Source organism: Cyanistes caeruleus, chromosome 1, assembly GCF_971803275.1.
Source record: "Cyanistes caeruleus chromosome 1, bCyaCae1.hap1.1, whole genome shotgun sequence".
Taxonomy (NCBI): Eukaryota; Metazoa; Chordata; class Aves; order Passeriformes; family Paridae; genus Cyanistes; species Cyanistes caeruleus.
Window position 1 is genome coordinate 120,329,341 of NC_141701.1, and position 116,450 is coordinate 120,445,790.

Consider the following 116,450-nt stretch of genomic DNA (forward strand, 5'->3'; position numbering starts at 1 on the left):
TTTCCCAGTACTGGTTGCTCATTGTTTCCTTTCCTGATAATGCTTCCTCTCAGGACACAGCTGGTCTTCCTTCTCTTTTAGAAACTGTATTGTTCACACTGTGCTACGTTGGCATTGGTGAGGCTGGACAGTAACCGTGGGAGAGCCAAATAAGCCTCATCTCAAGCTGACAGCAACCGGTTCTGCAGAAGTACAATCCCATCTCCCATTTGCAGAGAGTTGTCTCTTTGGCAATAAGAAAGCCATCCACTCTAGGGTGCTTGCATCACCTGTTACAGACACCATTCACCCATAAATCAGTGCAACATTCAGATAAACAAGGGCAGTACAAGCAGCAAGGACACCAGTTTTAGTCCTGCGATTAAGCAAATGAATTACATTTTTAATTGTCAGAGAAGAGGCCAGCACTTTATTTCATACATGAGGTTGTTTTCCAGCATAGTGAAGACCTGGTCTGCATGTGGAACTGCAATACAACAAATTGTATCAACAACCTGGAGTTGTGTGACTCTGTCCCAGGCCATCAACAGTACAAATTTGCAGGACATGACTGCTCTGTAGTGGTTCCCACTCTTCAGAAGGACAGCTGCAGCCTTTTCACAGAATCAGTCAGGTTGGAAGGGACCACAGTGGATCATCTGGTCCAACCTCCCTGCTCAAGGAGGGTCATCCTAGAGCACATGGCACAGGATTGCACCCAAACAGTTCTTGAATGTCTCCTGCGAGGGACACTCCACATCCCCTCTGGGCAACCTGTTCCAGTGTGGGGTCGCTCACACAGTAAAGTTCTTCCTCATGTTCAGGCGGAATTTCCTGTGCAGCACTTTCTGCCTCTTGTCCTGTTGCTGGGCACTCCTGAGAACAGCCTGGCTCCATCCTTTTGGTACCCTCCCTTTAGACACTGACAGACATTTGTGAGGTTCCTCTCAGTCGTCTCTTCTCGAGGCTGATCAGCCCGAGCTCCCTCAGCCTTTCCTCATAACAGGGATGTTCCAGTCCCTCAGTGATCTCTGTAGCTCTGCTGGACCTGCTCCAGGAGCTCCATTCTCTCATACTGAGAAGCCCAGACTAGGACACACTGCTTTTATATCTACCAATCTGTTTTGACCCAAAGCACCCTCTTTATGGTACCTGCTGTCCTTTTGGGCAACACTGTTGCATAATGTAAAAAGAACTCCCATGCAATTACCAACCCACACACTTTTTAGCTTCTTGCCGGCCCTTGCTCCTTGTTTCACAAAGGACTGTGTTCCTTTTTCATCCTGTTCCCTTTCATGGGAAAAACCCAGATATGTTCTTACCCTCCTGCCTGTAGGACATTGAAAAGCAAGCACTTCACATGCTGAAATGAGGAGGAGCAATAGCAAGCTGAAAAATGAAGTGGCTTTAAGAAGAAATACGAGGTCTTTCTGTTGGTACCAAATGGGGCTGAACTATCACCCCTGTGGGAAATGGGATGGGGTTTTAACTTCTGTCTTCCTTTGCAGTCTGTTTCTACAGCAGAAGATGCAGGCAGCTCCTGGCAGCTCCTGCTGCAGAGCCCCTGGGAAGCTGCAGGAATCCTGACTCACTTGTAGGAGCAATGCAGCCTCACCACTCCTCAGGACCCCCTGTAGCCACTGACTTCTTTACTGTTTGTGGTCTTCTCCTCAATGCATCTGCCACTTTTATAGGCCATGGCTTGAGTCAAATATTGCTAAACAAAATTCTCAGTTTTTATCTTTGTGGGCACTCAAAATCACATTATTTTTTGTTCTGGAGACACCCCTTTCAGATTGCCCTGCTGTTGCTCCTGCAAGAGAGACTGAGCTGACAACAGCTAATGAGAAGGGGGATCATGGACCTGCAAAACAACTAGAAAAGAAAACAAAGGAGGCACCAAAACCAAAAGGGAGAGAGAAAATTTGTTTTAAATCACGATAAAACTGTTGCTACAAATGTAGTACATGACAACAGGCATCTGGTGTTACTCAATGAAATATTAATGTTAGCTCTGAACATTTTGTAAGGTTTGACTATGGCCATGCTCCAGTTCTGCAGCAGTGCAACACAAACACCATCTGGCTGGATGCCCCGTGAGGGACTGCAATTACATGCTACCTATTCTTCAGAAAATTCTCCCCAAATCATTGGCTCCCACAGGTGGATAGCGAGGTTTTTTGGGGATGCTTGTTCATACACTTTCAGTGGATGCAAAAGGAAATGCATGAAACAGAATAAATCTGGAGAGTTGATCAAGAAAAATTTACAGCCAGCTTTTCTCTCTACAGGCAGCTTCAGCCATGGGCTCTTTCCCAGGGATCTTTTAACTCCTGTTGCTTTGCCAATTTTGTCCTAAATCTTCTGTGCATTCTTTAGATATGCTTTCCTTAGTCCTTCCATTCACAGTAACTTCAAGGTTGTCTATGAATAGCAAAATCACTAGCAAATGCCCTAATTTTAGGGTGACAGTTTTTACTGATCTGAAAATGTAACAGTAAAATAATTCTGAGAGGAAGTACAATTTATTAAAACAATAAAACTGTAAGCATTTACAGTCAGTTACTTAGCTACCCATAGTAGTAGGCACTGTACAGCTCTGAATGGTGCCATGTGCTACTGTAGTTAGATTTCAGAGCAGTGCCAGAAACCCTGACAGAGTGCTTACAGTCTGAAAAGTGTACGTGTGCAGAGATGCAAATTTGAAGGGCTTCATTTTTTGGAGGCATTGAGATAGGTATCCTCTGTTTACAATGTTTTATTGAAAAACAAAATCCTAATAATTTTTATTTAAATACAATTTGTAATTTTTGACTTTGTCACTCCTGTTCAGCTGGCCAAGAATTAAACATACAGAAAAAAAAAAAAAAGAATAAAAATTATGCATGATGAGTAAGCAAAATTTCAGATTTTATTACTGATACATTTTTTAGACTTTTGAAGTTTAATGTTGAAGTTTAGAGTAATCTAATACTTTTAAAATAACTGTTTATATACTGTTTATGATACTGTTTAGGACCTAAATGAAAGCTGTTTGGGGCTCCTACACAATAGTTTGATAGCCATTCCTTTTGGCTAATTTATGAGGAAGTTTTACTGCTAAATTGCTTGAACAGTATAGCAGGCAGATGGTTTCTGATAAAATATTAATGAAACCAGATGGTTTCTAATAAACTATTATGGAAGACTTTTGAGACATGCAAGAAATGTTATCTATTCCTAAGTCATTTATCCTTACTGTAAAAGAAATAAAGTTCTGTGGCTGCCATCTAATCTACAATTTGAAGTTAGAAGCACCAAGTTCATGCAAATTCATGCAAACTGTTCTCCATATTATTACTGTAAACATCATAGAATTATTGCATGGTTGGACAGAATGACAGAGGGGAGCCCTGTGCCACACACAGCGTGCACTACAGAAAGGCAGATGTGGTACTACCTCCCCCCATGCCAACGTCAGTGCTGAAGGCACAGAGCTCTGAATTACAGCAAACAGGTTGTACTGAACACATCTGCCTCCTGCATCTCAGCATGGCACACTCCAGTCGTCCTTCCAAGGGACTAGAAAGTGCAGAAGTAAACTCTGTTTTCCTCATTGGTCTGTAAAGGCAGCAGAGTTTAACCTGGCAATACAAGACAGCCTCTAAATAGTGGCCAAACTCAACGTACAGCAAAATCTTCAGATGGTCAAAGATGTCACCTGCCCATAGTTAAGAGCAGAATGGACAGAAGCTCACATGAACACATAGGGAAGCACAGCCAGAATGGTTTTCTGGTTGCTTTGAACTCACACAGCCCCTCCTGACTCACTGCACCCTCCCACTCATCTCCCCTTCTCAGGACACGGTCCCTTGCTAAGCCTGTCACTCGCTGCTGGCACAGTGGCAGGGCTGGTGACAGCTGTAACAGCAGGAGAGGGAGAAAGCTGTTGTGTGCAACAGGAAATGTTTCAGAGGACAGAATGGTAGAGGCAAAAAGTACAGAGCATCCCAGCAAAACAGAACATGAATTTCAATGTGGAAGAAAAATGAGGCTGGTTAGTTGATTTGAAAGAAATAAAGAAACAAACAGAAATTGCTGCTCAGATCTTTTAGTCTTACAAAAGGAAGTGGAGAGGAAAAAAATAAATTAATTCTTTTGCTAGTGATTTGGCTTATGTTGCTGGACACCTTCAAAAAGATTTGCTACCCCAAGTATCCTTCTCTTCTAAACAGACACCCAAAATAGCTTCACACTTTCTTCCTCCACAGAACTGGGGCTAGCAGAGCCTTCTCCAACCAGTGTGAGCGTTTTAAAAAGGCCTAGCATACAACGCCAGAGACTTTTCAATGACCTCTTGACACCTCAATATGCAGACACATTTTTAGTGAGTGCTTTCTAGCCAGGCTGGATGCAGCCTGAAACAACACATTGATGGCTACAAGGGAATTCTTTGCCATTAGTACTGCTGTTCATGCTGTGAAAGCATTTTTAAAAGTTTTTAAGATACAGATTAATAAAAAAGCCGTTTAAGAAAGTCCCCCTTGGAAATAAATTTGGACTGACATCATAATGACAATGGTTGAAAAAAATGCCAGATTATGCTGTCATACAAAAAAAAATCTAATACCAAATGCATATAGGATGCAAAAACCTTTTCTGTTTCTGATATGAAATAACCATTCTGCAATGCTGACATCTTGTGGTAGCAGTGCTCGGTGATTTTTTAAATGTCACACCTGAGGAATTTCACATGGCCATACTCAAAAAGCATACAACTATTTCACTGGGGTCTTTTTCCCTTTCAGATTACTATCTTTTGTGTTATTACTCATTATGTGCATTATCCATTTTTTAAGTTGTGGCTGTGAAGTCACTTGCCTCTCTTCAATTATTTAAAAAGTAGCCAGAACTTGTCCCATACCGAGAGCAGTTTGTTCCAGAGGCAAAAGTTTCTGGTTTTTTTCCCTCTGCTCCTTCTGCAAGACAATCTTCTCATGCAGGAGGAATGCAGAAGGATCTTCTAACGCATCAATGATGCACTTCATGCTTCCGCTCAGGAGATGGAGTCTGTGGTTTACAGACCACGCTGAGATTGTGTATTTCTCTGATAACACATTCTCCCTGCTGGCATCCCAGCTGGTCATGGAGTAACCACGGGCTGGGAATTTTGACTGTGCAGTGCATCTGAGGATTTCCACGAAGACTGAATGCTCAAGATGGGTGTTCAGTCCAAATGTCTCTCATTTGCAGCCAGTTTCTGTGACAGACTTTGAAGCCTCAAAGTGAATTGCTGCATAGCCCCAAAACTGTTTGCTAACAACCTGTGTTTCTGTCTCTTCTGGTTAATGAGAAGCATCTGAAAATTACCCTATGTTAACTGGTGCCATTTAGATGGATGGATTTCTGTTGAAGACTTTTTCTTAAAAACATGGAAATATTCCTGGTGTGGGTACCTTCTGCTTGGTGTGCATGCAACTGCTGGTAGTGTCCTTAAAATTACCAGCAAGTTTCACTAGTTTTATTTAAGTCCTCCCTCCCCAGTGGATATTTCCATAGCAATGTGGTTCAGTGCAACTTCTTCCCTTGATTTCTCAAAATATGCTTTAGCAGACTCTTGCATTTGAAACGGATCACACATTGCCACTCCCTGGAAAAACACATGATAGCTTATGAAACGTGTGCTATTACTGGCCAGATTATTACTGGAGCTAGCAATTCTGCAGCTCAGTGCTGATCCTAAAAAGACATCTCCTGTGTATGTGTGGGTACTTTTTCTCGGGCAGGGGCTCTAAGAATGGAGCTTTATAAATTTCATTAGTTCATAAAAATTAAACCATCACAAATACAAATATTTAGGTGCATTCTGACTATTTGTTCAAATTTCTGTAATCAGGTGCAGCCACAAAAAGAGAGATCTGTTTTATCCTTCAATCAATAAGGATGTCACTTGGGGAAATCAGAAAGGAGTGATGGATTAAAATCAGCTGAAATACATTGGAAGGTTTGGATATTGCATGCAGCTAAGTGGAAGGAATGGATTTACTTTAGCTGGGTGCATTTACTGATAACTTTCACCCAGGAGTGTTCATTTAAAGACATTAAGCTATCACCTTCCCTTTGTTCCAAAGTCAGGGTGTTAGCCCATCAAGGTCTGGTGATGTGACATTTGTGACTTTACCGCCAGCCTCAAATGCCCTCTGTTCAAACCACAAGGGAAGTACCCAACCTGTGACATGGTTCACTCAAAAAAAGACTTATTTTATATTTATTATCGTGAGAAAATTACTCTTTGGGTTTCTGCAGACTCATCTGTTTCTCACTGGATCATTCCACTGGCATCATAAACAACCAAGTTTTTTCACTGTGGTCTTTTCAAACAGCTGAGATACTGTGACAGTGCTCAGTATTTCACACTGCGGTTCACGAACCTGTCCCAGGCTCTACTGACCACACTTCTCATTTTCCACAGTGCTGGATTCCTGGACTTGAGGCCTTGACTTGAGATCTCCCGTTCAGTCCACGGCGGCTTCACAAGGCCCGGAGCGCCAACCCAGAGTCGCAAACTCGCAGCCAAAATCCTGGCAGGGCTGTCGCCTGCAGCGGACCTCGCACTGGCCCCGTGCACTTGCGACCACGGGCCGGGCTTGAGAAGCTGTCACAAAGATATCCTTATCACTCGTGTCACAGAACATCGCTGTCAGGCAATTACTTGGAGAGAAAGGCAGCTGCCACTGTTATCTGCCAGGGTGCAGCCATACAAAACCGTCTGTCCCAGCCCAGTGGGAATTCTCCAGCGCCCCTCTCACAGGGCTGCCCCACACCCAGACCTGTCGCCGGGGGCCTGTGCCGGGCCACAGCCCCACGCAGAGGAACACCTGCAGCCCTTCGTTCCAACCCTCACGGCAGGACGGTCAGCGCCCGAGGGAGCTCGGGCAGATGGGCGGGATGGCGAGGCAGGCAGAAGCCGCCCCGAGGGTTCGCAGGGCCGCGCCCCGGCCCCGGCCCCTGCCCGCTGCCCTGTGCTGGGCGGCGGCTCCGCGCCTCAACATGGCGGAGGCGCCCCGGGCGCGGCTCCCGCTCGGCCCGGGCACCCGGGCGGGGCCTGCGCTCCCCCCGCCGAGCCGCTGCCGGCACGGAGCCCCCGCTGCTGCGGGAGCTGCTCGCTGAGCTTCGCCGGGGCGCGGCGGGCTCGTCACGCCCCGCGGGCGGAGTGCGCCGCATCCCCGGTGGCGGCGGCGGGGAGCGCCGGGAATGCCGTGAGTACGGGAGCGGGCCCGGGGCGGTGGTGCGGCCCGGCCGTGCCCGCCGCCCCCAGCCGCTGCCACCCCGCCCTTCCGCGGGGCATGAGCAGCCGCTGCGGCCTCCGGGCCGCGCCCCGCTGTCCTTCCCTCCCCGGGAGCAGCGGAATGGCCGCATGCCCGTGCGGTGCTCTCAGCCGCGGCACGGCGGGGCGATGCTCCCCTGGCCGAGCCGATGCCGGAGAGGCGGGCGGGGCTGCGCACCCAGCGCCGCGGCAGCGCGGGGCCTTCCCACAGCGCTCGCACCCCGCAGGACGGCGCCCAAGGCCGGGGAAAGGCGCCGCATCTCTCGGGGGTGCCCGAGGCTGCGGCAGCGGTCTGTGGAGGCACGTGCCGCAGAGTCCTCGAGGAACAAATAGAGGGCTTCACCCAAGCTAAAATCTTTTGGGTGTGTTTTTGGGGACCACGTGCGTTCAAGGACTGTAATGCATTGTGTGGGCAGTCTTGCTGGGTTTTGTGTATTAGCTGTTATGGGTGAGCGTTTTTTCCTTTTAAAGTTTAATTACCTGGAAAGGAGGTGAAGGTAACTGTAACGTTGTTTAATAAAACTTGTAACGTGCATGTCCTCAATTCCATGCCCCAGCTCCCTTCCGATCCAGACTCGTACTCCTTTAGCATTCCAAGGCCATTACCGCTCCTACACATGGTTAATGCCTAACACTGAAACTCCTCTTTGGCCTTCAGGTATTGTGTTTCCTTACAACTTGGATTGTAGGAAGGGGTGTGCTGGCATTTGGCAATCCAGTTGTCCCTGTGTCCTGTGCCCAGTGTGCTGTGTAATGTTATGTTATATTATTAAAAAAAAAAAAAAATGTAAGAAATACACATTTCTTACAAAATAATGTAAGAAATATCAGGCATCTGTTTGGTTTCTTTTACACTGACAGAGGCAAAACCTGATTGCTCACATAATGTTGCTTTGGATTTACTAGGTTACTTTTGGATACTAGGTTAGGGAGCTACAAAGCAAAGAAGCAGTGTGAGATTTGTTTGTTTAGGTAAACAATGAAATTTGTTTCATTATCTTCATTTGATCTAATCCTTGCCATTAAATAATCCTCCTGTAGCACAGGCTAATTTTAGATTTTTAAGTAGTTATGGGAGGTATTCCTCCTTCCTGTTCTGCTTTCATGCTTAGCTATCAATCTGCAAGAGTGAATTCACTCTGGCAGGCATTTCCTACCAGCATGATTCCTTCCCTTTTGTTTCTGTCAAACTAAGCACAGCTCTATTAAAATTTCCAGAGGAAGAATCTCCCAAGACAGAGTTTTCTTAATGCTGAGTCTGTAAGCACTCCATGTCCATTTGGTCAGGATGCTGTTGAGCCTTGTGGCTGTATTAACTCCTTGATGTTGGCTTGGGGCATAATTGCTCTGTGGCTTTCTTCTAGGAAGTAGTGAAGCAAGGTATTTGGAGGGCATTGTCAAATTTGTGTTAAAGGTGCTATATCCAAAGAGAAATAAACAGGAATTTGGATAGAATATTCTTGATTTGCAGGTTTACCTACATCAGCAAAATATGCTCCCTGCAAACACATTACCAGCACAGCAAAGTGTGGGAGACATTGCCATCATTCTGAGGCTGAAAACTGCCCTGTCTCTCCTGCCTGGTGAGTCTTGTTCATCCTCAAAGGCACTCTGTCCTCTTCCCTTCGTGTTCCTTTTCCTAGTCAAGAGTGGTGATGGCGAGTGAAGGCAAAACACTGTGAATTGGAAGCTGCATTGGTTCCTCTCATGAGATTTAGTGAGTTTGTAAGAATGCCAGATATTAGGACCTGGTTTTGCAATTTGTTTTATGATAAACTCAGAAATTGGTGGCTTTTTTTTTTTTTTTTTTTCAGAGACCATGCCCATGTGAGGTGGCTATGCAGCAAGGGGATCAGGGTGCTTGAGCAGTCATGAAATACTTAAAGTACAGAAATGTTTGTAAAAGGTTATGCTGGGCAAAAGCAGCTAATACAGGCAGTGAGAATTTTCTTGGTGATCCCCTACATAACAAATGAGTCATCTGTCTGTTTGCAAAATATAGACTACTGCAAAAGAAGTTCTGTGGATAAAAGAAACTAGTCTTGGTTTGAAGTTTTATTTGAGTTTTGTTGGGTTTTTTTCTGCTGCAGTGGATCTGCATTGCTTTATTCTGTTAAAAGTGTTCTCACTGAGATTAAAACCAGGGAAATTAAGGATAAGACATATAAGAATGCAAAAAATCAGTCTGAGTTCAGTTTAGGAAAGGGTCAGAGAACAAGAAAGTCAGTGGAAATATTCCCAGTGCCCACAGCTGAGGTGGTGCTGCAGGGTTTGCTGCAGCTGCAGTTACAGTGAAAGCCCCAGAAGTCTTCAGTAAAATCTTATGTGACTTTGACATAGACATTGCTCAAATCCTTTTGATGCAAGTGTTGTTGGAAAACACCCTTTATTTGTTAGGCAGACTAGGCCGTAGAGGATTCGTGAGGAGGTAAATACCTCCTCATGAATTGTTAAATACTGTGTGGAATATCTGAAATGGAATTTGGGAAAAACTAATGAAAAGGTAAGTTTGCATCTGCAAAAAGGCTTTTTTTCCCTAATACAGAAATACAGAGCCTGTGGTCCAAGCACTAATAATCTCTATTCAGGTTTCCATTTTCTGTCAATAATCCTGAGTGCTCACTGCAATATCAGTTTTTGTTTGAAGTCTGTTCTATCTTACTCTGGCCTGTGTTTGTAAATGAAGAATCTAAAATCTGTGTGGATCAAGACAGGTAATTAATTGTGAAAGTGTGGATATCCAGCTGAGATGTCTTATGATCTTAGCTGAACTTTCCAATCATTGTTAGCTGCTGGATTAAATAAAAACAAACAACTGATTAAATTCTGGAGGTATCATTTGCTCACATAACACAGAGTTGAAAAACTAGAAAGATTAGATTCTTCAAAAAGCTCAAATATTGATTTATTAGAATTGTGTGTTTAGCACCTGTGAATGGTCATTTTTACTATTTCTTCTGTGACTTTAGCCAGTCTCCCTTACTGGAAAATGTTCCTTGTAAATACAGTAAAATACATTCCTGGGGATAAAAAAAACCTTACATGATAAGAGATGCTGGAAACTTTTAATTAAAATCATTGCAAAGCCACAGTAAGATACTGTATGTAATTGTGCAGAGGATATCAATAACAGTTGTGAATAATGGTTGCAAATAATGTATGTTCAATTTAGGTGTAGTTATGCAAATGAAAAATAGAAAATTGGAAAGCATAGAAGGTAAAATGAGTTAATAAATAATAAAAAAAAAAATGATTGGAACTTTCCAGGGTTGTAGTGCAGAAACAAAACTTAGTAACAAAGACGCCAGCTCACATATTTGTGGCATTTTTATGGAACAGTTGTTATTGTCCCTCCATATGTTTACTCCCTATTAAAAAGATCATTTGTGTGAGTAATACCTAATTGCCTTATGTGGAGTAAGTTTTATGTTAGTAATAAAAGAAGGATCCTGTAGGGAGGCAGAAATCCTCTGCCATTGCCTGAGTGCTCTCCTCATCGCAGCTCGTCTCTACAGGGTGTTCATTAGTAGATGCTTTTTCATAGAATTTCAGGTAAGCTGTCTAAATTTTTCCTCCCTAACAGATTAATAACCTGTGAATGTTCCTTTTAACTAGAATTCTTTCATTAGTTACTGAGAAAACTTACACTGGGACAAGTGATTTGAACTCCTTCCCAGCTCTGAGTGGAGAAGATAGGGTGAAAACACTAAGGTGTTCCTTCGCTGATACCAATTCTGTGAAGAACTTCTTAAAATGATAATGTAAATATTTATACTTTCCAACTGTAGTTGTTTGAAAATAGATGTATTCTTTCAGGCTTTAATTGATTCCCTACGATGTTTGCAAAAGCAACGAAGAATTTTGTGAGAGAAACTGGCAGTGGAGGTGACTTGATCCCTGTCTCCCACCTGAATGCCTCAGACAAGCTGCAGCTTTTGAGCTTAGTTACGAAGAGGAGGAAATTCTGGTGCTGGCAGAAACCCAAGTATCATTTCTTGACAGTCACCCTGAGTGATGTGCTTACTGAAGACAAACCAATAAAACCAGGTAAATCCATATGCGGGCAGCACTATTAGTGCAGATAAAAACAGTACAATCCCTAATCTGTTTTGTTATTATTCTCAATTAGTTATTAGAGGGCTCCTTTCAGAGGAATGCTCTGAGGGAATCCTCCATCCATGGGAATGAGATGAATGGGTCTTTTCTCACTTGTCCATTTATGTAACTAAAACTGGTAGTAATAAAAGTTGGTTAAAAAAAGAAGAAAGTTTTGCCTGTGTAGAGTATTGAGTGCTGAAGGTTGTCAGGCTGTTCAGTCGTCCTGTTTAATAACAATGCTGTCTGCAGCCACAGGAATATCCCTAGAATATTATAGGGGGTTGTATGTGATGTGTGTGTATGTATTGTGAAACTGTACTATGCTCCAGGTCAAAAGCAGTGAATAAAAAATGTCTTGTTGGAGTTAATAGCCCAGGGAATGCTTCCAGGCCAGGCCAAGTGAATTTCACCACCCATTCTGTTTGTCTTGCACAGACTGGTAAAAAAGATTGACCCTTGTAGTTTTTCTTCATCCAACTATAACAGTCCCAGCCATGTTTTAAGATTAATGAGGTGGAATCCTATATTTCTGGACATGTCATAATTCCATATAGGAAAATAGATAATTCCCTAACCTAAGACGTTAATTATAGCTGGCTTGGAAAATTAGCTGATTCTGAGTCAGTTCTGAGGTTTTTAGGTATATAAAATTCAGAATTATTTTAAACCAGTTAGATTTTTCTGTTGGTTTTGGGACAGGCCTGTGATGGGACATGTCAAAATACTGGCACCATTGTACAAGCAGGTCTGCTTTGTAGTTTTCTTTGTAGCTGAAATAACTTTCAATCATTCTTTATAAATATTTCATAGTGTCTGAGTTCAGCACTTCAGTCACCTTATGTTTTCCTAAAATGGCAAAATACAAAAGGTAGTAGAGCAAAGATATTGAAAACATGAAGAGAGAAGATGCAAGAGTTGTAGAGATGCAAATTTTATTATTTACCTCTTCATACTGTTCCTTGCCTTCATTAACTTCTCATCTTTTCTTTTAAGTACCTCTTCCTCCAATCACTTAAGGATGGTTTCAGCACTTTTCTTCACAGAAATTACTGTTATTGCTTTCCTAGTTATTGTGGAGTCTGACTTTGCAAAATATATGGGGAAGTTTGAAGATTTTGTTCAAGGAAGTATTGAAGCATCATTTGTGAAAGTCAGCCTGGGAGCTGGGGGAAAGGGCTACGTGGAAAACCAGTCCTCATTTGGAAACCTGAGGAAGCAAGAGATTGACTTGCAGCAGCTTATGAAAGATGTCAAGGACAGGTATGTTTCTAATGTGGGTGTTGTAGTGGCCAGGAGAGATTACTGAGCTGAAAAGACTTGGGCCAGCTGCAATCACTGACCAATTGATTTTATAGTGTTGCCATAGTTTGAAAATTATTTTTAAGTTTTCATATTAATGATAAATCATATATACAAAAATTAAATTTTTCATATTTTGAGATTTTCTTAGTCATACTTTTCCCTTCCTTGTTTTAAAAACATTTCTGTAATTTCATTTTATGTATTTGCATGAATTACCACCTGGGACAAGAGCCAAATCCTCCCTTCTTTGGGGGACTGTACTGAGGTAACAATCTGGAAAAAAAAGAGAATTAGTTCTCTGTGTTACTGGGGCATTGAATATGGAAATTGCATTCAGAACTGCTAATGTTCTTGTAAGCAGGCTTTGTAATTTTGTGTGTGTGAGTGACCATGCTAGAAAATGGGATTATTTGAAGTTAAAGTAATAGCAAAGGTGAGCAAGCATAGTCAAGGCATATTCTCCTAGCTGAGGAACATACAGATCTCTTGCTTCCTGTTATACACTATTAACTGAGGTAAAGCATATTCTTTATTTTACAAGATATGCAGCGCTTCCTCACTTCCTGTCCTACTCTGAAGTCAGATCTCTTTAATGTTGCAATGAGAGTGGCATGGTCCAAAGCCTATTTGGCAACCAGCTGACCCTTCAGGGGTCTATTCTTTATTGCAGGTCGTGACTCATGGGAGATCATTTGTGACAGCATTGTACTCTAGATCTGTAGCAGGGGCTGTAATGAATTCAAATAGCCTTTGCTGATGCTCTGAAGATAAAGATGATAGGTTTTTGCTATCAGTGCACAAGTTGTCAGAAGCATTGTAAATTTGCTTTAGATACACTGATGTTCTAGGAATAATCAATTCTCCATTTTCATGGGAACAAATGGCTGGTGTTCTTTTTATTGTGAGCATTCACAAGTCAACAAATTTATTCTAATAAGGCTCCTTGCTCTCTATGTACTGAATGCCTTATTAAAAGCAGAAAATACTGGGCTAAATGTGTGTTCCAAGCCTGTAAAATTAATCTAGTGTCAGGAAAATAGTGTCAGTCAAGATTTAGAGTCTTTTTTCTAGCACTAGATAGAATCTTACGGAGAAACAAACTAGAGTAACTTTGATTTAGGATAAGTAAGCTTTTACTTGAAGTTACCTATTCAATTCACAAAAAAAGAATCCCCCCCCCCCCCCCAGCAAATCTGAAGGTCTTGGAGTTAGTTACAATCCTTTATGTAACTAAATACTCAGAAATATGTTACTTTCTTTTGAGTTTTGAAAATCAGTAGCTCTACACTGATCTCTGTGTAACTGTAACTGAAGCTGATGTGTGTGCCACTTTATGCAAGGCACTAGATCTTAGTTCATAAAATAGATGCTCATAGCTTATTAAAGCTTATGATGCACAGTGTATAATTGAAACCAAGTCAGTCTGCCTTCTGCCAGGTCACTGAAAATGATGAGGATAGCAGAATTTTTATTTTTTTCTCCAGTATAATGCAGAAGCTCACTGGAAATTGTTGGCAGTGCCTTATAGATGAAATTCAACTTATTCGTTCATAAATATTCTATGATTTATGATTGATTGTGTCCGAGCTTCAGGCTTTCATCTTGTTGAGTATACATGAGTATTATGTGGAGTGCTGATGGCTACAAGTTAGTGATTTTTGGATGCAAAGCATTGCAGTACTTATAAGAACATGTTTGCCTGTCAAGCCTTGTGAAATGCAAGGCAGCAAGCTGTTCTTGATGTAATTTAATGACATGTGGTGCTTGTGCTTGTTTGATCAATCCCTACTTCATTTATTATTTCTACATTATAACCTAGTTAAGTTGCATTTTTTAAATTTTCTTCTGTTAGGCTGATTAAGTCAAAGTTGTAGATTAGTAGCAGTAAACTCAAAAAAGTCAAAGCTGATGTGCCTTTTAAAATAAGTCATGTGACTCTTCAGAGTTGAGCAAGCTGAAGGTGCTCAGTGGCAGCAAATCGGTTTCCTGTCACTTCTTAGGCAAACCTTCTGAAGGAGAATCCTACTGTTCTTTTAATTAGATTCCAGGTGCTGCATTGAAAAAGGGTGACAGCTGAAGGATGTGGGATGAGATGCTTCCTGGTTTGCAGAAGCAGTGACATTGTAAATGCAGAACTACTTATTAACATAATATGCTAAAATGAAGTTAAACGATAGTTTTAGGTATACAAGCTTGGCGTATTTCCCTTTAGGTTATTTTGATTTTGTATTACATAGTGCTTGCTATTTCACAGAGCATGTAACATAGTGATACATACATGATTTGGGGCAGAGTCCTGTGTCTTTAGCTCACTTGGATTCCTATGGATTTAAGAGTATATTCCATCTTCTATTTTATGGCTTTCAGTACTGTCTGCCATAAGGTCCTCTTAGAGAAGTTCAAGTATGGGTTGGATGAGCCACTTTTCAGTGGTGCCCAGAGACAGAGCAGAAAGCAATAGACACAATCTGAGACACAGGAGGCTCTGTCTGAACATCAGGAAACTTTTTCACTGTGAGGGTGACTGAGCTCACGTTGCCTGAGGAGGCTGTGGAGTTCCCCACTTGGAGACATAATCCTAGGCAGACTGCTCTGGGTGGCCCTGCTAAAGCAAGGAGGTTAGACCAGATGACTGTCCCACCCTAACTGTTCTGTCTTCTTCCCTCCAGTAAAAAGGATTATGAGGTTGTTATAATCTCTGTACTTCTCATATATTAACAAATTTGCTTGTTAGTTTTTCACTAAAAGTCATGGAGGGTGGTTGAAAGAGAGATTCTGAGAGAACAGTGATAGCAGTCAGTCAGTTCACATCAGCTGCAGAAAAAATTGCCTGTCATACTTCCATCATTTTGTGTGAATGATCCCTAACTCTATGATTAGTATATTAGGAAAAGAGCTGTGTTTTTAGCAGCACACTTGGGCATGGCTGAAAGATACTTTCCTACTGTTGCATATTGCACTTTAGTTGAATTAATGAAACTGCATATTATTGTCCATACTGAGACAAAAATAAATGTCTAATCTTAATCTAAGTACAGTGGAAATTCAGACCATTTTGTGATTTATTGTTTAAAACTACTTGAGCATTTATAAGCATGATGAGAAAACCATTCAGTTTTCTACCTAAGCTGCTACATGGGGTAATACAAAATCAGAAAGTGTTGTGAGACAGGATTGAATAAAAGCAATTGTGTGTGCCTGTGATTTAAAAAATAAGGAGCATGTCAAATAGAAAATAGAAAAACTACCTGTCACTTGCAATCTTAGTAGTCTCTGGTATTCTTAGGGAAGATGTTCTGTGAAGTACGTGTCAGGTTATTCTGCAGGGAAAATAGTAAAATGCGATCAATAAGCTGACTGTTGCAGATGCTGTGTTCTGTAAGAAATAAGTCACAGAGGTTATATTTGAAATGGATTAACAAAAGAAATATTCATCTGTGCTTGGTGGAAAATGGCAGAGTGAGGTCTGGTAGATTTTACTGTCTGACAGTCATCTAGAGATCTCTGTTAAAGCAGGAAAAAAGCTGGGTGAAGGCTCTCACTTGCAACAAGGAGTATTTGTATGGAAGACATCAGACTGTTGCACATAATAAATGAAGTGGAGAAGAGGCTGTGAGGCTGCCTGCATCTCTGCAGCTGGGAGAGGAGATATATTGAGGTGACATTGCCCAGTACAGGAATGAAAAGGTTTTTTACCTGTAAGTAGTTTGGACCAGTGAAAATTTGTGCAGACAGGCAGCAGTGCTGATTTCAATGTGAGGATGGAGAGTACTCACAGCAATACCCATTCTTCTTGGTATTTGTAGGAAATTGACAGGCACCTTGCTTTGAGGATTTGTGGGCGGGTTACTGAGATGGTTAGACAGGATTCGATGGAAAAATAGTCCTATGGCCTCTCCTTTGTGGGAAATTAGGTCAAATTCCTTGCCTAAAGAAAAGACCCTGAGTCTCAGCAGTGGGATTTAGAGCAGACTTGTGTTCTCTACTTCAATTGTGTGAGCCTGTTATGTTGCCAAGTGTTGTCCGTTTTTTCTTGTCTTTATTTGGTTTCTGCCTTTCTCTTCTTTTCTGACTCTAGTCTGCAGCAAATTGCCTTTGTGCCTCTATTGTCTACTGCTTTCCTAGTGCAAGAAGAAAAATACTGAATGAAGGTGGAAGTCTTTGCATTACAGGAGAGTAAGAGTGTTTAATCTAGTTAAGTGTGGAGTCATTTAAACTCAAAGAAATTATTTTATGTACATGTTTGACCCATAAAGCTTCCAGCATAGTAAATCATTGACCTCAGAAAGGTTGTTTAAGCAGAACAAACAATCAAGGAAAACCCCATAACTTTTATCTTTTAAATAATTTTTATTTATACAGGCTTATACTCTGTGTGTTGATAATGGCACTTGGTAAACCAACATTTTATTTTCTATGGTGTTATTTTTGAGTGCTTCAACTCAGCTCCTTGGGGTAGGATAGGTAATGGTGATGTAGTACAAATGGCACAGGGTTGGTGGGGGCTTTTGTACAGTACAGACTGAAAGAGATGGTAAGAGCCATGGCTGTAGAGCAAAAATAAAAGCTCTGAAACGTGACCTGTAAAATAAAAAAGTGCAATGCAATTCATGGTCCTTGCATGCATGTATTCTCAGGGATTTAACTCGGTCATCTTACGTTATTCAGACATTTTCTTATATTTAGTATTATGCTGGCAAGTAAGTTCAGTTCTTGCAAAAATACAGTCACAGACTCAGTGGCCATTGCCCTGCAATACTTGAAGTCCTGCTCTGACTGTCAAACTTTAACCCTGTTGTGGCTTGCTCTTGATGACTGTTTTCAATGATAATTTAGATAAGCTGGGTACTTTCCTCATGTCATCTGCTGTTTGAGTTGCTGAGGAGAGCAGAATATTTTGCCTTCAACAGGCAAAATTATTATTGCTCCAGTAATCAGCCACGATGTGCCCACATGCAACCCTAGAGTTCTGTTTTATGATAGAAAGTTCAGTACCAGAAGTCTAGAAGAGAGCACTTAGCTGTGCTATCCTGGAAGAAAAGGTTTCTGTAGCTGTGGGTAGGGCTCTGTGTTTGAACTGGAGCTCACTAAACTTACTGAGTTTAGAGAGGAGAACATTTCTGATGGCTTTACAATGGAAAAATTGTGAAGCGACTTGCCACTGAAGTGATTTGAACCTTGGGGCTGTGGCAGTGGCTGTCTCTGGCACACATTTAGCTCTGTGCAGGGGATCCCAGGTCACCTCTGGGCTCTGCCTGGGGAGTGCTGCTGCAGCAGGTAGCTCTGTGTCCCTGTGTGTCAGTGTCACTCCACAGCCCTCAGTGCTGCAGCTGCTCCTCCAGCCTTGCCTCCAGGTTTTGTTCACTGCCCCTCTCTGCAAGTTAATGATGTCTTCTGACACTTCTGCTCTGCCACTCTGCTGCTACTTCTGCATCTGGACCTCAAAGCATCCTCAGATGCAAAGGAGCATGACAGGGTCTGAGCCAGTCCCACCTTGGGCAGAATACTGTAGAAGCAGATGGAAGAAAAGGTCTCTTGAATTATTTTGGTTATTCATTTGCATAGAATTAGGTCATATTCTGTATGCTTCTTCAATTAACACTTACTCAGAAACAGCAAATCTTTATTTAGTAGGTATTTTTTCTACCTTTGGTGGTTGGAGAGGGATTTTTCCTCTAAATTTTGGGGAGATTGAGCAAGTTTGCCATCCTCTTAAACAGTCAAAAAATACACATGAAAGCAAACGACAAATTGCTTTTGTGCTTCTTCATTGTATTTTTCCCCCTATTGCTCCCTAGGTCAAATGTTAAAACTGCAAGTACTTAGTACGTTAATTTGTATTTTCAAGACGTGTAACATACCACTTTAGAAACATAAATAATTACTGTGAAGTATATGATAGGCTTGATAGACTGTAACTAATGACTCTGGTTCAGAACAGTGATGTTTGTGGTAGCTTGACATTTCTTCAATATTTGCTTAATCCAAAGGGTCATTGCATTCCAAGCATAAAGCATGACTTTGCACCAAAAGAAAAAAAGTTCTATTAATAATATCAGGAATGTTTGGAGATGCTTTTCTAGTGACTGCTGCATTGCTTCAGAGGTATTTTGTTTCCCTTGTCTAAACAATCAACTTTAAGGTTTTCAGACAGTTCATTCCAGCTGATTGAACTTTCATATAAGCATGTAACTCTCCAAAGATCAAAAATTGCCCAAGGATATTTTTAATTCAATAAAAACCCCAGCTGACTTCAGACTTACACAGACTGAATAAATTCAAAACTCCAGAATCTAATAAATCTAAAACTTTTTAATTAAAAGTGGAGATATCTTGATTTAAATGAATTGGAGTCAGACATGTCTTTCTGTCACATTTTTGGGAAATTGCCATTTAGCTCCATGAATAGCCATTTACAATAAAAGGGAGGAGAAAAGACCGAATAATTTGAGTCAGGTATAGCAATCCTTTAATATTCCAACAGTTTTGCTAGATTACCTGTTCATAAAAAATATAGCATCTCATTTGAGGACCTCCAGTGAATATTTTGCAAAAGTATAATATAACTGACAAATTTTAATCAATTAAATACAATTAAGAAGTTGCTTTTACTTATACCAGAAAGTCTTTTAACATCTCAAAAGACAAGGTAGTGGATTTTGTAACATTTTCTTAGAAAATAAACCTCCTGTATTGTTTCTGGGAGTTCAGTTTCTGTCTTCTGCTCATTTTAAGAAGAACCTAATGTTAGAATTATTTTCAGCAGAATTTAAACAGATGCTGAATTATGCTGTGGAGTATAGATGGTTTATTAAGCTGGTGCCTGGGCTGAAGTTTTGAGCTCCTCCCCACAGTTAGTTTTCCTTTTGGCTGTGACAGTCCTGGTCACCAATCTTAAATTTTGAGTCTATACCAATGAATAACACAGGACTTTGAAGCAGGTGGGTTTCTTTCAGTAATCCCCAGTCTCAAAATCAATGAAATCTGTATTTTCTCATTCAGTCCTTTGAAGTAGTTGGTCAGTGCTGATCCCACTCAGCCTGTTGGGGATTTAAGTGAGCACTGAAACAGATCTGTAGCAAGCAGTGAGGGTTGACACTGAGGCATTGCTGCCTTTGTGTCCCCCAGCCAGCACCCCCTGCCATGGCCATGGTAATGTCAGTACAAGCTCGCAGTAGGAGAGGATTCAGTCCAGTGTCCAAGAGCCTGACTGGTTGGTTTTGTATTCCTCAGGAATCTTAAAGTTGCCTTTAATTCCCTCTTGCTTTTTTCTTTGCTTAGAAAGGATCTGGACAACTTCCATTTTTGCTCAGGGAAATCAAGAGTCAAGTAGGGAATCGAGAATTCAATATGTATGTGAGGACTTATTGTGGAATACAGATATTTACTGCTGCCATATAACAGAAGAAGACATCATAATTTTGAGGAGGCTGCTCATACAGAAACCATTGTCATTTTTACAATAAAAGCTTCTTCAAGCAATTAGGAAAATATGGTTGGTTGTGGGTTTGGTTTTGTTATCACAATTATAGTATTGTTAATGGTGTATTTTCTTTTTCAGGACAATAGATCTAAGCAATAGTTTACTGCAACAAGTAATAGAAAGAAAACGTGAAGTGCTGTGCATCTTGAGAGAAAAGATAATCACAACTCAGAGGTGTACGATATCCGAACATATCCAGACAGAAGAAAAAGTCAGTGGTGTGATGGGATGCACTGCAAAAACTGTAAAGGTAAAAGTTACTAAAAATCAGCAAGGAGCAGAACACTTGCATGTTATCAGGGAAGAAATGATTTCTCCAAATGAGGTTCAGAGTATTTTTCATGCTTTCTTAATGTGCTGAACAAACTGCAGTTCTTGATTGTGAAAATTCTGTACGGTAAAATGTTTTTTCCATTGCTTTTCTGGCAAAAGATGCCGTATTTTTGTATGAGCCTGGAAAGTAGTTTCCATCAATACTATCAAATTGTGATTCCATTTCTCTGTAGATTCCTGCCTACAGCAGAACATGAAGCAAATCTAAAACAATTCATTGCAAGTTGAATAGCAAAATGCATTTCTGAATCAAATTTATTTGAAAAGCCAAGTAATCATTCATCACAAATGGTTGCAGTGTCTACTGAGTTCACATATTTATTGGGAAACTATTTGTTTTCAATCATGGGAGTAGAGATTAACTGAGAGATTATGAGGCTATCTGAAAAATTGCCTATGGATTGAGAAGGAATTAGCAAAGTCGAAACATGCTCATTCATTGCAAGTTTTGGTTTCTTTTAAAAATGAGATGAATCACTTCTGTGTAGAGTGTGTCTCCAGTTGCAGGAATCCAGGAGTTGCAGTATTACAACTCTCTTTGCAAGTGCCACCTTCCTGATACCAGCCTCCAGCTGGCAAAAGAAATGTCACAGTAGACTTGGGCAAGGCAGGACACTGAAGTGGGTGCCCATTTCCTAGTGACATGGTGCTTCATGTGTGGCAAATGCTGCACCTGGAGCTCAATTTTGTGCTAGGACAGGGGAGCTAAGAGCACAAGAGCTGCTCTTGGCATTGTGTTTCTACCTCGCTCGTTATCTAGTTCCTTTCTTAGATGCCAGAAGTAACGTGTAACAGTTTGATGAGACATCATGGGGCATAAAGCATATTCTCCCTCCATATTTTTCACCTTAATTACATGTTTAAATTGTGAAGTAGCTGAATCAGATAAATGGTGAATAAATCTGTCTTGTAGGTTTCAGTAAGTGAAAATGGGACTCTGATGAAGGATTCTAGCGTGATCCTTGAAATTCCTCCTGCAACCACTATTGCCTATGGTGTAATTGAATTGTTTATAAAGCACAATGGCCAGTTTGGTAAGTGAAAAGCTTGGATTTTGTGACACACAGTTGAGCTGTGGACAAAGCTTTTTGTCAGACAGTGATTGTTACGTTTCTGTGTGCATGAAGGTGATTATGTTGTGTGGCGTCCTTTGCCTTGATAGTTATTTGTGCTAGAAATGCTTATTTAGCAATTTAAAACTCTGATTTAGTAATGCTTTTTCACTTTCTTGAATGAACTGTAAATTCAGAATGACTTAGGTTTCAGGGAACCACAGGAGATCATGTAGCTCGACCCTCTGCTCAAGGCAGGGCCAACTTTTGAACTTAGATCAAAATTCAGAGTTAGATCAGATTGCTCGTATCCTTGTCTATTATAAAATTTTGATTTATCTCCAGAAACAGAGATTCCATCACTCCTCTGGACAGTTACCATGTTTGACCACCATGGTGGTGAACTTTTTTTTTCCCTTAATATCTGCTGTTTATTGGATTGCTCTAGGCTATGAATGTGGGGCTTGTACTCAAGAGTCCAAAACTGGACACAGCGCTCTGAATGCCCTTTCCCAAACTGAAAATTCAGTTCCATCAATCCACCAGCTACAGCCTTGTCAGTACAGCCCAGTATGTAGCAAACTTCAATAACTGCAAGGGCATGTTACTGATCCTCTTGGATTTATCGTCCTGGTCTTTTGCTCCAATTTTGCTTCCAGCCAGCCAGCCCTTGGCCTGGGCTATTCCCTTCACCTGTTGCAGAGAGTGACCTGAGTGTAAATCAACCATCAACCAGGAATGTTTAGACAACAGTCATTAAGAGCAGAATCATACATATAGGACTGGAGTTAAAACTTTTCTAGTTTAGACTTTAGTTTAAAGATTGCCCTCTGAATAGTTGCACGAATGCCCTTGTCATGTTTTCTGGTCATGCTTTACTTATGTCAGGTTGAGTACCTTTCAGGTTAAAAAAAAGTCAGAATTGTCTTTGGGGGTAGTTGTAGCTCTGCTTTGCACAATCACTTGGGTTTTTCTTTCTTGTTTATCCTCATTTAAACTCACGGACCTAAAGGAGATTTCAGGGGATGTTACGCAAAGAGGAATAAAATCAGATAGTGGAGCTGGAAGTTGGGAAGGACTGATGTGGAGAGGAACAGGAGATACATTGAAGAAATAATTGGAGTACAGTTGAGATTTCAATCCAGGATGTGCTTTACTTGGATAAGAAATGCAGAAGATTAGCTCTCCATCATCCATCTTCCTTCTGATATTAATGAAGTCTGTAGGCTCAGGAATAGAAGTAAATATTATGTAACCTGTAAAAAGTTTCTGAAAAATGGAATTGCTCTGATGTAGACTGAACACACAGATAGTAGCAGAGGATCTTGACGTCATGGTTATAATAGAACTGTAATTCAGAGTAATGAGGTGCAATTAAGGCTGTCTGACTACATAGGTATATAGCTGATAGCCTACTTAGATAATTTCTACATGGAATTATGATGTCCTGCTAGCTAAGAATACATGCGTCTTGTTAATTAACTGTATTTCTCTGCTCTTTTTCTAATTCTGCTTCTTTTTCCACCTTTTCTTTTTCACATTTTAATATTAACATCTCTTTAAGCTTCAAAACTAACACCGTTTATTTTGTGTTTTATCTTAAACAACCTATGTCATGCCTCTTTTCTTTTTTAATTTGTGCTATTTTCCCTTGCCTGAGTGTCACTGAAAAGGTAAAGGGGAGGAACTGACAACAAAATTAGGGCTTTGCCAGCAAGAGTAAGTATGGTGGAGCTTAAACTTCAGCTTATTACTGTCTGAACAGCAGGGATCAGTGTCTGTTTATGGAAATAGAAATAGCCTTTGAAGTTAAACCCAAGGACTAATGTGGTTCTTTCTTGTGAGACTGAAAGTGACCAGTAGCAGGTGTAACCTAATGGGATTCTCTTCACAGATAATTACGAAGTAAGATGCATGTAAGCTTTTTATTGTTTCTTTTTCTTTGCCACTGCTAGTACCTGAGTTATTCTGTTAGGAAGAATGGTATACAAATTTTCTTTTAAAAGTTCTGACTAATGTGACTGGACATATTTGGATATTTTTATAAATAAATAAATTTTAAAAAAGAAGGGAGATCTAATCCTTTTCTGATCCATTTACCATTGTGCTTTCCTGTAATCATTCTGTTTGATTTCTACAGGCTAATTTTCCACTCCATGTAAAAGCTGTTTCTGCTTAAGGCTTTGCAGTTTTGTGCCTCTAAAGTTGTGCTGAAATGCCTCTTATTCTTGCTTTACAAAGCAGGGGATATAAAAGCACCCAGCTGATTTGCTTTGTTCTGTTCATTGCTATATGTGTGCGGTTTGCTTTTTCTTAAATGTCTGTAAATCAAACAGTCCCAGTATATCCACTTTCCCTCATAAAGGAGTCTCTTTGATTGTTTTCATTGATCATCTCTGGTTTTCTTGCATTTTTGTTAACATTTCTGAGTAACTAACAAGCTCTAACTGCACTGTTGGAGGTTTGTCATTGATGAATGTAATAGAATTCAATACGGAATTAATTAACAGCCCTCTTAATACAAAATTTTGAGTCCTGTGTTTTCCTGTAAATTGAGTCCTATTACAGGATTTAACAACATCATTTGAAAAGTTTGATTTCCCTTATTAACATCATTTTGCCTCAGGAGGGGAGGCAGTTTATTAGCACAATCTTCCTCCTCAGGGTTCATGTGAAAGCCTTGTTATTTTCAATGCCAGTAACATGAGTGAGCTGGCCTTGTGGTGCCCCAGCTGCTGTCCAGAGTCTTGTTGCTTTGGGAAGTTCTTAGCTTGTGTTAATTGCTTGCTCCTCTGCAGCTTCTTCTCCTCTGTGAAAGGTTATGCAAGCATAAAGGTCTGTCGTCTTTCTTTCTCTGTGGCAGGAATTTCTTTGTCTGCTTTTCCTTTGAAAAAGCTTTTTGCTGATGGAGTACTCTCCATGCTTTCTCATCTGCTTTGAATGTCCTTAATTTAGTGAGACAGATGCTTACAACTGCAGAAAGGTTATATTTAGGTTTTATGCCTGGTACATGTGAGCACTGTGCTTGATTAGTTAAATTTTTTTCCCTTTGCTGTCAGGTATTACTTTAAAATTGAGTTTCTTTTGCTAGCCTGCCTGTGTTCTCCTCATACCGGTTGCAGAGTGCCTTGGGTACACGCTCAAATCTTGCAAAAGAGGATCAGAATATGTATAGGGCTTTGACTTTATTCTGCATCTTTAGGGCACAGCAATGGACACATGAGCACAGAACTTGATACTCCAGATTTCGCAGCATAACTCTTATGAAGGCTCCCTGTTCCTTCCAGGAAGCCCTTAACTTCATCAGGCTGGGGGCATTGGGATGGCAGGATGAGGACTCTCCTGTTTGGGTGAGGTTGGCCAGTGCTTGTCACGAAGATGAGGCAGAAGAATAACCCAGCCAGGGAATGTTATTTCCTCTGTGAAGTTACTGAAGAGAGATAGAGTGATTATGTTAAGAAACATCCCTGGGTGATGTCCTTTAGAGACTCTCAGAAGTCTCCTGTGTGTGGCTTGGCTGAGAAAGAGGAGTCTGTCAGTGCCTTGACCAACAGAAACTCTGTGAAGGACTCTCAAGAGTTCTTACAAATCTCAGAGAGTACTTTCATGTGTCCTTCATGAGTGGATCCTGTTGTCTGCATTACAGCACGTCTCTTAGTAGGTAGAAAGTATACAGAGTGGGGAATGGGAGGCTGGAGAGCAGTGCTGTGGAAAGGGACCTGAGGATCCTGGTTGATGGCAAGTTGAATCTGAGTCAGCAGTGCCCTGGCAGCCGGGAGGGCCAACCCTGTCCTGGGGGGCATCAGACCCAGCATGGCCAGCCTGGCAAGGGAGGGGATTGTCCTGCTCTGCTCTGAGCTGGGGCAGCCTCACCTCGAGTGCTGGGGGCAGTTCTGGGTGCCACAATGTAAGAAAACTCTCAGAGGGGTACCCAAAGGAGGGCAGCAAAGATGGTGAAGGGCCTCAGTGGGAAGCCATACAAGGAGCAGCTGAGGTCACTTGGTCTGCTCAGCCTGGAGAAGAGGAGACTGAGGGGAGACCTCCTTGCAGTTACAGCTTCCTCCTGAGGGGAAGAGGAGGGGCAGATGCTGGTCTCTTCTCTGTTGGACCAGCAACAAGGAATGGCCTGAAGTAGTGTCAGGGGAGGTTTTGGTTGGATACCAGGAAAATGTTCCTCCCCCAGTGGATGGTTGGGCATTGGAACAGGTCCCCAGGGAAGTGGTCACAACATCAATCTGACAGAGCTCAAGAAGTCTTTGGACAACACTCTGAGGCACATGGTGTGATTCTTGGGGATGGTTCTGTGCAGGGCCAGGAGTTGGATGTGTTGATCCTCGAGGGCCCCTTCCAACTCAGCATATTTTGTGATTCTGTGAAAACATCAAGAATTCCTACCTGCATCTCCTGTATGCAGCATTCTGGTTTACAGTGTCAGTGGGAAGTTTTCATGTTCTTTTCTGTCTATATCAACTTAGTTCACAGGAGCTGGTGTCACATTCTGTAGGAGGCAGCTGCACCACAGGTCTTCTGTCTGTACACACTGTACCAAACATCAGGGCTGTAGGAATGCTCAATAATTCACATGCACAGCAGCCGCTGGCATTCTCTCCATCTGGAAGAGATAAGACATGGAGAAATGACATGCGAGAACAATAGAAAATACAAGCTATCATCTCATTCAGTAATTGCTTGTGTATTTTATTAATTATTGTTTTTGGTTGAATTTCTAATTACAGAGTTCTGTCTGCTAGATGAACAGCAAGGAGGTTTTGAAAAAGAAAGCACAGAAGGCTCAGCTTATCCCCATTCATTTCAATTCAGAGATGCTTCGTTCCTCTATCAGCCAGATGCTGTTGATAATGAGATGTACTCTGGGGCTAAAAACCTCGTTCCCAGTGATGCTTCTATAAGTATATTGAAACAAGGTATTACCAGAAATGCTTTACATGATTATATTACAGTGAATTAAATAACCTGATAGGCAGAAATAATCTGGTACAATAGTAAGTAAGAAATCTCGTTAGTTCATTTCAGTAGCTCTTATCAGGAACTCTTGGGGGAATGCACTGAAAGAATATAAAAAATCAGTTTGCAGTAAATGAATGCACTGGACTCTTTCCCATGAACATTCTGAATCCATCTGTCAAAAATATCATCTTAAAAAGTCAGATGTTTATGACAGCTCTTTTACATTCTAGATAACCTCTGCAAGTCTAGTGATGATACATAGTTTCATTCAGAAAGGGTCACTGGAAATAGCTTCTCCTGATTTGAAAAATACTCTCAGTAAAGCTTCTCAGTTACAGGTTAAGTCTCAAAAACAGACATCTCCCTTGCCTTCACTTGGCCTCATTATTTTCTGAGAAGTTTTATAACTGAGAAAATCAAAATGTGGTTTAAATGGAGGTTTGTTAATTGGTATAATGGCCTGGGTACAAGTTTTTATTGTAGGAATGTGGAAAGAAGAGGTAGGAATATTACTGGTGGAATGAAAAAAGGGAAAACCAGTCAAGGCCTAAGAACACACTGTGCTTTTCATCAGTTCTTGGTGGAGTTCTTACAGCTGGTTCTGCTGATGAATATCACCTCTCTTGTCTCTAAGTTTCACCCTTGGTTAATGGCTGTTCAATAAACAATATATAAAAAGCACTTGTGAAAGAATGATATGCCACTATTCTATTTTTTTTAGCTTGACATACCTATTTGCTTTTCTTGCTTAAAAGGCTTGGAGATTTCTATAAATAATCCAACCTCTGCTGTCTCTTAGAAAATGAAAAAGCTAAAAAAATAATTGTTTTTACTAAAGACTTTGGAAGTACATTTAATTTTCTGTTCTTTGTATAGACAAATTCATACAATTGCATCAGATAAACAAAATATCTGCTTGTGGCTGGGCTTATTTTTTTTTCCCTAGTGAAGTAATTTTTAAGTTATAAAGGACATCTTTAAACAGATCATGATTCTTGACTGGAGTGACATGAAGGAAAATTTCTTTTAAACAAATTTAAGAACACTTGTATGCTCACATTTTTGGAATGTGGGGAAAAAAAACTATTCCAACCTTCCAGTTGGCATTATTGATTTGAAAGCTTCAGGTTTTTTTTTAACAAAGTGGTAATTTGATGTCACAAAAGATTTAACTTCAGTATCATAGTTGAATTGTGAGAAAATTAATGCAGAGGCACTCCCTTGTACTTAATGACTATTCTTCATTATGCCATATAAATGAGCTTTCTCTGGAGATAAACTTTGAAGTGGGAGACTTAAGATGTAGTTACATGGTTAACACTGAAGTATTGACTTTGAAAAATATTAAAAATACTCTACCCCAAAATGTTGATTCTTGGTAGCAGTTCTTGTTTCTTAACGTTTGCATTGAGATTTCATTGGCTCCTTAGGAAATAAAATCAGATTTGTTCAAGCCTTGCACTTGTGCTGGTGGAAATCAGGATGTTGAGGTGTGGTGATAAATGAGCTTTTGAAACGTATAGAAAAATGTTATCTGTTTTGACTGGTATTTGTGTAGAAATACTTAGTTTTATTTTCCACTGCTTTCTTGGGAAAGATCTGTCACGGTTGAAGACCCAGTTCCAGCCCTTTGTGAAGCTTCCGGAAGACAAGCAAAGAGCTTTATATAAAGCCCTTTGTGAACTCTTGCTCCATGAAGAAATGGTGACTGCCCTGGGGGACGTGGTAAGATGAAGAACCTTTGGATTGCTTCCTTGAAGTAATTTCAGAATAGCACTAGCATTCTCTTTTGATTGAATTTTTGTCTTTTCAAGAAGTTTTGCTTATTCTTTTGCTTTCAGTTTGATGATATCTGCACAGGAGACAAGCCAGATCTGGAGGAGTTAAAGCTTGAACAGCAAAGAGACCTCTTTGACTTCTTGCAGCTTTCAGGGTGCAGTTTACAGAGTGAGCTGCTGCAGAAATATCAGCCTAAGGATGAAGAACTTTTCTCAGCTGCTCACCTTCTTATCAGTGCTATATCTGGTATGTTGTGAAAAGCCCTTTTTAAAATTTTATTTTCCTTTTAGAAGCTCCCTCCATGTTAAAGCTTTTATGGCTTTCTTTGAGCAGTTGGTGAGCTGCATGAACATAAATTTTTCTGTTCCCTTTTTATGAGTTTGGTATACTATGCTTAGCATTCCTGGCTGTGAATTAAATTCAGCCCTCAGTCACTGACAGATTTTGTGTGTAAATTACACATTCCCCCAAGACTGCTCAACTTTGCTTCTGCTGAGTGTGAGCATTTGCAGTTTGGCAAGCTAATTTCTGTACTTATTGTATGCCAGAGTCCTTCCCTCCTAAATGCTGAGAATTACAAATTAGGTGTTGTCTCCTGTGTAACAGCGTGTATTGTTCAAGTGCAAACTAAATTTAGCAAAAATGAGTTTAACACAGAGACACTGCAATTAGAGGGTTGTGTTGCAGCTGCTGAAACAGGAGATTAAACATAAATGTCAAACAAATGCCATCCTCACAATCTAGTTGGCACCACAGTGTTAATTAAAAGCTACCTGCAAAGTCCAAGACAGACTTCCCCGGATTTTTGTCTTCTCTCTCGTATATAAAGAATTTCCTGACATTAAGATAACGAAGGGAAGTCCAGTGTAAATTGTGGCACTGTGCTGCAAAATGTCAGTGTGCATCCATATATGCACAGGACCCAGGTGGGGGAGCATAACTCATTTGTGGAGAGAGAAAAGAAATAGAAAACAGAAACCTGCTGATGTGGTAACAATTGTCAGATGCCATTAACAGCAGGGCACAGTTAATTGAGTGTGTTGCATTATTACCTGACTTTGGACATAATTTCTGCTGCTAAAGTCCAGGCATAGGTGTAGCTGGATGTAGATTCAAAAGCTTTTTTATGCCTGTTGCCTGTGGTAAGAATTACAGCCTTTTTGTTACAGAGTTGAAGGGCACCACAGGGATCAGTTAGTCCTTCTCCCAGCCCCAGGGCAGTCTCAGCTATGCCATTCCTCTCAAATTGTGCTTTGCAGAAGTTAGCATCTCATATAGGTTTTGGGAGCATAGGTTCTTGGTTTATTCAAGGCCTAAGTCATTAACCCAGCCTGCAGACTCGGAGTTAAACACTGAGGAGATACTTAGGGAGGAGGCAAAGATGATGGGGAGGAAACCCCCTTTTCTACAAGTGCCTTTTCTCAAGCACAGAGATAGTCAGACCCTTTGCCCATCTCTTTCTATGATGCTGGCAGGAAAGGGGCTGGATCAACCTCTTCCAAAGATCCAGCTGATGAAGACCTGTTAGCTCCCTGACGGAGCTCCTGGAACAGCAGGTTTATTTTCATTCTCACTTTGCTTGTGAATGTGTCCCTCACAGAGCTGCCTGATGACACTCTTGTCCTGCTGCGTGCCTGCTGTGATCTTCAGGTTGTTCCTGTCTTATGTTGTTTGGTAAGTAATGGAGATGGGACCATATGGGAACTGACAATTGTCAAATAATCTCAAAATAAGATTTTTAGACTTCAGGCATTAGCTTGAGCCTGTGTGAAACTAAGTCACACAACCTTCTCACTTTGGTCTGGGAAATCATAAGGAGGAATCCAAACAGTCCTTAGAGAAGGCAAAGAACCTTTGCAGGTGTTGTTTGGATCCTTTTTTACTTGTAAGAAATAGTCAAGGGATGGTGTTCCCTAATTGTCCAATGATGGTGATGCGTTGTTTTCATGACCAGTGAGAGTTTTACCTTTCGGACCTTCTCGGAACTGTCTATAAAAGAAGATCTGGAAGAATAAAACTTGTTCTCTTGTGCAACCCTGCTAGAGAGTCTGTGTCATGCTTTTGCTGTTCCTAATATAGTACAACATCACCGTGGCTCGTGGGCACAGCAGCAGGAGTGGCTGTGTCCTCGGCCATGTTCCTCCGCAGTGAAGGAGGAGATGTCAAGCTGCAGTGGGAATTTCAGCTGTAGGCAGTGCTTAGCCAAGGTCAGAGTCTGACATGACAAGTGAAGCACTGCAGGTGGATACCTAACTTCTGAACATTGCTGTATTTGGGAGATTTCTTGGCTTGTGAGCAAAAGAAAATTGTAACTTAAGCTCCAGTTTTATTTTTCTAATAGTCTCACTGTTTTAAAGTGTCAGTAACAATAATTACCTCTCCTTGGGAAACAGGAATTTTGCTTTGATAGCAACAGTGCTTGAGCCTTGGCAAACCCCGAAGTCTCAAAACTCTGAGGCCATTTATTAAAACTGCTGAAGGAATGGTGCAGGACATTAGAGTAATGGAGCACCTCTCCTGTGAGGAAAGAATAAGAGAACTGGATTTGTTTAGCCTTGAGAAGAGAAAGCTTTGGAGTGACCTAATTGCAGCCTCCCAGTACCTGAAGGAAGCTTACAAAAAAGACAGAGACTTCTTATGAGAGCATGCAGTGACAGGACAAGGAGGACTGGATTCCAACTGAAGGAGGGTAGGTTTAGATCAGATGCTGGGAAGGAACTCTTTACTATGAGCATGGTGAGACACTGGAACCACTGAAATTTCCCAGACAAGTTGTGGATGCCCCATCCCTGGAAGTGATGGCCAGGTTGGATAGGGCTTTGAATAACCTGGACTAGTGAAAAGTGGTAGGGGGATTGAATGATCTTTTAAGGTCACTTCCAACCCAAACCATTCTATGATTCTGTGATTTTTTTAAAGCTTTTTTAAAGTCACTTACAAAAACAATAAGAGAATCCTTTAAATATGTAGGGGCAATGGGAGTTCTTCTGTTTGCTCAGAGTGATAGGTAAGTGTGATGTGCAGTGAGAGTTGAACTCAGGGAATGACACAGTAGGAGAGATGTTTCTCCTTAAAGCGTGCCACAGTTCTTTGCTTTGGCAAAGTGTGCATTGGTACTCGATCAGTACGTTGTACTTGTCAGGGCTAATAGTAAAGGGAATCTTGACCTTTTGCTGCTGCCTTGTCAGCTCTCTGGTGGTTTTGTATGAAAGAACTGAGCTGTGTGATGGCAGGAACAGCAGTGCTTGGAAAATGTTTTAATGTCTCTGTCTTTTGCTCTCTCTCATGAATACAGCCTAACGTCGCTTCAGCCGATGGCACCGTGGCACTGAGCAGTCCTTTGGTGGCCACTCTCGCTGACAGAGGAAGATTTGAGGTCGTGCAAAGGCTGTTTGCTTCATCAAACATTAATCTGGAAATGACAGAGTCTTCTGTAAAAGCTATAACTATGAAAGAACCGAGATTCTTCCCACTTGTTCTTTATGTTGCACTGTATGGATTTCGTGCTTTAGGTGGGAATGTATAGGAGCTGTACTGAGTATCCAGTTTTTGCCCTAGCCTGTTGTTTCTTCTGTAGCTCTGTAATTTTGGTGTGTTTGGGATCAGCAGTAGAGCTGTTCTGTTGGTACTTAGGGCAGCACAGCCAGGAATTAGGGTGACTAGGGGACTCTGCAGTTTCAGTGGAGAATACATAAATAAGGGATGAAGGCAAGAAATTAAAAAAGAGCCATGGAAGATAAATTGAACATAGCTGCTCTGGTAGGTGTGTCAGGTCTGCAGGGCAGTGAAAGCCGGATTGTTTGCATTAATATGCACGGGAGAAAACAGCAAAGTACGAACTGCTTTTTGTAAGCAAGCAAACACTGGAAACCCAGGGTTCTGCAATGCAGCAACTGTTTTGCTCCTTTTAGCCTGGGTGTGCAGAATGCCTTCACTCTGGAGCAAGTGCAATGGAGGGCTCTTAGAAAGGTACTCAGATTCTCTTATTATTATTTGGCTTTGTAGGGATTTATACCTCTGTACAGCATTTTTGTTTTCTGTTATGTCTTTACTCATGTTAGCCAGTTTCAGCTGTTTAAACTGCATTCTGAACTTTGAGGTATGGCAGTGCCTTTTGCTGTGTGCACATGAAAGGTCCCTGCTGCACACCACAAAAATCATCATTTTACCCATATGACATTTTCAGTGCAGATATTTTGCTTGTTTCTTTGACTAACAGCAAAGTATTAGTAAAGCACTGTGTGCTTGAACTTTTGCCTGGTTTTTCATCGTAGTTTTTTGTAATCATGGATGGAACAGAAATGCAGCAGAGATCACTGTAAATGTGGGCTTGGGAAGATGATGTTCCAAGTGGGTGGAGTATCAGTGCTTGCACATGAGATCATCAGATGGCTGAGAGACAAACAAGCAGGCACCTGTGTGGGGGTGATCAGTAACCAGGCCCTGCAGCGTAGCTGGTGGGTAGGAGTTCTGCTCAGTTTCCTACTCTATTCCCACATGGCCTTGAGCAGATTGTCTAAGAAGCCTTTAAAAAGTCACATCAGTTCAGTTTTCCTTGAGGACATGGACTTTGCAGAAAAGCACCACGGTGCCTTTGCATTCCCTGAGAGCTCAGGATAGCTCTGCACGCTGGGACGTGGGCGTTTCTGCATCTCATCTGTTAAGTGAAGCTGATGGTGTTGCCTGAACTTTGTGCTGGTGTAGAAGATTCTTCAGGAGCTGGAAGCATGGAACTCTGCTTCTGGGAGCGGGGTGCAAGTGGGAAAGTCGTCTTTTGCCTATCACTACTAAAAGTTGCTTCTGTAATGAGTTTACAGAAACCTTCTATTAAATGCTATGTCAAAACAATAGAATAACTTATGCATGGAATTTTCACTGCTTTCCTTTTGGGGACTACATATTTGACAAACAAGTGATTCTAGGCTAGCCTTACATGGAAAATGCTTTTTCAAGCTTAGATTTGGTCTTCCCTAGGAAAGGAGGAGGTGGTAGAACACGCAGAAGGGGCTTCAGAGGAGGCTGAAACTTCTCTCATAAAAGGTTTGATTCATACACTGACTTAACCTCCCCAGACTGCTGCTTCCCTTTGCCTTCCCCAGGAGGAAGGTTGGAGAATCCGTACCTTTGCAGTGCAGGAGGAGGTCAGCAGCCTTTCAAGGAGTATGTGCTACCTGCAGAGGCCAGCAGGCTCTGCCTTGTACCCTGCACTTGCCTCCTTCCATCTGCTCAGTCCGAGTCCCCTGGGCTTTGTCCGCTGGCCCACTGCAGTGTGGACCCAGGAGAACGACTCCCTTTGTGCTGCAGTGCTCAGAAAATCAGGTGCCCAGATTCAGCAATGACCATTCCAGGGCGGCTGAAGAGCCCCCAGGGTCTCCATGTGGTGGAAAGGGGATTTGGCACATTCACGAACATCAAGATAAACAAGACCAGCTGAAAAGCTGCTTTTATGTAGGTGGAGCACCGAGATCCAAAGATAAAAGGCAGATTGAAAGACTGGTCCTTGATAGGTTATGTGGCTCAAATGCAGACTATTATCAAAATAAATTTAAAAAAAGCCAGTCACATTTTTTTCAATATTAAATCTTTATTATATACAAAAATATTTTGTTGGGAATTAACAGAATTTCATAATTTGTACATTAACATTTTTATGTTTGGCTGTGTTTATTGTGAAAATATTAGCTGTGAAAAAGACAAGGTGGGGGAGGTCTTAGAAAACAAGTCACAATTTAAAAACATCCCACATAATAGCTGACTTTATCAGTATGAAGTCACAATGCTAACAAGTCCCATATCCTAGGCCTGCTCTACAGTACTGTATTCAAACAATTAAGTACTAAATAATTTCCAGGCTTACATTAAAAAATTTAGCTAATACTTAAGATTTTTTTTGTAGGAAGTTTTTAGCTAAAGAAACTAATTTTTTTACAGGAGAGCAGTTTTGAAAGTTTTACAAATTCAAATCCAGGTTAATTTCATATAGTGTAGAAATAAAAAAAACCCACAAAACAGAAAACAATGAGAGCTGGCAAAACCAGTTGAGAGAAGAAGCAAGGTAAGGAAACGCGTGGTGACAGAGTTCTAATACACATTTAAACCCAAACACAACCAAGATCTACAGTTCTTAGCCCAGCGTGGGGTCGGACAGCAGCAAACTTTCTTGTTTTAAACCCCACAGAAGCAATTCCCCTCCCTACACCACAGTGCACAAGTGTTACACATGGGCAACATATGGGGGGGTGGGGAAGGAATGCTCAACGTGCATTTTCCTAGGGGGAAAAATTATATTTCAACAGTTATCTCCATACATAATTGTGTACAAGACATAAACCAACAAAAATCAGTCAAAACCTTTTTTTGCCTGTACAAAGCAGCGCCGTTCATTTTGCTTTGTGCTATGGATCACGTGAGAGGTCAGGTAACAGGGAGACTGGGTATTTGGAAGAGGCTTTACTGTATTTAGGTAATTGTTGGCTGCTTGTGGAGTAACCAACAGTTGGCTCAGCCATGGGAACAACCAAAATTTCATGGAAAAGCATTAGCATGGAGTTAGTGACATAAAAGGGAAAAGGCTAAATGGGAGAAGGTGATTCCAGCACTACTTTAACTGTGTTACCTGACCACTGTCCTAGCAGCAAAAGGAACTCCACACCCAATGAGCATAAGAAACAGTTCCAAATACTGAGAAAAAAATTAATTTACTTCAAGTCTCATTAATTCTATAAAATATAAATATTGCTGAACCCCTGCTGAATAAATTCCATTTGTAGGTGAAACTGCCTAACAGCTTTCACCAAGCTGGGGTTTGTTTTTAAGCCTGTACCAGTAAATCTCAGCTGCAGTACCAGCAAATGTACTGAGAATTCAGCAGCTGACAATGTGATGTGGAATAGTATCCCACTGAGGAGAATTCAGGTAAATTAGCAGACACTGCCTGAATTACTTGCAGCCTTTACCCCAAAGTTTTATTTATATATATATGGGTGTTGGTGTGTGTGGGCACAAGCACATTTTTAATGTGATTAGAAGCCAAAGCTGCCTGTAAAAATAACCAAAATGGTTATTTTACAAGTGTCTTCTATTTTTTTTTTCAGGATCTGTCTTGGGCCTAAAACCAGTAAGTTATACCAGTCCTAAATACTGATGTTCTTGTTAACTACTATTTCCTCTATAAGACACAAGTTGAGAATCCCAGACAATTCCCATCAGCAAGCCTATTAAACGTATGTGAAAACTAGGAAATACAGGCCAAAAAAAGAAGAAACCCAGGGGGAAAAAAAGAGATGGGCCAGGACTTCACTTCAGCACTGTCAGTCAAAGCAGTCCACTAGAGAAAGCAAATTAAAGTACCCCTAAGGATAGAAACCCTTTCAGTGGCCCAGGAGAGGTTTTTATTGCAGGGAGAGGAAGGTGCTGGGAGCTGAGGGGTAGTTAAGGCAAGAGGCCCAGCAGACTATGAGTCTTTGATCCAGTACCCACCACACAGACACCAATAAAATGATCTCACTGCTTCTGCAAAAGTAGCATCATGAAGTTTGGCAATAACCATGTGGTATTTGAACTCTTTGGAATCTGGGTGAGGCAGGAAACCCCGCACGAGGCAAACAGCCTGTACAGATGTGCACAACATGCGACAGAGCTCCAGCTGTTGGTTGTCTGAGAGCTGCACCCGCAGGCACAATGAGGGGCAGCTGCTGCAGGAGGCACTGTCCATGCACTGGGACACAGCCTCAAGGTTCAGTGTGAGAGGAGAAGCAAGCTACAGGAAGCCTGGATGGGAAACCATGGGATAGGTGAAGGGAGTTCATGGTCGCAATATTGGCTCATACATAAGGACAGGTAAGAACCCAGTTCCTGATCTCTGGAGTGCTCTGCTTGGTCGCTCTCCACTGGGCCTTGAGCACAGCAGACACCAACTGGGCTCAAGGGGGTACCTACCCAGAGAAAGTTTCCTATTTCTTAGCTGAATCACCCTCTTCAATAAAGAAAACCAAACACAGGTGACTTCCTGAGCACTGAGCTGCAGGCAATTTGTAAGCAAGTCACTTTAGGAATGATTTTAGAAGACGCAGTGAATAGAGAGGATGAGGAAAAAAATGTCACAATTTGAGCTCAGCCAAGATGTGACAGTTTATATAAACACAAATTCAAAAGCGATGAGCTGATCTGCCATCCTGCTCCACAAAGCTTTCGTACAACAAAGCACACAGAGCTGCCCTGAGCCGAGAACACGGCACAAGTCACGGATACTGCATTGGTTATGAACTCGAATTTCCTTGCCTACAAAGATCTGTGATTCCACTCCATGTTTACCTTTGTTGTAGATTTGCAGAACATTTTAAAAGACTTTGATAAATCTATGCAAGATGACATATTCCATTATAATTATTCCACTAAACTTGGACTGCATCTTGTCACATGATGCAGAACCTAAAGCAGACCTGCTATAACACTTAGAGACAGCAAGGTCATCACCTGGGTACACGATGCACCACTGTATTTACAGGAGAGCTGAGATTGGTGCACGCTTAAGTGACTTTTTGGTGAATTCAGGGAAATAACTTACAGGTCTTGGCATACTGACTGTACTTCTATGTATAACTTTTCATTCACAGGGCAACTACAGTGTTTCTTCTATAAGTCTCTATATGTACAGAATTTTACAGCACCTCATGCACTGTCCAAAACAGATAGAAATTACAGATAAATATAGATTTTTTTTTTAGATTGAAATATCTGTATATTTAAAAAAATATACATTAGTAAACACAATAAACGAGGTCGAGAAGTGTACCAGTTCTAAAGTCTCACATGCAGGTACATTTCTGGATTAATTTGTGGTAGCTTAGTAATGTGATAACCAACATGAGCATTTTTTGTTTTACCATCCACATACATACATATACACAGACAACTATTTGATAATTTACTTTTCTAAACTACTTAAATATTTATCTTGTGATACATACCACATATCTTAAACATTTAGCAGCATCTTCACCTCGCTCAGACACACCTATTGTAATCTAACAGTCAATGTAAAGTTTTCCCGTTAGTATCTGGAAAATAAATGTTTAGTACAGAATGAGATAACACAAAATCCCAGTTAACTCCTCCAAAATACTCCAAACGGGTGTATTAGGAAATGTTTTCACTTGCTCAAAATGAGCCTTTCATAGTGTCTTTCTCCCCTAATTGCACAATGTCTGACAGCTGATGCAGCACACCCTGGCAGGTGGGGGCTCTCACTGCTGTGGATGTGACTGAAACAACACCAGCATTTCAAGAACCTCCAAGAACATTCTTCTTAAAAGACAGTAACTGTTATTCCAGTCATGCTACCAGGTGGGGACAAACTAAGCAGAGTATCTAATGAAAATCAGATTTTTTTTTGTGCCAAAACCCAAAACCACCACAAAGAAACATAGCAACCTCTGTCCCTCTCACCGTTAAACCCTCCAGTGTGAACCCTCAAGATTTAACAAACACATGCAAGGTGTGTGGTGTTTGGATTTGGGCTGTTTTCCCACCCAGCCTGGCATGCAGACATCCAAATCAGACATGCAAACACTTCCACATGATTTTTGTGCCAACCCAAGCAAGTAACCTTCTCTTACTGCATCAGAACTGCACTGCAGAATCACTCACTGCCATGTACAACACCACCACCACCCAAAGCTCAGCCACAACACTCCACTGCCTGATTTAAGCACACAGTGTGAACTTGTAGCACACATCAAAGCTTTAGGCTTTAGCAAATATGTGGCATTCTGGAGATGGCTAACTAGAGAAGGCTCTCTTGACAGTATTATCCCTGGGATGGAAACAGAATGAGTAGAGAGAGGCTTTCCTGGCTTAACCTCAGTAGTTGTGTTTCATGTGTTTGGTCCAGTAAATTTATGGAAAAAAAAAAAAAAGATGAAAATGAGTGATGTTTGCAATATGAAGTACTGTGGTGAGTAAACTGAAGAATCTTCTCGTTCCATTCACTGGGGAAGAGTGAACTCAGCCCACTTTTGGCATCACAAGTAAGAGTGTATTTCTAGCTCATAATGAAAAGGCATCTTATCTGTCCAGACAGCACATCTTATTTACAGCATATGGAGGTCTCCCATGATACAGTACACAAACACAGTTCAGTCATGTTCAGCACAGAGTGCCAAAAGCAAACCACTGAAATAGCCAAGCAACAGCCCTGCTAGCATTTGCTGCTACGCACAACACTCATCCACTTCTCAAAGCAGCCTCTGAGCAATAGGATCCCAGAACGTGTCTCCTGGGAAAGAAAACTACACGTCCTATGCTGGTGCCACATTTAAGAGCTCTGCCAAACTTAAAACCAGAGAAAACACATCCTGGAAAGCATAACAATAAAAATAGCATTGGTACAAATTTTCCTTAGAGAATTTCATATTCCCTCTGAAAGACTGAAATCTCAGTATTAAGAGCCACAAAGATCTCCCATGCTAATACACAAGCTTAACTAACTTTTTTCCACATACACTGGGATTTCAAGTCTCCTCTGCCCCTCTTCCCCCACAGCAACCAACTTTACAGGCTGTGTAAAAACCATCTGTTGTATATGGGTGTTTTGAGGTTTTTTTAAACAGTTTTCCTCTACTCTTTCCACTCCATTTTTTCTTTTCCTTGTGCACATAAAAGTCTTTTCAGAGCCCCAGGAAGCAACGCTGTTTTACAATGTCTAAGTCTGTCTTCCTCCAGAAATAGTTCTGAGGAAAATGCCCTTTGATAGCATTCCAGGTCACACTTTGGTGTTGAAAAAGAATCCTGAAGCCAGGTGCCTGTCACCAGATAGAGGAGGAATTAAACAGATGACTTCAGTATAAACACCTAGCCTGGTATGTGATGGTGAATATGACTATATACAACAGCTGACAGTGTCATATAAAACATGGTCACAAAAAGCTCATCTGAGCAACAAGCTGTGTTTTCCTTCTGTTCTCATTTTGCAGAAATTTACATCAGCTTAAGTTTTGATCAATGAACCTGAACCTAATATGACATATCAATGAGCCTACTGAGGGGAGAATTGTCACTAAAAAGGAAATACACTGTAAACAAAAAAACTTATAAACAACATTGCTTCTTAGCAGTAAGCTTCCAATTCACAAGCTATCTAATGAAAAATGCAATTAAAAACAATGTAAGAAAAAGCACAGAAATGCCATTACACAACACTCATAAAATACAGCAGTTGGTCACACGCAAATATTTAAAAGATAATTTAGAACCCAGCTAGACATCACAGGAAATGAAGCCACAGATCACTATACAAATACAGAACAATGTCCTAAGAAAAGAAAATACTTTTTTTTTTTTTTTTTTCTTTTTTTAAGCAATGTGTTCTCACAAGAGTGAATAAATAGTCCTAAACATTAAATGTCACCTACAAGGCTCTACATTATCAGGTTCTTTCTCAAGCTACTTCACCATTACTCAAATTGCACTGAATTACCTTGTGTATGACTTTCTAATGTCAGTACTTCAACTGTAATGGGCTAACAGGTTGGCTCCCAAGAAAGCTTAATAAGCAGCTTGCATGGTATTGCTCTGTTATTTTAGGAGACAGATAGAAGGGAACCTACACAAAAAGTTATCTAAATCAGGAGATATCAAGAACTTGTGAAACATCAGGAATGCACCAACATTAAGCTGAAAGCAGCTGGAGCAAAGGACCTGTGTTTTTGTTACTGCTTTTAATATTTAAAATTCTGCTTCCATGAAATTATTGTTTTTTAAAGATGAAAAAAAACCCCAAAGAAATTAGTGTTCTTTCCTAATAAGAGCTATAGACTTTTGATCAGTTAAACACTGACATTAACAAATTTTACAAAAATTGTTTCAAGTATCCTTTTTTTAATCACAGTGAAAATGTAAGACCAAGATGTAAATGTTGAAGTGAATGAAAGTTTCTTAGATGAAAAAGGCAAAGGTACTAAATCAAAACATAGAAAAATGCTTAAACGCATTTCCTTCATGTGATATGAATAGAAAGGTTATCTGTAAAAAGTTAGAAAAATTAAAATAAATTACATATTTAAGTACACTTTCTCCTCAACATTTTTATAAAAATTCAGAACAGTGTACTTTTGAATATACACAGAGTAAAAATGCACAGGTGCTGTAGGTTATCGTCAGTATCTACACATCACATTTGCTGCTGCTGACTTTATTTGTTACTTAAGCTCCCGTTGGAAGGGCTCAATAGACCCAGCTGATGGGGACCCACTGCGGCTCCAGCCTCAGTCTCTCGATGGCCGTCTGCAGCTTCTCGAAGGCTTTGTCCAGGTTGTCATTTACAATGGTCAGGTCAAAGTAGTGGTTGTAGGCTCGCTGGATCCGGGCGCTCTCATCCACTGTTTTTTTCAGATCAGTGTCCTGTGGAAGAGGTTTTTAAGGATTAGTGAATCTAAATCTTACTAAAGATTTAAAGATAAGACTGGGCAAATCCTTATAGATGCAGAAGAAGATCCCTTCAGTACATACTGCAACTGACTATTTAAAGCTAGATACTGAATATAGTTTAAAAATAAGGAAAGTTTTCATTTGTAGTAAATTCACACAGAAATTTAGCTAAAATACATTGAAAGGGCTGAAAAAGTTCTGAGCTGCGTCAGTAATGTTAAATATGGTAAGCAAATGTTTGCCAATCTTCCGATTTTGATGAGAATCAACAGAAGCACATGGACTTGGGCTAGTGTGTACAATGAGCAGTTGATCACTTTTTATGGGGAACTGATGATCTAACCAGAATAAAATTAATGCTTTAGGAATGACTGAGTCAATCAGTTTTGTAAATATATTGGTGCCCCTTTTATTTCCACAGAAGGCACCAAAAATCCAAGATTTTAAATTTGTATGAAATGAAAGACAATTTCTAGCAGAATAAAGCTCTAGAATACCTTATGGCTCTTAGAGACAACATTTCAGCCTAGCTCACCTGACACCAGTCCCTCACTTGTAAACTACTGCTGCATTACTGTAATCCTGCCATGAGCTGCAAAATATGTAGGAAATTTAGATTCCTACATTATGAAGCCTTTATAAAGTGCCTCTGAGCGCATTTCTGTGTTTTGCTAGTCCTACATTCTTTAAAAATTCCTCTCCATTTTTGCACAACAGCAATTTTTTTTGTGAGCAGTTATGAGGTTTGACCCTCTTTACAGTATTTATTTCAGTGTTTTCAAACAGCTGTCAATATAAAAGCCAAAATGAAAAACTAAGTTTGTCTTTCCTTCACAGTGAATGAAGAAGACAAGTAAATGTATGATCACGAGAGCCAGACTTTTTGTAATGGAATGGGTTAGGATGCTAGAAATCATACAGCCAGGTCCACTAGTAAGCAAATCATCATACTTTAAATGACATTTGTTTTTCATTTGTTCAGGAAGCACAAGAATATGAAATAGCAAATCATACTCTATATACATGTGCAGGGATGTGATGCAGAATCTGTAAAGACACATAAATGCATATTTGAAATTTAATGACGCTCTTTATTATTTGTAAGAAGTACTACAGAGGCAAGGATGTCCCTTAGGGAATCAAATATTAGGAAGTGCAGGAAATTATTTTTATACTTGTCTGGAAAGTTTTAACCTTGCCTTCTTCTATATGCACCATAAAATTCAGGGTTCATTTGGAGCAGGAAAGAGGAATGACTGAGCATCCACAGAGATACTAGAATGCATAATAACCAGAACTCATGACTAAAAATCATATAGTCATTTAGTGGAAATACTAACCCACCCTCCCATTTTATAGCTTTGAATGCTCTGTCAGCATTTATTCAAGATACTCCTATGTTTCTGCAGTGCTACTGTTATGAGCCATCAGCAGAACACAGTTTTTCTCCATTGGGAAAGTTGAACTGCTCAGACTGGCTTTTTTTTAATTTGCCCCTGCAGCTGGGAAAGTTCATGCCCACACAGAATATTTATACTTTGCTGCATTGGAGGAAACAACTTATTTCCCTCTGCTACACATAGTGTCTCAGAAAAGGAGGGAAGATCTAATGAACAAAACATGCCACTTCACTTTATATGACAAATCCAAGGAACTTCAGGGGAAGCTGTTCAACACTTTATTCTGGCAGCTCTCAGCCATTCTCAGTGCAGCACATGCTGCTGCAGCAGTGAAAACAAGGACTAGCTGCATTCTTGGGGATTTTTTTGTGGTTTGTTTTGGAGCTTTTTTTGTTGGTTTGTTGGTTAGAGCGGTTATTGCTTTTTCCTTTTTTGACACAAGCTGCAATACCTTTCCTAAGCATTATAGATGCTATTTTTAAAGCACGTATATCTTATTAAGACAAACAAAAATTTGGGTGGGGAAGGAGATGGGAAAGTCAAGGAAAGACATCTGCATAAAAGAACAATCCCCATCATGAAATATCTACCATTTACTGCAAATAATCAAAGGTGACAGTTCCCAAAGTATACAAGTAATTTTTGTAATCAACACTTCACTTTAAGAGGTCTATTTTTAAGAAAGAAGCTATCTTCCTTATACACAGCATTTGATTAACTTCTACTAGGTAATCAGCAAAAGTCTTGCCTAACTTTACTTAAAGACATTAATTTCAGAACAAATCCCATCTAAAATGAATGGTAAAGAATTTAAAAAAAAAATCTAAGAACATCTTGTTCAAAGCAAACTGAATAAGAAATTATCTGCTTACAGTGAGAAGTTTGGTTGTAATTCCAGCATCTACCACAGCCTTGTGCATAGCTCGCAAAGTCTCCAACTCTGGAGCAGCAATAAACACCACATAGGGCATGAATTCTGAAGTCCTCAGTATTTTTAGGGCCTAGAAGCAAAGAAAAGGGAAAAAAAAACACTAAAGTTTAAGAATGACTCACCAGATCTCTTGTTACTTAAGGGACACCACAAAACTCTGCTGTTCAAATGGGCAGCAACACTTAAGTGAAGATTTTTATTTCTATTTAAGAAATTCATGCACTGCCTTTTGAAATGCTCAGCACCATTCTTTCCTTGGCTTAAAAGATTATTTATTACTCTGCAAGACTTCTCTTTCATGCAGAATTTAAGCTGGATTTTTTCCATCTTTCTAACCCATTCCAAGTAAGTGCCAGAAACACAAGAATCCAGTTGATAACTGTAACCTTGAAACCAGGTAAGAAGCCTTCAAATTTGAAGGCATCTCTCTTCACCTCTTCAACACTATAATCCCACACTTGTTATAATAACAACATTATCAATCATATACCTGTGGATTTACGTCCAAGATACAGGTCCTTCCTGTCTGAACAACTTCAAGGATGGAATCAATTTTGGTGCCATAAAGATTTCCTTCATATTCTCCATGCTCTAAGTATCTGCCAGCTTTAATATCCGTCTCCATTTCAGCTCGTGACACAAACCTGTATGCTTGCCCATCCTTTTCATCATCCCTTGGCTTTCGTGAAGTAACTAAACAAAAAATTTAAAATATAAATTGAATGTTTTTGTTTAATATTTGGAATATAACTATGAGACTGGACTGCCTATTAAGTTAGGGACACTACAATGCATATTGTTATACAATACAATACATGCTGTTATACAATTGCAATTGCTCCATGTACAGGTTTATTCATTATTCTAGATAAATTTTAAAACAGAGCACAGCCCCTCTTGTTGTCTTTATTTATATTCCTTCCTATATGTTGCTTACCCACCCATTTGCCTATTTCCTTTGTCCTACTCCTTCACACCATATACAATACTCATTCATGTCATCTTTTTAATCATTCACTTAATAAAATACTTATTTAAGTGACTTGGAAATCAAACGGAAGTTTAACTTTCAAATGCCAAATGTACTTCTGAAAACAGCTGAGCACAATAAAATCTGCCCATCCCACCCCCAAAACCTTTGCTCTCTGTATTTGCCCTGTTTTTCAGGGTAGAATTACCTGAGCTAGCTATAAAGAAAGTTAGCTTAAATATCAGAAGCAGCCCAGCCACCGTAGCAGAATCTTAGTGGAGGCCAGCTAATGCTGCTTTCCAGGACAACTTCCCTTTTAAAGCAAGGTAAATTCCCTGTAGAAAGATTAAAGCCAGTATTTGAGTAAATCATTATCAACTGCCTTGGGTATTGGCTACACTGTGCAGTACACACACACTACTTAAGCAAAAAAAGTAAAAATAAAATTTAAAAAAGGTAAAATAAAATATAACATCATATTATTGACTTTGCTGTCCTATCACTGTATTAACTACCATCTACTTGTATTTAATTAGATTTGAACTCTAGAACATATTAAACATAACAGCCAATGCATTCATTTGATAATACTTCTATCATCACTCCGTGCAACTTGAGACAAGTGGAAAGCAATCTTTCCCTTCCAGTCATTCCTATCCACTTCAATCTTACAGAAAACACAAGTGGCCAGGAGAAATGATCATCTGAAGCTGTTAATAAATACATTACTAGAACATCTAGTTTTAGTCAAGATTCCATGGAAAGATTAAAACTATAGTGGTTAATAGTACATGAAAAAGAATAATATATCAGTTTGCAATTAATTTTGGAGAGTAAGCTTTAACATTTTACAGCTAGGAGATGATTTAACAGTTCAGTTATCCACACTGAAATAAAACCACAGCACCATGTGCCGGATTAGAACTCAACACCAAGAACACTCTTCTTCCCATAGCACAATGGATCAATTTCACCCATTTCCCACTGCCCAAAACACATCCTACACAAATTTGTTTATGAATGAATGACTTGGAGAATTTTATTCTAATCAAAGACCAACTAAGTTTACTGATTATCCCACTTAAAACTAAAGTAGAGAAGAGGTTCTATATACAGTAAACGGGTATTGCATATGCATGATTAGACTATCAGATTGGGAAAAGTTTACTTTTATGCCTTTGAAGAATGTCCAACAACTATGTTGCATTACTTACATATATTCAAGCATCTATGCAGCATTTTAGAGAAATAAGTAATTCTGAAGGCTTTTTTGAAATAGAATAAGAATTTTAGAAGCAATAAAATGCCTCTTACTGTTTTGCCAATATAAAATGATTAAATTCCCAGGAAAATATTTCCTTAAAAAGTAACACTGAGAAGTCAACCTGGTTATCAGGTCCACAAACCAATTCTAAATGCTCTGGCCGTTTTTGATGCTAAAGATTCAGCAAACAAGAGAGACTGGTTCTCTCATCTTGCACAATTAATCTTTCAGACCTGTCTCTCCCCCTATTATTATCAGATCTAGAGTAGGAATACTGCAACTTACATGGCACTGTAGTTCCAAATCTAGTAGGATTCAGCACAATAAACCTGTTCTTCAAACTCCTTCGCCCCACTCCTTGGGCCCCAATCAAGACCAGAGTTTTCCTCTGAAAAGGAGGCATTTTGGCTACTTCCTCATATATCTGGATTTCATGGCGATCAAATTCTACATTGAGAAATGTATAAAATATTTTAATACACACTCAGGGCTGTGAGAAAAAAAAAAAAAGTAGTCCTACCATTTATCAACAGACCCCATGTGAATATCAACAGTACTCAGAGGGCAGTAGGTCTGATACAAGATTTCTTTAAATTGGTTTGGGAATAAAATAGGTATTCCTCCATGGACAGAATAAGGTCAGGTTCTCATTTTTACTTCCAAGGAGGAAGTCTGTGTTTGATCAGAAGGGGAAAACTGATTAACAGTTTGTGAAGTTCCACAGAATCATGGGATGGTTGAAAGGTACCTCTGGAAGGCATCTGGTGCACCCCAATGCCCCGGACCACACCCAGGCACTTGTTAAGTATCTATCTCCAAGGAGGGCAGCTCCACAACCTCTCTGGACAACCTGTCCCAGTGCTCAGTCACCCTCATAGTGGAAAGGGTATTTTCCGATATGAAAAATCACTGGCAACAAACATTTCACTTTCTTTTCTTAACACCCAGTTTTCCTCTGATTTCCACCCACCAAATGATGTACTCAGCACAGCCATGTCTATAACAGTCACTATTGCTTTTAAACCACAAAAACTATCTGATCTATCAAACTTATAATCAAATATTTTACTGCAAATCTTTAGCTCTGGGTATTTGGATACTACATCCTGCAAGTTTTGAAGCCTAAAGAACTTTGACTTTCATGATATATTAAGAGATACCTGCATTTCTTGTAGTGAGATACATCATCTTTTTCTTTTTCTTGCTGCTTATTGTTCCACAGAAAGGCCCTAAAAATAAAAAATTAGATGAACTCACAATTTCTGTTAATTTCCAAAGCTTATTTACATGAATATATGAAATTTTAGATTAATAAATTTATGAGGACTATTCTAGATTTGTATATATCCTAGAGCAAGAAATTACATCTATTTACAAGCCCATCAAATGGTACAGAAAGAACTGAACACAGAGAAAAAAATATTTTTCTTGAAAGAAAACAGCTGAAAAATTCATGTGTAGCTTATTAACTTTCAGTGCATATCATACAAAAAAATTTTTAAAAGTGCACACTGTCTGTCCCACCTCATTCAGCTTTCCAACACGAGGTGGCAAAACTGATTCATTTCTCTTTGAATGCTAAACAGAGACTTCACCCTTTGTCCTTCAGTCAAAGTCAAAACACAAAATTCAGCATTTCACAATCTGTGTAATCTCACATAGCAGTTTTTCTATTATTTATCAAGGCAGAAAAAGCAAAACAAATGGAGTCAGAGCACAATCTACTCTTGAAATGCACTAAATCTCACCTGAGTTGTCCCAGTCCCTCCTAACAAAAGCCTTTCTCTTCTCTTCCAGGAACTGGCTAGGAATTAGACCTGCACTTCCTCCTTCTTTGACATGACTAGCCTGGAGAAAAAAAAAAAAACAAACAAATGATTATATATAACTTGTGAGAAGCATTTTTCTCATCAACATGGTGTTGACTGACTTCCACACTGCCAGTTTCTCAGTGGTGAGTGTTGATACATTTACTACTGAGTCTCAAAAATTCAAAGTCATATGTAAATATTAGAATTCTCCTTTACAGAAATAGTGTTTTTCTAATGAGTATTAAAATTCAGAAGACTTAAGTAAAATAGATGCAAGTTTCATTACTGGTTCCCATTATGTTAGTAAGCTCCTGCAGCCATAAAACTTTGGCATAAAATTCCCAAGTGGAATTCTCTGACTCCAGACACTGAAGTCTCTGGTGAGAAAACTCAGGATTTTCTAGTATACAGTATACTTATTTTGTATTCTTGAGCTGCTACAAACAGGTTCCAGTGCAGTTTATTAACTGTCATTTCCCAGTGAATGCCAGTAACACATCCCTAATCATGCCTTCGAGCTTTTTGCACTAAGCAACTACAGATTTAAAATCTTAGTAATTTAAGTATTCCCAGTAATGAATTGGCTAAAATTCTCTATAAATAATTTCATGAGAAGCTCAATTCTCAGCTTAACACACAAAACCACAGTTATGAAGTATTTAATTTTCCATAAATCTTTTGCTTGCATTAAATCCTTCTTTTGCTAACCGGAGATGTTTGCTTTTCAACTTGCATGCTGTTATCTATGACTAACTGATTTTTTACAGTATGAAGTTTTCATTAGCAGTCTAGTATTTCTAGAAAGCATAAGGAAAAACTAAACTTCTTTTTCCTGGGGCATGATCTGCATAGCAATACACTATACTGATTTAACACATTTCAGTTTTGCCAGATTGAGTGTTGAAAATTTATTTCTCCTGGACTCCCACAAGTTACAACTGGAGAGCTTGAAAGGCAATACAGAACTCAGCATGGGAGCTAAACATCAAACTCTTCCAGAGTTTTGGATTGTCTACTTCTGAAACTAATTAAGTTGGCAGCAATAAATTTTCAGCCTTTCCTCACACTTTTTATTGTCTTTCTGTTATTACTGTCACTGAGAAGCAACAAAATTCAGCAGCTGATGATGTATATTGAAATATTTCTGTTGCTTTTAAAGAAGTCATATATCTTGTTCTCAGGTAGTGTCTGGCTCTCTTCTGCTTGTTACCTTGCAAAGGGTGAGCAATATAGGGACAGAAAGGGAAATAAATAATGCTAAACTCTTTGCCAGTTTTGAGGATCTTGGTTGAGAAAAGGGTCTTAAAAGTTCACTTGTCCCATTTTCAGAGGCACTGATAATACTTAATTCTGTGCATAGTGTCTTGGAAAAAATAAACATAGCATAAGCAGTGGATTACATTTCTACTGAAGGACTGAGTGTAGAAATACCACCTTAAACCAGGATGAACTGTTAATATTCAAAATATGCTAAGCACTGTAACTATGAGCTTGCATGGTACAGACACTGATCACCACTGTTGAAATAAAATATACAGCCTTTCCAGACAGCTATTCTCACCCCCTTAAAGTTCACAGGATTAATTTCCCTCTCCTCAATTCTGAGCACTCTGGAAGGGGTCCACTTCTTCCACTGTTGATGTCAGGGAAGGCTCAACACAATTATAGTTAAACTAAGACTTTTTTCCTAGAAATTTTCCACCTTAAACTGATTTGGGAATGTCCAGGCTGTTGATACAAGAACAAAGACAAACAGCACTAACAGTAAAATGAGTGTTACATAAACAATTTAAAACATTCCTTTTCCTTTAGTGTTTCAATTTCATATCTATTAGCTTGAAATTGGATTACACGAAAAAATGTTTTTTTCATGTTGTCCTGGTTTAGGGTAAATTCTACTGTTTAGAGCAAATCTACTCTATGGAGTTAAATGGAAGTAGATCATAATTTAAAGAGTTCATTATTAAGGCAATTACTGATGCTTTTTAGTTTTTTATCTGACTTATTTTAATCTTTTTACCAACCTGCCACCAATTCGGATCTTCCCGGTTTACAATCTGAAGAATTTCTCCTTTAGAAAATTTCAAACCTGCTTCTTTGCAAGGGATGAGGTTGTCATTATATGGATTATAATCAAAATGACACTTCACAAAAACCTGAAATGTGTAAAAATTAACAAAGCTTAAGCATTATAAAATACATTCTGGCTAATCTATTTGTCAAACTGAAGTAATGTCTTTATCTAACAGATAAAAAGCTTGACATGATCCAAGTTGCATTTGGCATGTAAAATACATTCTAGGGGGAAAAAGTTATACACCAACTGGGACAGCATAATCAACAGTGTAAACCTTGGCTGAAGTAGCTTCATGATAAAAATAAAAAAATCTGTTCCATTTGGACACGGTATTACAAAATGCTCATTTTTGCATTTCAGCGTATACAACTCAATTAAAATTCTGACTCCTAATTACTTAAAAATACCAAAAAAATCCTGGAATGTGAGCACTTTATTTAAGGCTTGTGGAACCTTAAGAATTTTTTTGCCATGAACTCAGTGTTTTAGAAGTAACAGGAGATGCAACTGCTTAAGACTCAAATTTGATGCAGGGGAAGAAAGAGTGGGTTGCATGACTGAACTGAAAACATCTCTAACTCTCTTTGTACCAGGCTGGGGAGCAAAGGAAGCCCTGCACCTGCCTCAGTAGAGCACATTCCCTCAGCCTCTGCTCAGTGGAAGCATAGCCTGTTATAGCCACAGGCATTAAGACCCACTACCTGAAGGAGCATCTTATACGGTGTTTCAAAGGCACTGATTTAGCTCAGGAAGTCAATTCTGCCATGGAGAAATTGACAGCCTACAGCAACAACAAAAGGATAAGGAATAGCCACCCACTAAAGTCAGCGAGCTCAAGCTCACCTGTTGAATTAAGTATGTTTCTGAATTCTATGAAACTGATTGGTTCAACACCAACCATGTTATAAACACACACAGTTGACTGCATGAAGTGTGATTGTGGTCAGGTCATGAGAGGTCACTTAAGGTCAAAGAAATGTGCTTTATATGTAGCATACAAATGTCGAACAATTTTAGACACTAATTTGATTTTTTTAGGTGGGTGTATTTTTAGATGAATAAACCCATTTCTAAAATGTGATTAAAGGCAAATACAGGTAACTACATTTTACTCTTCCTCCTAGCATTATATTCACAAAATAATCAGAGTATGTCTAATCCAGAATCTTAGAGAATCTTACACAATAAAGAACTGAGCAGAAATTCTTTTCACAGAATCATCAGAAATGTGCTACTGACCTGTTGAGGAATGACAGTGTCTCTGTAGCTGGGGAGAATTTTCAAAGTGACACTTCCACTGATGTTTTTCAGCAGTTCTTGCAATTCTTTTGGATTGTTTCCAACCTCGTGGCCGTTCACCTCTTTAATAATGTCACCTACATGCAGAAGACCTTGCCGATCTATCATCCCTCCATGAAGAATTCGGGCTATTACCAGATCATTGTTCTCAACTCTAAACGTGACTCCCTGAAAGAGGTACATGACACCCAGTATATCACTGTTTGAATTTCAGGTTCATTTTACCATTATCTCGAGCACAAGTACACAGCTGTGGGATATTCCACACACTCCAATGAGAACAGATAGTTACAGCTACTACAGTGTAAGAGCTCCTGATACAGAAAAGCATCAGGTGACACAGAAGTGCTTTCACACAAAGTTTTCATACAACTGAAAAAACCTGTTGCTCTTGCTTGCATGCAATCCTTTAATCTCATATCAGGACCAAATAGATGTTGTGTTACTCAGTTATGCTAGCAGATCATTCAGCCCAGTGACTGCCTAATCACTATCCCATAACTGAGCTTATCACCCACTAAATTACACAATATAATGGTAATAATTAACACATAATGCAAGAAATCAGGTACGTGCAAATGTTTTCACTAGCACTTTAAAGACACACTCATCCCCAATTACTTACTAGTGGTTCTCCTGCTCTTTTGTGAATTCCAAGGATACGAATAGCATCTACTGGAACAACCTGGTTGTTGACTGAAGAATTATTGACTTCTGGGCTAGAAGGAGGGGAATCGTAACATTTTGAAGCCACAATATCATGTGCTTCCAAGAGTGACTGCAAAGAAACAGAAAAAAATACTTTTTAAAGTCATGAAGTAACTGTTTGTGAAAATATTTAGCGCTGAACAACCACTGAATCTGTCCTTTTGGGACCAGGTTACTCTTACTTCACATGAAATAAAACAAAACCAGACACACAAGTGCTCAAATGAATTGATAAGCCTATTGCCTTGACAAACATGCTATCTTGTAAATAAAAATGCTGTTTCTTGAGGAAGTATAGGAGAAATGCAACTAAACTGGGGAGGAATGTGTGATGTTAGAAGGGAAGACAGAAAAAGGATTACCTAAAATAGTCTTCCACCTAATGAGACAGTATCTGAGCAAATGGTTTCAGTAAATGAACAAACCACTGCAAAAAATGAAGATAACTCATCAATAGATACTTGTGTATGATGCAATAAAATTTTCTTCCACAGTAATTTCAATAATGACAGGTATGCAAGGATTTCTAGCCATCTGCAAAATGAGTGTTCCCTGCTTGCATAAAGGCAAGGCAGAATTCTAGCACCAAATGAATACAAGCTGACAGAATTTACTTTCTGGAAGACAAGAACTCAGGCCATAGAGTTAATGGTGTTTTCACCAGTCCACATACATAAATACAAGGTAGAAGGAGGAGATCCAAATGAATATAATCACGTTTGGAAGACAATGTAATTTAGGCATGATTTTCTCATAGAAGATATTTTAAGATAAAGAAAAATGTATAAGACAATACATACAGGTAAACCAAGATTAAATTTGTACATTAAGACAGTGGAGACTTTCTGTCTTTCTGTCACCTTCTAGTGTAAGGTGATGCTGCTGTGGTGGGGGATCTGGAACAAGATGATCTTTAAGGTCCCTTCCAACCCAAAGCATTCTGTGATTCTGTGAGAGGAAAAGGGACACCTGATAGCCATCATACACAGTAGTGCAAGGTAAAGCATCCTACAGCTCAGGGACTTGCACTGACAGATACAGAGAGAGAAGCAGCAAGCAGAAGAGTTGCCTACTGGGCCTCCAACTACACAGCTTTGTTTCCAACAGTGACTGCTCAGATACAGTCTTAAGGCAGATTACTGACTGTGTCACATAAGTAGCTAAAAAGAGAAGCCACCATGGGACAATCACTGCTACTGACATGGATGTGCCACAGGAAGACAGCAAGCTACCAGAAAGCACAGCAGGAGAGCGGGTAAGAGCCATGATTTGCTATGCAGTCTGCTCCATCCTTCTGTAAGCCACCTCTAAGCTAAAGGCTGTGCAACCACATTAGATTAGTGCTAAGCTCTGCATGCAAGCCCTCCAAGTGTCACAAATCTGAACATTTTAATCTGCCCATTACATGATGAACCTTGTTGATGAACCTGCATGTTTGAATTTGAAAGAAGTATTAATTCACTGATTTTGCCCCTTCCATTAAGACTATAAAGACAGCTGCTTATTGTGGCTGCTCTGATACTGTGGACATACACCAAATCAAATTAAATAGGAAAAACAATCATTTATTTAAATCAAGCAGCTGTCAGATGGTAGCAATTTCTAATTCTTCACTATCCAAGACACATCCAATCCAGAAACCAGGAGAATAGATCTCTCTGCCAATGTTTATAAGCAACATATTTTTGATCTTTCTACGTTTCCAAAATGAAACTAATTTGCATCAGCTACACATTTTTACAGATTAGCACTCATAAAACCAGGTAGATACAATGGTATAAAACTTTCTGTTTTCTTCTGGTCACGTGCCAGATCAAATTGCCTCTGAAGTTTCTGACCACAACGCACTATACTTCTTATAAAGCCTCACAGAGCTGTCTGTACATCTCTTTGCCCTTTAATGGTAACGCAATTTATAGATTATAATCTGATTCACACTCCAGAAAGTCTACTAAGATAACAGTCTGTATCATCCTTTTCAAATTAACATGCTCTGTAAAATTCTTCAGTACTTAAATCTGATCCCATTCCACATTCTGATCCTTTCTAACCACTCAGTTTTATGGATAAGCATGAATTCATACAACTGCTACTTAACCATCTCTTAGTCAAAGTCTAAGTCAAAATTTTTCCTATTATTTACACAATGCCTGAGTCACAAAAGGACTATCAGGGACTGCCCACAACTCTGAAGTGGTTTAAACCTACTATATACAAATATATATATATGAATTAGCCGAACCATTCATCCTAAATAGATTCTGCTGGCAATAAAATACTTAATCTGAAAAGCAGCCAGTATTGTCTTCTAATAGTTAGGTTTATAAGGGCTAATCATACCTTTAAAATGTTGCATTTAGAAAAAGTGATCTTAAATTGCCTTCTAGACAGATATTAATATTAATATATAGGGTTATTTTCCCTGAGTTCTTACCAGCTCTCCTGATCTTTCTAAAAAATAGTTCATTGTTTTCCTTAAGGCATAGTTAACTTATTATGTCCCACACTTATTATTAATATGTCCCACACCTAACTCTCAGTTCTGAATCTCAAGAATCTGTACCAGTTTTATGAGCCTGTTTACAGCCAGCCAGGTCATGACCTGCAGTCCTGAAGAACACTTAAGTACAGGCACCTGGCAACGGGGGCCTCGTGTCTGTACCACTGCCGGACTACTCCCCAGCATTTTATGTCGCTAAGTTACTTTCCTATTTCGGGAACATGGCTGAGTGAACTGAGAAATACAGTTACATGAACTTCTCTTGTTTCTTTCTTGTGATATCAGAATAAGTGATATCCTGTGCTCCTGCAACTCCAAAGCTCTCCACTGGAATCTGACCTTTCCATACTGGTGCTGGAACACTTATAAAACCAGTGCCAAAGTCTGCAAAACAACATGGACTGATCAACAACCATAAAACGATTCAAAATTTCCTCCATACAAAATTTCCTCCTGTAAACAGGATCAGCTGACTATCCAAGACTGGATAGCTGTAGAAAGGTTCTCATGGAAAATGCCAATACTGTCAGAGAAAGGCATTTAGAAGAACTGCTATAAATCACGAGATAACACACAATGGATACATACAGTCCTGTGACACATGGTACGGTCTCTTTATGCAAGACACTGTCAGAAAACAATCCTTTAACTTAGGAGATGTTGATCTCTCAACAGTAGTTTTCTGAAGCTGCATATAATTGACAGGTAAAAAATATTTCAAAATGCAATTGAAAATTCAGTAAACATTAAAGATTCATTCATTAAAGATTCACGACCCTCTACAGTGCTGAAGCCAAGTTCAAGCTCAAAATTTGTTTTTCCTAAAAAAATTCTCAACACAATCTAAACGTGTTATGAAGCATTGCCCTAAATAATTCTTCAATTCTAATCCAAAAGAACAATTAAATTACAAACTGGGGGCCTTGGTGGGAGGGAATACACTAGAGTAGAATGACTCTATAGTCTTGAATTCAGGACTTCTTTCCTTTCCACTTTAGGCCTAGAAGTATCTAAAATATTTCCTTTCCTCTTTTATGCACTAAATGTGTGCTAGTCTTCCCTGAAAACCTTGTTTAAATATTAGAACTTAATAAATAGACTAGAGGCCTCTAACGTTCATGTGAAAAGAACACATTTTAAAGACTCTTCTGGAAAAGTGAGGAAGTAATTTATGACCTTAGAAAGATCAGGAGGGCTGGTAAGAACTCAGGGAAAATAACCCTATATATTAATATCTGTCTAGAAGGCAATTTAAGATCACTTTTTCTAAATGCAGCATTTTAAAGGTATGATTAGCCCTTATAAACCTAACTATTAGAAGACAATACTGGCTGCTTTTCAGAGTAAGTATTTTATTGCCAGCAGAATCTATTTAGGATGAATGGTTCGGCTAATTCCTGAAAGGAGAAAGTAACAGAACAAGCTTTTCCTTTGAAGAGAAAGCAGAAATTATTCTTCTGCATGTTTAACCACTCCAACAGTGTGAAAATTTTTACCAGCTTCTTCTTTCCTCAAGGCAACCTCTCTCACCACTCCTGTCTGCTGCTCTCCAGCAGCTACTGTCTGGTAAGATTTGCTACAGCCTTTTCCATGTGCTGCGTATGCCAGCTGGCTCTCCAACAAACACTGACCTACTGGCCAGCCATCAATACTGTGAAACTCATTAGAACTTTCACACTTTGACCTCTGAAAAGTTCAGTTAAAACTAAAAAGGGTAAAAAGCAGGAGGGATGGAAAAAACGGAAATTAAAGGAGAAAGGAGTAAAGAAAGGGAACAATAATACAGCCTGTATTATATACATGCAGAGTTAGTCCTTCCCAAATGTTCTTCTACAAAAATGTGCAGAAAAAACGAAGTCCTGTAATTTGGTATTTCTGGCACTAAATGATACATTCAAACTACTGCAGTGATGCCTTGTATATCACGTTTTATACTTGTATGCCAAGGCAGGTTACAACTGTAAGGTGATACTGTGATGAAGAGGCATTATTCATTTATAAAATACAAAGTCAACCTCTAAAACAGTTACACAGTGGCGTCCATGAAAGTTTTAAAGAGTCAGGTTGGGTTGTTTACAGCGTTACTAAACTGGAGAAAGGATACAAAGGACATTTTCTATAAATGCGACTGACATTGTATTTTTCCTTTTTCCCTTCATGCAGAATTTGGAATATGCCTCCTTGCATCAAATGAAGCAGAAATGATAGCACTCATTTTTTGAGTATTTAGGTAATTTTCTGTTTCCTTTTTGAAGAAGCCTTGAAAAAGATATTATACCCACATTTTGGTCTGCAATTTGTCCTAGAAGTTCTTCTAGAGTGGTCATAACTATGATATCAGTTAAAACAAAAAAAAAAAAATAGTACTTCGCCTCAGCTGATTTTGCTGCTTGTCTTTACATGGGTAATGGAAGTACAAAATTAAGAGCTGAAAATTCTCCCTAATTTTTGGCTTCAGAATTGAATCACAGCAGACAAACTTTACAGAAGTAAGTAGATAAGTGCTTTTGCCCATACACATCAGCCAAAACTGCTCATTATTTCTGCAAATGAGACTGAATGCCTTACAACAGGCACACAGAAAATAAATTTTAAAATTCTTGTATTTTAAAAATACAAGAATAAATTAAAATAAGTTAAAGCTTATTCAGGCTTTTTTTTTTAATTAATTCTAATTCTGACAGAGTGATGAATAGGCCGGATCTTCAGGACAGAATTTAACTATCTTAACCATCTATTTTCTCTTCCTTTCACATTTTTTTTTCCTTTTTGTACAATAAGTACAAAGTTTTGCAGCAAATGAAGTTGCACCGTATTTTTCTTACATGCCCATGACTCACCCAACACTACAGGGAAAGAAGCAGCATATAAGCAATAATCATGACATGGAAATTTAAACTGGGTTCCAAGGAAGAGTCAACAAACTGCAAAACAGTAAGCGTGATGCTGTTACTAAACAAATCAGAAGTTTCCTTAAAACCCAGACTGACTGGACAAAACGGATCATGGGAAACCATCACAAAGAAACAACATTATAACAGGATAAGCAGCATGGCTTTCAAGTGTAAGAAATTATTGTTTAGAAGAAAGAAAAATTTGTGCCAGGAATATAGTATTTTTAGTTTTCATAATTCATGTCATCAGGTGATTTCCACAGGCATCTGAGCTCAGTTCTACACCTGCCAATAACTGACATGTCAGATAAATGACCTAGGAAATGGGGATGAGAAGTGAAGTGACAGTTGGCTGATGCTGATGAACTATTCAAGGACTAAAACAACTGACTGCAACCTGCAGAGGCACCTCATGAGCAATAGACTGAGAGCAAGGCAAATGAAATTCAACAGACTGCAAAGGAAAACTCAATCCTAGTTTAATATATTAACTGACAGACTCAGAAATGTTATCTTGAAGATGTAAACAATACAAAACCAAACTGAGCCTAACAAGCAATCCACCTCTACTCTCCCTGAGCCTAGAGGTACCTCTTCTTTACCGACAGCATGGTCAAACACTGGAATAGGCTTCTGAAGAGTGATACCTCATGTCTGTCAGTATTTAACAGCCATTTGGACAAGACCCTTAATTACAGGCTTTAATTTTCAGTCAGCTCTGAATTGGTCAGGCAGCTGGAGTGGATGATTGTTGTAGGACCCTTCTAACTGAACTTTTCTGTTCTATTCATCAGCTATTAAATAGGCAAATCAAATACTAAAAACTTTTAGTCTGTAAGTAGGAAATGCAATGGAAATGATGACACCACTTCAGAAATCCATGCTGTACACACAGCTTTGCTTCCCTTCGTTTTATTTACTTGACATAGACAGACACAGTGGGGTCTCTCAAACCACAAGTAACATGGAAAAACTGATTAAGAAAAACTGTTCACTTTCTTCCTACACAAGAGGATGTGAATATTAAGTGAAATTGACAGGAGACAGTCTCAGAACCAAAAGAGGACAGTCTCCACTCAGATGGGGGATGCCGTGAATGACAGATTTTCACATGGGTTAGAAAAACAACTTAACAAGCTCATGGAAGAGAACCACAGATCGATACTACTTCTCACTCAGAAGTCTGAGCAACAGACCAATAAATCTTCACAACACACTTTGGAAGGCATCACTCTTGGCTTGCTCTAGCCTTACAACCTTCACTAGATACCTACTGCTGGGACAGGGAAGGAAAACAGAAGAGATGTTTGCTAAATTGACCTTTACCATGCAATTAGGAAGCATTAATAAAACATCTGAGCGAAACTGTTGAGTTAAGGTAGCACATATGCAGTTTTACGTCTGCTCCTTATATATCAAGCAACAAAACAGGTACAAGAAAGAGCATAAATACTGACATTCTAGTTCACCAGCTATTTTGGAACTTTTATGTTACATGTTTAAGTTACTTAAGCCTGAACTAATGAAGTATCTGACACCAACATCACATTCTGCCTCTCTGTAGATCTGACCATTGAACAAGAATAAATTTTGGGTTTGCCTTAGTGTTGGCTGTTCACCCAGTAATTCTCATTTGATCTGTCTCCTACAGGCCATTTCCAGTTTCCACCCCAAAGATCCATTTCCCAAGCTTCTCTCTGGCCTTTGCCATCTCTCTCCAGAGATCACTGCTACCATGCCTTTCAAAGTGCAGCACTTCAATTGTTATGCCCTTTTCATATTTTGATTCATCATCCTCTTTGACTTTCAGCTTTATTTTCTCTGTCTAACACAATGGATCATTGTCAGGTCTGTCAGTGCACCAGTTGTCCCTCAGTTCTAATCCTCTATCAGTCTAATAACTATCAGTCCCTCCGAACTCATCCAGTCCTTTTCAAATACAATTTCTTCTATGGGATCAAAGACTGATTTGCAGGTTTATGCACCAGTAAGTCTCCGAATCATAGTTTTTGATCACTTAGCTATAATGCCTTTCTGCACAAGTAAGAGCACAAGGGAGGCCAACACAGGAGAGGCAGAGGAATTGGCAGTACTCAGAAGAGCTACTGCTCCAAAAAGCTGAGTTCTTGAGGTGATCCCTTTTCCAACAGGACACAATACAACCAACAGCATTTCCAGTTTTAATCCATGTTAAACAGTAATATATCTCACAGCTATGTTTATATAACATGTAACAGAAAACATGGGAAAGTGTGCATTGGGAAAGCATCCCAAAAATGCCTATGACTTCATACCCGTCTGCCAAAAGAAGTCCACTTATACTGTGGCAAAAGGTTGTTTATGTTCTTCTACAGAATACCTTTACCCTAGTAGTAGTAGTCCACTGAAGCAGTAAAGTCCACTGAACCCTACCTAGAAAGGCCAGAATCTATGAAGAATTTTCAAACCTTTATCTTTGAGGCTGGTCATAGAAACAGCAAAATGGAAAAACATTTCCTGCTTTTGACAAGCATATGTCAACACTTCACTTAAAGCAGAGCAACAGTGAGAGGGATGCAGAGTCTCAGCTTCAGCTGCAGTGCAGATCAGATCACATTCACTCTGCGAACCGTACGTCTTACAAACGAGCATGAATGCCAACAGCTGAATTGAAATGAACAATGCTCATGATCAGGAACTGAAATCACCTGGAAATGTCAGGTATGAAGCAAGCCTTCAGGCAATTTTTATGGAAACTCCAGTCATACAGGAAGTAAAAGCTTGTCCAAAATTTGTAACAGAAACTCCAGTAAAATTTAATACAGTGAGTAAAGGTATTTTTGAAATTATATCAAAGAATAAAATCATGCTTATTTGTAACATGGCTTCTGATTTGCCTTTTATAAGTATGTACACTTATAAAATACATGTATTATATGTACTCCTAAATATGTAGGAGTAAAATCCTACATATTACAGTCTGCTATAGTTCAGGTTTTGTTTCATTATTTTTCATTATATTTCATTCTTTTGTTTCATTATTATTCCTAGATATGTATGTGGACACTGATATAGTAAGTTGGTAACACAGAGTAAAAAGGTGGCACCTGAAAATGAGGCTCCTTGAGTATTCCAACCAATTCTGCAACATTTTCATCCTTATTTACTAAGGGACTGATGTCTTCAAGAATTTCATTCACCAGCTCCAGGTTGTTGTCACTGACAGCCTCAAGTTTAGAATCTTCCAGTCGCTCGTGAGCCTGTAAGATTAAATACATGAGACTATAATGTAAATAAGTTCCAAGTGGTTCAGATTTATCAACTTCTCAAGTAATTTCTCAGTGCAATCTTCAGCAGAAAGGCCAGAAAAATTATACATAGGATAACCTGATTTAACTGCTGAAGGATTTTGCATGCTCAACTACAGGACCAAACAAACTTTATAAGCAGCACATACCAGCAAGCCTTGTAAGTCCTTCTCTATGCTATACACACACCAATCACTCTATCAAGAGTACAGCACCTCAGGACCTTTCCAGCTTTGGAATCCTGGACAAGTACACCTTCTAGAAGAAGGGCAAAAAAGAAGCTATGGGATCTTTTCAGAGTCTGCAAGAAAACCATTTACCTCAGACTCCTCCCATTCAAACACCCTTTGAACAGCATATTCTACACAAAAATCTGCCTAACTGAAGGAAATGCAAAGGCAGCTAGCAGTATCCTGGGCTGCACTGAAGTGTTACTAGAAGACTGAGTGGTACTCAGCACTAGTGAGGCCACACTTGAAACACTCTGGACATTCTAGAAAGAGCTCAGTGAAGGGCCACAATTATGATGAAGGGTCTGGAGCACCTCACATTTGAGGAAAGGCTGATCAAGCTGGGACTGCTCTGCCTGGAAAAGAGAAGGCTCAGGGCCGTTGAAGTCTCATCAACGTGTATTAAAGGTATACTATGCAAAGAGGACAGAGAGCCTGTTTCCAGTTGTGACGGGTGACAGGACAGCAGGCACTGGGCATAAAATGAAACTCAGGAAGCTCTGCCTGAACATCTCAACACTATTTCCAGTGTGATGGAGCACTGGCACAGGTTGCCCAGAGAATATGGGAGTTTTCTTCCTTGAGGTACTCAAAAGCTGTCTGGATGTGGCCCTGGGCAACCATCTCCAGGTGGCCCTGCCTGAGTAGGAAGACTTGGACTAGATGCCCTCCAGAGGTCCTTTGCAGCCTCAGCCATCCTGTGATTCTTTGATAACATTTCATCTATTTCTAGAGCTGTTCCTACAGACATAATCCTTTCCTGAACTCTGCAGATACTGAAATTCATTGAAAGGTAGGTGCTTTGAGCAGGAAGAGAAGCATCTCTGAATGCTTCACTTATTTATTACAGACAGTGCTCTATCATAAAATTAGGGAGTAAGAGGAGGCAGAAATAACTCAGATTCTCAATTATAAGTTATTTTCAACACTGTAGAAACAAGAAATTTACAAAGGAGCAATTACTTTGGCATATAAAAAACAAATACATAATAGTTGTAATTTAGAATCATATATATATATATACTTCCCATAGATAAAATTTGAAGGTATGCAAGCACTTCTGCTCTCTTTTATTGTCTGCTTTAAAACAGACAATAAAATAAAATTTTGCTAAAAGCAGAAAACTTTGCTTCCTGAAATCATCTGAGTATTAAATTGTACTTCATATCTATAAAATGCTGTTTTTGCAGGCCTGATGACCAAACTCTGGAAAGGTTAACTTAACATAAAGGCATTTCAAACATTCTCTAACACCAACACACACAAACCAAACGACTGTGATTACAAAGATAGAGGAAGCTCAGCACCTACACACATTGTCCTTTATAAGGGAATGCTATTTTGTACAGAATACATACAGTAAACAATATCCTTCTTTTACAGCAAGTAAAAACACAAATCTAGTGATTTTTAAACACAACCAATAGCAAAACCTTTATAAGATTAGAGAATATGGGTTGCCTTTTTTCTCACTCATTATTTTCAAAAAAACACCACTAACACTGAGTGATATAATCTAAATACAAATATACTCACCCTTCACTCCAAAATCAAGACCATGTATATACTAGGGAACATTAATTTTTACTAGTGAACAATCTCTGATCCTGTAATATGTTAAGGAGTAACAGGATACAGAATGGTATGAATAAAAAAACAAAAAAAAACCAAACGAGTAGGAATACCTAACTTGGACATTGCAATTTTTTTTTTTCCATTTCAATTGAACATTTCAGAAACATTAATACTGAATTGAGCCTTTCTGTGCATTCAGTATTTATCATACCTGACAAATGTTCAAATAGGCTTTTAGGTAAGGCTTTTACCTACAACAATCTGACATCTTAAATACTGGAATAAACACTTAACGATTATTCCCAAGGTGTTTCCTTGGCCTGGGCTGGGCGTTCACTTGGTCTGCAGTAGGCTATGCTACAATGCTGAAAGCAATAGTGTGAGGGCAGAAAGAAGATAATGTTTTGTGGTTTGAAAGAATAGTTAACAATCCAGGAGAAGAGAATTTTGACATCATAGTTCAGTAGCAAAACTGAGGAGAATTCATGTTTTTTCTAAGTTCAACAACTGTTTTCCAAAAATCATATTAATTCTAAAGACTAGTTAGGATTGAACACAAACATCAGCACAGGAAAGATATGGAGTTGGGGTTGTTAAGTCTGGAAAAGAGAAGACTCTGGGAAGATCATATAGCAGTCTTTCAATACTTAAAGGGGGCTCACAAGAAAGATGGGAACAAACTTTTAGTAGGGCTTTTAGCAATAGGATTGGGCATAATGATTTTAAACGAGAAGAGGGTAGACTGAGACTGGATATAAAGAAGTTGTTTTAGGATGTGTGTAGTAAAACACTGCAAAAGGTTGCCCAGAAAGGCTGTAGATGCTCCATCCCTGGAAAAAATCAAGGTCAGGCTGGATGAGGCTGAGCAACCTCATCCAGCTGAAGACGTCCCTGCTCATTGCAAGGGGGTGAGACAAGGTGGCCTTTAAAGGCCACTTCCAACCAAAACTACTCTATGATTCTATAAATATCAGCGACAAGAAAAAAACATTTTACAATGGTAACAGTTAGTTCTCCTTTCCTCTACTACCTACTGAAAAGTGGAAAGGTTCAGTGAAAGAATCCTATCCCAAAAAATATGTCATTTCTACCTTATTGCCTTTAATCCATAAAGGAAACGTATGAAATTAATGTAACCCAGTTTTAAAAGATCAGCCACACCACACAGAAAAATACTATAAACTAACTACTATGCTTATTGTTTGCCTTCATTTATTTAAGGACCAAAATAAAAAAAAAATAAGTTTGTATAGCTTGTGGCACATTTCCCCAAGTTTTTTATTGCCCTTTCTGGTGTACTCTACATAATGATTAGTCTTAATAATTGGCTAATAAAGGCAAACGAAAAAGCTTTTGCATTTCTGGTCTGCTTTGCAATGATTCTGCTTAAATAATGTAACCATCTCAGAGAACTGCTAATTCTGGTAAAACCAGCTCTTCTAATAGGAAAACAAGTTTATGTACTTTTAGGGACAAATCAATATATATGTGAATTACACATGCTTCACCAAATGTGTTTTGATCTTATCCTTATTTAGCACTGCTGGTTAAGACTGAGGATATTTCCAAAATAATTACGAAGAAAATATGAGTGCAGTCACACCATATGAACACAATTAAAACCTTTAAGCATTCTTTAAGCATGTGTACAGTTAAGAATCTGTTTCCATTACAAGCACTTTTTTTACATCTGCTAGCCATTAAATTCCACCTAATTGTTATTGGCCAATAAAGTAGAAATTCTTGATATGAAAAAAAAACTTTGCAATGAACATTTTCTACATGATAAATATTAAAGATGACCTACACAGCAGATACTTAAGTTGTTTCCATTGTCAGTAAAAAAATGCTTTTACTTACTCTAGTAAATTTAGTACACAAATCTTTCCCTCTGCAGTCATCTCAGCAGCAGAGAAGATACTTCCATTACTTCTATTACTGTGCAATGTCTTCAGCTTAAAACCAATTTTTTGAACAGCTAAACAGAAGTAAATTCTTCTATGAATTCTCATGAGAAGTTTTCCTTTCCATATTTTTATACTGAACAAAATCCCAGGCCAACAATCCTTTAGCTTTACAGAGGATTTCAGATCTGCCCAGAGGGCACTGCTTTCACATGTCTATTCCTATTAAAGAGACAGCTGTATTTAAGTTAACTGGGTTTTCCTCATGAAAGGAGGAAATCTTACTTTTTATGAACTAAGATTAAGAACGAATATAAGTGATGTACAATATCTGAATGTATTTCCTACTAGTAAGACCAACTACATTTTAATTACAGAGTCCAAAGATTTTTTTTGCAAATATCACCTTACATATTTATAATTGATTGCTACCACCCATACATTAAAGATTCCTGTAACCCAAGGACAAAAACTTAAGATAATCCATGTTTTAGAGAGATGACAATCAAAGGTAAAAGCATTAGTCTGAGATCCAGGAAAGGGCATGGAGAAAATATTTTTCTGGCATATCAAAGCAGTTTTGAGGTAAAGATGAAAAGAAAACTTTTTTAAGCCATGGATAATGAAGGTGACTGCTCCCACTTTTCATCTCTGGCAAAAACACTACAAGTCAGAAGGCATATGGGTTTTGCACACAACAGTGGTTACAAGACTACATTAAAATCAACTGCTTCTAATTTCAAATATTATGATTTTTTCTTCATAAATAATGTAACCACATTATTTCTGTAGTCTCTGAATTTTTCATCTTCCTCTAGATTTTTCTACATAACAACCAGCATGCACAGAAATTACACTATACCAACTCTTCACCTTCAAGCTGGCCTTCAAGTCTTTTAATAACATGTACCAACAATGTGTTCTTGATACCTCAATCCACACTCGGTGTTCACACAATAATGCAAGAGTTAAAACATTCTACTCAAAGCAGCAAATTTAAATACCTTAGCAAGTGATCTTACGATAGGGTTTTCCATAATTCCTTTAAGAAATATCAGGTCTATTTCTTCAGCGCCTGTCGATGTTGGCAGATCAGTAAGGTTGTCTAAGACCTGCTGCATGGCTGCTGACAAAACAAAAACAAAAAGTAAATACTGACCAAAACAAGCTTCCATAAGGAGCAAAAGCTCTGGGAAACACCACAACATTAACTTTAAAGATACTAAGCAGTCAAATACATCTACTGAGAGCAAGGGGACAGAACAGAAAAAGTACTTTTTGTGTGCGTGTGTCTGATAAATGGAATAGAGGTTGTATCCAATTGAATCCAGGCCCAGCACATTCCTTCCAAGATTTGCTACTAAGCATTGAAAAAACAAACAAGTATAAACTATGTATAAGGTATGCATAATCTTCCAAATACAATAAAAGCAACTCATTCAGTACTCTTTTCATTTCATCTTTTTCAGGAGACGTTTCCAGCCCTCATACATACAGCAACCCACAAGTTTTACAGTGCTTGTAGAGGCAGATTCACTGTTTTAAAAATAAACACATAATTCCAAAACATTTTTTTTAAACCAAAAATTTTCTTCCAAGACAGCTCTTAATGTGGGGAGCAGTCCTTTACAGCCATTCCTGACCCACTGCACTCTGGCGCACATGGTAACACTGACCTGGTCCCATAACACACTGCAATGGGAAGTACATCCTATAAAGAGAAAGGCACCATGCCTGCCCAGTACCCTCAGACTTGCTGAGAGAGAACTGCTCTTGGCTGAGAGTGAGCAATGCTGCCCAAGGAAATGTCAGAAAATGCCACCATCCTATCTGTCTGGTCCTCTGAAGTCATCGAGGTGAATTAAGAGAATTTGTTCTCGTTCTTAACTTTATTCTTTCAAGCTCCTGCCAAGTTAAATATGCACGCTCAAATAGACACACATAGGTGTACTAACAGAATCTCCTGTTGAGATCTCCGACAAGCTCAGAAGCCTTGGAATAACCACTGTGTTCTGCAATGCTCTGCATGTTGCAGAGTAGTATATATCAAGAGAATTAGAAAAGCCTATATGACCCTTCTCCCACACAGGAATTTACCCTTAACTTTCCTCACTGCTTTATAATGAAAGCTATTATGAAACTGCACAGTAACAGAACAGACTGCATTTCTCAACACCTACTTTCTGATTCCAATTCTTCCTAGAAAATTCCATCTGAAGAAAAAACTTTCTGGCCATTCTTTCTGTTAAGTGGAACTGACTTTCCAACAAGCAAATCAACTCATGTGCCACATTTTAACTACAGCAGTGCATGTCAAAAGCCCTGCATTATTTTAAATGTTTTAACCACACTTATTGTTTCAAAAAAAGTGAATTTTCTGTGAAACCATGAGTAGGAGGGAAAATGACACTTTATGCTTTCAGATTTTGAAGCAGCATTATTTCTACCTTGTAACAAAGTCCTGTCAGCAATCACACATTACATAAAGCCACAAAATTACCGTATAAACAGTCCACAACTTCCCCAGACTAGGTATGTCCTGTATCCTGACTAGTCCAGCTGCAGATGCAACTGCCTTCTTTCACATTTTCTCAATTCCCAGCTTCAGACTCGTGACTTTTAATGCAGTCATGCAAGCTGTAATATCTGCAGAAGCAGGCAGATGTTTCTGGCCAATTTACGTCATAGGTGCTGCATAATAATGCAAGTGTTAGAATAATAAGCTTTCTTTACATTTTTAACAGTTATGTAAATTCTTTTCAAGGGATTTCAGGTTAGCACTTTTTCTACAATAAATAATCAGAGAAAATGTAAAGCTTCCTTGAAGTCAAAGTATGTACCTCAACTACCAGCTGCAATTCCAGCACTTGATGATGACAAAAACATCTATAATAAACACATTCTTCATATTATCTCCATGATAATATCCTGTTTCTTACTTAAGCCTTTCAGAATTCTTAGATCAAATTAAAAAAATATAGTCCCTTACATAAAAACTTTATCATCAACAAGAAAATGTTAAGAGCAATGTTAAGCTTCAGAAAAATGTCTTCATGCAAGTAGGGTGTTTTTAACATAAAGGTTTGATAAAGGTTTGACAAACATCTAGCATCAGAACTACTTAAGTATATTTCAGTACTCTTAGAAAACAGCAACCAGCTTTATCAACATGCAGAGTTCAAAAAATTCACAAAGGCAGACTTGCATTCAGATCATCAAAACCAAAAACAGTTCTCAGAAACAGCTTCCCATAGTTGTGTTTTGGTTGTCTTGTCTCACGGCACAGCCATCATGGCAAGAGTTTTTTAGCTATAAACAGTGTTAACTCAATATTTAGAAAGCAAACCAAAAAGGCAGGATAAGGCACCTTTACTCATCCTGTATTGTTTGTTTGAACACAATACGAGGTTCAATATCACCTCAGCGTAGATAGTTCCCCATCTTAAAGGGAAGATCTTTATAAGTAGTTGAATAAAAAAATATCTTTAAGTACCCCTTTATTTTAATCAGTTACAATGTTAAGCAAAAAAAACTTTAGCGTGAGAGAAAGGTTAAGGTTCAACAGTCTTTGCACCAGTTACCTGGCACATGGAAGGCAGAGGAACATTTATATGCTTCACCATGTTCCACTGCTTTACACTCACCTGGCAAAAAATTCAGAATATGATCAAATGTAATTTGCCAAAAAATCATCAAGAGCATATTCCAACAGGAATGCCTGGTGGTTTATTTAAAAAGAAGAGATCACAAAAACATGGGTGATTTTTTTGATGGACTAGACAAAGCATTTTAATCTCAGTGTTTAATGTGCATTATACAAGTTATGGGCCATTTTCAATTACAGTTCCTGTTTAATGTGAAAATCTGGTATTTGCTCACATGTGAAAACAGCTTTGAAAGTCTAAGCAACATACTGACTATGTATGCCTTAGATATTCACACATGTACTTTCAAATAGTTTGATTTATCTAAAGACTAAGGGCAGAGGTGGGAGGAGGCGAAGACACTCTGGGAAATGTATTATGGAACTTCTTCTTCTGTATCTATTCAAGAGGCTTTTGCTTATTCATTTCTAGGGGAAGAAATATTCTATTAGACAACAAGCAACAGGAGATACTTTGTTTCCAGGCTTAATTATAATGATCTTTCAGAATAATGTAGATACACATGGAATTTCAAGTAGCACTCTTTTAAACAATTTCACTTTTTTCTTTCCAGGGGTAAAGCCACCTTAGCACTTTTAGAATAGTATCTTATCTTATTCCTGAGCAGCAGGAATGAAAGCTGAAGATGAAAGTACTTATGTAGGAAAGTTTTACTTAAAAGATCAGATCCTACCAAGCAAGAAACAGATGGAACTGAGGAGTTTTGAGACTACCAAATCTAAATATCCCATCAAAAATTGCCTTTTGAGCCGCATATCTCTTTTGTGATGAATCTGCCCTTGAAATGTTGATAGAAGTTACTCACTGGGGGGTAGAAAGCCCTGTAGAACTTACATTTAAGTCAGGCATATTGAAGAACTAAGGGCTACACGAACAAACTGCATAAACCAGGTTGTCAGAAGTGTTCCTTATTGTTGGGTACTCTGGCGTACAACAAAAAGGAAATGCGTACTTTTCCTTCAGTGGAAAATAATTGGGTCTCATTGGGTCTCTCTTCCCTCTCTTGTCCCATCTTTCACAGGAAAATAATAAGAACGTACTGACTTTGAGAGATCAACCATTCACCTCCCTCTCTCTCTGAAGACGAGCCTATTTCTATATTCAAAGACCCATCTGGGGAAAACGCTAAACTCTTATCACAACACGTAAGGATTTGCTTTTCTGAGGACACCATGAGATAGGCATGGCTGACTACAATGGTTAACAAAACCACGTAGGAACACACATAATACAAGAAACACACTGACAACAGCCTCCAGACACACCAGGGGGAACCAGGTAGCAGAAACAGACTCTCACTTGAGGCAAGGTGCTGAAATAAAGGGATTCTTAGGAAAGAGTGACAACAGAACTGAGTCTGAGCTGGGAATCCTAAGAGAAAATGAGATTACAACAGGCCTCTCTTCACTCCAGCCCCCGGCTTTCGTGACAGGGAATGCACACAGAATTAGTTTCCACAGTCAATTTTCAAAGAACATCTTCATAACCGCAGCAAGTTTAAAGCCTCAAGCAAGACTCAGCAGGAACATACTGGTGCACGGTGTACATGCACTGAACAATTTATTCCTACTATACATATGACCCCACGTTCAGGGAAACTAGTTTGTCATTTGAACCCCGTTTCAAAAAGTGAAAAGGGGTAAAGAAATGTTAATTGATCTCTGTGGCAAACAGCACGCATACTGAGGTGTGGGAATACAGAAACCCCACTTCCTAATGCAAAATTTACTAACCAGAATTAAATCCTTCTAATTCCCGCAGAGTACTTCAGACAACCAAAGGATGTTTCAAAGGTTTAATCTACACACCATACCTTACAATAGTAAGTTCAGATCAAACAGACGTAAAAGATACCCTGAAAAGAACTCTTTTCTTCTTGTAATTGTAAGAAAAAATCAGGTTTTTGCCATGCTCTCAGCTGTGATTCTTCTACCAAATTTGATTTTTATTCTTTCTTTCAGTGCCTAATTCTTGTCTACATTAATTCTACATAGAGGAAAGAGGAAGCATACATTTAAATAAATTTTTCAGATTTTCAGACAGAAGACAAATGTGTCACTCACTGGGGAAAATTAAAGCTTTTCAGAGTGAATACCTTGCACAGATTTTTTTAGCTCAGTTTCATTTTATTAGTCTCCAAGCTTACAAAATAACAGGAATGAAAAGAAAATGATGTATAATATATTTAAATAAACATGCATATTTATTTCCACATGGCCTACTCATCTGGCTAGGAAGTTATAATAAATACCTCAAGGACTACTGGAGATGCAGGTACTCCACACAAAGTCTAAAAAGTTAGATTAAAATCTTGTCACATACATAAACTTCAGAAATAATTTCTTGTGTGATTTAAAACCTTTTCAAGAGGGATATATTAAATTTTCGCAAGACACACAATAAGCTCACACAAAAGAAGATTAATTTGTAACCTCAACAGCCCTTAACCAACGAGTTCAAAACTCATTACAGAGTTTTACACAGTTACAGCTACAGTTTTACAAAGTTACAACTCTGTAACTTTTTTCCATTTGTGTTTAAGGTTTTTAACTTAAAAGGCAAAGGAAAAAGAAAGTTACTGTTATTTTGTGTTGGCCACTTCTCTCCCCAGTCACAAATTACAGCTTTTTTGGCAGTCTAGAACAGAGAAAAGGAGTACCTATGAACCACTTAACATTCTGAGAATATTTCACAAGTTCATTCACAAACAGGCTATTTACCAATGAACGACTGGCAAAGCTGTCTTACTACCGCTAGAGTAAGTTTCAGAAGCCGTATTTTTAGCTGAAAGTCTCTGGGGAAGTGCTATGCACTGAGCACACACAACTTTATGTCTGTGTTTTCACAGCAGCATGCACTGAGCAGGATCACTCTCAGCAAGAGCTCCAGAGTGCTGGAGCTCTGCAGTTCAGCCCCGTGCTCCTCTACAAATCAGATACCTACTCCTCACTCAGGGCTGACTGCAGCAGGGTGCAATGGCTCTCGGGCCTTTAAACACCCGCCCACACACTCTGCACCTCCTATTTGACAGACACGGCCAAGCAGGGAGTGCTGGGCCAGCCCACCTTAACTCAGACATTCCTGGGCAGCATTCCATTGTAACATCACACAGACACCTTTTCTAAACCCTTCCTCCAGCACTAAACACAGCAGATCTCCTCTAAAAAGACAGTAAGATTGATTAATGAAGAAAACTGTTGTCTGCAGCATGAACCCTTTACTGACTGCAGAATCACATATAGCAATGAATTTTTAAAGGAAGAAGGAAAAGTCTAATTGATAAGAATGAATGTTCCTCTGGATATTCAAATTCTGCCCACTGAATTTCTGTACATTGAAAAGAAATAACCTAAGTGCTTAGAAAAGTTTATTATTTTTTTTTATTTCATTTTCTCCAAGTCTACTGGCAAGTCAAGATGGAGCTATTTTAACGTAACTATAAATAGAAGCTCAAGCAATCCCTACCCTTATCAAACCTGGCTCAACTATATCTTTCATGCCCATTTTTCATGGCTGAAGGTCACAAAAGCTACAGGGAAGAGCCAACAACCCTTTCCCAGCTTGAACACTGCAGACATCCTTCTTTCAGCTGCAAAGTTTGTCTAAAAAAAGACGAATCACAAATTTTCTGACGAACAGATGGACCTCACAGCTGCATCTTTTGGGGAAAAAAAAAGAAAAAAAAAAGAGCACTATTTAAAAGTTATCTCAGCAAAGATAAAAAGGGAACAAAAAATCAAAACTCCCAAACCAGCAGAATCAAAACGTTTAGTCTTATTTAAATACATATATCATGACCAACAACAAGATATTCAGGACAGATACACTAAAATCTAATATTATGGAAATTATGTCAGACTTCTCTTTCTTCAAGGATTCCCAAGAAAAATATTTCATAAACTACAAAGGCAATTAACTTAACTTGATGCTCACTAAGCTTAATGCTTTGAAGACAAGCCTTTATAAGTGTTAGGTATTACCGAGTTTTCTGCCCTTTTTTAATTAGAGGAAGAATGATGCAAGTTTCAGGCACAGAAATTATTAACTGAGGAAGGACATACATGCACACAGCAGACAAGTATACAGAAAAAAAATCTTCAAGAACCACACAGCACAAACCAGAGCATGTACAAGTAAGTCAATTAGAAGGTTTTTAAAAGGCTGAATTTTTTGAATTTTTTTTGTGTTTTTACTTTTTAGCTATGGATATTAGGAAAGTATACATTGATGTCACATAAAGACTACTGTACTTTAAATGAATACTAGGACATGTCCCAGAAGAAACGTAAATTTTGGTGAATAAAGGCTGTACTACCCTAAGTTCATCAACTACTTCAGTAGTTCAGGTACTACAGAATATACTAAAACAGATTTTTAAATGAAGGCAAAACTTTCAGAGAAAAAGCATTCTAAAACACTACTTTGTACTCAAAAGTTATATCAGAAATTCAACACCGTTTCAGAACGCATCCTGCATGCCACTCAAGTTATACAACAGGCTGAGCTTATTGCAAGCCTCCATCATTCCCTCTGGTATTTTGCCAACAGTGGCTGGATGAAGGAACTTGCATTCTCTGCAGTAGCTCTGCCAGTTTTTATGAATTCGAAAATGCCAGCAAAAGAGATGCAACAACCTAAGTACAGCTTTTGAAGCATTGCGTTCTCTAACGTGCACTCTTCCAAATGAATCAAAGCTCTGTATCTGCATTTCTGCCACTGGATTCAGTATTATTTACCTGTTGCAGTACGACAGACCCTGAAGAAAGCAGGACTGAAAAAATGCTAACATAAGTAAAGACAACAGTTATATGGCACAGGAAGAAGTTATGTGTAACAAAGAAACAAACTCAAACAAATGTAAAAATCAGTTTACTGTACCATTTTTCTTGGCAAAACACTTGAGAGGAAGCCAAGCAGAACCATCTATAGTTTTATCCCATTCACAAATTCAGCCTAAGGGCAGCTGGAAATCAATTAAGATTTCTTTCTCAATTAGATCTCTTCTTCACACAAGTAAATAATTAGACCTGAAGAGAAAATAATGAACACCCTTCCAAAGGGAAGACAGACTTCCACTCCAAGAACATTGCCTTCATCTTGTTTCTCGTCTCCTGTCAACACTATCATAGTGGATAAGGCAAGCTGCATTTTGCACTCAACTTCTGAGATCAGGCACCCCCTGCAGCAACTGGTTCAAGCTCGGCCATCAGCATCTTTTTTCAACCATTTACACTTTCATCTAGGAACACTGAATAGGCATTTTCTCAAAGAAAGCTAAAATTCACAAGAATTGTAAAGTATTCTACTGTCAGTACAAATGTCATGGTTCAGAACACTAATTATAGACCAGTTCTGTAGCGTGGTTTGTGCACGTCTGCAAAAAAGACAAGGTACTTTAAATAAACAAAATTAGATAACTCCACTGTGTAGCAAAAACAACACTCTACCTCCAGAGACCCATGATGAATCTGATTACCAGAGATGATGTTAGTTCCAATGCAGTTTGCATCTCAGGGATGTCTGCATCCTTGTGTTTGAAGGCACCAGATCACTCAACAGCGTATCAGGAGGATATCACTAAAAATAATCCACACTTCAGTTACCTGGACATTTCCTTAATCTTGGCTAATAGGAAATCTAAATAAAACAATTCTTTCTAGTCCTTGTTCTTAATCAATTTTTTTTTACATGTGGCAAACAATGTCTCAGTTTTCATTGCTCTAAAGAGGGCAATTTTTTGCGCTTCAGAAAGCTTCTCCTCTCCTGTATCAACTGGGAAACAAGCAAGCCAGGCATAACTGCCCTGTACCTCTTCCAGTCTGTACCTTTTTTCAATATAGACAGTCAGAAGTATGGAAAATATGTAAGACAAGAGTCTCATGAGTGCCTTGGATGACACCATTAATACTTCCCTCTCTAGTGATACAGAGAGATAATGAGATCTATTTTGCCCTTCTTAGAGTTACGTCATGCTGTCAGCTCAATCTACTGGTCTGTCACAAAACAGTACAAAGGATCACTTTAAACTTCACTCTCCTCCAAAGTTAAAAACTAACTGAACAAAATGTCCCCTTTCTTCAATGAAAACACCACATGTATACTCTGTCTCACTGCTATTACTCTAGGTTTCAAATTGGTTTCTGGCACTTCGTTTTTTGTCCTCTTTTGCTTTAGTGAAAATTAGACAAGGAAATGCATATCATCCAGAATATCACATATCATCCAGATACTACTGTTGCTTTTAAATACCTTTTACAGCTTCAAGTAGGAGACACTGAGGAATTCTAACAATTAAGAATTTTATGATGAAGAGTGTTGATATCAAGTGAAATAATGCTGTATCATAATACATTCTCAGAGTTATTTTATAACAGCAGAATGCATTTTTTAAATGAAAGCATCCAAACTCAGCACTTTCAAAATGTGATTGCTCCATTATGATGCAGGTACTTAAAAAAATACCCCTCTGTCCTTTTAACTATCACACCCATACGTTAACATTTCATGCACACACTGTTTCAGGCCTATGCTACTATGAAGTATTTATTGAATTATCCCTTCCAAGCTAAAACACTGGAGTATTTAAATTAGAGCTGTACCAGTGCAGGCCTAAAAATATTTTTGAGGTTCCACTATGGATGCTACCCAAGCATTTGAAAATCGCTCAGCAAAATTATATGCAGAAAACAGAAATGCAAGACAGTTATTTGGAGCACAAAATAAGTTAAAGCGCTTTAGAAAATATTTAGATAATGTCAATGTATTCTTTAATAAAAAAGGAAACAGATATTTAATTATACTATTATTATATCTAGCCCATTTCTTTAAAGAAAGGAAAAGACCCACCATGAAACATTTCCATAGGGAAGTGTTCAGTTAATTCAGAGTCTACTTAATTTCACTCAATTTTCTACTGCATCCCAGCCTGAAGGCAAAAAATTTAGGACAGGGGTGAATCTGCAAAATTTATAACATTTAAATGAAATTATCTCTGTCCCAGGATCTGTTTTCAATTTATACGATCACCTAGTACATTTTCCAAAAATTTCACTTGAAGTTCATCCCTAAACTCTAATGCTCCCACTTCCACTAAACTAATCTCTCTCATGCATACACCCCCATTTCTGCCCAAACAAACTTATTAGGAAGCAGTAAAAGCAATTCCCTAAATTAATGATGTTCTAGTTCAGGGTGACTTGCAACAGGAAAACAAAAAAACATTTACCTCACTACCTTTGTCATATGACACAGTTCTTGCTTATTTTAAGGACACAGCTAAAGCTTTATCCACAAAGAAAATTTCCAAAACACAGTTGGAATGTTAATAGTGATGTAGAGGATAGAAAATGGCTTTTTCAAATTTGTTTGCCAAATAACATGGCTTATGTTTCTAAATAGTGAAAAGTACCACATAAAACCTTTGTGTTTTAATAAAGAAATGGAAAAATATGGCATGTTAAAGGCTTACTTGACCTTCAGGAATGCTCAAAATACATCTCTGTCACTTCCCTAGTGAAGAGACTCCATTCTAAACCTTTCTTCCAATTCAATGCAGTCAAGATTTACACAATTGCCTATTCATTACCCTCAACAGTTATGTTCCTTTAGTCCTTTGAAGAGTATGTTCAAGAACCCTGGAAAAGGAATAAAAAGATCAGCATGACACTTGTATTTTGAAGGGAGCTGAAAAACTTTACAGAGTAAATAACACTGCTCTTAGTCATGTGTTTTACCTCCTGGACTACCTCCCCACATTATGTTATCAGGATTTATTCATGATTGCAAATGTTTAATGAAAAGGGGGAAATCTAATTTCAATTTAAGAATATATAGGCACAATAACATCAGGAAAAAATTACTTCTAGTGGTCTTGGGGCAGCTTGGATTATTAAGAACTACATGTTTTTAAGGAAACTACCACTTCAAATGCTATCTTCAAATGTTTGCCACCTTCACTTTAAAGTCAATTTCCCAGTAAGTGCTGTAAACCCTGAATGACAGTGTTCTGTGTTGTATAAGGTGGACACAGGCAGTGAAACAGCAAGGGTATCTTCAAAACTGTATGTGATGCATACTGACATGTTTGAAATTTTCTACTCCATTTCCTCACAATACAGAGTTTGGTTTCATCAAGTTTTGCTAAGAACTTCTGCATTTTCAGTCATGCACCCCATCACTCGAACTGAAGTGAAACCAGAGAGCTTTTAAGTAAATTTTCCACATTTTTCAGGTCAAATATTTTGGGGTTTTTTGTTGTTGCTTGTTTGGGGCTTTAGTTGGGTTTTGGTTGATGGGTTTTTTGTGTGGTTTTTTGTTTTTTTTTTAAAAGAAGCACTGGCAAATGCAAAGACAGATGAACTTTTCTTCTTGAACACCACTGTAAAACTCAGTGAAGAATAATATCTGTCAAGGCTTTTCATCATTTTCTGAGACAGGCAAATTGCTGTAAATCTGAAAACAGTGATGTTTGAAACTCCAACTTTTACTGATATGACATCATTTCTTTTATAACGTTTTCTCCTGTAAAAATAAGACCATGATGGAACCTGGCTTTTTGACTGCATTGGAGCCATGAGAAAGCCTACAGAGTGACAAAAAAAAAGTTGTAAGATAATGTCTTTCTTGACTTCAATTGCTGTTTCTTAAAAGCAGTTCATACACATCCTCACACACTAACTCTTCAAACCTAGTTATGCTGGAACAAAAGCCACATAATCTTAGGTTCCACTCAAGTCCTTTGTTCTCTTGTTTCTCACACTGCTTAGGGGTCTCAGAGAAAGGGGTGACAGGAGAGAGAGAGGAGAGAGAGAGGAGAGAGAGAGGAGGAGAGAGGAGAGAGAGAGGAGGAGAGAGGAGAGAGAGAGGAGGAGAGAGGAGGAGAGAGGAGGAGAGAGGAGGAGAGAGGAGGAGAGAGGAGGAGAGAGGAGGAGAGAGGAGGAGAGAGGAGGAGAGAGGAGGAGAGAGGAGGAGAGAGGAGGAGAGAGGAGGAGAGAGGAGGAGAGAGGAGGAGAGAGGAGGAGAGAGGAGGAGAGAGGAGGAGAGAGGAGGAGAGAGGAGGAGAGAGGAGGAGAGAGGGAGGAGGAGAGGGAGGAGAGAGGGAGGAGAGAGGGAGGAGAGAGAGAGGAGAGAGAGAGGGGAGAGAGAGGGGAGAGAGAGGGGAGAGAGAGGGGAGAGAGAGGGGAGAGAGAGAGAGACGAGAGAGAGACGAGAGAGAGACGAGAGAGAGACGAGAGAGAGACGAGAGAGAGACGAGAGAGAGACGAGAGAGAGACGAGAGAGAGACGAGAGAGAGACGAGAGAGAGACGAGAGAGAGACGAGAGAGAGACGAGAGAGAGACGAGAGAGAGACGAGAGAGAGACGAGAGAGAGACGAGAGAGAGACGAGAGAGAGACGAGAGAGACGAGAGAGAGACGAGAGAGAGACGAGAGAGAGACGAGAGAGAGACGAGAGAGAGACGAGAGAGAGACGAGAGAGAGACGAGAGAGAGAGACGAGAGAGAGACGAGAGAGAGACGAGAGAGAGAGACGAGAGAGAGAGAGAGGAGGAAAGAGGAGGAGAGGAGGAAACTAGAACAACCCTTGTTGGATTTTGACTATAAGACCTCTCAGATCTGCACAAATTCTAAGGCCCAGCTACCTGGATATCAGTAGCCAGAACCACTTCTAATGCCATCCACAGAATCCTCCACAGAGGATTCCAGAAACAGCCTTGTGAATTCCCCCCATGTACAATCAGAAATGGTAGGTTAGGGATCATGAGTCTATGTCCCCAGCCTTGGAATTTCACTGCAATAGATAAATAATAATCCCATGTTTCAGCTTTTCCCCAGTAAGGTTTTATGAAGTCCAGGTCCTGATCTGGAAAAGAGTAATTGCTTTGCCAACCAATTTGCCAATCAATGTGGCAGTTGAGAGGACTGTCTCATCACACCAAATGAGCTTTCAGAGCAGTCAGTTCCATCCATGGTTGCTTCTGCTTATCTTACTCCCCTGAATTCCTCTTTCCCTGAAGAGTATTGGGCCTGAGAACAATATAGAAAGAAAGCAATGTAACCTCCTATGGATAAATTGGTTCTTTGGACACAGCTAGTTTTAAGATTGTGGAATAATTTAACATTAAATTACCTTCAAGTTCCCAAGAAAACTTGAAAGGGCAAAGATGTCTATTTCCATAACTTTCTGGGTGTTACAAGGTCAAAACTACATTGTTGCCAGTACTTATGAATGTCATTAAAAAAAAAAAAAAAAAAGTCCTATCTCAGCTGACACGTTATATAGCACAAAAGGTAGTAAGAAATAGATGGAGTAGTCACTGTCTCCTACAAACTTGACACTGAAGTTAAATGGCCCCATTCTTCCTCAGGATTTTGAAAGGTCTGAAACAGAACATAGTCTAGGAATGCATTTTCAGAAGTATAAATTCCTATCTGCAGAAAGGAAATCAACCTGTTTACTTATTTTTCAAATGATTGTCTCTATTTCTTTCACTTTTCACTACACTTACCTTGAACCCTTTCCCAACACCCAAATGGAATTTTGATTCTGTTTCAACTTCTCAGAAACCCTGTCTATCAACATGGCCCCAGAAGACCTGAGGTAGATGAGGTAGAAGAAAAGTTCTAGACTCAGGACTGGTTCACTATCTCTATTCAAAGAGCAGCAGATACTTTTAAGCAACCCAGGCTTGCACTTCCCTAAGTCAACAGATCCCGATATCTCAGCTACATGCATCCTAAGCGTCAGCTACATGTGTGCAAAGCTGACTGCTGGACTGCAAGGACACATGTCAGACTTTAGCTTGCTTTTTGGTCCAGTCAGGAAGGGAAAACAGCCCAAAGAAACAGATCTAATAAAGTAAATCATGTGTAGGTAAACTCCCAAACACCTGTCCCTGGACAGATCTGGTGGTACACTAAAAAAGGCAAGCTGGTAAGCACGTACTGGATTGCTGGTCCAACCTACTGGCATTAAGTTAGCACATTTAGAGATCCTTTCAAAACAACAGATCATTGTGTCAAAATTTCCTTTGGAATACTCAGTTTGGAAGAAACCTCAGCAGTACTAACACCATATTGCTTGGAAAGGTACCCTTTTATTGTTATTAGTAACCTTTCCATAAATCAAGATTACTGATGGCACTGAGTATTCCTCTACAGTAACTTGCCATGGTTATAGCAATCACATTTGATCCAGTAAGAAGAAATTTGTATTTAATGACCGAAGGATTTGGAACATGAAAGAAGCTTTCTCAGCTGCAGAAAATCTGGCAGAGATTCTGTTTTTCCAAACACTGTGTCAGGATTTAAATATCACATCACTTCTCAGCGTAAGTTTTAAGACCCAGACAAGCCAACTTTCACACAGAAGGAATCAACACTTGTTTTTTAATACCAGAGAGACTGCTTTGAATAAGCTCCTGCCAGTAGTTCAAAAAAGAAGCCAAGTCTCTATATTGAAAAAATCTTTTCACAAATTAATTAGCATGCCTCTGTCCAGAACAATGGCTATCAAGGGCTATGAAGGATAAAGATTCAGTCAGGCATACATTACGTTGGCTCAACGTAGGATTAAATTATGGCTGAAAGGGTAGAGAATTAAATAGTCTCATGATAATTTTTTGATATACACTGTAAGTACTTAAAACTCACTATACAGGTAGATAAGTTTCACATGTGCTCAAAACTGTGATCTTCCTGTGCTTAATAAATGAATTGCTAGCATGTCAAATAACTTCAAACAGAGGACACCAAGAAGACCTGTGATTTACTGGTCTCATGTGCCAACTAGAAACTTAAACATGAACAGAAGAAGATACTCATCCATGCTAAATACTGAGAAGATACTGTGGAACCCTCCTCCTGAAGGATTTTTACCAAAGACTTACATTGTTCATCACTTTTCCTAATTCTTTAAATAAAGTCCATCCCTCTGCAGGCAGTTCTTGTTCCAGGGATACCCTGAACCTGAACAGGTACCTTTTTGTGAGAAAGGAACACGTACACAGTGCTTTATGTGCACACATCAGATCTCTCTTTTTAAATTATCAGGAAGACTACCTAAAGATCAAGACTTAATAAATTGAATAAATCAGTACAGTAATTCTACCAGTCTTGCTCTTCAGTTCTAGAGCTTAGAACAGGTGGATATATATTTTTCTGTATGACAGATACAGAAAAACAATGTAAAGACTGACAAAATGAGAAGTTTACAGCGTAGCACAAATCAGCTTCATGCAGCAGAGCTGCAAGACTCCACCATAAACCTGAAGCATGGAAATACCACTGCAATTGCATCCCAGACATTCTTGTTTTCATCAAACATTTTTACTTGCATCTACTGTGCTAACAGCAGAGCAAAGCCATGCTACTATGGGAAAGTCCTATTTCATACTTTCCTATTCCATGAAAGACACATACATAACATAAGCATCCCAAACAAATTCACAGACACAGCACTTCCAACACCATGTACAAATAATCCTCCATAAAAACTCGCTGACTTTAATCCTTTGAAGACTGTTGTTGGATTATATTTTGGGATGGGTGGAAAATACATTTCAGTGAGTTTAATCACCACCAAGATGCACAAATTCAAGATCATCTTAGTGTCCGATTATCTCTCATGCGTTTTTTTTGCAGTCATCATACCAGCCATTGGAACACAGGCCTGTGCACATACCCCAACATCAGAGTTCAAATCATTTGGCCAAATACTGTACCATACACAGAGAAGTTGGTCATCTCTCCAACACAGACATAAAAGCAAAATTTTGTTTGAGAGCTGAAAGTCCTGAACACCTATTTAACAGTGAATTATTTGAAAATTTACCAAATGAAAGGGAAAAAAATAGCTGGAAAGTAGGCACATTGTGATGAAATTAGAAAAACTAGATACAGCAAAAGGAATAGCTCAGTAGGAAAAAGAAAAACCATGAAATGTCATATGTTCCAGCTAATGACCTAGGAAACTACACCTTGTCTGTCAATTTTGTATACAGTCTAGCACTACCACATGGTGATTACACCATGTTAGAAGAAGTAGTATTTAAATTGAACTGTCACCTGCTCCCCCTGTTTTCATGTACGCAGACTGGCACTTCTGCCTGGTAGATGACACGATGCTTCTTGATTGATGTGAAAGAGAGGGAGGGAGGTTCCCAATGCTAAGTCCCTCACTGTGCCCCTCTTTCAGCCTGCTGCCTTTAAAAAAGTTGGTTAGACAATATTCCAGAGAAGTTGAATTTGCTAAAATATTACTGAAAGGGACTTAAGTGTAAGTTTAGCCGCAAGCAGGTAACCAGCCCCAGTGACTTCAAAGTTAAGACATCTGCTAAAGTTCATTTGGGAATTATGTCAAAGAAAAAAGAAGAACAAAAAGGAAGGAAGTGACCTACTTGAAAGACTCATTCAGAGGTTTATATGTTCAGATTCCCTCAAAACAGGCTGACAAGAGGTATTTGCATATATTTCCATAAGTACAAACTGTGAAATGTCACACAGTATAACTCTTGATTAATCCATTAGGTTCATATAGACTCAAGATTTTTCCACTATCTTTCTATTCACTGCCTATTTCTGTTCACAAAAGTACCCCTCCTAAGTATACCCAAATGCTTAAGAATCAGAGACTAAAACCAAAATGGCAGCTTGGATGCAAAAAAAGAATGAGTAGTTTGAATAAAAGCAACGTGTGCTATAGCCATCCAGAGATCTTTCCAACATGTTTAAATTCCAATTTTAAAAAGGATGGCAAAGATCTCAAGAGCCTCCTTATGATTCTTCACTTCTTTTGCCTTTCTTCATCCTTTTAATTCACTCAGAAGCTGTCAATGAACTCTAAAAACTACGTAATAGAAGCTTTAGCAGGAATCTAATTTTGGTCACAGATAACTAAGTAGAGCAATTTTAGATAATATTAGCTGAGATTTATGATGCATTCAATATCTTCAGATGCACAAGAGTATTTTTGGGCATCACTTGGAAAGACAATATTCAATGTACAGCTGGTAAATTTTATTCCTTTTTTTCTCCTATTTCTATACATGAAGCACATTCATGCTGCACTTTCTCTATTTTTTTTTCCAAAGGATCTATTTCTTCAGCAAGAGAAAACACAAGTGTGGTCAAGCCTCACTTCCAAGGTATCAAGATGATCAAATTATAGCTGGTTTTGAGAGTAGAAGTTACTTTGTAACTTCTCTGAGCAAGATGTACCAATAATTAGAGGAAGACCTGCCCTCTTGGTGCAACTCAAGTTAAGAAAGGTCAGTCAATTTTTTCTGAACTCCAGGTGTGTTGTGTTTTATCTGTTCCATTTTTGTTGCATTATTACTTAACTAACTAAATAAAAAACCCCTCACATAATTATTTGCTTTACCTACCACTATCAAAATATCTACTCCAAAGAAGAAAGAGCCCCTATAAAAGCCTAAATCAAGTTCTTGGTAATGGAACGGCTCTTATTTTTATATACTTCCCAACTTCTGTCAAGCCTGAGAGCTTCCACATTCCACTCAGGCCAAAGTAGGGGTCTGTCAATGACTACACTTCTTATTAAAAGATAATAAGAAAATCACTTTGAAAAAGTAAATTTTTTGAAGTTTTTAAAACCTTTAGAGAACCATACTGGGACATTGCCTTGTTATTGCCTCTTACCCCGACAAAAGGATCAAACTGTGACTTTTACCAATGAGTGAGAAGACAATGGACTGGGGAGTAAAGAGGAAAGAGCTCTTTACATCTTTCTGAATCCTTGACACCACATTTCCAGCATGTAGTAGAAACTATATAACACTAAGCCTTTATTCTGTATGGAAATCACTGCTTGGGTTCTAAGATCTTGTATCAAGCTAATTTCACTTGAAAACACATCTCCAGTTCACTGGTAACACCGGATGATCTAGAACGCCTGACTCCATTCTTCTTCCCTGCATCACAAGACTGAACCTAGAAGCTTTAAAGCCATTGCTTATTGCTGTAAACTGGAAGTGTTTTCCAAGTGATACCGAATCTAAAAAACTGCTGGCTACCTGTAGAATGACTGCAGTAAGGGAAAGATGAGCCAGCTGCTTCAGCTTGTTCCCAGTTCTGCATATAGATACAGGACAACGTAAAGGAGGACTTTAGGAAGGATGTTTTTTAATCACAGCAATTGAGGCAGGAATGTTTCCGTATTATCTATGCATTTCCACAGATAAGTTGAACATGCTTCCAGGCACAGGGTACCATACTGTCAGACTAACTTGAAAGTGTATTTCTACTGCTAATCAAGAAGTTTTCCCTTTAGCTTCAGGCAACCACCTTTCATGAGCACAGACTAAGTTCAAAGGACTCAGTGACCAAACAACCCAAAATTCAAACTATTAGAATGTTCTTCCTTTAATCCCAACACACTTTATCTTTCTGTGTTTATTAAAACCCCACACTGAAGGCAGAAGAACCTTTAAAGCCACACTAAGATAATGGCCAAGGCTAGGTCCACCTTATACAAGTGTGGAAGCCTGGATCAAAAAGAACATGCCACATGGCAGCAGTCAGATTTCTGGAGAGAGATTAAATATATAAACAGGCATACAAACTCCAGTGTTTGGAGGCTAAACATCTATTTCTGCTGTTTCACCTAGACACATCATTAGGCAGAATGGAGCAACAGCCCACCAAAGAACAACCTGTGGGTATCCTGGTCAGTCAGACATGTTTCCTAAACTAAAATATGGGGAAATCATTAGTTTGCTGAAAACTTGCCACCAGCTCTGTTACCAAAACAAGAACTAGTACCGGTTCAATCTTCACAGAAGGCTACAATGCTGCACATATCACATCTCAGTTATCAAGCACTTCAGTGAAAATCCATTGTCAATTATTTAAAGAAACTAAACAGTAATCCAATCCAAGGATAAGAGTTTCTCATGTTTAACCAAACAGATCTCCAGTGCACACTAGCAATTTATGTACAAATACTAGTCCATTAAGAAGTTGAGACCAGTTCTGAAATGGAACTGGGAGTGTCTTGAGTGGTAAAAACACCCTACACAAATTACATAAACAATCCACAAACTAATTTAATTTAAAAAAAAATCTTCAGGTTAAATATTAGTGAGATTCTGGGAGATTACTTAGGGAAAACATCATGTATGCTTACTTTGTTTTTATGCTTTCCTAGACAGTTTATGGATGCTGGGCTTTCTGTTTACAGACAAGAGTTCTTTTTTTTAAGATACATATGTATGCATATAAATACACCCACACACATCTTAACACACACATATATAAAATACTACATTTTATTAAAAATTCCTTCTTTTTCTGTATGTTTCCATATATATATGCAGTCACATGCACGCATACAAACAAAACAAAATATACATATTTTTAAAGGGCATGTAAAAGACAGACTGTAACTTCCAATCCAGTACTGGTAACAACCCAGTCCAGTTCAACTGGGTAATATCCTAACACAGAGCAAGATCACATTGAACAAGAGAAAGTTCCTGATGCAGTCTTCCGTGCAATTAGACAGTAGGAATCATTTTCTTACAGGTAGCCACACCCACAGGCTAATGTGTTCCTGGTATTATTTCAGGTCATCTCTTGCACTTAAATACTGGCTCCCTGATGACTTGCAGAACAGAGAAAAAGAGTGGCAAGTGTGTAATCTGTTCTATACTCAGGGATGGACTTCCCTTCAAGTAAGACCTTCAAGTCTTACGCCTTTAGCATTATCAGTCATTCTGCTCTCTTGGTTTTCAATCCCCTCTGCAAAGCTATCAGATCTTTTTGGAAGCTGCTAAGTTGCAGGCCCAGGGCAATTACATAAGATGTTATTTTAGTCGTGAACAAGGCATTAAATTTTGGAATCTGCTGCTGTTGTGCATTAGCACAATGAATTCTTCACCAGTTTTTGGATAATGATGTCTAGGCACTTGGGGACCATGTTATGCTTCTTTATCCCTATCTGGAAGCTGAATTTAAGGCTATCCAGACACTAATTTTTCTGGCCCCAGCTTCTTCTCATCAAGAGACATCCATGTCTTCATCTTCTTGAAAATCTGCTCAGAGATAGCATTAATAGGAACTCCTGATAGATTCTGCATGCTTTCATACACTGCACTGTATTGTTATATGTTAGAAAAAAGAGCTGGATGGACCTTCAGTCTGACAGTTCTTATTATTTGAAAACCTACTGTATTGGATAGGACCCAGATTTCAGGTTTGCAAAGGTTTATGTGTTATGTAGCTAGGCTGTAGGATTTCACTGACAACACAAGTAACAACTTTAACCCTTTAACATTGTATTTACTTTTGCATTACGACATAATACTTCTGCACTTTGATACCAGATGTCAACTACAGAACTAAAATGACTACCTCTACAGATATCCTGGCTAGTCCTGTATTCACCAACAGGTGAATTCACCAACACCAACAGGAAATCATATTCTGAGACCTCAAAACACCAAAGATTTCCTTCTATTTCAAAACAGCACCGTATTATTATAAGATAAATTTACAAATTAATCTCTAGTCCTCTTTCATCTACTACTTAAATGCATTGCTGCTTCTTAAAGTAAGTAAAATCCACATGCAAATAGGTCATTTATATAAATGAATTTGCATCCAATTGTGGTTTATAATCATCTATCCAGACATTTGCCCTCCTGCTGAAGTTCATGAAGAAAACAGGAAAAACGTTTTCCTGACTATCTCCCCTGACTAACTCTGCTCCTCTGTTTATTTCACACTGACTGGCTTTCTGTCCAAAGATTTTATAACAGAGGTAAAAGCAGCAACTTGCTTTATTCATGAAGCTTACTGCCAAACTACTGGAAAGATTTCAAACCCAGAACTCTGAAAATACAGATTTAACAAAAACATTGCTCTACCTAGACTTGGTTAAATGTCACAGTTGAAAGACTTAGTGTGCTTACTCTCTGCTTATTAAGTAAATATTTCCAGTATTGCCAAATTAAGAAACTCTACAACTGAGACTAAGTGAATACAACATGAGCTGTATGAAGCTGAGGAGCAGAACACATACCTATCTGAATGAAATAAAGTTATGGGTGAAAAAAAGCTAATGTTAACCCTTCAAATGCAAGTTTTCTTAGCTTTCCCAGCCTAGTTGTAAAGAAGAATAGTAAGCATTAAAAGTGATCTAAATTTTGAAGTAATTACAGAAAAATAAAACTCAATGTATTAACTCACCCTAGAGGAAAAAACAGAGTAATCTAATTTAAACTAGTCTATGGCTGTCCAGAGAGATTACCTCCTGGAAGTACAGTAATTATATTTGTAAAGTAAAATCATTTATGCCTGGGGTAGGGAAGCTCAAGGGATTTTATTTTTTTATTATTATTATTTGAAATGTGTAAAAGCTTTATAGTGACATCCATAATTGAAAAAGAACTTTCTGCACAAAAGCACACATTCTGTGTAATGGCCTTCATCAGAAGTGGTAAACTGTTAAGTGTAACTGGTACAACTGTATCATACCAACTCTATTGCACTTTTCTGTATAGGACTCATACATTCTCAGCTAAGTAGCAGACAGCTCTGAAACTTACTACACAAGCTATTATTTGCCAAATTTGTAATTAGACTAATTTTTATAATTCTAAAGAAAAGATTCTCAATGGTTTCACTGAATGTTCCTTTATGTGTTTTCTTTGCTAGTACCTTACAAAAAAATTATTTAAAAAAACCCAACCAAACACTACATTCTTACGAGCTCAAACTTAAAGTGTCTTAGTTTAACAGCTCCAGTTAGAGTTAGAATCCAGATAGAATAGCAAGACCTAACAGTACCCTTCTGACAGTCTCACTGTCATGCAAAACTCTCAAAACAGAAGTTTTGTGTTTTTAGAGAAAAAAGTTGTGGTTTCTGGACAAACAAGGTGTGTGGTCAAGCAAGGTGTAACTTAGGTCTTGTCAACAAAAGAGAACTCTACCAGGAGCCAGAAGTCCATTAAATTAAAAAGAGACAAAGTAAAACAATACCAGAAACTTGAAATCATCTATGAAGCAGTTATCTCAGAAATTTCAAATTACAACAATACACCTTGAAACCTTCCACTTCATGATGAAGTCCACCTGCTGAACAGTCTACCCTTCTCTTTTCCAGTTCCTATTCATTAGTACCAATGAAGTTCCTCCTTCTGAAGGCCTCCGCTGCTTTCCTGAACAGCATGGAATCTGATGTAAGACTGAGAACTGTGTGCTAAACTTGGTAAGAACTACACATTTCTTTCTGCTGCTGTTTAGCTAGTCTGTGCTGTTTGCAGAGCTATTTGCCAAGATTTGACACAGTTAAATGTGCACGCTTCAATTCATAGCTAATAAATTCCATTCAGCAGTAAACCTGCCTGCTTCCAGGCGACAGTACAAACAGTCCCAGTAGAGACTGCACCAATCTCCCCAACTAATAGACTGCTGGATGGGAGTCATTTTTTGATCCAATTACAAGAGCAAGATTTCTAACTGATCAATTTTTGGCAATGGCGGATTTTTTTTATTTTTTTTTTTACGAATTTAGCCACTTATTTGTTAAGAAGCACCAGCTTATTTATGTAAGCAGTGTACTCAGCTAAGCAAGCTTATTTATCAGTGTACTCAGGCAGCCGCACGACAGGAGCTGGCTTCTGTCACTCACCGGCTGCGGTGGCCCCGACGGCCCCGAGTCCATCCCGGCGCCGCTGTCCCGGTGTGGCCACTGGAGAGCGCGCTTGAGCCACCTTTCCGAGCCGACCCGGCGCGTTCGGGCTCCGCGCTCGGAACTTGGAAATCATTGAATACAAAACCCTTTCCTGCCCCTTTTTAACAACAGCCAAAGCCTCTTACCTACTCACCAGCGTACACATCCAGGTAATCTCCCATTCCAATACCACGATTTCTAACAATATCTGCATCCCTAACACTTACCCGTTGGGAACCAGTGGTGTGTGTGTGGCAGACACAAGGACGGATGGATTTTTTTTTCCTATCAAATTATGTATCAAACTCAAGAGACAATTCAACTCTTCGGTGCTCTCATACCCCTTTCTCTTTGTGTATTTATGGCCTGTCCTCAAAACTGCCCAAACGTTTTTCCCCTCCAGCGACGGGAACATGAAGCAGACACGAGGGTTCTCAACCATCAGTCAGAGCAATTCAAGCACAGTCATTACTGCTGTGTGACCAGGTAATGTTACAGAAGAGCTGATTAAAACCCAGCAACACAAGTTACCTGTTTATCTTGCCTCCCAAAGCACAGTGACTCAAAGGTAGTGTGTCCATTTGACTCCTCTTGTGACAAGACACCTGTGAGATTATCGCAGAGCTAATGATGGACAACTCCTCTCACACAACAAGACTTACGCCAAGGTTGAATTTTATCCATGCAGCAAGTGGGCCACTCCACATAAAGCTATGAAAGAATGAAGTAAAATTCACAGAGCTGAAACCAGTGTTTCACTCGATAAATAAGCCTCAGTTGAACACTGATTTAAATACCACACATAGCAATGTACACCCAGAGTTTGTCCTCAGGGAAGATCATGTAAGGCAAATGCCAACTACATCAAGCAACAAGCTCCTGGAAGTTGTTAAAATACTACAAAGATTAAATCTGTATAAAGGAGCTTCACTGGTCAGAAGTGACTAAATCAAGCACTGCTCATCCCATTTTCCTGCTCCATACCAAATTTAGTGCAAGCAGCAGAGCCGTGACAGTAGATCTGAGAAGAGGGACTGTCAGACTGATTTGAATTCAGATGACTGAATGCCCTAGTGTCACACACTCCATGAACATTAAGTTTCACTTACCAATTTCTCCCTGCCTGCATGTTCTTTACCAAAGAATGAGTAAACTGAACTTTCAGTTGTTAATTACAGCTCCATCTAATGATCTGAAGAATGCGTGAGAAGCTGTAAGCAGCAGTATGACTACAGCAAAATTAATAATGTTCAAGCAATTTCTGTGCAGCAACTCTGAGCTTTGCTACAGCACAACAGCTCACAATACAGTAAACCAGAATAGCTTGCAAAGGAGAAATAAACTTTTCTCTCACTTCATTTGCTAGAACACAGACTGTCTTCCCAGTTTGAGAACTTCTGCTGCCTAAGCAGTTTCATCTTGCCCAAAAGAGTAAACTTCAACAGAGGATCAGGAAAGGCATGGGATGGAATTTTAATAAGATATGTAAAGGCTGACTTACCAATTGGCCCACTGACTTGTTAAAAAATAAATCAACATCACATAAAAAGTTGTTGATATGTTTTACATACAAACCTCTAACATGATCCCTGCAGTCAGATCTCTGAACAATTAATGATTGAACATGGAATTTTAAATTTATGGAATGGAATAATGGCTGATACATCTTTCTTTTATTTTCCTGATTTACTTGAGGACTCCTCTACCCTGTGTCACTAGCCTTAAGAAAAGACTTTACCCAATCTTTTTAACCTCAGTCTATTTACCCTCAATCTACTTTCCTCCATCCTGTGTTTGGATATTGCAAAAGGTATCACTTAAACTTTTCATTAATGCATATTTGACCAGTGGGTGGAGATAATTAGAAAATTATAGAATAATTAGAAACTAGAACTAGAAATAGTGGCAAACTATTTGAGTAGCCACTCTTACTACAGAAGCAATATTTGAATGCCAGAGCTCTTTCAGTAAGAAGCTTAAGTAAACCACTTTAAAATAAAAATTTAAACTTTTTCTTACATCCTAATTTTAATTATTTTAACAATACCTTGATAAAATGTTTTCAACCAAAATGTAAATGCTTAAGCTTATTTGAAATCAACAGTTGTGTCTCCACCTACTGGAAAGGTGAATTTAACTGAAACAGTAATTTGATCCTTTGGGATTGGGTAAGCAGAAGCTGCAAGAAGAGCAATGTTTTTGTGAAAGATACAAAGAACTTGTGTGTGTCATGTGTCACCAAGTTTTGTGTCCCTCTCCCCCAAAAACAAGTTTACAGAAACCTCTGTCATCTTCTGCAATAAGCATAGATTTCACTGAGTCCCTACTCTCCAACAGTTCCTTGTCAGAATGTAAAACCAGTCAATACTCTTAAAAAACATTTGCTGCTAATAAATCTGAAATGTCATCTGATTTCAGTATCTTTCTAATTTCCACCATGGTTTCATGAGACCTGGACACTAGAATGGGTTCTTTAAAAACTGATGCGTAAAACCCATGCAATGGTTGTTAATATGAAACACTGTTAGTATGAAACACCCTTTTCTATTAACCCACAGACCTTGAAAATAATTAGAACATGATGATAAGAGTATACAGCATCCCATTTTTCAATTCTTATTGTTATTATTTTACAAAGGTTGCAAAATTACTGTAACTTCAAAGACTCTAATTAACCCAAAATAGGAATGTAAATGTTTACATATGGAAGAATCCCTATCCTAACCTCTCTTTCTTTTTTTTTGGTCTCTATTACTCTTGTAAGAGTGACATCAGCCATAACTACAGAATTCAGGTTTGCTTTATTCTGAAAAAATACAATTTTAAGCCACAGGCTAGCCCATTACCATCACCATGCTTTGTTGTACGACAGTTTTGCTGTTGTATAACCTGAGATCCAACTGCAGATGCTTATAATGACCATGGAATCATAAGAGCCCTCTAACAGTACTTGTGACCAGCACATCTGTATTTCAGCCTGTCTCTCACATGTCATATTGAACTAAACTCACTCTTCTCCAGCACCCTGCATGAGCTTCTTCTCTTGTGGGGGACAGTAAAACCCCTTTTCTCTCTCACAGACTTGCCCTTAACCCCACCATCATATTCTACATTCCACACCACTATTTCCACACCTGTAGGTATTTCCACACCAGTAACTCCAATAGTGTCTGTCCCCCTCCAGTTGCAGGATGCTTCTAAAAATTCAGGTTTTTACCACATGTGCAATGCCAACCCTTCCAGGTTTTATCCATTCTTAGTTTAAGCACAGAACATTACGGAGAATTTTATTTTAACATATGTGAGCTTCTCATTCTTTCAGGTCTTGAGAGTATTATTCCTTACACATCTGCAGGGAGACTGTCACAATCCCAAGTGCATACCTGTCTCTAAAGAAAAAAGAATTCCTCCCACTTCTTCAGCATGAGAAAAGATTCACTGATCAGTGTCCTGCACAGAGGATCAAAGGGCACTCACAAGCCTGGGACAGCCACATCCAGTGAGAACTTTGAATCACCTGGCATCAAGTATGGGTTTAAAGCAGAACACTGAACCTTTAGAAAATGGCATTCAAACAAAAATTTCTACAAACAAATATATTTAGAATAACACAAGAATTCAGGGACTGAGCCACTGCACAAAGAGACTCATACTAAAGAGTCTTTTGCTTGTCATTTTGGTACTATAAAGTTTTCTCCAGATCACTGACCTGTTTCTGCACATAGAAATACCGAACACATGGACCTAACAGCAAGCTGGAGCTCAATGCTGACCGATACCTAGTGTTTGAGGATAATGCTCTGATCAAATCCTTAGCATCTTAAAATAAAGCCAAATTATTTGATTGATTACTTGTTTCCCTGCTTTTACTGTTGTCAAATATCAACAAAAAATGCCCAAATTAGTAAGTCATACTGTCAGGATTTCTGTTCCTTTCTACCTCCCTGAGGTAGAAACAAATTCAAATTCAAAAAAAAGGAAAATAAACATTACATTAAAATTTTATGCTCTAAATAAGAATTGTCCTAAAAGTCAGAGTTCTTGGAGATATTCATCCTAGTAACCTTTGTTAGGACTCTTTCATATTATTCAGGCACGTTTTCATTACTTCCTTTATTATTTTTCTTTTATTAAGATAAAGAAAAAGGAAACCATCATAATAGCTTCCACTATTTTTTAAAGGGGGAAAAAAGGCACAAGAAAGAGGTAGTACAAAAAAGGTCCAATTGCACATATGTTGTAACAGCTTTTCAGTCATTTTAGAGACTTGGAGTATGCAAGAATAGAGCAGCAGAACAGATACCATGCCACAGAGCTAGTACAGTATATTTGTCAATAATTTCCATATTAATTAGTTCTCAACAAGACAAGCTGAAAGAGCAGTGATCCATAAGTTCTAAAACAAAAGCAAGCATCCTGAATTCAAGGAAGCTGGATAGACAACCTTTTGGTTAGATGTCAAAGATTCCATTAAAAAACAAACAAGTAAATAAAAAACTCCAAAACCTAAGCAACAAAATAAAAACCTAGCAATGCTACCAGTGTTGTGATACCATACCTCAGTACTGCAGATTTTTCACAGCAACACAGATCTCAGGTAATTCATCTAGTGCAATACTTTGAGAACAAATTAAGGACACAAGATCATCAATCCCAAGCATTTCAAGGGAGGGAAGAGGAAACTAAAGATTAAAAATCCCATTTAAATGAGATCAAACTAGACTCCAATTGTCAGCACTTTATTTAAATAAGAATTTTCTCTATGTCCTTTTCAAGAAGGATTTTTTGGCAGATGTTGTATGGTCTGGCCACATGTCAAAGTGTTAAATGCCAACCACCTCAGCAGAAATAAAAGGAAACATTATGATGCTAGTGTCAACCCAACCTGTTTAACAGACACTATCTGTTCAGAAGAAGCATGCTAAGATTTCAAAGCCTCCTCTAGTCCGACATCTATTTTTAGCTGCCCAGTCCCTGTACAATTTCTTGCAGCCTCTCCTCCTCTCAAAGCCAAGTGGGAGAAGTTTAATGGATATAATCCTAGGCCTTCTGCCTCAAGATGGCCAGAAGATCTGCAACTCTCCTACAGCAAACCCATGTGCAGGGAGACCAGGTGTCAGAAGAGTGGTCAAACCTACACAGGAACCAAATACATGGGATAAACCTTCCCCCTCTGTTTTAGGAGCACACACATCTTCCCCCAGCCAGCAAGTTGACAGTAATGAACCACATAAGCATCAGAGCTTCACCAAAAGATACCAGCCGCCTCCTCTCAAACACCGAGCAACAGCCTAAGCCAGCTGCCTTTCAAGCCAAGACAGAAGCTATCCAAGCCAGCTTTGACCCCCGGACAACAGCAATGTCATCCAAGCACCTTCCCACCTACAATAATACTACTGTACATTGCACCTTCCTCAAAGAAACTCAGAGGCTACTGGCTTTTTTAACATGCGGTCTCCACCACCCAGCCACGCATGTTTTTTTTAAAAGCACTGATCCAGGTCGGCTCTCCTTCATCTCCATCAGATAGAACATCGCGGGAAGGGTGCAGATATTTTCCTGCATACGGAGCACAACACCACAGGCTGAACTCTGGTCCAAGCTCCGCAAATCCATCCCTGGTGTCTTCTCTCCTACGCCTACATCCACTTGCCTGTAGTACTCGTACAACGACCGAGGAGATGACAGCACTGCTGGAAACTCCTGCCCACCTGATCACAACCACATTTTTGCCCCTTTCCCCAGTCAGAGGCAGACGGAAGGGGAGGGTTGACTTCCTCGGGTAGAAAATAGGCAGGGAAAGGCCGGGGCAGAGATCAGGAGAGGAAAAATCACCCCAAAGGGAGAGAGGATAATCCCCGAGAAGCGAGGCTGCGGAGGAGCATAAACGCGGAGGGAGGGACAGGGACAGCGAACTGGGGGGATAATCCGGCAGAGAAGGGGGGAGATAATCCCCTCGGAGGGGGGAGGTGGAGGATCCCGAAGAGGGAGGGGCGGGAAACCTGATAATCTCCAGGAGGAGAGAAAATACCGGGGAAGGGGGTGGGGGAAGGGGGGTGGGCGGGTGGATAATCCGGAGCGGCAGATGAAGCGCGAGTCTCCCGGGGACGCATCCGGAGGCGGGAGAAGGAGGGTTAATCCCCGCTCTAGGGGCAAAAATCCCTCTTCCCGGACTCCGGCGCTGCCATGTTCGCTCCCCTGCAGGCCCGCCCGGCCCCGCTACCTGCGGACGGCTCTTCCCGCCTCACGCCACACGCACACGGGGCGCCTCCGTTCCCGCCGCCGGGTCGAGGGGGATCGGCCGGGATGACTGCGGGACCCCGCCTCCCACCACCATTTCCCCGCCGGCTGGGAGGGACGGGAGAAGCGAGCAGCCGGGCGGGTGAACCCTCCCTCCTCCGCCCTCCCCGCGCACGCGACCTCCCCGCCGGTACGGGAACTCACCGGCCGGCACCGACTCCCGCCGCTCCCCGTCCCCTCCTCCCTCAGCGGGCGCCGCTCGGCCCCATGGACGATCCCGGGCGCGCGGGGCTGCCGGAGGGACGGCGCGAGCCGGAGGTGCCGCCGCCGCTCTGCGCCCGCCTCGGCGCGCGCCGCCGGCGTGGCTGTGGCACGCGCTCCCGCCGCCGCTCCTCTGCCCCGCCCACCCCCGGAGAGCGCGCGCGCGCGCGGCTTCCGCGGCAGTGGCGCGCGAGCGCCTCTCCCGCTCCCGCCCGGAGCGAGCGCGCGCGCCTTTGCCTCGCCCCCTCCCACGCCCGGCATGAGTGAGAGTGAGAGAGTGAGAGAGTGTGAGCGAGTGTGTGAGTGTGTGTGAGAGTGTGTGAGGGGGCGAGAGGGGTCGGCGAGGGTGAGAGCGCGAGTGTGTGGGAGTGCGCGTGACTGCGCGTGTCCCCGCGCGTGCGAGCGCGTGTGCCCGCGTGTCACAGGGTGCGTGCGTGCGTGTGTGTGTGTGAGGGAGGGAGGAAGAGAGAGCGCGTCTGTGAGGCGGCCGTGGGGGTGGCGCAGGGCCGTGTGGGGACACGCGTGTTCGTGTCAAAGCACGCGTGTGTGAGGGCCGCCGTGGGTGTTGAGCGCTGGCCAGTGAGGAGGGAGCGCTGGCCCGTGTGCGAGCGTGCCCGTGTCCTCTCGCCGTGTCCCCGCCGGTACTCCCGGACGGGCTTCAGGCTCTGCCCGGGCCGGTTTGTGCTGTCCCCGGTCCGAATCCGGAGGGGACACGTGGCGCTGCCTGCTCAGTCGCCCAGTGTGAGAAATGCTAGCAGAGAAGTCACACATTTCAGAGGGGAAAGGGAAAGTGGGGAGTTTCCCCTGATGCGAATAACCTGCAAGACCACTTAAATGGAAATAACACTGGGAAAGCGATTTCCCCGCGCTTCTGGTCACTGTTTAAACATTTCGTTTGTCTTGAACGATGATTACAGAGCAGCTCTTGCTTTTTCTTTCAGGGGAGGCTCTCACCTTTGGATACTCGGGAATTAGGGAAATTTGGGTTGCACACGGTCAGTCCTGCATGCAGACTTCTCGCTAACTAAAGCTGGATTTTTTTTTTTGGTTTTCACCTAAGGGTAAAATTTGCTCCAGAAACGAAATGCTCATATCCAAAACAATCTGTCATTCCTCAGCTTGTTTTCATTCACTTATTCCTCCTCATATCGACTTTCCTGGAAATTTTTGAATCCAAGCATACGCTTTAACTGCAATCTGCATAATTCTGCTGTTTTAAGAATACCTGATAGCCCAGTGTGACATAAGGTAAACCTTCATAACAAGCTGTCTGCAATTCACTCTGGTTTTTTCTTTGGGAGCCATTGGGGAAAAGGGGAAGCTGGAGCTATGAGGGGGAAGAGTTCTAACTGAAAATCCACTGGTTACCCATTTTCCTGTTAATGGGTTCAGATTCTGCTTTCCTACCAGATAACGACTAAACTGATTTCTATCCAACAATATAAAAACCCACCAACAATATATTTAAAAAAAAATAAAACAAAACCAGCTGATATTTATGATTGGCATAATTACAGAAACTGTGGAACAGCAGCCAGCAGGTGAAAAACCTCTCAGATTGTCCAATAAAGTTGCATCAAGTAAATGAGATCCTGTGCACCTCATCTTAGGAAAACAGCATGTAAAATTCCTTTAGGAATTATTTTTACTTACTCTTCAAATTACAGTAGCTACCCTGTGCTGAGAGCTTCATAGGCATGTGGAATTATACATCCCCAGGTCCAAAAAGCTTACAGCCCTCCTGCAATTTCTCAGTAAAAAAGTCCAAATTGAACATATTTTTGGCAAATTACTTCACAAGCAGTTATCTTTTCCTTGTTAAACTGGAAAGAAACTTAAAATGGCATGAGGGATTCTAAGCAACATAATGACCTATATCACCCTTTCAGTGTTTGAACCCCTACAGCTATGATGGAAAAACTGACAGGCATAAAAAATCCTCACTTCCCAAAAAATGACTTTAGATTGTTTTCTCTCCTTTGCCTGTAATTTATTTTTTGGTGATACTCTAATTGAAACAGAGCCACAAAATGCATAAATGCTATCTCATCTTGTATTTCACAACTCAACATCTTGTTGACTTCTTCTCTTGCAGTTTCTGCATTTGTGAAAAATGAACATTATTCTATTAAGGAGAAAGGGTTGTAGCAATTTATGCTGACGTCTTTCATGATATCCTGACTGTACCTTCGTGGCCAATGGAAGAAAATTGCTTCACTGCAAAACTTAGAGGTTCCTTATTACAGTTCAGCTCAAAGCTTGAATCCAAACCTGTGCAATACAAGAGCCCATTTTTGGCTGCAACAGAAATATCTAAACATGAAGTACTTTGACTGCTCTACAGTCTTTTGAGCATCTTCCATTCTGGCCTCTGCAGCTGCTATTTGGCTATTAAAGCCCTCTAGGGAATTATGTCCCAAATGCACACACACCATTTTTTGCCCACTATTTAATCCATTTGATCCATTAAGGTCAAGGAAGAAATAGAGATGTATTGTTCTAGAGAAGAACTTAGAAATTGATGTTTACCCTCTATTAGGAATTATCATATCCTTTGGGCTTTTTGCTACTTACGTTCACATGCCGCTCATAGCAAAAATCCCCCGTACAAGGATGGTCCTTAGGACCCTGCTGGTGCTGTTCAATCTGAGAGCTTTGAACCATTCCCACAGTGCAAAAATGACCGTAAATCTCTTTTATCCATTTAATGAGCAATTACTGCACTTTAGCCAAGCCTCACCCTGTTCCCAGTTTGTGGCAGAGAAGGCAGGACCTGGCCAGGGCTGACTTATGTCCCAGCAATTTCTGGCCAGTGATCATGGTCAGCCAGGCATAGGTTAGAAGAGTGACAAAACCGAGTTTCTTTATGCCAGGGATTATCGCAGTCTCTGTCTAGCCACAGGATTCAGGCAGCGTAAGGGCTGTCTGGTAGGGCAGCCCCAGCCCTGATACTTTGGCACTGATTGATTCACATTCACTAGAACTAGAGTTATGACTCCACACAGCTTTGAACTCGGCCTTTGATGATACAGATCTCACTGGAGCGCTTTTGCTATGAAGTCTTCTCCTCCTTTTGTAAAGCTGCAGGGACCAGGGTGGCTAATGTACTGACAATTCTCTGCTGATGCTACAAGCAACAAGCTAGAAGCCTTTCTCCATGGTCTTCTGGTTTTGCTAGGGCTCCCTAATGTTAGGGAACCTAACATGTTAGCTCCCTAACCCTGACGTTAGAGGCGTTAGAGCAGCAGACATTCCAGTTTACAGAATGTGGAAATGAGGATGTAGTTTTCAGTCCCGTTATAGTTCTGGGTGTACACATGGAAAACAAAACCTGTAATTACCACCAGCACTTCCACAATAGTGGAGAGATTATCTGCTGGCTGGTGTCAACTGTGCCAAAATTTTCTTTGTCTTATTCTCTGCGGAACTCTGGGTCTGAATTCCGAATTCTCTATCACTGTTCTGATGGCTATTTTAATGACAGAATGAACAGTTGTACCCACAGAAGAGGTACTTCTTGGAGTTTGCTCCCCTTTCCATCTTTGTTGTGGCAAACTGGTGTTGAGTCAAGGACTTTGAGATGGTGTATTTTTTTTAGAAGGAGCTTTTAAGCTGATTGCTGGCATACTCAGCAAGTCCAGTGTTCCACACATTTTTGTTAACCAGTGTCTAATTTGGATAATCATTTATTATGATCAGTCTTGAGACAGATCTGACTTTAGAATACTTTTTTTTGATAACCACCAAAATGTGCTGTCTTCATGACCTGAAAAAGTTAATTGACAATGAAGTGTCAATTTCTTTGCTGTATTTATCACTATTTGGAGATCTTATGATGATAACTTGTTTATGTATCCATTGACATACCATCCAAAATATTTTTTACTAAGATTTTTGTGCCAAAGAAATGAGCTAGGGGATTTTTAATTATCACTATTTTAATTTATTTTTGGTGTGTAGTTTGTTTATATTTCTGTACGCAAGACATCATAGAATATTAAAAAAAAAAATCCAGCAAATCCAGCAAAATTTCTAAGAAATTACACCATTTTCCAAGCTATGAGTTACTTCAGAGTAACTCATTAAAGATCACATAGATAATTACAAATATTGACAGTAAAATAAAAACAGTTTTCTTTCAGGAGCAGGTGATCATACCCACAATATTTAGGAGAATATTTACATAGAAAGGTGGTATGAAAATATAAGAGCAAACAGTACCTACAGAGTTAAAAGGCTACATGTGTAATTCCTGTGCTATTTTCATCACTGAGGTCTGTTTGCATGTGGAATTCAACTCCATAGAAGGAGATAATGAAGACAAATAGTATGGCTTTATTTTTAAAAGGGGTGGATAATTTCATGGCAGCTTACAACATTGGTAACTGGGCAGGCTAAGATAATAAGGCTAATCAAATCTCATGCTTCACAGCACTTGTTCCCTGCGGGGTCAGGAAAAATCTTTCCACTGTATACAACACTATACAATTAGCAAGGTTATTATTGGGGAGCAGAGGTACAGCCTTCTAAAGCAACAAGCTTTTGCCATTATCAGAGAACAGAGGCTGTACTTGACCCAACAGAGAAAAGAGCATTATTTTCTTGTGCCACTTCTGCTCCTCTACACTGACAAGAGTTTTAGAATTACAATTCTTGTGATTTTTTTTAAAAAAAAACATCCCTGGAATGTGATTACCTAAGTGCATTACTGTCTGAAATTTGTCAAAAACTCTTCCTCCTGTGACTGCTAGCCAAATTCAAAAATAGCTGTCACTGACTGGACACAGGAATCACATTTATTAAGCTGTTGCAGGTTGCAAGTGCACATTTCCCTCTCATTAGGTCAGTAACGTTATAGAATTTGCATCTTTTCAGCAGCGTAGGCAGAAAAACATATAGTCCCAAATGATGATGAGTTTTTAGCTAGGAGCTGAAATGACATATTTTTTGAATATTTTATTTGGGAAGTACCCTTCATTTTCTTTAATTGCCTGAACATATTGTTGTAGGTGTTCTGTGTGTATACTTGTATTTTATTTTCCATCAGTGTGTGCATCAGAGAAATTATATTAGATGCAATTGAAAATATTTAGCTATTTTCTCTGCAAAATTTGTGTTCTTTATATGAATGTGAGAGTCTTTACGAGTTGCTGGGGTTTTTTCTTTATGAGGTGGGGGAAGCATGACAGCAGAACAACATTTTTTAAAAATCCATATTATGAAAAGAAGTCTCTTTTTATGAGCTATATCTCAAACACAAAGACAGTTATTTCAGAAGTGCTAATTATTTTCAGGTGACCTATACTTGTTCCCTGTGCCCAACCTATATGCATTCTCAACTCTCAGCCCACACACTGTTCAGAGCAGGGAAAAAATCCACCAAAACACAATCTCATCCCCATCTTGAAATTTGGGCTAAATGTTGAGAAAATCTAAAAACATAAGAAGAGCTTACATAAAGACCATTTCAAGACTTCTTCACAGGTGCAAAAGTGCTTATTTTTCTTATATAAGGGACATCTAACCCCTTTCTTTCACTAGAATGTGTGGCCATGAGCTGTAGAAGGTTCAGTTAAATGAAATTGAATCAAAAATAAATTTTTCGTTTCCTCCTTGAGTCTCAGTAACAAGTTCACTAAAGGATGTACTGTCTACAGTATCCTCCTGTATACAGTTAGGCACAAATAAGCCATAGAGCTGAACCAAGAGAATGTTCTGTTACTGAATAGCTGGGGTGATTTAATGATAACAGACACAGCTGTTTTAGGTGCTCAATGCCTTTTTTTTCCTCATTCTTCACTAGCAAGATCTCCCAGGCTTCTCTGCAAGAAGGAGAAGTACCAGCAGGAGATGAAAATCGTGGCAAGGATTACTTGCAAGAACTCAGCTCAAGCAAACCAGATGGTTTGAACCTGAAAGAGCTGAGTGGGCTGTCTGGTGTCTTTACAAGGCTGTTCTCTGGGATGTTTGTAAAGTAACAGAGATCAAAGAAGGTCCTTGACAACAGAAAAAAAGACAAATTTGCACCCAATTTCAGTTAAGTCCAACAGGATGATTTGGGAAACTACTGGAGGGCCAGACTCACTTAGGTAACTGGGAAAGTACTTGCTCCAGCAAGTCCTCTCAGAACACATTTCTAGACACATGAAGAAGGTGACCAGAAACAGTCAGCATGGATTTATAAAGAGTAAATCATGTCAAAATCCTGTCAAAATCATGAACAAGGCTGAAAAAACCTTAATAGACTACAGCGATGTTTCAGACACTGACTCTGTTCTTTTATCCAAGTTCACAGGTTTCAGTCTGGATGAGCGGACAACCGGATGGATTGGATGGACAGGCCGGCCAAGAGGGCAGTGGTTAGTGGACCATGAGGACAGTAGCAAGAACAGCAAGTGGAACACCACAAGGGTCTGTTCTGGAACATGTCCTGTTTCACATCATTAACAGTGACCTGGAAGAAATGTCACAGTGATGGTTGCTCAATGGATTTACACACGAGAGCAGGTTGAGGTACAGTTAAAATGCTGGCTGGGAGGGATGCCCCCCAGGAAGAGCTTTGCATGCTGAAGGAATGGGCCAACACAAACCCCATGGAGTTCAGCAGGGACAAATACCAAGTCCTAAATCAGAGGTAGACCAACTCCTTGCACTGATTCAGGCTGGGGGAAAATGTGTCTGTGTGGTTGGGCAGCAGCTGTTCTGAAAAGGCCCAGGGGGTGTTGGTAGACAGCAAGCTGAACATGAGCCAGGGGTGTCTTCCGGCAGCAAAAAAAGATCAACAGAAACCAAGGCTTTATTAATATAGGAGGAAAGTCAGTATATTTTTTTTATATAATTGCCCCATTACTTTTGCTAGACCACATTTAAATACTGCACACACCTGGGGAGATTTGGCACCCCCACTATGAGAAAGACATTGAATGAAGTAAATCAAGTTCAGCAGAGGGCCACCAAGATGGTTGGAGGCTGGAGCACTTGGCCAGTGAGGAGAAGCTGGGGGAATGGGACTTGTTCAGTCTGAAGAAGGGATGGCTTTGAGGGGAACATGACACTAGTCTGGCAGTGCCTGCAAGGAGGTTCCTGGGGGAATGGAGCCAGGCACCTCAGTGGTGCATGACTGAAGGATAAGAAAAAATAGATATAAATGAAACCAAGAGAAAATCAGTCTGTAGACAAAGAAAACCTGTTTCATAAGAGGAAGTAGTAGAGGTGTTTGCCAAAATAAGTCACATATTCTCCATTCTTGGAGGTTTTAAAGAGTCAGCTGGATAAAGCCTGGAGCATTATGGTATGCTATCATAGTTGTGCTTTCTTGGACCATTAGGTTGAGCTAGAGACCCCCTGGGTTCCCTTCCTATCTGAATTAATCAATGATACACTGACTCAATGAATTCACAGGAACTTTTTCTACAATGAATAAAGGTCTGGTATGTATCGTTTATTCAATACAATGATAAATTATACTGGGAGCATGGACCAGAATCCAAGCCACAACTGCCCAGCTGTGCAGTAACAAGCTGGCTGTAGTTCCATATTCCCCACTGTTTGCTCTCTTCCTGGCCTCACCGACTGTGCACTTTTGGTTGCTCTGCTTCAGGTAGAAAGCTTGCATACTTGGAGTCTTTTTTGGCCACCAAAAAATATCTTAGTTTTTTTCCCTTTCCATAGCCTCCTTCCCAGAGAAAGGGCCCCCCAAAGTGAAAGAGAAGAATGACAAGATTGTGAAAATAATACTTATGAGATGTCTTGACAAGATATCCTTATATGAAAATAATTTCTTGGAAGAAAATGTAGAAATTCTCAGATTTCACCATTTTGTCTTCAGGCACACAAAGATGAAATTCCAGAAAAACAGAATACAGACATTTTCATTTTCCCAAAGGTTTCCTTTACATTGCCAAAATGATGTCATTTACACACATTTAAAAATTATTTTACACTATGTGATAGCTGTAAAGGGACTGTAGTTTAAAGAAAAATCAAGTCCCAAGAAAATTTTGTCACATTCAATAAAATCAGAGTACCAATGGAGAGGATTTTAATTAAAAACTTCAAATAAACTCCAGGGAATCAAATCATTTGTGAACCTAACCATATCAGAAAAGCCAGAGCTCAGCAGCCTACATGAGTAGACTCAGCTCATTTCCTAACAGTGTTCTCCTTATAAAAAGTCTTGCCAGAGAGATTCTGTATCCTCATGCTTCAAGGCCAAATTAATAGTCAGCTGAGCGCAGAAAGAATCATCCCTTACAACAGAGAAATGAACTTTATATTAGCAGCTTCTACTGAAAAATCCTCTTCCCTAAATTGTTGTTGTAGCTCTGGCTACAAAAGACAGCTCCTTCCCCAAACTCTTTGGCTGCAAATCTTCTCAAGACAAAATACATCGCCATTCATTTCTCCAGCTCAATGGGATGCCAAGAAAAAATTGTGTCTCCACTGAAAATCTAGGAGAAGATAAACAGTGTCAGTAGGAAGCACTGCTGCCTGTTCCCTGCTATCTGCCATAGCAAATTAATTTGATGGAACCCACAGGTCAGTCTGGGAAAGATATGACAGCAGCATCAGAAGACACTTTGCTGTCTGAATGAGGAAATAAAGACCAAGTACTGAAGAACAAAATATGAGGTGGTTTTAAAAGGTACATGGATTGGAAAGGAGAACAAAGAGGAAAATAACTGCTGATGAGGTATTTTTCTTTTTAGAAAGGACTCATTTTACTCACAACCATATTTATGCATCAAATTCTTATGACGAATATGATACCATGGGAAGAGCAGTTCAGGAATTGTTCTGCCAGTATTGATTTTACATAACTTCCATTTCCTCTTTAATTTTCAATGTTTGTAAAACTATAATATGTAATTTTAAGAATTAAGCCAATCCTAAAAGTATTTGAAAGAAATCTAATTATGGCCTCTACAGCAATCCAGGCTTTAAAAAAATAGACTGTAGGCACATGTAACACAATATCTCCATTTAAAGACTAATTGCTTATAGTGCATGGTCTAAACAGACCTCAAATCTGTATTTTTTGTTCCTGCAGTTAATTTCTTTCACAAAATTACTTATCATTTGAGAAAAGTTGGCTTGTAGGACTAATAGTATCCTTTTGTTCTGAGTTTTATGTCCAGTCAAAACACCATTTTTGCTGTGGAGTGCATTTTGGAAAGCCAAGGGAAAATACGGCCTCCTGAACCTCTTTGTGCAATTTATTTTGGTGAATGGGGATGGTTAGAATACAGATGTATGGAGCTGTACAATACAAATCTGTCTGTGGGAGCTACAGGGAAAACTCTCATTTCCTTTGCCTCAGACAAATTCCTGGCAGAGGAGGCAACTGAGAGCAAGCTAATATGGGGCAGCACCTGCCAAAGGTGAGGCACAGGCTAGTTGCTTTATGTTTCTCACAGGACAAAGGCTGTTGGCAGGGTTGATTTTCTGTTCATTGGCTAAACTCTCTCATGCAAGATATTGCTCTTGCACATTACCTAGGAAATACAGTAGAATTTCCATCATCATCATCATCGGTCTTTGAAAACCTTCAGACCCTCACAGGTATGGTTCTTCTTGCCTTGACAACAGGGACAAGGACTGTTTGGTGTTTGGCTGTTTGGACCTTTGCATTCCTAGTTCTCTGTCACTTATAAAGAATCATTTATAAACCAAAAGGAAGTTGTTTATACAGTGTTTTACATTGCACTGGATTATTAAAATATCTTCTATGATCTTTTGTACAAAGTAAATATTTTGAAGAAGCTGTAATATATAAAAGTACTAATTTTTTTACAGTATTTATCAACAGTATACCCTTTGCCTTCTTGTTTTTCAGACTCATCTACTTACATTTAAGAGCCATAAAGGAAGGATTATTTCCATTCTGTGTCTGAACATTGCTTAATCTATTAAAATTCCACTTCTTGTTGGCCTCTAGGCACTGCCATGAATAAAACTAGCAAAAATAGTAAATTATGATTTCTAGTTTTTATAAATATTACATACAGGGTCCTCATTTTTGTTTTGACTTTAGATTTTAGCAGACCCCCTCCTAGGTATTCCAGAGGATTTTTATGCCTTTCAAAAGCTGTGTACACATCACAGGGCTTCTTCTCTACTTCTTTAATGTTTTACTAAAAATCAAATGGTGTGAAGTTCAAGACTCTTTATTAAAGCAAAATTTAGAAGCAGCAATGCCAGGAATACACAGCTGAATTAGTCCTGTCAGACAAGAGTAAAAATCCTTTTTTTTCTGTTAACAGACTACCACAGATTTTTAGTAGCACTTCTTTCTTATCTGGTTTCTACTCATTAAAGAAAAAAACCCAAAGCAAACAAAAAATAAATAAGTCTTCCATCAAAATTGGAAGTTGGCAGCAGTAGTTTCCCAGGCATAAGATTACTCAAAACAAAAGTAAATAATACTAGGTAGCTGCCTGCAACCTAGTAGTATTGGACTTCAACCTACTAGGGACCAAATTACTTTATAAACTCTCATACATGTTCTGCAGTGATACTATCTATTTGTCTATTAGTCAATCACTGGAATCTGGAGGGGAGAAGGGAGAAGGAAAGAGGACATGCCATCGATATTCAACAGTGCACAGCTGTTTCAGAAAAAAAAAATAAGAGAAGTAAAGGAAATATGCAGCTCTAGGCTGAATTTTCGAAGGTGGTGTACACAGAATTTGGCCAGGTCACAAGGCCATGTGATTTCTTCTAATCACAATCTGATTGTTGTTTCAGGTTTCTGAATTTATATCTCATCTAGATTCCTATCTGTGCGCTCAAAGGCAGGACAAAATTGACTTATGGCAAGGCCAGGTACAAGCATTCTACACATGCATCCACTCTCAAATCACCAGTACCATTGCTCACAAGAGTTCATGTTTACACACACTACTGCTGGTAAAGCCAGTGGTTGGGGTTGTGTGACTGCTTACATGCTCATTCCTCAAGCTGGAAATTAATTGCATTTAATTAAATGTAAAGTAGTCAATGTCAAAATCAGACTTACAATGCCAAACCCCAAATGCAGGTATCAGCTCTTAAAAAAACTGAAGTAAGTTCTTAGAGGTTTGAATCCATCCAAGGCTCATATTCTTTCCCCAATGAAGGCTGACCTCTGCCACTTAGAGAAAATACAGGCCTTTTCTGTGCCCTTCAACAGTCTCAGGAGTAAGCCAACTTTAGAAAGAAAGGGGTGTCAAATCATCATAGGGAATATGGCATAAATTATCCCTTCCAGGGTGAGAAATGTTTCTATCTTGAACAAAAGGCCAACACAGAGCTGTCAGTCCCTACTGGGGATCCATCCTGTTGCCACAATATGCAGCTGTCTTCTCTCTTTCACTCAGAGAAGCAGAAGGGAGCATATGGTTTTGTACATTTATCTTCTGTGGCATGACCTTTTTACCTCTGCATAAGGGAAAAGGAATGTTGAGAAAATCCTACCTTTTTAGTGCTGTATTAATCACTGAGTGCAAATTCGCAATCATCTAAACTAAACACTTGAGTTTGACTTCTATTTAACAGAAATCTTAGCCCAGCAAATATGATTTCTGATTATCACTTACATTTTCAGGGTACTGTATTAAAATGACAGCTGTAAAATATCATTATAGAGTGCACTAGAAACCCTCTCCTTTTATTGCAATCTATTTTTTTCCATAAATAGGAGAATGAAGTCATTGAAATAGATATCATTAAAATGGATGTTTATTGATAAATATTACAGAATCAAATTACTATAGGAGTAGCACACAATAAGACATATATTACTTGACCATTAGTTAATACAGTTTTGGGTAGCTGAAGTTTGCCAATCTGGAGCTTTTTGAAGCACAGTAGGTGCATTTTAATAGGCCATTAAAACATGGCATCTTGTGTCTTTCTGCAGTATATTATGGAGTGAAACAAGCTGCATTTCACTGAGAACATATTGCCTGCTTCTGGCCTAAAAAATGGATGAGAGCACTGTGTTCCATACATGTTGGGAGAACTGGCAAATTGTGGCATTTCTCCCTGATGACACAGAACTTCATGGAGAGTTGTGAGTCATACGAGGTAGGAATCTTGCCTAAACTAAGACATTTTTGACACCGCAGGCAGCCTGTGTGGTGTCCAGCTGTCTCTCCAGAAGGTGCCAGCCTTTTCTAGATCTTCCTTCAGCTTCACTGCCATTTCTACACAGATGTCTTACATATTTGATATCATCTGGTGGATTTCATATGCCGGCTTGTTGGCATATGAATGACTGCCGTTGCAACATCTACCTCCCATAATAAAGCAGCTAGACTAGTACATAAATACTTCAGCCATGAGCTAGGGGTAGAAAGACATATGGATATTCAGGTGGATAGGTAAGCTCTCTCCAGACTTTCCATGGAGCTTTGCTGTTGAGGTATTCTCGTTCTTCCCAGATGATAGGAGATAAGTAACTGGGTTGCTCTTGGTGCAGCTGAGTTGGCTTAGTCAGCTGATGCATTTCTCACCAAGACCTTCTGCTGCCTCAAAGATTAGTTCCTTCAAGGCCTTCTCCCTGAGCTCTTTGGCTCTTCTTCAGAAGGGGCAGAACTAAGAACAACTGCCTATCAACACCTCACAAAACTTCTCAAGTATGTCAAGTATCCTCTCTGTGGATATCTGACAATGACAGCAGTTTCAACCCAATGCATTGAGGTTTCCTCTTCCAGTCATGATTCAGTCACTCTTATCAGAGTTCAGAATTACATTGCCACAACTACTGTAGATACTGGAAAGAAGGGAAAAAACAGATTAATTAATCCAGAACAGATTAATTTAGAAATGTTCTAAATGTACCTGTTACTCTATTGGTCTCAATATATATTTTTTTGGTTTAATGTATGAACTTTTACATGTTTATATTTGTCTCTAGTCTTTTATCAGATCTTAATGAGCATATAACGATAAATTATCCCAAACTTGTATGCTGTGATAACTTAAAAGTATGGCAAGGCTTTTGAGTTTTCTAGTGCATTAAAAAAAGATTACATTAGTGCTTCAAAAATAGAGTGAAGTAAATAAGTTCTGACAGTATAAAGAAATGTTGGAGAGAATAGAATCAAGTTAGTAAAAGAGCATCTATGTTTATTCAGAACAGAGTTTGATGTGCTAACTGTTAAACATTAATGTATTATCTTGATGGATTTTGTACCTACACACTTTAACATCACAGACAAAAAAGCTTTAAAAATAGCTCACTGTAATATGTGCTTCGTTTATTAAAAATGTATGGGCAAAATAGATTGCATTTTTCATCATCTTCACATTCTTGTCATTGTTCTCACAGTGAAAATCACAAATTCTGTTTTGAAGCTGAAAATGAATTGCAGTTGTCATTAAATGTGGGTGTTTACAGATGTTATTAATTGACAAAATAGTACACTGTTCCAGCAAGAGAATGCTTCATTTATACTCTAGAGAGCTGAAAGCTACCCTAAGAAGGAGAGAAGAGCACTTAGCAGCTTTTGAGACATGAAGAACATGGCACATGGACATTATCTGTTTCTTGCCTTTGCCTTTTTTATTGATAACTTGCAATAGTTTTTACTGTGTTTCAAATGTCTTCTGTCAAATTTTGCCAATAACTGGCAGCCAAAACATGGTTCTAATCCTTCTGATTTTATCATACCTTTTATGAAGTCCTGAAAATTATGTAGATGATGAGATGAACAGCATCCAAAAGCTTCTACACCTTGTGTTCCCCTTCTAATTCTGCTAGTGGCCTGATTCACAGAGTCACAAAATTTCAATCAGCTTTCATTAAATTCAGTAGGAGATTCAAACTCCATCCATTTTTCAGGATCAGGAAATTAATTTCTACCAGAAATATTTTATGCAAAATATATCTGCTCTAAAAAAAAAATCTTTCCTATTTGAGAAGCATTTTGCTCCCAAATTTTTTTAACTGCTTTGAATCAATGAAAATCAGAATTAACACTTTTAAATTATGATAGGAATCTGAAGGCAGGACTGGCCTGTAATTACCTTGCTCATTCCAAAATAATCTGAGTCTTAATAACACAAAATTAACTGTTCTCTTTCAGGAATCAAAATACTGGTGATTAAGACAGACATTCCAATTAAACAAGTATGTATGTAGCTTCTGGCAGGTAACAGAAAATAGGCAAAGTACAGAATGAACAATGCCTATATTTAATTTTCAAATTAGCCTGTTAAAATTTTTCAAAATGTTTTTGTTGTTTTAATAAGAAAATATAGAATGCATCTTGTGGTCAAAGCATTAACCTTTAATTCCCTAGTATGGTATCCTAAGCCAACATATTTGAGTAGTAACATTTCTTATTCTCTATATATTTCAGTAGCACCAAATAGTATGACTGTGACAAAAACATATACCAAGATGTCCCTCACAATTTTTTCTAATATGTGTTTTTTGTTGTGTCTTACTACTTTTTGAAAGAGAGATATAAAGGGAAAAAGTGGTCTATATAAAAATAACCAAAAGAATAAGAAAAATATGATACTGCAGCTGAGATGTATAGCTCATATCTGCACTGCTTCACACTGCAGAACCACTTTCCAGCATCATGGTGTTTTATAAATATGTGTTTGACAGCTCAGTAGCAAAGTATATTCCCACTTTGGGTGGAACATTGCAATTCTGCAGGATGTTGATTCATTGTGAGTTAGTCCAGTTGGCAAGTTAATTAATGTCAGTCAAAAAGAGGAGTTATAAATATCTCCATACACTATGCTCTTCCTTTTGCTTCTTCAGTCCCACTACATGTGATGGTTTTGACCCAAGCCTGATCATTAGGTTAGCTTGAATTGTGTCTTGCTTAAGCTGATCTTTTAAACAGTTAACCCCTGCTTTAGCACGGCAGCTCCTTACTGAAGGACACCTCAAAGCACAGCCCTTTGAGGCTCAGCAGGAGCTCACAGGCAGATGGTGATTGCTTTTGTGCTGAAAAATGCTTGAAAACAATCACACAACAGAATGCTTAAACTAAGATTTCACCTTAGTCACGCTGTATTTCTTACAGAATTCTTCAAAAATATTTTCCAAATTGGGGGTCTGCTGAACATTGCCAGGAAATGGGTCTATTGGGTTTGCAAAATGCTGGAAAAAAAGGTGATTGCACCAGAGCAGACTATTCTTCTCAGATGAGATGGCAGCAGCCCAGTGCTTGTAGGGCTGGACAGGGAGAAGCACTGCAATCATGTTTGTGCAGCAGCACTGCAAATATCTTCTATTTGCATTTGACAGTTTGCAGGTCCTTGGTCTGTACAAACATCTGCAGTGTACATCACTCTGTCCCCCAAGGGAGTAGGTACCAGCTGACAGCTCTACAACTGCACCCTGAGCTCGGCCAGTTTGGGGGCTTTGATTCAGCTTTGCTGAAAGTGACCACTGAAGTCCTCCTACATCCTGTCTGAGAATTCACATTGACAAGTTTCCAGTGAGCTTTTTTTAGCTAGGTTCTTTCAACTGAGACTTTCCTCTCCACAAATTGTTCTTTTCCTGGTGTCTATGTCTTGTTTTAATGGAAAATACCAGGTGCTGCTCATGTCCCTGTAAAGCAGCTAGAGACACCTGGGCAAGGGATGCGAGCATGTGGTGAGAAAGACTGGGGCATGGCCAGAGCATTTCCCATCAGGCGCCTTCCTGCTCTCTGTTTACTGCTGCAAATCCTTTCCTAGCAAACCATCTCTGCCCCCACACTGACTTCAGGAGCTCAGGTGTTTATCACAGAGCACAGTGCTTATCACAGAGCACAGCCTCCCACTCTCTGGGCCAAATTCAGGCAAGACAGACATTTCAATGCCTCAGCTTAATTACGCACAATTATTTATTGGCTCCCACATCTTTCCATTGATTGTTATGTCAGAACCTAATTTAACAGCAGTGGAGTGGCAAAGAACAGAGGGCACCCAGGGGCTTAAGGCAGTTATATTGTTCTTCTAAAATATCCTGAATCATGCTGATATTTTCTTTCTAAGGAATTGGAGAATATACACTAAAATCAGAACTAAACATTTTGACACATGAAGTCAAGGAGAGTGTTGCCATCAGCTTTATGCCGCATGATTAAGCCATAGCTGGACAGCTGCTAACAGGGTAAAAAGCTGTCCATGTGTTAATACATTTTCATGACATCCAGATGTATACATTTACAAGCCCAGGAAAGGGCAGCCTTGCTAATTTGAGTTGTAATATGTCTTTTCTAAATTGACAGAAATGTTTCTCTGTCTGCTACTCTTTAATATGTGGTAGATCCAGTCACCTGCCAGGAGAATTTCTAGTCCTATATTCCACTGCTTGTTTGAAATATTTATGTCTCATAATAAGTTGGGAAGAGCTTTGTCAGTAGAAAAACATAATAAGCAGGAGCATACAGGTTGCAAATTCTAAGGAAAAGCCTAGCTTTCTTCTGAAGTGATCAACACAGAGCAGCTGAAGTCAAATTGTTAGAAATTTGAATGAATGAAGAGTTTTTCTTGCTCTGGTCCTGCAACCCAGGCAGCATCTTGTGGGGCATTAGATGCATGATCCTCCCACTGGAAAAAAAAATCAGATTCTTCAATGTCCTGAAGTTGAGATTCTTTCATTTGTACATAGACTGTTGTATAATTTTTTTGGTGCCTTACAGGAAGGTGAGTCATTAGGAGAAATGAACATGGAGAAGGCTTGACAGTCTGGCAAGAGGAGGATAGGAATAATGAATATGGTGAGGACATGGGAGGAGAAGGCAGAAGAGATGACTAGAGTGTTGATATTGCCTACAACTGACAGCCTCAGAAAAACTAATTAGGGCTGAGGAAGCTGAAGAATTCCATATGAGAAAATGGAGTTTGAATATTAATAGGCTCTTCTCTATTATTTTCCAATTTTAAATCTTTCTAATTTGAAGGGGCTTAAAGTTTGGGAAAACACATTTCCTTTTTCTTATGTCATGAAGAACAATGCAAGGATTAGAAGATAATAGTTTTTGCAAGTGTCCAGACCCATGTGTATACTGGGGTTAGCACATAGCTAATGCACAACTGAAGTTGCACTTATATAATTCCCTCTTTAAGGGTTTCCATGAAATTTAATGGTAAACTGGGCTCTTTTTCTGAATAAGCTTGGCAATGTCACTCAGTATTTGCCATCAGACAGGGAAAAAGCATTGTACACTGTACTTTTCATTTGTTTTGCTATTATGCTGTTTTAAGAATGATTTAACATTGCTTGGCTCTGTGATTCATTTGATTGTTTTCCCTCATTTCGAGATGAATCGTAGTTTTTAATCTGTTTGCTGTCATGTCTCATTTCACTGAAACACACATATTGCTCCTATTGCCATGCAAATAGGTGCTACATAAATAAAATGTATTATTATGATTATTGGAGTAAAAGAACCCGTAGTCATCTGTTACAGAGTGCTCTTTGCCAGACTCTGTTCTCATGCTCACAGTCCCTCTCCCCGCTTCTGCTGGCAGAGCTCTGGTGAGACGGCGTTTCTGAGCCATACCGGCTGAGAAGCATCAGGAGGACCAGAGTAAATGGAAGTAAATGGGGCAGGTTTATCTCTGATACTTCCACAGAATTACAACTTGCTTTCCTGAGGCACAAAACAGAGATGAGAATCCAGCTGTGAGTTTTGAGCTCATCAGCCCTCAGGGAATGGAGATGGCAGGTTAGCATTTGGGTGAGAAGCCTCCCAGGAGCACCCATAGCCACAGTCTGACAGCCGTATTCCCCCGTCTCTCTCCTGCACTTACCTGCTGGATGCTCTCCTGCCTCAGCTGCCTCCCTGAGGAGTAAAAGCAGCAAGTGCAGATACACAAAAGCATCCCCCCTCCCCCATCTGCCTTTGCCCAGCTTTTCTTCAGTCAGGCAGTGCATGGAAGAGCACACATGGGGATATGGGAAGCAATTCTGGGGTGGGTACAGCTTGACAGGGCTATGTGGTCCTCCCAGTCTTACTAACAACACTGCTGTAATGTAGTGAGGGTGTTTGTTTGAGTGTTTGAATTGTAAACTGAACTCCTGGAGATATGAATGTGACAGCCAGCCATCTCTCGCTTTGCTCAGAAGGATGAGGACGCCTGACATGTTCACTTCAGAATGACATCTGCTTGCAGATAAGAAAGCTCAAGGAATGTATTTTGGAGTGCTGCCTGCATGGGTGTGTTGTGGGGAGAGGAGGAAGAGATCTTACTTACATTCTATTAATCAAGTTGTTCTGCTATAAACCAGAATATATTTTTGTGCTAAATTAGGCCAAAAAATTAAATGTGTTTCCTGGATGCTGGGGTGGAAAGGGCTGATCTATATCAGTTCCAGGGGCTGATCTATATCAGCTCCAAACACACAGTGATTCATTATACTCTCTGGACTGCTGAGAGAGCCTAGTTAGCCTGCATTGGTTACATCTTGCTGCTGCTGCCACTTTCTCTGCTGGCAAACCCACGGGCACTGGATTTCCTAATTACTTGTGTTCTTACTGCAAGCCAAGACTGGCCATATTTTATAATGCTCCTAAGGGAATGAATATATTTGGCCTGTTGAAGCTGAATGCTCTCTGGATTCTTAAAGGTTTTCTTATCATTTATCCCAGCCACCAGCTAGGGTGTCTTGCAATCTGCTTCTATTGGATTTCTGATGACTACATGCAGGCTCCACACCAGGGAGCTTGCACTTACACTACAGGGGTACCTCAGAGTGGAAAGAAAAGCCTGGCCAGGTATAGGGCACAGGGAGAAGGAAACTGCCAGACAGCAGCAGCTCTCCATGATATGGAAATGTTATAAGGTTTAGGACAGGACACACAGAGGATTTTAAAGCCCAGTATATATTGTAGGGAGCATGGAAGGCAGGGCAGCTGCTTAAGGAAGCAGATTTCATGTGATACAGTCTCAGGGGAATTGTTGACTCTGAAAGAGGAATTAGGAGCAGGCAGGGAAAGAGATGGCTGAGGTATCTGGGAAAAGGCACAGGTTGAGAACACAGACACTACAATGTATGCATGCAGTGCCCTTTAACCTTGACCTATAGAGACTTACTCCACACCACAGTGTCCCCTTTCCTTGCAGGACTCTAACAGCTGCTGGTGGCACTGTCAGGCAGAGAGAAAACTATCCTGAGACAGTCCTGGCTGTAGTATCACATGTCGTGTCAGCAGCAGTGGCAACCAGTTACATGCAATGTGTTTGCAGAGTGAATGCAATGTGGAGAACTCAGTTGAGCGTATTGGGGGCTGGCAAGAAGCATATGGTGCAGAGAAAGCAGGAGACAAATGACCTCAAATACCTTTGTGGTAGTGCAAAGGGGCATGGGAAGCTGCACATCTGATGTGAGCCTGCAGAAAGCTGAGCCCACGAGGCACTGCAGTGTGGACACAACTGTGTGAAGCCAATTGGCAGGGTGAACTTGAGCGCCTGTGCTCACTGCTCCAAGCAGCATGGCTGAGTCACTCCCCACTGAGCTGCTCTCCCAGCTAAGGCTGGCAGGCAGTAGTGCTGGGAACTGGGTAAGAAACAACCCAGCTTCTTCAAAATTTGGTAATCATGTCAGTACTGCCTCAGTTCTCCACCCTAACACCTCTGCAGCTCAAGGGTGGCAAATTACCAGCACTGAGATCCTCTGCCCTTTTGGTGCATTTCTGTTCTGACATCTGCTGAATCCTTGAAGAAACGTCTTATGATAAGCTACAGCAGAAATAATAGTGTATTTTTAATAGTGACAGCTTTTATTACCTAGCTGGCAAGTCATCCAAAGCCACCTCTGGACTTGTGCAGGAGGATCAGAGAATAAACCTGCCAACTGACCTCCTTGACATCTCTTTTCTTAGTTAACACATCCCAGTGTCCCCCAGTGTCAGCCTTGTCCCAGTTCTTACAAGTGATCCTCTTTTAAATCCAGCTTTTCATGGCCACTCTCAAGGGTTGTTATAACTCCAGTGGTTAACTTGTTAACAGCACCTGCTGCACATTCCGCCTTCCCCGTCTCCATGCTGTGCTTCCCAGCGACCAGGGGACAGCGACTTAGTGCTGGCAATCTCTGCTCAGCAAGGAAGGGGCATCCCTAGGGATGCTTGTCTTGCTGGAGTGGTGCTTCATTCATGTCAGGAGCATTCTGAAAATGTACTGAATTTCACTGATTTGCCAAAGGAGAAATAGTTGTGAACTCATCCCAATAAGAAACTTTTCCCTTGATGCCTTGAGAAGGCTGACCTAGAACAGAGGCTAGACAGAATTAAGTAGGCATTTCTTGAAAGGCCTTAAAGGCCTTAGGCAGTAAAAGAGCCTGGCCAGGGCTACACCCAAGATGGACACAAAATGGTCACAAAATGGACGACTGGTCACGAGGTTTCGTATTTTTTATAAGTTTTGGTCCATCTGCATATTAGGCTTAACTGTAAATTACAGCTTCAGATTATGAAGTCACGTCCTTCTTGTTATCTCTCTTCAGTCCACCATTGTTTATGCTTTTGGGCCTGAAACTTGTCATGATTGTCCTTGGTATCAAGCTAGAAAAGGAATTGTTCTGTCTACCTGCTCTGTGAAGAGAGCTCACTTACACTTAATATGAAGCTCAAAACTACACATCTAGGCACCACAGAATATGAAAAATATGAAAGTTAAAACTTTAAGCATCACCCTCATAAGTAAAAACCAGGTCTTTTCTGTGAGAAATATCACTGCTTGCTTTGATGGGACCTTTAAATACAACAAGACAACTTTTGATGCATGGCAAAAAATATGAGAGAACACAAAACCAATGGCTCTGGATGTAGCTGGATGTATTGCTGATCTAGACAAACTGATGCTGACTCATTGCCAGCTCATGTGAACACAATCATAAAAATTTACCGTTTTAGTTGTTTTCTGGTTAAGTGAAAAACCTGGAAGAGTTGTGCATGTTCACTGAGGTGTGCAATGTCAAGGGACAGATCAGCAGGCTCCCAGCTGCTGAGCACATGTGAGACATTTATGCTGGTCTGAAGTAACACTTCCCGTCACAGAAAAAAAGCCCTTACATGCTACAGGAATTGTCTGGGGACTCAATTTCTCTGCTTTGACTGTTTCTAATAAAAAAATAGAATTTGATTTCATTTTGGGTTTCAAAGAATTGAAAGAAACATCACCAAGAAATATTGAGATAGTCTCAGAAACAGCCCATAAGTAGAAAAGCTGAGCAAGGAGGATTTGTAGAAGTTGCCTGATACAGACAATTCAAATGTCTGTGCCACTTCAGAGCTGAGCCTCCAAGCCTTGAGCTTGATGGAACTGGATGAACTGTGAGGGCAAGGCTTGGGCTTGCTTCTGTGCTTAGGTTTCACTGCTGAGAAACCAGGATGCTTCCTCCAAACTGGAGGCAGAGGATGAGACAAAATTGCAGACAACTGTAGGTAAGCAGTGAATGTCAGAGAGCAAAAGTGCAGCAACAATAAATGAAAATGACTCTGTGGGTGCACCTTCCAACTAGCTCAACTGCTGTGAAGCATGGGATCTGTGGAAAAGATAAGGGGGTTTAGGCAAGGGGAACAGCTAGTTAGTCTTGGATGGAAAAAAGGGGAAGAAGGCCTTCCTCTATCACTTCACAGAAAATTCTGCCTCTTGATGAAAGTGGTTATTTGACAGTGTGAAGTGCCTTACACCATTTCCATTTTATTATCTGTATGATTGAAGAGACTTTCTTATTTACAAATAGAAGAAGAAGGAGAACATTTATCTGGAGTTGCTGAACTTTTATTTACCACTGAATCTTAAAGACAACTTCAAAACTGCTGTGTTCCGACTTCCATGACAACTTGCTCAAGAACTAGTATATCCATCATGAAATACATGTTCTAAAAAAAAAGTCCTCTGCAGAATTTCTGCTACTTCAGCTGAGCAATTCAGACTATCTATATCTCAGTAACATCTGGTATATGTGTTTGCTGCTCAGCTTTGGTTTGTAAATATGTTTGCTCTTAGCAGCATTTGTTAATATAATTTTCCTTGTATGGGTGGATTATTTTTCACTGTGTGGCACTGTTAAGAATTTCCAATTTGTAACAACATATCTTGGCAGTTCTGTCAAAATACATACAATCATTAAAAGCTAATAGGTAACCAGTACTAAATTACACTGAATGTTGTTATGTTCTAGATTTAAGTAATCCTGAGAAGAGACTATTGATTTTACAGATCTGTGAATGTTCAGCACTTCTGAGACCTGGGTCTGTAAAGTGGTGTTGTTTTTATTACTGTCCAAACTAATAACCTTAATGCCTAAGAATTGTTCTTTCCTCTCTTGAAAATAACAATCACATTCTTACTGTGACTCTTCCACTCCCTGCCAAAAGACATGGGCGAATGACTGCAATTTCCAGCATACCAAAATTTAAAAATAGCATGATAAGACCGGTCTGTACATAATCTGTCTTTATCACATGAGAGATTGAAACTTCCTGGCAATTTGAGAAAAAGCCATTAATACTCATAGCCTTTTATTAGCCAAGCCAGATTTGTTTTAATTTTCCTTTGGCAATAGCAGTAGCTCCTAGAGATAGCACAAGCAGCTACACCTGAGCAGAATCCAAAAAGGACACCTTGCTTCCACCAGAGAAATGTTAACTCTTGCATTGCAGCTGTGAGAGAACTCCCAGTGCTTTGATGGCAGGGCAGTCCTCAGGACAGTCACACAGGAAAACTGACTGTCACTTGCAGTACAACTCTTATTTTACTCAACATAACTCTGTGGAGATTCACCTCACCTGCACCACAAACCATTCCTGAAAAGCTTCTCCCACTTTTCAGAGGCACTTTTCCTGGTTTATTTTGCTGGGAAAGAAGACACAATGCAATCTCCAAATGCGGAATTTATTGGTGCTGTGAAATCAGGTATTCATAGAGACACCGATAATATCGTGAGGCAATAGCTTGACTCAATTTGACTCTGACTAAGCCCATTTTTAGGTGATTCGTTTTTGAGGTCTGAAATGTAACATGATTTTCGTTCTGCTTGTCAAAGCTGTGAGCTTGCAAAATTATCCAGGCCAA

At 39.6% G+C, this 116,450-nt stretch overlaps 2 protein-coding genes and 1 long non-coding RNA gene across 19 annotated transcripts; 2 read left to right on the forward strand and 1 right to left on the reverse strand.

Annotated features, from left to right (window-relative positions):
• Positions 1 to 6,434: 6,434 nt before the first annotated feature.
• Positions 6,435 to 33,148, forward strand: GSDME (gasdermin E). 11 transcript variants are annotated; one of them, XR_015277252.1, is made up of 13 exons: positions 6,492 to 6,871; positions 7,843 to 7,943; positions 8,757 to 8,868; positions 11,102 to 11,332; positions 12,451 to 12,643; positions 20,247 to 20,418; positions 21,415 to 21,535; positions 26,290 to 26,478; positions 28,119 to 28,246; positions 28,363 to 28,546; positions 29,901 to 29,974; positions 30,694 to 30,989; positions 31,596 to 33,148. XR_015277252.1 is itself a non-coding variant. In XM_086853960.1 (12 exons), exons 4-12 carry the CDS (start codon positions 11,122 to 11,124, stop codon positions 31,824 to 31,826), a joined length of 1,503 nt encoding a protein of 500 aa, XP_086710086.1. In that variant the 5' UTR covers positions 6,655 to 6,871; positions 7,843 to 7,943; positions 8,757 to 8,868; positions 11,102 to 11,121; the 3' UTR covers positions 31,827 to 33,148. The 11 variants fall into 11 exon arrangements, 5 of the variants coding, with proteins under 5 accessions (XP_023776256.2, XP_086710086.1, XP_086710076.1 ...); XR_015277246.1 differs by lacking the exon at positions 6,492 to 6,871 and adding an exon at positions 7,051 to 7,217; XR_015277258.1 differs by lacking the exon at positions 7,843 to 7,943 and having other exon boundaries at positions 6,435 to 6,871.
• Positions 33,149 to 40,474: 7,326 nt separating this feature from the next.
• Positions 40,475 to 93,564, reverse strand: PALS2 (protein associated with LIN7 2, MAGUK p55 family member). 6 transcript variants are annotated; one of them, XM_086853935.1, is made up of 13 exons: positions 93,375 to 93,408; positions 74,827 to 74,875; positions 64,581 to 64,699; positions 59,667 to 59,819; positions 51,104 to 51,256; positions 50,419 to 50,646; positions 49,127 to 49,258; positions 47,040 to 47,139; positions 46,452 to 46,520; positions 45,577 to 45,738; positions 43,548 to 43,750; positions 42,999 to 43,127; positions 40,475 to 40,699 (listed from the first exon to the last, which is right to left on the reverse strand). In XM_086853935.1, exons 3-13 carry the CDS (start codon positions 64,695 to 64,697, stop codon positions 40,523 to 40,525), a joined length of 1,623 nt encoding a protein of 540 aa, XP_086710061.1. In that variant the 5' UTR covers positions 64,698 to 64,699; positions 74,827 to 74,875; positions 93,375 to 93,408; the 3' UTR covers positions 40,475 to 40,522. The 6 variants fall into 6 exon arrangements, with proteins under 6 accessions (XP_086710061.1, XP_086710047.1, XP_086710051.1 ...); XM_086853921.1 differs by lacking the exon at positions 74,827 to 74,875 and having other exon boundaries at positions 93,375 to 93,564; XM_086853925.1 differs by lacking the exon at positions 74,827 to 74,875 and having other exon boundaries at positions 64,581 to 64,702; positions 93,375 to 93,527.
• Positions 93,565 to 93,855: 291 nt separating this feature from the next.
• On the forward strand, positions 93,856 to 103,396 carry LOC147655860 (uncharacterized). Of its 2 annotated transcripts, none has more exons than XR_015277267.1 (2): positions 93,856 to 94,679; positions 99,235 to 103,396. It is a non-coding gene; the product is annotated as an uncharacterized LOC147655860 (long non-coding RNA). The 2 variants fall into 2 exon arrangements; XR_015277271.1 differs by having other exon boundaries at positions 93,866 to 94,679; positions 99,720 to 103,396.
• Positions 103,397 to 116,450: the final 13,054 nt, after the last annotated feature.

Bases quoted from the DNA above. Each gene is read 5' to 3' on its own strand.
- GSDME (XM_023920488.2), top strand. From the start codon at position 11,122: ATGTTTGCAAAAGCAACGAAGAATTTTGTGAGAGAAACTGGCAGTGGA. The intron at 20,419-21,414 runs GTAAAAGTTACT...TCTGTCTTGTAG, and splicing joins GCACTGCAAAAACTGTAAAG to GTTTCAGTAAGTGAAAATGG. The intron at 28,247-28,362 runs GTAAGATGAAGA...TTTTGCTTTCAG, and splicing joins TGACTGCCCTGGGGGACGTG to TTTGATGATATCTGCACAGG.
- PALS2 (XM_086853921.1), bottom strand. From the start codon at position 64,697: ATGCAGCAGGTCTTAGACAACCTTACTGATCTGCCAACATCGACAGGC. The intron at 51,257-59,666 runs GTGCCACCTTTT...GTTTCTTTGCAG, and splicing joins TCAAGGAGCCTCATTTTCAG to TCACTCTTGGAAGCACATGA. The intron at 45,739-46,451 runs GTATCTCTTAAT...TTCTCAATGTAG, and splicing joins TCTCACTACAAGAAATGCAG to AATTTGATCGCCATGAAATC.